The 144,179-nt window shown below is 41.7% G+C and overlaps 2 protein-coding genes across 9 annotated transcripts; one reads left to right on the top strand and one right to left on the bottom strand.

Moving 5' to 3' along the window:
- Window positions 1-8,914: 8,914 nt before the first annotated feature.
- On the top strand, window positions 8,915-28,657 carry LOC125466697 (uncharacterized). 5 transcript variants are annotated; one of them, XM_048561578.2, is made up of 7 exons: window positions 8,917-9,352; window positions 14,177-14,275; window positions 19,041-19,103; window positions 22,654-22,733; window positions 23,653-23,783; window positions 24,983-25,049; window positions 28,304-28,657. In XM_048561578.2, exons 2-7 carry the CDS (start codon window positions 14,202-14,204, stop codon window positions 28,432-28,434), a joined length of 546 nt encoding a protein of 181 aa, XP_048417535.1. In that variant the 5' UTR covers window positions 8,917-9,352; window positions 14,177-14,201; the 3' UTR covers window positions 28,435-28,657. The 5 variants fall into 5 exon arrangements, with proteins under 5 accessions (XP_048417538.1, XP_048417535.1, XP_048417539.1 ...); XM_048561580.2 differs by lacking the exon at window positions 8,917-9,352 and adding an exon at window positions 9,442-9,464; XM_048561581.2 differs by lacking the exon at window positions 19,041-19,103 and having other exon boundaries at window positions 8,915-9,352.
- Window positions 28,658-41,429: 12,772 nt separating this feature from the next.
- clstn1 (calsyntenin 1) lies at window positions 41,430-114,918 on the bottom strand. 4 transcript variants are annotated; one of them, XM_048561861.1, is made up of 19 exons: window positions 114,733-114,918; window positions 83,693-83,815; window positions 74,776-74,805; window positions 72,364-72,559; window positions 68,023-68,231; window positions 66,482-66,631; window positions 66,016-66,201; window positions 64,735-64,992; window positions 62,805-62,926; window positions 60,911-61,073; window positions 59,723-59,773; window positions 57,844-58,001; window positions 56,507-56,655; window positions 54,376-54,602; window positions 49,104-49,274; window positions 47,853-47,998; window positions 46,893-47,028; window positions 44,543-44,727; window positions 41,430-44,346 (listed from the first exon to the last, which is right to left on the bottom strand). In XM_048561861.1, exons 1-19 carry the CDS (start codon window positions 114,812-114,814, stop codon window positions 44,152-44,154), a joined length of 2,937 nt encoding a protein of 978 aa, XP_048417818.1. In that variant the 5' UTR covers window positions 114,815-114,918; the 3' UTR covers window positions 41,430-44,151. The 4 variants fall into 4 exon arrangements, with proteins under 4 accessions (XP_048417818.1, XP_048417819.1, XP_048417820.1 ...); XM_048561862.1 differs by lacking the exon at window positions 74,776-74,805; XM_048561863.1 differs by lacking the exon at window positions 59,723-59,773.
- Between the last annotated feature and the right edge of the window lie 29,261 nt (window positions 114,919-144,179).

Genomic DNA, 144,179 nt, shown 5'->3' on the forward strand with positions numbered 1-144,179 from the left:
GTCTAATACCTCTCTCTCTTCCTGGACCTCTCTGTCTCCATCTCTGGCAACCACCTAGAAACCAATATCCATTTCAAGTGCACCGACTCCCACAGCTACCTAGAATACACCTCCTCCCACCCACTTTCCTGCAAAAATGCCATCCCCTATTCCCTATTCCTTCTCCTCCACTGCATCTGCTCCCAGCATGAGGCATTCCACTCCCATACATCTCAGATATCCTCGTTTTTCAAGGACCGCAACTTCCTTCCCGCAGTGGTCGAGAATACCCTCGACCGTGTCTTCCACATTTCCCACAACTCATCCCTCACACCCCATCCCCGCAATAACAACTAAAACAAACTCCCCCTCATCCTCACATACCACCCCACCAACCTCCAGATACAACACATCATCCTCTGACACTTCCTCCATCTATAATCCGACCCCAATACCAAAGACAATTTTCCCTTCCCACCCTTGTCTGCTTTCTGGAGAGGCCACTTTCTCCAGGACTCCCTTATCCACTCAACACTTCCCTCCAGCCCCAACACACCCGGCACTTTTCCCTGCAACTGCAGGAAGTGCTATGTCTGCCCCTACACCTCCCCCCTCACCCCCATCCCAGGCGCCAAGAAGATGAACCACATCAAGCAGATGTTCACCTGCACATCTGCTAATGTGGTATACTGCATCCGCTGTTCCTGTTGTGGCCTCCTCTACATTGGGGAAACCAAGCGGATGCTTGGGGACTGCTTTGCAGAACACCTACTCTCGGTTCGCAAAAAACAACTGCACCTCCCAGTCGCGAACCATTTTAACTCCCCCTCCCATTCCTCAGACAATGTGTCCATCATGGGCCTCCTGCAGTGCCACAGCGATGCCACCCGAAGATTGCAGGAACAACAACTCATATTCCGCTTGGGAACCCTGCAGCCCAATGGTATCAATATGGATTTCACAAACTTCAAAATCTCCCCCTCCCCCATTGCATCCCAAAAACAGCCCAGCTCGTCCCCGCCTCCCTAACCTGTCCTTCCTCCCACCAATCCCCTCCTCCCACCTCAAGCCCCACCCCCATCTCCTACCTACTAACCTCCCCCCCACCCCCTTGACCTGTCCGTCCTATCTCCTCCCTACCTCCCCACCTACACTCACCTTTACTGGCTCCATCCCCAACTCTTTGACCTGTCTGTGTCCTTTCCACCTATCTTCTCCTCTATCCATCTTCTATCCGCCTCCCCCTCTCTCCCCATTTCTTTCAGAACGCCCTTCCCCTCCCCCATTTCTGAAGAAGGTTCTAGACCCGAAACATCAGCCTTCCTGCTCCTCTGATGCTGCTTGGCCTGCTGTGTTCATCCAGCTCCACACCTTATTATCTCAGATTCTGCAGTTCCTACTATTTCTGATTCCGGGGAATGGCGGGTGAGACGTATGAGGCAAGATTGACTAGGCTGAGATTGTTTTCGCTAGTGTTCAAATAAATGAGGGGTGAGCTCATAGAGACTTATTAAACTCTAACAGGACTGGACAGGGGAGATGCTGGGAAGATGTTCCTGATGGTGGGTGTGTCTAGAACCAGGGGTCACAGTCTAAGGATTCCGGGCAGACAATTTAGAACGGAGATGAGGAGATATTTCTTCACCCAAAGAGTGGTGAACCTGTGGAAATCATTACCACAGGAAATAGTTGATGTCAAAACACTGAATGTATTCAAGAGGTGACTAGATATAACACTTGGGGGCGAATGGGATCAAAGGTTCCGAGGAGAAAGCAGGATTAGGGTATTGAGTTGGATGAGCATGAAGAATGGTGGAGCAGGCTCTAACAGCTTTTCCTGACTTCTCTGCAACTTCTATTTAATTCTTTTTCGCATCTTCATGTAGGAAGAAGGCTAAGGGTACTCCAAAGAGTACAAAAATTAACACAAAAATTATGATTGAAATGTCGTTTAAAGTTACAACAGGGAGATATAAAAGATCCCATGTTACTATTTTGATAAAGGGTGGGGGATATTCGGGTATCCTGGTCACGGCTTATACATGAGTTAACATCAAAAGTCAAAATATTTGATTATTACCACATTGTTGTCTGTAAGATCTTGCTGTGTACAAGTTGGTTTCTCGGTTTCTTACAGTACAACACTGACCACACTTCAAATAAGTTTTTCATTGGCTATGAAGACCAACTTGTAGTCATTCAAGCTGCTATGTAAATGCAAGTCTCTCTGTTCCAGAAATCTTCAGGATCGTGTAGGGAAGAAATGCACAGAGATGTAGGAATGGAATTCTAGGTTCTGCTAAAGAGCAGAAAGAGAATGGGCAGGATGCAGAACACCAGAAGACAATGGAGCTCTCAGGGGGAGGTGTGGGGCTGGAGAAGGAAGAAGAGATAGAGAAGAGGGAGCACATGAAGGAACTCCTCACAGTCATAGAATGGTTATAGCACAGAAGAAGGCCATTCCGCCTGCGGCATCTGTACCAACTCCCTGTCTGAGTAATGCACCTTGCACCCCTCCCTGTCACCCGCTCCTTCTTTCTTTTTAGAAAATAATCCATTTCTATCTTGAAAGCCTCAGCCGAATCCACCTCCACCACACTCAAGGACAATGCATTCCAGCCCAAACCACTTGCTGCGTGAAAACATTGCTCCTTGTGTTGTCGATGCATCTTTTGCCAATAAATCAGTGTCTTTGATCCTCCCACCACATCCCCTCTGCCCCGATCTCCCTTGATGTTGAAGACCCTGATCAAATCCCCTCTCAAACTCTACTTCTTCAGGGAAATCAGGCCCCAGGCTGTCCCAAACTCTGATCTCTCCTTGCTAACCCATAAAACCAAAAGACATAGGAGCAGAAATATGTCATTCAGCCCAATGTGTCTGCTCTGCTATTCAATGAGAACAATAATCCTTAACTCCACTTCCCTGCCTTTTCCCCAGAACCCGCAATTCTTTTACTGATCAAAAATCCATTCCAGCATTGAATATACTTAGCAACCTCACCACTGCTGTAAATAATTCAGATACACTACCCTCTGAAATTAAAATCAGTCCTCACCTCTGTCTTAAATGTGCTATGTGTTCCTCTGAGAATACAAGGGGAAACAACCTCTCCGCATAGAGCGATACAGCACAGAAACAGACCCTTCAGTCCCAATCTGACCTCATCCCATTTGCCAGTGTTTGATCTATATTCCCTCTAAACGTTTCCTATTCAAATAGCTATCCAGATGCATTTAAATACGTAATTTTACTCACCTTCATTACTTCCTCTGATAGAGTTGTCTACCCTCTAAAGTGCTCAAAGAATTTTAATAAAAATCAAAATAATGCTGAAGCTGAAAATCAGAAACAAAAGCAGGAATTGCTGGAAAATCTCAGCAGCATCTGTGGAGAGAAATCAGAGTTGACATTTCGGGTTGAGTGACACTTCCTCAGAACTAATAGAATTGTGTATGTGAGGTACTGGTGTAATGGTATTATCATTCACCAGCCACTAGAAATCCCACTGAGGCAGACGGTTAAGTTTCAATTCAATAACACTTTTAAGAACTGCGGATCCTGTAAATCAGAAACAAAAACAGAAATTGCTGGAAAAGCTCAGCAGGTCTGGCAGCATCTGAGAAGAAAAAAAAATCAGAGTTCTGAGGAACTGTCACTCAACCCGAAGCGTTAACTCTGATTTTTTTCTTTACAGATGCTGCCAGACCTGCTGAGCTTTTCCAGTACTCTCTGTTCTTCTTTTGTTTTTAGAAACCTTATATGTTTCAATAAGGTTGCCTCTCATTCTTGTAAACTCCAACTAGTGGAGTCCCATTCTCCTGAACCTGAGTGTGGTGAATTGGAAGGGCTGGGGGGTGGCGGAAGAGGTCAGTTCCAGGCTCCTACAGGCAGAGAGGGAGGGACAGTGAGAAATGGCTGGGGCAAAGGTCAGTTCAAGGCTCTTACCTGTTGGGGGGGCAGATGTTAGAGAGTGAGGAAGGGCTGGGGCGAAGGTCAGTTCCAGGCCCTTACTGGGGAAGGGGGGAGGGGACGGGGGTGGGGTTAGAGAGTGAGGAAGGGCTGGGGCAAAAGTCAGTTCCAGGCTACTATCTACAGCGAGAGTGTGTGTATGTGTGAAGAAGTTGGGGAGGGGGAACGCCGTTCAGGCTCCTACCTATAGAGAGAGAGAGAGCGAGAGCGAGTTCCAGGCTCTTACCTAGAGAGAGAGGAAGGGCAGGGTTCCAGGCTCCTACCTACGGATAGATAGAAAGAGAGAGTGAGAGGGAGTGAGAGAAAGGCACAGCAGGAGGGGGAGTCAGGAGACAGAGAGAAAGATAGAGGAAAGGAAGGGGTCAGTTCCAGACTCTTCCCGGGGGGGAGCGCGGCGCGGCGCTGGTCAGTTCCATGCTCCTACCTATAGAGAGAGAGAGAGAGAGAGAGAGAAGGCAGGGCAGGGGGAGTCAGTTCCAGGCGGGAGTAACTATGACTCTCTTATGAGATCGCATAGTTGCCCACTATGACGTTTTGACGTATTTTTGGCGCACAGTGTGTGTCATGCCTCCCCGGTGGCCCCGCCGGTAAGCCCAGCAGTCCTGGCTGCTGGGTGACCAAACGACCAGAAAAAGTACGAGACGGCCGTGGTCTACACAGACCAACCCTCAAAAAAACCAGTATGACTCTTCCAGTTTCACTGGAGCAGTCCGGCTGGGGAGCGTCCCTGATAAACAACCCCTCCGCAGCCTCGTCCACAACCGCGAGCTGTGATAAGTCATTAGGTTGTACATGTTTAAAACCCGCAACAAGGTCCATCTCGGTCCAGACCGAGACAGCGACCTTGAGACGTTACCTCCTACCTTACACGGAGCTGAGACCGGTTACCCCTCCCAGGGGGCCGGCTCACCCTGTAACAGATGACATAGATAATGTTGTAGAAGGCACCATAAAGGCAGCCCACCCTACGGTTGAGATAAGCATAACCACCCAAACCTTCTACAGCAAAAGTTATCGAGACACGAAGCAGGGCACAGACAAAAAAACAATAAATGAGACTGGCGATGAAACAGTTGATGCAACTGCCTTCATGGAAAGAGTTGTTATCGAGCCAGTATGTGACAGAATGTCCGTCTCGGAGGTAACCATCCACTATCCCGTCGATGGGCTGTTCTGCAAGGACTGTGACACCCTCTTCCCTACGGTGAGCCTGTTCAAGATCCATATGACTAAAGTGCACGGAATAAAGAACATCCGAACAAAATGTTCACGCCGCAATAAGGCAGGAGAGTACCATTCAATAGCCTGCCATTATCCCAAATGCAAAGGAATGAAACAATCCCCAACTGGGGACTTTGCATGCAGCGCGTGTGATCAATGGTTTTCAACACAATCAGGCCTTGGTCAACACGAGAGGCACAGGCACCCAGTTCTACGAAACGACAAACGCCTCAAACCAGCACTCAAAGTCAAGGGCAAACCTGGGAGAAGCGACCGCGTATGGTCACAGGAAGAGGTGGCACTCCTGAGGGAATCGGAGGTGAGACTTGCAGTATGCAAATTTATAAACAAATCCATCGCAAGCATCCTGAAAACCAAAACACCAAAGCAAATCTCAGACAAGCACAGGCTCCTGGCAAACACCCTGACGGAGGTCCTGACCATCAGCGAGCCAACGATAGACTCGCACGATTCTGAGGCAGAGAGTGTCCAGGAGAATTCCGATGATCAAGCCCAACGCCAAAGGGCCAGCCGAAAAACACCGGCTTCGATCCCTAAACATCAGGACGTAAATGACCAGCTTACACAAGCTGAGGAGCTCTTGAGCGCAAAGAAGGACCCGGACACGCGTGCCCTCAGAATCGGACTAGTGGAAAGTATTACCGACCTACTAATGAATAGTGGGAAAAGACAGGACAAACACAAGAGGCCTCAAAAAGATCGGGCCAAGAAAAACAAAAGGCCCGGTAGCAATACCGGTGCCAAAAAAGGGTGGGGAGCACGTAAAGCGCTGTTTAGAGCAACACAGCAGCTTGACAAAACCAACCGGCATCAACTAGCTCGCGAGATCATGGGGGCACCGACCTCATCCACTTGTCCTCTCTCAAAAGAGGAATTGGAGACATGTTTCCGTGAGAAACTGTCAGCACCAAATAAGAAATCAAACATAAATAAGTATGCCCCATACACAGGCAAAGTCGATGACGGGTCCTTGATGAAACCCATAGAGGTAGAGGAGGTTGAAGCAGCCATCAAGGGGATAGATGAGAAGAGTGCCGCTGGACCAGACGGCCTGAAACTGCAGGACATAAGAACACTCCATGAGCAGGAGGAAACTTGTCTACCCCGCCTCTTCTCCTTGTGGCTAAAGTCAAGCACGATCCCCGATTCACTAAGAGAGAGTCGAACGGTCCTGATTCCTAAGTGTGAGGATAAGGAACGCTGGAAAAGCATTGATAACTGGCGACCAATAAACATCGGTCCAATGCTGCTCCGGCTGTTCACGAAAATAATGGCAAAACGCCTGAGTGAAACAGTCGAAATAAACCCCAGGCAAAAAGGGTTTCTAGCAGCCACTCCCGGATGCAATGAAAACATTGTTGTCCTCGAAAACATCATCAAGGGAGCAAAGTACGATCGTAAGGACCTCGCAGTTGTCTTTGTCGATCGAGCGAAAGCGTTTGACTCGGTTGGACACAAACTATTGATCAAATCTCTGCAAAGGATGAAACTACCCAAAGCCTTTGTAAGTCTCATTGAAGACCTATACACTGGCAACACAACAGTGGTGGAAGGGAACAGGAACATAACCGTCCCAATAACCATTGAGAGGGGCGTAAAGCAGGGCGACCCACTTTCACCAATACTATTTAACATTGCTTTGGATCCGTTGGTGTGCTCTCTGGAGAGGGCCAACTCAGGGGTCTCCATGCCCCTGGGCGGCAGAGGAGTCAACTGCTCGACCTTGGCCTTCGCGGATGACATCGTCCTTCTAAGCGACCCACACACTGGTATGGCTAGGAACCTGAAGCTACTCCAGGCATACTGTGACCATACAGGCCTCAGTATAAACACAGCGAAGACGAAGGGATTCCACTTCACTTTTAAAAGGAAAACCTTCTTGTACAATCACTTCGCAAACTGGAAGCTGAGGGACGAATCCATAGCCTACATACCCCCAGGTGACAGAGAAATACCTGGGTGCCCGCATCGATCCATGGGCAGGTGTGGCAGATGGGGAGCGGGAGGAGAAGCTTAAGTCCTGGGTTAAGGGAATACAGGCAGCACCTCTCCGACCACGACAACGGCTGGAAATCCTAAAAGTACATGTCATCCCCCGATTGTACTTCCATCTGATCCTGACAGAAGCATCACAGGCTACTCTCATAAAGCTGGACCAAATAATCCGCAACGCCAACAAAGTATTCCTACACCTACCACCTCATACCGCAGACGGAATGCTATATGCTAGCAACAAGAACGGCGGTCTAGGCGTCCCAAAACTGGAAGTGCAAATCCCATCCGCGATTGTTCGCAAACACGAGGCACTAGACATGTCCAGTGATGTGGTCATTTGGGCCTCCTTTCAATATAAAGGAGAGAGCAACACAGAGACAGTTGCGGGACTGCGCGAGCTCAAGGTCCTCAGGGAAATTGAAAATTTCCAACCCAGTAGCCGCAGCAGCAGTGAAGGGAAAATCGACCTGATGACCACCAAGACATGATGCCGGCACTCCAGAAGGCAAACGCGGGACGACCAAAACCACCCAATAGGTATGCAGGCTGGAGGGAGTGGGAATTCGAAAAATGGCAAAAGCTGGAATGTCAAGGGGCAGGCATCCAGTACTTTAGAGACGACAAGCTCTCTAATTCTTGGACGAAGGCCGGAGTACAGCAAAAATCCTCTAGATTTATTAACAGCGTGCTCTTGCGGTGTAATCTATACCCGACAAGAACCACATTATCTAGAGGTAGGCCAAACCGAAACAAATTATGCCGAAAGTGTGAGTTGGCAAACGAAACCATATCACACATCTCAGGATGCTGCCCATTCGGATAAAACGCCATAACAAGATCGCTGACCAGTTGCAGAAACATGTAAGTAAGTTCGGCTGGACATCGTACGTGGAGCCCAGACTGTTTGACAAAAACGGCTCCCTATGGAAACCCGATCTCATATTCAGAAAAGACCAGAAGATCGCGGTTGTAGGTGTCACAGTGCGGTACGAGAATGACAGTAAAGCACTGGAAACAGCATGGTGAGAGAAACAGGAAAAGTATAAACACCTAAATGCCGAGGTCACGGAATTGACGGGAGGCATGGTGCCCAGATACTTTGGGTTCGTGATGGGCGCACGAGGCAAGTGGCTGGATATGAATAACCGCCTCATGAAATTCCTTGGCATCGAGAGATACGATACGTTCGCCCAAAAGACATCAAGACTCACTCTGTCACTGACACTTGAACTCTTACAACTCTTCAGTGACAAGTGAGCAAAAACCGCAAACGGTGAGGTAAGATCCTCCACCGAGACAGAAGCAGGCCCACATAATCCTTACAAAGCCAGTAACATCAGTAGGGCCCCGCTGATAATGACGATAACAACCAGCCTCATATAACACCAGTATCACCTGGTCCTTGGTCTGTGGTGATGCTAGAGGGTACACACACATCGACGAACGATGTAAAGACTCGGAAAAGGCACTTCCCGGAGTGTTCCAAAATAGAGAGCGAGAAGAAGAAGGCAGGGCAGGGCACGGGGAGTCAGTTCCAGGCTCCTACCTATAGATAGATAGATAGATAGATAGTGAGAGAGAACAAGTCAGGGGGAGGGGGAGTCATTTCCAGGCTCCTACCTATAGAGAGAGAGAACAAGGCAGGGGGAGGGGGAGTCAGTTCCAGGCTCCTACCTATAGAGAGAGAGAGAGAACAAGGCAGGGGCAGGGGCAGTGGCAGTCAGTTCCAGGCTCCTACCTATAGAGAGAGATAGATAGATAGATAGAGAGAGAGAGAGAACAAGTCAGGGGGAGGGGGAGTCAGTTCCAGGCTCCTACCTATAGAGAGAGATAGATAGATAGATAGATAGAGAGAGAGAGAAAGTCAGGGGGAGGGGGAGTCAGTTCCAGGCTCCTACCTAGAGAGAGAGAAAGCCTGGATGAGAATCTCTGCGGGAAAGGATCAGGGTGATGTGGGGAAACCTGGCCCGGATCTCCGACCCACTGGACTGGAGCAGCATCCGCCAACATGTTGAAGCTGATCGGTCAGTCCCTCGCCGTTTTCCTCCTCATCTTTCTCCTGGTCGCTAACTTTTTGGTGGCGAAAAGCACTGAGGCAATGGCGATGGTTTACAGGAAAATCTGCAGGCAATGAAGGTGACCGTCCGGCAGCCGGCACTTCCCGGTAATGTCCCAGAAGTTAGAAACAGCGGCGGAATGCGAGAGTGTGGCGGCGGCTGGGTGGGGTCCCTCTAATCCCCACCACCCCCCTCCCTTTCACAATCCATCCTTTTGAGGTAAAAGTACACCCTCACGAGCAAAAAAAAACCGTAAGGTCTTTAAACAAGTTAAAACCAACGCAGGACAAAGCAAAAAAAAATGCTTTGGCAACTTTGTGAACTGCTGTTAATGATGGTTGTGTTTTGCTCCTTGGGAAATGGACAAGATTTCCTTTAAACAAAGAGCGAATGATCGAATGTCGAGGCGGGTATTTAGTTACAAATTGTTTCTGTTGCTAGGAAACAGCAACAGCCCCCTCCCCATTCCACTCTTCCCTGTTTATTCCCCCCCACTCCATTTCTTTATGCCCCATTCTCAGGCGAAAGAGGGCTCATTTCGCTACATTCCCATCTCCTGTCTCTCCCCCTTTCCCCTCTCCTTGTGCTCTGTGCAGTTTTAGACCCAGAGGCTGGTGGATTACATTCTATCAAGATCTGCCCTGTTCCTTTCCCAGCCTCAATCCCAAGGTGGCATCCCTCCCTCTTACCCTCTTTGGGGAAAACACCCAGGATGGATTGTGTATGGAGTTTTTTTTTCTCTGGCATCTGAAATTTAGCCACCCATCTCTCTCACTCCCAAGATTTCATCCCTGAGCTGTTGTGGGGAAACTAACAGGGATTCTGTTTCTTTACACTTGGCCCAAATTCCTCTAGAGAGCCCAGGCCAGAGGTATAAGCTGGTCTTTTGCCTCTTGCTGGCTACCTGGTGAGTGATCCTAATTGTGAGCGTAAGGTGAGGGACAAATGTGATAAAAGTTTTTCGTATGTTTATATTTTGGGAACTCTAGTTTTAAGGTAGATAAAAATGTTTCTTTCTGGCTTACAGTTCTGTGAAGGTGAACTTTTTTAAAATTAGTGGTCAGACACTATTTATTTTAGTAGTGGGTCAAAACAGCACTTTCAAGAAATGTGACTTATGCTGATTGACCAGAAAAGATACCTGGTGAGAGAATAGCTGAAATGTTTACAAAGCTGAGCTTTTTGAATCCAAACAAGAAGCAGCTCCAGTTCAGAGAGAAAAGGTCTGTGTCAGCAAAAGGGCAGTTTAGATGTTTTGGCAGTCTTCAGGCCATCAGAGCTGGAAAGAAGTCTTTAAGCTAAGGTTCTTGAATAGATCTGTAGCTCGGGTTGTGGATGTTATGGCTGGTTGGCTCGCTGAGCTGGTTTGTTAGTTTACAGACGCTTCATTACCCTGCGCTGTAGCATCATCAGTGCAGCCTCCAATGAAGCATTGTTGTGTTTCCCCCCTGGTATTTAAACTCTAGGTCTGTCGGAGTTGATTCCCTCATTTCCGGTTTTCCTTCACAGTAGTGTATCTTCTATATGTTTATTGATGGCCTTCTTGGTAGGGGACCAGGCCTCTAGGAATTCCCGTGTTTGTCTCTGCTTGGCCTGTCCAGGGATCCTGATGTTGTCCCAATTGAACTGGTGGTTCTCGTTATCCGTGTGAATGGAGGCGAGTGAGTATTGGTCATGTCTTTTTGTTGCTGGTTGGTGTTCATGTGTCCTTGTGGCCAGTTTCCTTCCTGTCTGTCCAATGTAATGTTTGTCCAAATCCTTGTTGTAATCCTGTATATCACATAGGTTCTGTCCATAGTGGGCAAGGGGTCTTTGGTTCCAGTCAGCAGTTGACAAAGGGTTGAGATATCAGGATGTAGGGCTGGATCTTAGGAGCAGGAAAGCTGACGTTTCGGGCCTAGACCCTTCATCAGAAATCATCAGAAATTTCTGAAAAAGGATCTAGGCCCGAAATGTCAGCCTTCCTGGTCCTCTGATGCTGCTTGGCCTGCTGTGTTCATCCAGCTCTACACCTTGTTATCTCGGATCCTCCAGCATCTGCAGTTCCTATTATCTCTGGCGAAGGGTTGACGTGGGTTTGTGTGTCACTCTGATGCCCATAGGAGTCTTGTGGTCAGTTCCGATATGTTCTTGATGTATGATAGCGTGATGAATGTGTCGGGGCGTGCAGTATCTTCCTGTTGTTGTGTGTGTGATAGGCATCGTTGGACCCAGCTGTTTGAGTCTCTGTTATCCTCAAATACTTGGTGGAGGCATTCTTCTTCATTTTGGCGCAGTTCCAGGTTGCTGCAGTGTGTTGTCGCTGGTTTAAATAGTGTTTTCATGCAACTTCACAACGCCCACTAAAAGAAATTGGGTATAAACGCTATTTAAATGAGCGACAACACACTGCAGCAACCTGGAACTGCACCAAAATGAAGAAGAATGGCTCCACCCAGTATTTGAGGATAACAGAGACTCAAACAGCTGGGTCCGACGATGCCTATCACACAAACAACAACAGGAAGATACTGCACGCCCCGACACACTCATCACGCTACCATACATCAAGAATATATCCGAACTGACCACTAGACTCCTATGGGCATCAGAGTGACACACAAACCCACGTCAATCCTATGCCAACTGCTGACTGGAACCAAAGACCCCTTGCCCACTATGGACAGAACCTATGTGATATACAGGATTCCAACAAGGATTGGGACAAACACTACATTGGACAGACAGGGAGGAAACTGGCCACAAGGACACATGAACACCAACCAGCAACAAAAAGACACGACCAATACTCACTCGCCTCCATTCACACGGATAATGAGAACCACCGGTTCGATTGGGACAACATCGAGATCCTCGGACAGGCCAAACAGAGACAGCATGGGAACTCCTAGAGGCCTGGTTCTCTACCAAGACGGCCATCAATAAACATGTAGAATTGGACCCTATTATATACACCACTGTCAAGAAAAAACAGAAATGAGGTCATCAACTCCAGCAGACCTTAGAGTTTAAATACCAGGTGGGAAAACACAGCAGAGCTTCATTGGAAGCTACACTGCTGGTGTCACCAGCAGGGTAATGAAATGTCTGTGAACTGACAAGCCAGCTTGGCGAGCAAACCATCCACAGGAGTCTTTGAGCTTTTCTACCAGTCAAAGTAGACTGGGCTGGAACAAGTGCTGAGGTTTTTTCGTAGAGTTCAATGAGTTGACCGAAGTTTTGAAGAGAAACAGAGAGAGAATTCTATCTATTGAATGTGCAGAAAGTCACTGAAGGGAAATACATGCTAACTTATCAGTCAAATAAGAAATTAAAGCATGAAAGTAGGTGTGACACGTCCCTGGGGTTGAGTGTCTGTAAAGGATATTGCTTGGAAAAGAGTTGGATTTTTTATTTCTTTCTGCTGTTTAGGTAAATATTTTCAAATTATCTTTATATAGAGAGATGAGCTTTGTTTTATTATACTTTTGTGCAGTAAACTTGTGTTCTCTTTAATAAAAACAGTGACAAAATTGTGTGAATATTTTCAGCGTCTAACCGGCATGTAAACAGATTGCAAAAGTAAACGAACGGTCTATGTAGCCAGCTTTCACTCTGGGAGCAGACTTCACTAGTATTGTAATCTGTTGGAATTATAACACTGCCCTCCTTGAACAGCCTGTAACAATGAGCTACGGGGACTGATCCCTGGACAAGGTGCAGAGCTATGGGCTCCTGTGGAGCTACCAGGCAATAAATAGAGCAAGTGGGAGATTGGGACGGGGTGGATAGTCATAAAACCCAACTTAGCAACTGAACTAATACCCAAGATTGAAATATTGGATCAGAGCTTAACAATTTTTGACTTCATGTGATGTAGTCAATTGATGGCTCAGCTGTACTCACTTCCGCCATCCCTATGGACTTAATCCTTACGTGCTGTGTGCTAGTAAGAATGCATAACTTGGTTCAGGCTGTTCAGGAGGAAAGGGAAATGTGAAGGAGCAATTCAAACAGAGGAGAGGCGGTGAAAACAAAAAATGCCGGAAATCACATTGGGTCCGGCAGCATCTGTGGAGAAGAGCTAGCTAACGTTTTGAGTCTAGATGACTCTTCAGAGGAGAGGTCGTCATGGATTTGGGAGGCCCCAACACATTCACCAAACTGAGAAGAAGAAAAGGAGCTATGTGGAGCTGCAGTCACTCGCCAGCTCAGAGGGGTCATCTAGTGATATAATAAAACTAAACAAACAACTGCAGATGCTGGAGATCAGAAACAAACAAAAACACAAATTGCTGGCGACATTCAGCAGGTCTGGCAGCATCTGTGGAAAGATAAACAGAGTTAACATTTTGGGTTCAGTAACCCTTCAGAATCCAGTCTGAAGCAGGGCCACAGGATGCAAAACATGAACTCTATTTTCTCTCTGCAGGTGCTGCTAGACCTGGGGTGAGCTATTGATGACACTGATTTTTGAAAGAGGTGGTTAAATCTAAGGAGAGGAAATGATTTATAATATGAAGCAAAAACTCAGCAGATCTGGCAACTTCTGTGGAGAGAAAACAGAGTCAGCACTTTGGTCCAAGTGACCCTTCCTCAGAAACGTTAACTATGATTTCTCTCCACAGGTGCTGCCAGACCTGCTGAGTTTTTTCCAGCAATTTCTGTTTTTGTTCCTGATTTACAGCAGCCGCAGTTCTTTTACTTTTCATTTATAGTATGAATCAGCCTGGGATGGTGAGCTGTTCACTGGAAGTTTATAAGGAGTTCCACGTTAAGAACTTAACGAGAGCAGATCATTTCACCCTTCGAACCTGCTCTGTGGATAATCTCACTCATCCTCAACAATCCTTCAAATCAGTTCCCCAAGACACACGTTTAATGATAATTATTTGATTGAGTTTGAGGATTAGTCATTGTGCCATTTATTTAGTAACTTCCTTTTGTTTCAGATATCAAGGACTGTTTGTCTGCAGCATGCTGCATTACTGTATCGCCCATCTTGCCTATCATTTCAGCAGACAGCTACCTAAACGCAGCAGAGCAAAATTGTAAGCATATCCCACTGAATCTGAGCTCTTTATTTTCTTGGCAATTAAACCGGTCATTTTACTCCTGAAGGTGTTGGAACTTTGTTGGGGTACAGTTATCTGTCACACAACACTAGGTTACAGTAATTTATTCTATTTATTTTTTGAGATGTGGGCATCGCTGGCTGACCAGCATTTCTTGCCCATCCCTAGTTCAACAGGTTTATTTAAAAACTTAAATAAAAATAAACCTGTTGGACAGGTTCACGAGGTCAATTCCCGGAATGGCGGGACTATCATATGTTGAAAGATTGGAGCGACTGGGTTTGTGTACATTTGAGTTTAGAAGGATGAGAGGGCATCTGATTAAGACGTATAAGATTACTAAGGGATTGGACACTCTGGAGGCTGGAAACATGTTTCCATTGATGGGGGAGTCCAGGACCAGAGGACACAGTTTAAAAATAAGGGGTCAGCCATTTAGAACAGAGTTGAGGAAAAACCTCTTCACCCAGAGAGTGGTGGATATATGGAATGCTCTGCCCCAGAAGGCAGTGGAGGCCAAGTCTCTGGATACTTTCAAGAAAGAGATGGATAGAGCTCTTAAAGATAGTGGAATCAAGGGTTACGTGGTTAAGGCAGGAACAGGATACTGATTGTGGATGATCAGCTATGATCATAATGAATGGCGGTGCTGGCTGGAAGGGCCGAATGGCCTATTCCTGCACCTGCACCTATTGTCTATTGACTGTAACCTAGTGTTGTGTGCCTCTCACTTTGTGCCACCCCAGTCCAACACCAGCGCCTACACATCACAGTTATCTGAGCGTTAGACACCACTAGTCTCTTATGGGAGTTGGCATTGGCATTTTGAAAGTGTGAAAAGTTTGATTCCAATTTTTCTTTCACACCAACTCTACACATCCATGCTTCCAGTAACAGTTTGTTGATTAGTGGTTTAGAGTGAGGACTGTGACCTGCTATCTCTTACACTCCCCAGGAGTTATGTGCCACTTACATAGCAGCTAGTGCAACGCTGAGTGGGAACTGAACATGTGACTGTCACCAAAAAATGTCTTGCTGTTTGGCTGCAGCTGCAGATTAATAAACTCGCTGAGCAATTGGCAAAAACTGTGAAATTAGGATCTTTGTGCTTAATGTGTCTTGTGATGTGGGCATTCTTCCCATATTTTCTCTCCATGAAAGCCTGCTTCCGTGGAAATCCCTTTTACATTATGATTGTAAAACTGTAACTCCAGAACAGTCAAAGCATTATCTGACTGTGGGTAGCAGCATTACAATCAAGTCTAATCCCGTTCTGATTTGATGCCACACACGTACAGGTTTAGTGAGTGGTCATTATGGACAGAAACATTGGCTTTTTTTTTACTCCTTAGCCTAGGAATATTGAAGCCAGCATTCCAGGTCAGTCTGGGTTTGTTAATGATGATCAAAGTTAGCAGAAAAGGGAGAGGAATATCAACAAAATATATCGCAGTGATGCAATGAATTTACTAAACTTAGCAAACGTCTCCCCTGAACATGCACCCCCTCCGTCATTGGGAGACAGAGCAATGAGGGAAAGCTAATAAGCGGACGTGACTCAGCACAGCGTCTCCATCTCACTCCCCTGCACCTTTTTGGCCCTCTCAAAACTAAATTGACCTGGAACAAACATGGAGTTGTCTGCCCTACTTCTATCAGAAACCACAGTGGGTTAGCTGTTCAGAAACTTGGTAACAGAACCCCTTGACAGATTGTAGTCCAGGGAGCTGAGAGCCCCAGTGATACATGTTTGGGTCTATTGTTTGGGTGAACTGACTTTATAAACTATGCAACTAGCAAGACTTCCAGCTGCTTACTGTCTCACTGCCTCCTTCGTTAACTTTAACTTTAACAAACAACCCCCTCCAAATTACACAGTAATTGTGCCAATTCCAACTGTCCAGCCCGTAGTCGGTATTTTAACAGTTTTAAAAATATTTCTGTTATGTCTGCAAAAGCTGTATTTAGGTATCATTTTACTGATCTGACCAAGCAAGTCACAACTGGCTTCAGCATTCCTAGGCTAAGGGGTTTAAAAAAACAATCTGTTTCTGTCCATAATGACCGCTCACTAAACACTGTGTGTGTGTGGCATCAAATCAGAATGGGATTAGACTTGATTGTATTGCCGCTACCCACAGTCAGGTAATGCTTTCAGCCTGCCTATAGTTGACGAATGCAGCTTGAGCGATAGTATTGAAAAGAAACGCCATTATATTTTGGAAAAATAATTGACAGTGAAATGACTAGGGTAGGCAGAGGGGGATAGTGATAATATCTCTGGACTCGTAACCTGAGGCTCAGATTAATGTCCTCAGGGTGTTAGTTCGAAACCTACCTTGACAGGCGGGGAATTTAAATTCAATAAAAGTCTAAAATTATAGGCTAGCCTAATTGGAACTGTGTAACTGCTGTCAATTTATCATGAAGCTCCATCTGGAGTTTGCATGTTCTCCGTGTCTGTACGGGTTTCCTCCGGGTGCTCTGGTTTCCTCCCACAGTCCAAGGATGTGTGGGTTAGGCGGGATTCACCATGGGAAGAGCAGGGTTACAGGGATAAGGTAGGAGGGTGGGATGGGATGCTAATCGGAAGGTCTGTGGACTTGATGGGCCAAATGGCCAGCTTCCACATTGTAGGGATTCTGTGATTCTATACATGGCTCACCAATGTTCTTTAGGGAGGGAAGCTGCTATCCTTGCTTGGACTAGCCTAGATGTGACTCCAGACCCACAGCAATGTGATTGCCTCTTAACTGCCCTTTTGATGGCTTAGGGAGCCACTCAGTTCAAGGGCAATTAGAGATGGGCAATAAATGCTGCTCCAGCCAATGGTACCGACATCCTATGAATGAATAAAAAGATCGATTTCCAGGATCTCGGACGGTAGGGGCTTATTCCAGGAATGTGTCATGCTAACGCATTTTGATTCATGTTGATAACCCAAACCCTCTGTATTTCCAACAACAACACAACTTGGTTTTGTTGGCACTCACTCAGTTTCCTGCGTTTAAACCGTGGCTCCGTTTAGTTTGGTGCTGAACTCGTCAAATTGTGGTATTTTTAAATATTGAAACTACATGTATTTAGAAAATTCCACTATATCTGTACATGAAAGCTAGAACACATTTTCAGGAAGTGTTGTGCATGGAAGGCAGTCTTTATAGTTGCGTTCAAAGTTAGAGTGCAGTTCATTTAGAACTCTTCTTTCGAGAGCATATTATCCTTTACCCCTGCTTCATAAACTCATAGAGATATTCAGCACAGAAACAGACCTTTTGGTCCAACTCGCCTATTCTGACCAGATATCCTAAACTAATCTAGTCCCATATCCCTCTAACCCTTCCTATCGTGCCTTTTAAATTCAGAGAAAAATGTTCCTGACTGAAGCAATGCTGCTGTGTTAAACAGTGTGATAGCAAGTTTCCAGAATTTCTAAAGTACAAATAGACCATTCCTTGACTTTGCTCTTCCTGTTGCCTACATTAGAATTTAAGACTTTCCACCCAAACTAACTGTTAAAGAAAGCTTGGAGCGGTGCAGTTCCTAACGTACAATCTTGCTACTCTTAACATCCCAGCACCTTCTCCTTAATTCTTCATTCTGTGCCCCCTGGTTTATTGGAAGATTAAAATCCAAAGCCAGGGAAGCTCACTTCCCACAGTCCGAAGCCAGGAAGAAGATTAACATTATTGTGGCTGAGCTCATCAAACCCAGTCTGGCATACCTGTTACTGGGTATTAGAGTGAGTTCCACCCTAGCCGCAAACATAAGTTCCAAAGATAAGTGAGAATTCACCTCTGAGAGATGAAAAATAAATCATTCACCATTTGCCACTCTTCTTATGCTCGACCTCGTCTGTCCGTTGGGAAGTAATCAGGGGCATTCAGTCATGCTCCTCTACTGTGAGGCCTTGGGGCTGGATGTTAAATTTCTGTAACTAAGACAGTTTGGTGATTAAGCACTCTAACAACGCACTGTGAAGCATTGTATATAGGAACAGTCGTAGGCCATTCAGCCCTTCAAACTTGTTCCACCATTCAAAGAGATCATGGCTGATCTGTGGCCTAACTCCATGTACCTGCCATTGGCCCATTTATCCTCTGACACCAAAAATCTCTCTCTCTCTCAGATTTAAAATTAACAACTGATCCAGCGTCCACAACCATTTGTGGATGGAGAGTTCCCACAAACTCTCACCTTTTGGGTGTCGAACTGCTTTTTAACATCACTCCAGAACGTGCCTGGCCCTAATTCTCAGACTATGCCCCTAGTTCTAGAATCCCCAACCAGTGGAAATAGTTTATCTACCCTGTCTTTTCCTGTTAGCTTCAAACATCCATTTCTAAACAGCTTACAGATTCAAATATTTTGAACAAGCCAGAGTTCCAAGTGTTAGATTGTTCTGACAAACAGTCTTACTGGACTTAAAACACTGTTTACCTCTCCACAGATGCTGCCAGACCAGCTGAATTTCTCCAGCAATTTGTTTTTTTTTCAGATTGAGTAAGGTTTGGGAGCTGGGCCCATGTCCTTTGGTTGTAGTGTCAGGCATGCCTGGACCAGAGCATTTTGCTCCCCTGGTTGAGAGCTAGCTTTGTAGAAAAGGGCATAAGGAACTTGTTAGGTGAGAAATTTACAGGCAGGCAAAGTTGGTGTGGAGATTTGTAATTAACTTGCATTTAAATTTGCTTCAAAGAAGTGACACTTATCGCTTCTGTTACTAATTTGTGCTTGCTTCTAGTGAAATCCTGGTGGTGATGCTAGTGACTATTCTCCTATTCCCACAGATATTTGTGCTGCTCAGGTGAGTTTGGTGTTTGAAACAAATGGTGATCCTATCTGATTACTGTCGAATGGTTTTCTCAGAAGCTGCCCAGGTTCACTGTGTGGTCTGGGCTGAGCTGGGAAACATTGAGGGGAAATGTACCATGACTGACCATGTCCTGTTTAATTCATTAATGAATGATGGAACAATTAGCACACTGAAGGTGGCCAGTCTGCCCATCATGCCTGTGCTACCCTCTTTGGTAGAACTACCCAGTAATTTCCCTCCCAGCCCCGACTTTTCTCATGCTGGAAAGCATCTCCCGTCTCCCACAATACATGGGAACTGGAATAGGCCATTCAGCCCCTCAAGTCTGTTTCGCTGTTCAATAAGATCCAGATTGAGCAGTTAACTCCATCTCCTGGCTAATTATCATTTAATACCTTACCTCTGAATCACAAAAAATCTCAGATTAAAAATTAACAATGGATCCAGTATCAATTGCTGTTTGAGGCAGAAAGTCCCAATTTATTTTTGCATGCAAACGTTTTTAGAACCCCACTGTTGAAAGGCTTGCCTGTGACCTGTGATTTCCACACCCCAAATGGTATAAACAGTTCTGTCTACCCTGTCAGTTCTCCTTAATATCTTGAAAACATTGCTCAAATAGACATTCTAATTCCACGGAATACCACGCCAGATTTTGCCACCTATCATTTAACTGTTGGAATCTGGGTATCTGTAGTGATTGCAACCAGGTGGCACCTTATTGACTGAGATCCCTGATTGGGGCTGTTAACCTGGGCCAATCAGGGAGCCCTGGCTGACAGATATAAACAGGGCATTCAGAGACTCTCCTGACTTTGGGGACTGACTCTGAGCTGGCTGGTCACAACTAGTGTACTGTGCAAATGTAGATAAAGAGTGACTTAGTAACAGGGCACTGCCCTCCATGCAGTTATTTCAGTATCTTGCAGTCTAATCTATGCTTCACCACCATTGAGGCATTGAAACTGTTCAGAGTAACTCCAGAAGCTGAAATATGATTTCTACACCCCTTGTATTCTAGTCTTCTTGATGTAAAGGTCAGCATTCTACTGGTCGTTTTGCTTCTTTTCTGCACCGGTATATTTAATTATGTGTGACCCATATCAGCCCCTGCTGTTGTAAATATTCACTGTTCAGGAGTTGGTTTGATCAGCTCTTTTTTTTCAGTCCAAGTACTCATATTAGCCCATTGTTGAAATCCATTTGAGGAGCTTAAATTTTGGTTGAAGTGAGCAAAAGTCAGTATTGTGCTCAAAGTAGATATCTAAACGGGTTTCAGAATGGCAGTGTGACATAATTCATTTGTGGTATCCATAGAAATGTAGGTACTCAGAGCAGGAGTAGGCCATTCAGCCCCTTGAGCCTTCACCACCATTCATTGTGCTCATGGGCTGGTCCTCTGTCTCATTGATGTATTCCCATTTTCTCTTTACGCTACTTGATGCCTTTAAAATCCAAACAAAAAATACCTGTTTCTTGAATATATTCAGTGACTTGTCCTCCATAGCCTTCTGTAATAGAGAATCACACAGGTTTGCTAGCTTTTGAGTGAAGGTCTTTTACTGCATCTCAGCCCTAAATGGTCTACCCCATACCCTGAGACTCTGTCCCTGGTTCTAGACTTCCTGACCAGAAAAAACATCCTCCTGCATCCAATCTGTCCAACCCTGTTAGAATTCTATAGTTTTCTATTAGATCCTCTCTCGTTCTTCTATATTCTAGTAAGTATAGACTCTGTTCTCTCTTGGAGTCAGGGAGGAGAATGTTTGTTTGCCTGGGCTCTCCTTTTGATTTTTTTTCCCCAAATCTGCCTGTTCAGACACCCCTCCAGGAGCAGGTGGGACTTGAACTCTGAAGGTAGGGTCACCCCAACAGCACCACAAGCGCCCTGAAACGTAGGATCTTGATTTGTGGCAAATCTCCATGTGCCTAATGGGATTTGAACCCATGACCTTCCAATCTAGGGTCAGGCACCCTCACCACTACACTGTGAGGCCACCTTCAGTGATTTTGTTTTTAGGTCACCTGCTTCAGATACAGACAACACACCTGTGGGGGAGAGATATAAAGGTGTACAGCTGGATGAACACAGAAGGCCAAGCAGCATCAGAGGAACAGGAAAGCTGACGTTTCGGGCCTAGACCCTTCTTCAGAAACCAGAAACGTCAGCTTTCCCGCTCCTCTGATCCTGCTTGGCCTGCTGTGTTCATCCAGCTCTACACCCTTCTATCTGAGATTCTCCAGCATTTGCAGTTCCTATTATCTCTGAAACAATTTTAACACCTGTGGGGCAGTTGGGACTTGAACCCAGACCTTCTGTCCCAAGCAGGAAATCAACCACTGCACCACAAAGCCTTTGCAAAGGTTTTGATGTGAGCCAGGCTGGAATTGCGGGAGTTGGGGTGGGGGGAGCTGCGGGTGGAGACTGTCTGAGCTCCGCTTAGCCCCTGATTCAATGTTCTAGTAAAGTCACGGCCTGAGATGACAGACACCAGCCACACAAGGCACTGGGATTGTGCCACAGACCCACAGCTTAGAATTTGGCCTCCTTTAGGCCTGGGGGCCATTGGGGAGAATGATGCCTTTTCTGGTCCTTTGCTTGATCGTAGACCCGTTGTCATTGAGTTACACAGCATGGAAACAGACCCTTCAGCCTAACTCATCCTTGCCAACCATGTACCCCAGTCTGATCTAGTCCCATCTGGCCCATATCCCTCTAAGCCCTTCCTATTTATGTACCCATCCAGATGCCTTTTAAATGTTATAATTGCACCAGCCTCCACCACTTCCTCTGGCAGCTCATTCCATACATGCACCACCTTCTGCATGAAAATGTTGCCCCTTAGGCCTCTTTCAAATCTCCCCTCCCCCCACCTTAATCCTTGCACCGACTCCCTTACCAATGACAAGTTGAGATCTCATTGAGATCGTTAAGGCTCTGTGGAGGAGTGTGGTAGGAGGTTGAGAGGATATGAAAGAAGAGGTGTTTCCACCTATTTGCAGGCAGACAGGTGTCTGAAATGGAGGCATCAACATAAGGTAGCCATGATGTGGAGGTGCCAGTATTGGACTGAGGTGGGAAAAGTCAGAAGTCACACAACATCGAGTTTTATAGTTTATTTGAGGTGACTTCACCTGATGAAGGAGCAGCCCTCTGCAAATGATTTGAATATAAGGTAGTCATCAATAAAAACTCGTTACAGAATTTTGGGAACATTATTTTCAGAAAGAGTGTGGACTCCTTCCCTCAAGTTGATGTGCGTAGCACAATGTTTCTGAGAGGGAACCCACATTAGTTATGAGGAGAAGGGAATGGAAAGGTTATCCATTGTGGGGGGAAGGGTGTCTGAAGTGGAGGCATCAACATAAGGTAGCCATGATGTGGAGGTGCACATCATGGTTTTTGGGGTGATGTTGGATTGGATGTAATTAAATGGGACAAAGTTCCTGTAGAGCTTAAACATTTTTTTTGCCCATCAACCTATCTCCCACCCAATTCAAAGTCAATTTTGTTTAAACTGATTCTTGATTTGTCTTCCAGACCAAAGTCATCTCGATATTGTGGCCAGCCCCTCCTCATCAATTTGACCAGTTTTATAATCTTCACTTTTATTATGACAGGTAAGAGTCAGACGCTGTCATTCATTTTCGGGACTGATTTCCCAATCAGTGCCAAAGAAGCATTGCTCCCTCAGCATCCACAGTTTCAGATAAACTTACTGTTTTTGGGTTTTATAAACAAATTAGCCCGAGGCACAGTCAAAATTCTGTACATTTTGAGATGGCTGTCATCACGAGACAGAAAATAAAGGTGTGGGGCAGAAACTTGTTAGTTTTGGGTGCCTTGCTCACCAGCTGGAGAACCAGCAACAAGCCCATGCTGTGTCTTTCTCAGATTGGTTACCAAGTCACATAACGGTCAGGCAGGGCAGAGACCACCTATGGGGTCTGAAGACCCCAGGGCCAGCGCTCCTGCCAGTAAGCACTTCCAGTCAGTTAGAGCCTGGCTCTTCTCATGCCCAGCAACAATTCCTGCCTGTTTGAGGACAGGCTGAGGAGGAGATAGGGCAGTGTGCTGGAGTGGTGGATAAGAGGCACCGTAAGTCGGATCTTGAAGAGAGTTGAGGCTGGAAACGAAGGCTGAGAGGTGGTGGTTGGCTCCCAGTGGGGCATGGACCTGGGAGTGCAGAGCAGTGGAATTTATTTTGAGACAGCCAAACTGGGACAGAGTTGACGGTTTGAATGATCCATGCTGCGAATCTATGACAGTTATTTAAACACTGTTGTTTGTTAATTGCAGGATGGACAATGCTGTTAAACTACTCATCGAGGGCACCATCACAGAGCAGTTGGATCAAATGACCAGCATCTGCTTTGTAAATTCTGCATGATAAAGCAGAAAAATGAATCTATTTTCATATTAGCTGGGTTGGAGGATAGGAGCTGTGTCTCATCATGATATTAAAGAACTTGATTATTTTATTGGAATTATTTCTTGCCAAGTTGACAAATGGATCTAATTCTCATGAAACTTCCTCAGGGTTTACAATCATTCTGACCTTGATGGATCCGATCTCTAATGAGGTGAAAGTGGCTTTCCACGTGTACGGAGTTGGATCATTTGCACAGGGAATCATAACGACTGCCTTCACTGTTACTGCTCCCCAGTGTGTAAGATCATCTTTATCATCCTGCGCCGCTGTATATGTTACAATTAGAGCATCAGGTGTTATATTTGCTCCTTCTGTTAAGAATGGGAATGGGAGCAGGCCATTCAGCCCCTACAGCCTGCTCCACCACTCAATACAATCGTGGCCGATCTCATCTTGGCCTCAACTCCACTCTCCTCCCTGCTCCCCATACCCCATCACTAATTAAAATTCTGACTATCCCCTTAAATTTACTCAATGTCCCAGCATCCACGGCAGTTTGGGGGAGCGAATTCCACAGATTCACAATCCTTTGAGAGAAGTAAGTTTTCCTCATCTCTATTTTAAATCTGCCCCTCCTTCGCCTAACTTGCTCATTCCAGATTGTTCCATTCGAGGAAACGCCTCTCTATGTCTCCTTAGTGAATCCACTTTAGCATCTTATACACCTCAATTATACACCTTACACACCTGTAAACTCCAGAGAGTATCAGTCTAAATTGCTGAATCTCTGTATTGCAGTGGAAACACTGGCCCACCCTTCAGATGTGTTGGACTTGCTCCCTTGATAACCTGGTGAAAAATTAAAGCACAAGACAATGATCAGAATGGAGATACAGAGCAGCGAAAGGTCAGGTTCAGCTCAGATTCTGGGTTTGCTGATTGCCCCTGATAGGTTGTCACTGGCGTCTGCACCCTCTCAGTTGGGAAGGAGTCACAGAACCCTCAATCCCGAAGGGTCTCCCATTGAAGCGAACAGTGCAGGGAATTTCTCAAACGTAGAGGCCAAGGAAGGGCAGGATTGGGCCGTGGTATTGTGGTATAATATCCCAATTAATTGTACAAACTAAAAGAGCTCTCGAAGTGCAGTGATAGTGCCCCTACCTCTGAGCCAGGAGGCCTGGTTTCAAATCCTGGCAAATTCAAGTAATGACATGTCTGAGCATGTTGTTCAAAAGAAGCCCAGAAATGAGCAAATGGAAAGCGGGTGAAATGTGGTCAATGCCTTTGCCCTGATTAGAATCGATAACATCAGGAAAATACGAGAGAACAGTAGTAACAGACATACAGAGCAAATATAAACACTGTGTAATGGTTGTACATCACAGGGAAACCTGGATGCTAAGATTGAATAATAAAAGGCGATGTTTCTTGATTTTGCGGTTCCTTTGGCTTGAAGCATTAAAACTGATGAGGGCATTGTTTGTTTATCATTGTTAGGCAAACACAACTCCTGAACTGTACTACCTGAGCCTTGTGCTATCTGTGCTGAGTGTGCTTGCAACAGGTATGTACTTCGTCATTGTTGAGGAGAGTAGGTAAAGGGACGTGACCCGTGTCCCCGACTGGTTGTTAGCTCAGCTGCCTGGTCGGCTGGTTTGTGATGCAGAGTAACGCCAACAGCGTGGGTTCAGTTCCTGCACCAGCTGAGGTTACCGTGGAGAATTCTCCTTAACCTTTGGTGACCGTCAGGTTAAACCGCCTCCAGCTCTGTCTGAGAGACTGCATCTGTGCTCCAGTAGGTCTATGGCAGCTTCACCTTTATTGGCAAGTAATAAGTTAATCCTGTCAGTGCTGAGTTTTAATGGTCTTAATACTTACAGGAGAAATCAGAAGGATGGTGGAGTCTGCTATTTTAATGACTTAGCTACTTGTGGTGATTTATGCCTCCCGTTGGATTTAAGCATTTGTATTCCACAATGTACAATGATATATCTTTTGGAAATGTATCATTATCTCCTATTTTCTTTTAATGGTGTTGATCTAATATTACATATTTGTATACAATGCGCAGTCCATTTAGAAGTTATGATCTTGTCATATCAACGTAAGAAATAGGAGTAGGCCATTCGGGCCATTAAACTGGCTGTGCTACATTTTTATTCTACCTCAGTGCCACTTTTGTGCATGATCCCCACATGCCTCGATATCTTTAATGTCTGTAAATCTAACCCTCCATCTGTTTTGAACACACTCACTCAGTGACTGAGTTTGCCCTGTGGGGTAGACAATTCCAAAGATTCATTGCCTGCTGAGTGAAGAAATTCCTCCTCATCATTGTCCTAAAAGGCCTTCCCTTATTGTGAGACTGTTTCCCAACCCTCAGCTCTGGAGCCCTTGAACTTGAGGAACAACCTTCCTGCATCTGCTGTGTTGAGAATTTCTTTTGTTTCTGAGTGGATTTTTCTATGAATGAATCATGTAAACTGACAAGAAAATGGAAGGCTGTTTTGGTTCTCATTAGCTTTGCTCCAATACTTAGCAGGAATTTCTGTTCACCTTAAACTTACATCTTGAGTCCTGATTTTTGAATCTTGTTATAACGTGGAAATCCTAGGTCAACATTTGACTGTCACAGAGCAATTGTAAACTTCCTGTTATTGAGAGATACTATTTGTATCCCAGGTCATATTGCTAATTAGGACGGCACAGTGAGTCAGTGGTTAGCACTGCAGCCTCATAGCAGCAGGGATCGGGGTTCGATTCCAGCCTCAGGTGACTATCTGTGTGGAGTTTGCACATTCTTCCCATGTCTGCATGGGTTTCCTCCGGGTGCTCCGGTTTCCTCCCACAGTCCAAAGATGTGCAGGCCAGGTGGATCGGCCGTGCTAAATTGCCCGTGGTGTTCAGGGGTGTGCGGGTTATAGGGGGATTGGCCTGGGTGGGATGCTGCAAGAAGCAGTGTGGACTAGTTGGGCCAAAGTGCCAGTTTCCACACTGTAGGGAATCTAGTCTAATCTAATATGTCACCATTGGCTGTTTACAGAATGGAACCATCACATGTTCTGAGAGATATGAATTGAGACTCTGGATCAGGATGGGGGGCAAATTGTAAAGTTTGCACATTCACTGTGGTAACCTAAGAAAGATAGTTGGTCCCTGTGTCGTCATAGTTTCAGTAGAGTCAGGGACAGAATGGAGGGGAGACAAAGCATTGATTTTGATCACTAACTGTGCTAAAGACCAGGTGCATTTCAGAAGCATTGTAAACTGAGGAGGATAGTTTGGAACTTTGAAAGGATATAGACGAGTTAGTGAAGTGGGCCATTTGGTGGCAAATGCAGTTTAAGGGGGAGCAGTTTGCGGTGATGCATTTTGGACGTGGACAGACAACATAAAATAAAGGTTACAATTCTAAATTCTACAGGAGATACTCAAACAAAGGCTTCTGAATGTGTACACGGCCATATTGTCAGCACAGGTTGACAGCCATTAATGAAGCATACAGTATCCCAGAGTTTCTGGCAGTACATGCGGTCAAGTTCATGTTGAACTTCTGCAAGACACTAGCTGGGCCTCAGCTGGACTGTTGTGTATGTATTTGGGGCCTGCACTTTAGGAATCTACAGAGACTACAGAAGAGCCTTACAAGTAGGGTCACAGATATGGTATATTTCTGTTTATGAAGATGGGACTGTTCTGCTTGTAGAAGAGAAGGCCGAGAGTAGGTCTGATCAAAGTGTTCAACATCCCTGAGCTCTGGAAAGAGTCAGTAGTGAGAAAGTATTCTCGCTTGTGAAAGGATTGAGACATTAGCAACAGAAGCAAACATGACATGAAGATTTCTGAAGAAGGGTCCTGAGCCGAAACGTCAAGCTTTCCCGCTCCTCTGATGTTGCTTGGCCTGCTGTGTTCATCCAGCTTCACACCTTGTTATCTCAGATTCTCCAGCATCGGCAGTTCCTAATATCTCTATGACATGAAGTAAAGTCATTTTGTACAGCGAGTGGCTTTGATCTGGAAAGTCCTGCCCGAGAGTGTGGTGATGAGGGAATTAGACTGATGTTTGAAAAAGTAGAAAGTGCAGGGTCAAGACAAGAAGGCAGCAGAATGGCACTAAATCTCTTCCATGCCCAGGGAGCACTCTCAGACCTGATGGACCGAGTGCATTTTTTGTATTTTGGTGGTAAAACGCCTTTGTATGCTTGTGGAGAGGAGCTATCGGACTGTTAAAAGGATCTTTAGGTGTTGTACGGATTTCATTTTAAATTATTTATTCTTTCCCTGGAGGGGGTGAGCGTTGCTGTTGAGAACTGCATTGGTTGTCCATCCCTAATTGCCCTTGAACTGAGTAACTTGCTGGGCCATTTCAGAGGGTAGTTAAGAGTTGGGCATGTTGCTGTGGGTCGGGAGTCATGTGTAGGGATGGCAGATTTCCTTCCCTGATGGACTTTAATGAACCAGATGGGTTTTTACATCAGTAAATGATAGTTTGTGGCCTGGCCTCTAGATTACTAGCCCAATATCACGACCTCTAATCCCACCGCCCCCCACGCCCCCAACTTTTATTTTCACCCTTCACAGAATCCAGCAGCACTAGAGGCTATTCAGCCCTTGCTGTTTGTGCTAGCTCTTTCCAATTCGGCCCGTTCCTGCTGTCCTTTTGCTGTAGTGCTACAGTAACCCTGGAGTAAAGTGTCACAGCAGATTCATCTGGTTCTGTAGGAAAGCGTGTTTGCTAGCAAAGTCTGTATTGTGTTGAAATTGACACTGACTGTTCATCATGTTATTTCTTCTGTTCCCCCTCACCCCCCAAAACAGTTTTCATCGTTTTCCTGATCCCATTCTGGTTGGCTGAAGTTCTGTACCCAGGAGTGATTTTAAATGGGCGATCACGGGCTGGAATCTGTCACAAACCGGTTGCTAGCTGCTCCTATCTGTGGCACGTATAATGAAGGCACTCGAGGGGGGAAAACATACCGGCATGAATAATGTATTTGGTTGCCATGCGATATTCGTTTCTGGAACATTCCACAAGCAAGAATTTGAGCCATCGCAGTGGAAGCAACTCGAGTCCAGTTCTGTCAGAAGACTATGAATGAGTGGATTAATTAACAGTATTTGCTTTGTAGGTTTAATGTAATCAACTGCAATACAGTTGCTATATTTGGAAAATCATTGTTTCTATGGCAGCTTTATGATAAAGTTTAGATCATTTTAAACTCCATTTGAATCTCAGCTGCTTGCTGACAATCATCTAAGAAACAAAGATAATGGGAACTGCAGATGCTGGAGATTCCAAGATAATAAAATGTGAGGCTGGATGAACACAGCAGGCCAGGGTCTAGGCCCGAAACGTCAGCTTTTGTGCTCCTGAGATGCTGCTTGGCCTGCTGCGTTCATCCAGCCTCACATTTTATTATCTAAGAAACAAACAATCTTTCGGAAAAAAGCAACAGGCTTTTTAATTTATCAATATTTTAAGCAGTAAGAACTTTCTTAACTCACTATGGGCTGAAGATATGTAAGCAGAATATTCATTTTCAAGGGATGGCTCAGTGGTTAGCACTGCAGCCTCACAGCGCCAGGGACCCCGGTTCGATTCCACCCTCGGGTGACTGTCTGTGTGGAGTTTGCACATTCTCACTGTGTCTGTGTGGGTTTCCTCCGGGTGCTCCAGTTTCCTCCCACAGTCCAAATATGTGCAGGTTAGGTGGATTGGCCATGGGAAATTGTCTGTAGTGTTCAGGGTTGTGCAAATTAGGTGGGTTATAGGGGAATTGGTCTGGGTGGGATGCACTGAGGGTCGGTGTGGACTTGTTGGGCCGAAAGGCCTGTTCCCACACAGTAGGTATTCTATGATTCTATTTCCTTGAATCGGAGTGAGGTATTGTGAATGCTGGAAATCTGAAGCGCTGGAGAAACTCAGCAGGTCTGGCAGCAGCTGCATGGAGAGAAAAATGGAGTTAATATATCATGTCTGATTTAATTCCTTTTTAATATTGGACTGAAAATGTCATTACGTCCAGTTTGAGGTTCATCAGACCTGAAACGTTGACTCGGTTTCTGTCTCCACAGATTCTGCCAGACCTGCTGAGTTTCTCCAGCATTGTCTCTTTATTTCATTTCCTTGGCCTTTTAGAAAGTGTTAGTTTGTTATCAGTAGGAGGTATTACAAGCTCCAGGCTTGCGGCTTATCCTGAGCTCGAAGAAGCTAAAAGAACCAATATTCATTTTAACAAGAAATTGAAAGATCTGGTGCCATCTACATCTCCCAATGTGCCTCACAGGTAATGAGATGTGAGGACTGTGGATCAGGCTGACAGTAGAACAATGTGAGACTGGTACCAATGTTTGAAAACATTTGTTACTCTGTTTTTCAATGAAATGTTTCGAACATCTGCCGAAATCTCATCAGCTTTCCTTCCTCGTTTTAAGATTTGATGTAAGACCTGCCTCTCTAACTTGGCATTTAGTCACTCAGGGTGTTGAACGACCGTGAGGACACCAAACACAAGTTCATTGGTTGCAACTCCAACGGGATTCTTGAGTGAACAGAATCAGCCCTGGGCAGTTTCCAGCTCACCTTTGTTCCAGTGTTTCAGGCTGAAGTGAACTCCCTCCAAGATCACTGCTCAGAATTGTACCACAATGCCCCGCAGTCACTTCCTCATTTTTGTTTTTTGTTTTATCAAATCTTTGATTTTTGTTTTAAAATCTTATTTTCTGTTTAACACTGGCACCCTCCAGCTTCTGCAGTCATATGCGTGCATGATGCTGGGCTGGTCAGATGGTGCTGCTAAACATGGAGTAGAACCTACAAACACCTGTTTTGCACCGGCCATACATACACACAGAGATATAGCGATACAGAAATACACACATATATGTACACACATGCACGCAAACATACATACAGATACAGAAATACACATGCACACAAACATAGATACAGAAATACACACATATATGCACATACATACACACACAAACATACATAAAGATACACGCACAGAAACATACATACAGATACAGAAATACACACATATACATAATCATATGCACACACGCAGGCTTGAGCGCACGGCCTCCCCCCCCCCCCCCCACACACACACACACACACACACACACACACACACGATGTGCATTCCTTCCAATAGGAGTTGTTAGGTTATGATCAGCAGGATCTCAGGCTGATATTTTTCTCCCTCCTCTATTAGTAGGGAGACTGAAAAAAATGATCCCATCCTGTGTACGGTTCGCTAGCCTGCAGAAATTAAACAAGTTTGTTTCAATGCATGTACCTCACTTCCCGGACTGAGCTTGCACTTACCAACAAAATAAATTGTAGGTGGGAAACGTCTAGCACTTCCAAAGACTGAAAAGCATTGTTACTAAGACATTGTTTGAAGGAATCCTTCAGCTGTTTCAAGGCCAGCTCTTTAACTCTCGATCTGACTGAGGCCCATTCGTGAAGGAATTCAGAAGATGTCCACAATAAAATGCTGCTCAAACCCATTTACTGCCCATCAAGGAAAGCTGGAATTCTTTTGGCCTTGTTTCCCGGTCTAACAGCACCAACAGTAATGTGTTTTACATCAGTGCACCAAGTTGAGAATTGAAGTGATGATAAATTTTAAGATACACCAAAACATCTGTCTAATTTCACGTAATATATTTCCAGCGGGGCAGCATTTGATGGAACGTGCTCTGGCCTCGCTTATGTTCAATGCATTGTCTTGTCTTTGAAATTGTAACATTGCATGGAGACCCTCCCCCTTGTAAAACAGATGTACCAGGCACTTGCTCTTATTTATGACTGGCTGTAAGATTCAATGTCTTCGGAATGTGGAGGGCTCTGAGGCCATCTCACAGAAACACCACTCTGCGTTCCAGCAGTCTGTATGATTATTGTACTGCTGCCATGAGACTATACAACTTAAATTTGTAAAAAGCTGTAAATATTCTTAGCTAGCTTGCTGTTTTGCAGGTGCTAATCCTGAAATCCAAATCTCTACACATCCCAAAGCACAAACTTCCCCAAATGCAGTTTCATGGCTTAAAAATGAACAAAATACCCCAGAAAGGCTCAAGGGAATGGTCTGTACAATGCATCTCATCATCCATTGAAACTTTGCTTGATATGTCTGTCAACATCTGGGAACATGTTTTTGGCAATTTTACAGTGGGTTCTGTGCTAACATTTCAAATAAGCCAGCTATCATGACCCACAGAGATCTCTGTACAGCACAGTAAAAACTAAAAGAACTGCAGATGCTGTAAATCAGAAACAAAATTAGAAATTGCTGGATAAAGCTCAGTCGGGTTTGACAGCATCGACAGAGAGAAATCAGAGTTAATGTTTCAGGTTGAGTGACCCGAGCCACAATTACTGCAGATGGTATATTTTTCAAAGTAAGCACAGGAATAATTTATGACCATATTATAGGGGCACCTCTCAGTAGCAGTGTTCATGATTGAATTTCACATTCAGTTTGAGGGAGAGATGAGTGATTCGAGGACTGGTGTTGTAAACTTAATGACACATATTTAAAATGAGTAAGAAGATATGAAAGAGGCCAGTCTATAGGGTGTACTGGGAAATTAGATAAAGTGATAGTTTGGTAGAGATACTGTGGTAGGTATTTAAGGAGCAAGTTAATGACACTCAGCAAAGTTACATTCAAATGAGAAAGAAAGACTTCAAAGAAAGTTAGAAGTAGTATCAAGTTTAGAGAAACAGTTTATAATTCAGTGACAATTGATGGCGGGATATAAGATAGTACAGAAAAAGCAGCAAAGAATAGAGAAATTTATGTTTATTCATTGATGGGACATGGGCGTCCCTTGCTGGCCCAGCATTTATTGCCCATCCCTGGCCACCCTTGAAGTGGTGGTGAACTGCCATCTTGAACTGCTGCAGTGCATGTGCTGGAATTCGACCCACGTGCCCTTAGGGAGGGAATTCCAGGATTTTGATCCAGCAACAACGAACAAATTGGCCAAAAATTTCCAAGATGAGATGCTGAGTGGCTTGGAGAGGAACTTGCAGGTGTCCTTACAAAGGCATTTGCTGCCTTTGTTATTCTTGATGGAAGTGATGTAGAGGAGCTGGTGTTGGAGTGGGGGCGGACAAAGTCAGAAATCACACGACACCAGGTTACAATCCGACAGGTTTAACTGAAATCACAGGCTTTCGGAGCATAACCCATTCATCAGGTGAAATCATATGTTTGGAAGGTGCTGTCTGGGGATCTTTGGTGAATTTCTGCAGTGCATCTTGTAGGTCATACACATTGCTGCGACTGAGTGTGGGTGGTGGAGGGAGTGGGTGTGCTTTCAGTCAAGCCAGCCGCTTTGTCCTGGATGGGTCAGGTTTCTCAGGTGTTGTTGGAGCTGCTCGATTATAAATACAAGGGAAAGCCAGAGAAAGAAAAATAAAACATGGTGAGAATTTCTACAGGTCTTTGAAAGGAAAATAATAGAATAGAATAGTCTCTATTGTCACGTGCACTTGAATGAGCACAGTGAAAACTCTATAAGGTGGCACCAGAGAGGGGGCGTTAAGTATAGGGAATGTAGGTATAGATACTTCCAGTGTTTGTCACAGGATTGACAGAGTAAAAACAAGAGCATAGGAATACAAAAGTTTTAAAAAGGACTTGAATTAGTCAAACTTCCAAAGAAGAGTGAGTGAGTGGCAATCCTCTAGAGGAATTAGTAATTGAAAATAAAAAGGTGGTTGATGAATTGCAGATATTTTATGCGTTTTCATGGCAGAGGACACAAACGACATCCCAGAAATATTTGTGGATGGAAAGTAAAATAATTACAATAACAAGGCAGAAGGTACTGAGGAAATGACTAGAACCAAAAGCTGTTAATTTACTGCTCCTCACAGCAGAAAAGCTGATGTATCGGGTCTAGGCCCAAAATGTCAGCCTTTCTGCTCCTCTGATGCTGCTTGGCCTGCTGTGTTCATCCAGCTCTACACCTTGTTATCTCAGATTCTCCAGCATCTGCAGTTCCCATTATCTCTGATACAATTTACTGGTCCTAATGGACTTCATCCCAGGGCATTAAAAGAAATGGCTGCTGAGGCAATAGGATTCATTGTTTGTAATTTTGCAGAAGTCCCTAGATTCTAGAAAGTTATCATTAGATTGGGAAATAGCAAGTGTGACATTTCAAGAAAAAAAAAGGAGAGAAACGATGTTATGGATGAGACCAGAGCCCCGCCCACCCTTGGTGTATTTTAAGGAGGTAGTCTAGACCCTAACATTTTCTTATTTTAAAAGGTAGCTGTAAAGTGCAGTGTTTCAGATGCAATGCGAGTGATCAAACTAGTCAATGTTAAGCAAAACGTGATTTAATTAAACACGTTAGTTATAGAATCATAAAGCTATACAGCATGGAAATGGACCCTTTGATTCAACCTGTCCATGCTGACCAGAAATCCTAAATTAATCTCATCCTATTTGCCAGCATTTAGCCCATATCCCTCTAAACCCTTCCTATTCATGTACCCATCCTGATGCCTTTTAAATGTTGTAACTGTACCAGCCTCCACCACTTCCTCTGGCAGCTCATTCCATACACGCACCACCCTCTGCGTGAAGAAGTTGCCGCTTAGGTCCCTTTAAAGTCTTTCCCCTCTCATCTTAAACCTATGCCCCTCTGGTTTTGGATTTCCCCACCCTGGGGAAAAGGCCTTGGGTTTTACCTTATCCATGCCCCTCATGATTTTATAAACCTCTATAAAAGGTCTGTGTGGAGTTTGCACGTTCTCCCCATGTCTGCATGGGTTTCCTCCGGGTTCTCCAGTTTCCTCCCACAGTCCAAAGATGTGGAGGCTAGGTGGATTGGCCATGCTAAATTGCCCGTGGCATTCAGGGGTGTGTGGGTTATAGGGGGATGGGTCTGCATGAGATGTTTCAAGGGGTGGTGGGGACCTGTTGGGCCAAAGGGCCTGTTTCCACACTGTAGGGAATCTAATCTAATCTAATGGTCACCCTTCAGCCACCAGGGAAAATAGCCCCAGCCCATTCAGCTCTCCCTGTAGCATAAATTCTCCAACCCTGGCAACATCCTTGTGAAACTTGAATGGGTTCAGAAAAGATTTATAGCATTCTTCGTATAGCAGGGAGACCAGAATTGCACAGTAATCCAAAAAGGGCCTAACCAATGTCCCGTACAGCGACACCATTGAGTATAGGAGTTGGGAAGTCAATGACCAATAAAGACAAGTTAAAATACAAAACAAAAGAGAAAAGGAATTTAGAACAACAACTATGGAAATCTTAATTGAATTATAGGTACAGTATCTATTACTAATTAACTGCTCCAGTATAGTAGCATCCCATAAACACAGCCCATGGCAAAAAGATAAATTTTGACACAGATTCGCACGTGCGCTTCTCCAATCCAGGAGCAAAAAAAAAACATTCAGAAAATTCAGAGGAAGTAGCAGCTAGGAGACACTTGCTGAAACTTCCAACTCTCGAGACTCTAAACACTTTTGCTTAAAACTAAATCCAAAAGAGAGGTCTGCGAGAGCTGGCCATACCCATTTTGCTACCATTGTTCCAAATTTAAAAAGGAACCCAAAGCCTCAATTTTTTTACTTTCTTAGAGACTGTTTGCTGTTTCTGCCTTACAACCTCTCCAAAATAAAAACCTGAACAGAATATTCTCTGGAAGTGATAGGATTATCAGGAAAGCAGGAAATTATAGGCCAGTTAGTTTGGTATGTTACAGGGAAAATACTGAAATCCATGATTGAGATTAAACAGGATATTTAGAAAATCTCAATAGAAATCAGGGCAGAGTCAACATGATTTTATGGAACGGAAATCATGTTTAACTCATGTTTGAGGGTTCTTTGAGGAAGTGGAAAACCAGTGTGGATAAAGGGGAACCTTGGAATATAGGGGCAGTTGACAAGGTGTCATATCAAGAGGTCATTGCAAAAAAGAAAAGAAGGGGTGGGCTTGTGTAGGAGTTGACATATTAGTATAGATAAGAGATTGTTAATGGAGTAGCCATAATTTTTGGGTTCATAAGATGTAACAAGTAAATTGCCACAAAGATCATTGCTGGAAATTCAACTATTTATAACCAATTACTTGGATAGAGTGACTGAATCTTGGATAAATTGCTCATGATACAAGGAATGTATCTCTTTGCAGAATCCTAAAGACAGTGGCAAAAGAATAGCAGATGGAGTACAATGTAGAAAAATTAATTTGTTTAGCAAGAAGAAAACAAAAGCAATAAATTATTCATGTGGAGGACGACTGCAGGACCGAGAGGTATAGCAAGGATGTTTGCGCACTGACACGTGGGTCACAAGGATAGTAGGTACAGAAAGTGATTAGGAAGGCAAATGGTACGTTGTCAAAGTTGAGTGGAATATCAAAGTAGAGTTTAGAATGTTTTTATGTTCTTTTCTAACTAGAAATCAATCACATTAGAGAAGGTTCAATTTATTCCTGGGATGACAGAGGTTATTTTGTGAGGAATACTTGGGCCAGTACCCATTGCAATTTTAGAGGAATGAGGGGACTTGGGGGAATTAGAACCCAGAAATTTGGCTTAAAATGGGTGCCCCATTCAAGATATAGATCAGTGAGGAGGATTGCCAGAGAACACAGCTGGATACGGACAGGCTGGAGACTTGGGCAGCAAAATGGCGAATGGAACTTGCAGGCATGTGTGAGGTGATGCATTTTGGAAGGTCTAATGCAGGAGAAACATTAACAGAGATCTAGGTGTACAGGTCCACAGTTCCCTGCAAGTGGCAAAACAAATGCATAAGCTGGTCAAGACGACGTATGTCATGCTTGCTTTCAGCAGTCAGGGCATAGAGTGTCAAAATCGGCAAGTCATGTTGCAGCTGTATAGAACTTCAGATAGGCCACATTTGGAATATTGTAGAGAGTTCTGGTCACCACAATACCAGAAAGGTATGGGGACTTAGGAAAGAGTACAGCAAGAAGGTAGCAGGTTTGAAGAGTATTAACAAACTCTTTGTTTTCACTTAAACTTTGGAGGTGGAGGGGGTGACCTGACAGGTTTACAAAATTGTGAGGCGTAGATGGTTGGAGTCTTTGCTCTTGGTAGAAATGTCAATTCCTAGGGGACATCGGTTTAATGAGAGAGATGAGGGATGCTTAAAAAGAGATGAGAGACAAGTTTTATTTTTACACAGGAGGGTGGTAGGTAGTTGGAATGCAGTGCCAAAAGAGGTACCAAACGCAGATATAGTAGTAAGGTTGAAGAGGCAGATATGAGGGATACCAATTGCATGGCGACAAAATTTTAGTTTAGAATGGCCTTGCATCAGAACAGGCTGTGGGGGCCAAAGGGCCTGTTCCTGTACTGTACGGTTCTTTGGGAGCTCAGACACCTCACCTAACCTTTTCCTTTTGTACTTTGTTCCGTCCTTCTGTCAGCCGTTAACCAGGTGAAAACTGAATAGCGGCATGCAGGATTGATCTTCTATCAAACCATGGGCAGCTGTGTCATCCTCCTCATGAAAGACTAGATGAAGATCCCAGACTTCGGTCTTGATCCCTAAACTGCATCCACACAGACCACAACTGATGGAGATCCATGTCCATCTCATCTTTGTTTGAGCCACAGACCTCTGGTTCTGGGATGAAGAACTAAAAAGTCTGCCGCTGCCTTCTGCAGAAGGGCTGACTGGGAGAGAGTCCTGCTCTTCTTATCTCCCACCAGATGAATCGTAAGGTTTTACAGGCTGTTTGATTAAATATCCTAAAGTTGGAATGATAGAGATTAGTACAGCCCCTGAGCAAGATGACAAGTATGTGAATTGTTCAAATGTGTTTTTTTTTAAAAAAGAAAGAAGTACGCTCTGTGGCCATGAAGTCCCAGAGCAGGACTTGAATCTGGAACATCTGGCACAAAAGGTAGGAGGGACTTGCACTGAACTACACATACTTCTGGTCTTGGAAGAACAGAATGAAAGATAAAACTAAAAGCTCGTCATCATGATCACCTAGAACTGATTTGAAACATCCAAGAAGCCATTGCCCATTTCACAGATATAAAAGGAGACATTCACAGCAAAACACTCCTGCTAATCCGGGGATAATCACTTATGTTATTACAAGAGAGACTACGTGACAAAGTAACAGAATTGTTGAAAAATACTTTGGGAAGTCCTGTAGATGTGAAAGGAGCTGAGTCCTATTATCTCGCTGAACCACCTGAACAGAAATTTATAGTTGCTGCTTTGAGGGAAAAAAACACATGTATGCTAATACAACACTTTAACAAATTGATTATCAACTATGATTATTTCATCTGTTTGAGGTCTGAGTTTGAATTAAACTCCACAGAAAATCTCTTCCAACTCAGCAGCTGGGATAAAAATAAGTTAGCAGAATCTAGTTCAGCTATCTTACACTGTCAACAGAATAATTAGCATTAAGACTCAAATTTGTTTCAATAAAGTGACTCCTCTCCTGAACTCAAAACCTGTTAGCATTGTTTGCAAAAGGTCCAACTCAGAAATGCTCTTCACTGGTCTTCATCGGTAGTTCAAAAGCTTGACACCATCCAGTAAAAGCAGCCATCACATTTACCAACACTGCAAGGTGGAAGAGCACCATCTGCAAATCCCCACCAAGTCACATTGTCCAGCTTGGAAACACCTTTCCTTTATCGTAACTACCAAAATCCTGGAACTGCTTCCCTAGAAGCACCATGGGTATGTTTACACAGCAAAATAAACACCGGCCTGGCCAGCACTGATTGCATCCCATGAAAGAACATAGAATCTAGGTTTTTTTGTGCAATATGTCTGTTGAATTATGGCATCTACAGGGTAGATCCTATGAACTCCTTCTCCAGCACCATAAAAATCAATGTCGTGAAATTCGACTGAAATATTGCAGAACAATTTTAAGTCATTAGGGTGCATCACTCCCTCTTGTGGAAGTGAAGAGTAAAAAGTCTCCTGAAAAGGAGCAAAAGTTTTCTACCATCCCAATCATTAGCTCACTCAAATGGATACTCCATATTCTCGCCTGGCTAGAGTAACTGGGGGAAGAGCGATAACATTCTCCTAACATACACACGCACACATCCAACAATGAACTTAAACTTGGATTAGCAGTCCAACAGTAGCTGTGCCCCCTCAGCACACAAACTGGTAAATGAATAACCATGAGCTTATCATGCTCCTCAATAATATCAAAAGGACATGACTTTGAGCCCCAAAACACTGTTCTAACAACATTCAACGTGAAAACATCTCTCTTCCCTTCCTTGCTAATTTTGATCTTGAACTGTTCCAAGGTTCTCACCCAAATTCAAAGGCTGATTTCAACCTTATTCAAAAAAGTTACTGTAACTCAACTTTTATTGCAACAGGCCACAGGGCATTCCCTCGCAAAGGTGTTTAAAAGACCAACCACTGCACAACTGATACTCATTCCCTAAAATAACATGGTTAAATATCCTGGGAGCTTTGGGATTTCAGCTGAACAGGTAAATCAGATAAAACATCAAACCAAGGCCCACACCTACTTGGTTCCAGTGGAGGTTAAAGATCCTGATTTTGAAAAGGAACAGGGGAGTTATTGGCCAGGACATCAGGGTTATATACCATCTAATCAACTTCCCAAAAACGTTATCTGGTCATTAACATGTTGCTAGCAGTATTCATAACAAAACGTAAACAGAGTTTGTATTAATGTGACGCTGATACATGGAATCACAGGTTGGCCAGACTGGGTAAGGTGACAGAAAAACCGTTCCATTCTGGGGATGGGCAGCTGCGGTTCTGGACTCTGAATGTTAATTGTTTTCTCTCCATAGATGCTGCCAGACTGGAGTTTCTCAGCAATTTGTTATTGAGACTAGTTTTCAATTCTAATTATTTTTATTAATTGAAATTAAATTCCAACCAGCTGTCATTGGCCCCAGAGCAACAGCCTGGCCCAATTACCAGTTGAGGTATTACCAACATCTCCATCGTTGTTTTCATTCAGTGGTAAAAGCAGTAGAGTATGAACTCATCTCTGCCTTTCTGCATTGTTTCAGTTATGGATTTTCTCCTCCTCACGGTAAACAAAGAATAGGTCATTCAATCCCTCACCAACTCCACTAAGTTAGGATTAGGTCAAACTCCACAATATGAATACTATTCCTTGCAAATGTATCTGATTATCTGAACAAGCACTACAGAACCATTACTAGATTTAAAAAAAAACTTGGCCAAGTATGAAAAGGTGGCAGCATTCTCACAATCAGTTAAGGTTCCATAAGATTGTATGCTGTTGTTAACAATTACACCTGACAATATAACCATGTGGGGATCTCCAGCTCATCCTTTCTCCCAAAGGCAAGAAAATAGCACACCATCAGACGAGAGTATAGGCTAAGAGATTTATTTACAGCTAAATAATGCACAGCAGTAAGACAATAGTACAATACTTGAAACAAAAAACTTCACATGGGGTTAAGACTTTCTTTTTACAACGTATTTCTCACATGATAAACAGTTTCTGTTGAGTCTTTTGCAGGCTGCCCATTGTAATTGAGCGAGTGATGAGATTACACTCAAATCTTATATTGAGCTTCATGTTATGAGATGTTTAAGTTTTCCAAATGCAAAGGCCTGGAAATGGAGAACTGTCAAAATCATGGACAAAGACATGTTTACAAATATTTTGTCCTAGCATTTTTGGTAATCACAAAACTACTAAGTATATATAGTTGCAATTACAAATCACTGCACTTCACAGATAAGCAACCTGCTCAGTGCTTCATAATTGCTCTCTGGCTTCCATTTCGGTAATGAAAAACCCTTCATTTTAGTCACATCAGAACCGATCGATGGCCCAGAACTACTACTATGGTTTTTAAAATGAGTAATTTCTCACTTCAACATTTCTTTAGTCATTCCATAATTATGTTTAAAACATCAACTTCTACAGATGGTGGAAATTAAAAGCTTGTATCATTGGCAAGGCCAGTAATTCCCACCTACCCAAGAATGTTGGGCCACTTTCTAGCATGAGCTGGCTATTGCAATGCGATTTTGCTGAACCACTCTGTAGGGTAGCTAAGAATTAATCACATTGTAGTTCCAGCTCCATGTCGATGTAGGGGGTCAGGGCAAGTTTTCCTTTCTTCAACAAGACGCTGTGCTGCCAATTGGATCCTCATTAATCAGATAACTTCATGATAAGTCCTGACACAATGACAACCCTACCTTCCTCTTTCGGCAGATGTCTAGTTAATTTTTTAAAAACGAAAACATTATGATATTTGAATAATTTCAAGAACAGTATCAGAAAAATACAACTTTGTTTTCACCACACAAAAATAGCTGGGAAGAACTCTGGTCTGGCAGTATCTGTGGAGAGAAATCAGGCAACGTCTCGGGTCCAGTAACCCTTCCTCAGAACACTCAACCTGAAACATTACCTGATTTCTCTCCACAGATGCTGCCAGAACTGCTGAGCTTTTCCAGCAATTTCTGATTTACAGCATCTGCAGTTCTTATGATTTCTATTCTCACCATGTTTTATATTTCTCTAAAATGGCAAAGGTTCCAACAGCCTTTTATGAGAAAATTCTGGTTGAGGAATTTTCACACAAATGAATGTCAACATTATCACCAATTCGCACGACTCAGCTGACCTTTCACCACCTGCTGAATTAAACATTTACTTATGTAGACCAACAAGTTTGTACAGAGAATTCAAGTAATGGGCATCAATAATGCACATTCTGCCAGAATATTCAAACTACCATTTTATGTATTTTTATTTAAAAATACATTTTAAGTCGATGTTTGCATTGAAACCCACTAAAAATACAATATTCATAGATTTGCATGTCATTTGTGGGAGGTGATATGAAGGAACAATTAAATTTGAGCCATTTTACACATTAAACAAACACACACTGGTTTTAAAGGTTTTTATTTTTACACTGCAGTGCAACGGGCAGCAACGGTAATCACCTCAAGAAACCGAATACTACAGAACTCATTAAAACATGCTGGACAATATTGTAGTGTTTAGGGCTGGAAATTTATTGTAGCTCAAAGACTGTTCAAACTGATCTATCATTCAGCTCTGTAGGTAATACCCATATTGGCTACATACAATCAATAACATGATTACACCTTGGTTAGCTTTTAACATGTAAGCCTTTAAGTCTAATACATTATCTACGATGACAATATATGGATAGACTTCAAGTCTCATACACAACATGAGCACAACATCTATGTCAGACAAATACTTTTAACATAAGATTTATACTTTTCCAACTTTGAAAAAACTAATTTGTTTAAATTTGACAAAAAAAACCATATTCCCCTACTGTTAGGCAATCTACAATTTAAAGTTACAAAAGAATTATTTTTTGACTATTCCACTTCCTAGATGTACATCATTAAGTTATGCTAATTGCAAAAATCAAGGCACTCCCAACAAGCTCATGTCAACCCAGTTCATATTACTGTTTCTGCCCCAGGAACAGATCCTGGTCCAAAGGATGGGAGAAGCAAGAAAAGCAGATCTGGTTTCAAGGGATGACTGTGGCAACAGCAAATAAATGCTGTATGACTGAGGAGGATTTACAAAAATCCTAACAAAGTCACATTTTGTACAAAAGCTCTACATTCTTATCTTGCATCCACACGGACTTCAGCTGAAATCTTACTTTCAATCTTTAACAAGTGGCTAATTCAGTAGTGTATCAGCGTCCCCCCCCGCCCATTAGTGGTATAATAGTCCTGGCCAAATCCTGAGTATGATGCTTTGTATATAATGTTACCAATTATAAAACAGTAGCAGCAGTACACTCTCTTTCACACAAATAATAGGCTAATCCTACAAAAAGTTACTTACTATTCTTTTCACCACAAGCCAGTCAGGTTCTTGGAAGCCCACTACTAAACATTTGAGGACAGCTAGTTTGTAGAGAAACAAAACTGCATTTCAGTTTAGCCAGTATAATGTCTGAATCTTGTTGATAAAAATCAGTAACAATTAGTGATACTGGGACTAACAAAGCAGCTAAAAACTGTACCGTACAAACTGGAGGGTAGCCAGCCTCTTCCTGTTGTTTTGATACCATAAGCAATGTGTAACCAAGTTCTCCGCACTTGAACCTCCTGTTTCCAAGATCCACTCCTAAGTAACTCAAACCTACAAATTCACTTGCCCTTTCTTTTAGCTACTGAAATATCATTGGATATTCCCAACGGAAGCTACAGTCAACACTCCTGGATTCAGGATATGAAATTGTAGAAATATTGCAATGTTTAAAATTTTAAAAGTTGTGCAAGACCTTTTCCAACTCTTAAGTAATTCAAGGATGAGAAAACGTCAACATCACAGATTAGTCCATTACATCTGTCTTCTACCAGGTCTCGCTTTTTTCTTAAGACAGAAGCCAAATTCATCAAATGCCTTTTATTCATTTACACATTACTTCAGCCACAACAAAGGTTCTCAAATTTTTCATCAGCTATAATCTTGTCAATAATTTTGCCTAAGATCCTTGCCTCTGAGATCCTTTTCAGTTTCTCCTCTTTTCTTCAGTCAGGTCTGCTATGTACATCTCACCAAAGCTGCATATTTTAGTACCTTTCTGGCGAACACTTTCATATCAATTAAAAATTCATTTAAAAACATGGAGGCAGAGAACTGTTTTAAAACCAAATACATGATTCACAAATGAGCCAATTTCTTTGTACAATTTCAACTACAATATTACCAGGAGAAACCAAAGTTTACTAAATGTAAACAAATTGTTTAAAACTACAGTACAATTCAATGTACAGGAACTACCAACAGTTATTTGAAATGTGCATGTTCCAACAGGGTTGGTTCTCAAAGAGAGCCTTAAGTTTATTGAATCTCTCTCCCCATCTTACAATGTAGAATTAAAGAGACAGTATTAGGTTTGCTTGGTCTATACAGGGCCTGCTTTCTGATAGCCCACTCACCCAATGCAATTAATTTTTACACGGCAGTTGCCAATTCTCCATTCTGGTTAACTTTACCATCCTTTTAAATAGAGGACATATTTTGATGAACGAGGAGTTCTATGACAAAGAGCATAGTGCATTTAAAGCCTAAATGTTGGTTTATGCTAGCACTTAAAGTTGCCCCAAAAATCTCACTAAAACTAACATTTGAGCACATTGAAATGTGGATTGCAGCAGTACTATGGCATCAGTAAGGATGACTATCAAAATTAAAACTGTCTCTTTACATTTCTGCTTTCCCAACTCAAATTTGTCCAATCCCTGTTTTCACTACCACAAAGACTTAATTACATAATTTCAATATATTTACAAAATATTAAAAATCTTGTTATTTCTCTACGTAAATTGACCTCTTCTGCAATTTTTTTCCACATGCACGAGAAAAAAATTTATGACCAGGCCAAAACCAAGCAACTTTAAACGCTACTCAATGCAATGTCTCTTTTCAATGGAAACAGAAAATAGCAAAGCTGCCTCTTAGAGCAAAGGGGACAGTCCTGGATATTGTGTGTATTGTCTAGCTAAAGTCGCTCATCAGATGACAAGAAAAAAGTGCAAGATGGTTCCTCAGGTCAGATGGAGTGAGCAACGGAGCCTCCAAAAGCACAAAGCGACAGCAGAGAAATCAATAGGTAAGAGTCGAGTCATCCCATTCAAGTTGCTGCTGTCGGTTAACATTCTGCTGATCTTCCTGCTCACCTTCTTCCTCCTCACTGCTTTCAGATTCTGCACTGGTAATGTCATCTTCCTCATCACCTTCCTCACTTTCTTCCTCTTCCTCCTCCTCTTCATCCTCACTACTGTGCTGGTCCTCGTATGTCTAGCAAGGCAACGTAATACATTATTATGAGGATGTTAGCAACCTCCACCCCTTCAAAATGCAAAATAAGACGCATTTCTGTATGAGACACACACACACTCTCTCTTTCTCTCACACACACACACACACTCTCTCTCTCTCTTTTGGCTGCACAATTCAAAATTTCAAAAAAGTTTGGGATTAAATTGCCATTTACCTCCATAGGATTTACTGTAATTGTCAAGGCTGAGTCATCCCAATCCATCTCATTCTCTTTCCCATTCTCTTGATCCCGCATAGTCCGCTGATGTGCGGCACGGATTCGGAAAATGCCAAGGATTATCATAAAGACCAGGAAGCTGACACAAACCACAATGACAACAGTTGCTGCACTGGGAACAACTTGAAAGAAAAAAGAAAAAGAAAAAAAAGTTTTTTTGGCTCATAAGAACATTTGTATTTACTAAAACAATCTTTTACAGTGGATTGAGACTTGCTGGGAATCTTTTGTTCTCCAGTTGGACATTCACATGGAACTGTAATGGCTGTATTTTAAGATCATATTACACAGATTTTATAGCGTGGCTATTTGGCATTTTTCATAAGTTTGACTTCGGACCTCATCTTGGGCTCTTCAAGTCCCTCTTACTAAAAGTAATTTAATTCAGATCTTTAGGGAGCCAGTAAATAGAACCATCATGACATCCATGTAATAAAAATCTATTCATTTTTGGTCACCAACTGAATCATGCTAGGTGACAAGTCATAAGAAGAACTGGTAGCTAGCTGCCTGAACATTGTTCGGACCAGGGCTTTGGCGGGGTGGGGGGGGCTTGACTGGAAAAACAAGCACACAATTGTAAAATCATTCCGTAAGCAATCTAAGCCCTCAGTATACATAACTGCACAAGAACCATGTCTCTGTGCAGAAAATATTTGAAATGAGGAGTCAAATATACAGTCAAATAGATTGGAGGTGGTGGAAGGGGAGGGAATATTGACAATTGTAGTCCAGCATCTGAAATTTGTTTAACTAAAACAAAAAAGGTGTGGTGGAATCAAAAGGCAAGTACCTCTCAAAGAGATAATGGGAACTGCAGATGCTGGAGAATCCAAGATAAAGTGCAGGGCTGGATGAACACAGCAGGCCAAGCAGCATCTTAGCAGCACAAACTGCACCTCTCAGTCGCGAACCATTTCAACTCCCCCTCCCATTCCTTAGACGACATGTCCATCCTGGGCCTCCTGCAGCACCATAATGCCACCCACAGGTTGCAGGAACAGCAACTCATATTCCACTTGGGAAACCTGCAGCCCAATGGTATCAATGTGGGTTTCACCAGCTTCAAAATCTCCCCTCCCCCCACTGCATCCCAAAACCAGCCCAGCTCATCCCTGCCTGCCTAACCTGTTCTCCCTCTCACCTATCCTCTCCTCCCAACTCAAGCCGCACCTCCATTTCCTACCTACTAACCTCATCCCGCCCCCTTGACCTGTCCGTCCTTCCCAGACTGACCTATCCCCTCCCTACCTCCCCACCCATATTCTGCACCTATCTTCTCCTCTATCTTCAGTCCACCTCCTCTCCTCTCCCTATTTATTTCAGAATCCTCGCCCCATCCCCCTTTTCTGATGAAAGGTCTAGGCCTGAAACGTCAGCTTGTGTGCTCCTAAGATGCTGCTTAGTTTATAAATACACTCTTTGAGAGGTAGGCTAACTGTTCATGAGTAAAACTTTTTTTGCTGCACAGCTGGTCACAAGTATTAGTAAGAACCTTCTTCCTGAAGGAACTGCATACAGGGAAGCTGAGAATTGTAAAATCATTTCAAAACCCTCCACCACAATTCGACCAAATGACCCAGAATAAAACTGCACTTGTCTTTATCGGAGGACTTACAATTTTCATACTAATTCTGTTTGTACTTTGAATGAAAGGCAAGGTACATGGGGAAAAGAAAGATCATTTCTAGTGTTTCTAATCTTCACAACACTCGAGCGACGCCAGAATAGGTCACGCTCAAGCAGCATTTCAGTTTTGAAAAGACAATACATGCCCTTTAATATGGTATCGATTACTGACTTTTGACCAACTACTAGCTTGATTTGGCAGTCAATGAACTTATAAAGATCAATATTCAAAATACCTTGAACACAAGAACAGCTGGATCCTAACGAACAATAAATTAACCTCGACAAACTTTTTTTTACTGCTGCAAATATTGAAATTGATCTGTAATCCTAGATTAGCCCAAGAATATTAATTTGGTGTCTGTTACAGATTTTGAAAACTCAAGCATGGTACCGAAATATTCCAAGAATATTGATTTAATGACTTGGTGACCACTATTTCTCTCATTAGGCAGCCTATATATCTTCATACAATAAATTAACTAGCAAACATTTCCCCTGGTGCAGTACATTTGTTTGAACTAAAGTCGTTTCAGGAATGTTACTGAACTGAAACTTATTGCAAAAAACCTCCACAAAGATAAAAGTGATAAGGCAGGAACTGCAAAAATCTGCCTTCTATTAACAGTTGCTTCCATCATTAAACATCTCCATATACCTGAGGATGAATGAGGGTTTGCAAGATTGTGTCCAGACAAGTCAACAGAAGCGTGCTGAACTGGGCGCACAAACTCTGGCTGTGCCAATAAGTGGTTGGGGTACTCCACTGGGTTAGCAGTGTGAATTACATTGACCTGAAAACAACATACATGCCTCAATTAAACTGACACCCAAGACACTCATCACAGCATGAGAAGTTAAAACTGTACAGAACGTAAATCAAACCAACCCCCTTTCACAACAATTGAAATACAGCAAACTTTTTATTAACCTGCATCTACCTGACTAGCACATGCCAGTTGATCAAATATTCTGGATAATCAAGAGGTCCACATAACCAAACTAAAAACATGCACTAGAAATAGAAACATAACGCAGGAACAATACACATCATGGTAACACTTTACTTACAGCCTAAAACCACAAATGAATCTTTGCCTTAAACCCAAAGTCCTCTCACTTACACCCCCAGCTGATTAATCGGACATTACAGTCGTTTACAGTAGTTGAGGAGAAACTGACTCAAAATTGAATCAACTGTTGATATGTCATGTGATCATTCGATTACACAAGTAAATTTATGTTCGAAGTAAATAAACTATAACAATTGGACAGAGTAACACGAGAGTAAACTGTGTGCTTTGAGGTATACCATTTTTGCCAGTTTATGGAGTGCACCAGTTCACGAGGTTCCTGTTAAATCAAAAATTTGCTGTGCCAACATGAACGAACTTATGAATTTAATACTTGCACGCCACCAATTCCAATTGATTAATATTCAGTTGGTGTTTTACTGAAATCAATGTGCTGGTGAAAATGATCGATTTAATTTTTCTTTGTACTATCAAAGTCTAGTCTTTCAAGTTGAGATCTTATCAAATCATCTAATAAGCTTATTCAAGATTCTTAAGCAACAAAAGCTAGAAGGCTTCCATCACCAATAGGAGTTTTCACCTACCTCAACTTTGAATTCATTACTGGCATAGCGTCCATTCAGTTCTGAGCAAATAATTTTAAACTTCCTTTCAAACAATGACTCGCTGTTCCAGTTTCGGTAACGGATTGAATGCAACATCTCTTCGTAATTTGCCATTGTATTCACACCTATTCAAATCAAAACAATATGAGCACATGGAACAAATTTTACAAGATATCAAGCATTAGAATTTTCATTCCCAACTGTGTGCAAGCAGAAATTTAAGTGGACAGTACCTAAGATTTTCATCAAGTGAGCAGGTGAAGCGATTAGAAAGGTTCTGGACGCAATGCTTGATCCATTATTTTCACTTGCTATTGAGGAACAGTAACAACAATGGTGCAGCAGTGGGTTAGGGAAAGAGAGAAAGCCCATCTTGATGGGATTGCTGGCCAGTGGTCTTTGCTGCAAGGTGATCAACCTTGCTGGCAAATAGCTAGCTGGCAATTATGGTCGTGCCTCAAACTTAATAAAGATGAGGCACCAGAGAAAATCTGGACCCCAAAAAGGAGTTAGTGATTGATGAGTGAACTTTTGAAAAATGAAAAATCAAATGCAGGGATTTTTGCTTCCTTAAATTGAGAGTAGGGAATGCAAATCACATTCAGTAACCGAAGGTATCTAAACTTCATTGCTGTTTTAAATGGTTACATAATGGTATTGTACACCACCTTTTGGCTCAAAGTAGTAGTTAAGAATGATATTCCACCCAATTTTCCCTCCCTTTCAGCATTTCGCCCACATAGAAACAGGTGACAGTGGAAATAGAACACTGCAGACAAGCTTGGTCCTATCTTCATTCAGCATCAGATATACAGTTCCAATTTCAAATAACTAACAGAACTCCAGTCCCCACAAAATTCAAAGATGCAATAATGTAAACTTGTTTAAATCTTTCCCATTTCTACTTTAAAAATTAGGCTCCCTAAATGTCTAAAGGATGGTTTTCAATCTTTATGTATTGAGAATCCCCAATCTCAATTTCTGAAGCAGAGTTACTCAAACAAAAGAAGTTAGACATGTAGGAAATGCTTCAGTATTCTGAAAGGGCAAGTGCTTGTACGTTAATAACTGCAGAAGTGCAGAAGCCTGATGAATCAGCAATCTTAGGACCTCAAGAATTGCACGCAGACTCAATGGACGTAAACCACAATTGAAAAATTCACCACATTCAACTATTTCTCTACATGCCTGTGACAAAGTGCCTTCAGCCTCCAATATTTTAAAACTCACCTGTGACAGTCAAACCAGTAGATGAGTTACTCATTTCCATACCCCTTTGCTGGAGTTGAGATGGGTCAACCTCAAAGCTTTCCTGTTCTGCATTGAACTCATCTCCAAGAACAGAGACTTCACACATATCCAGATTGTGCATTATCTCTTCAGATATCATAGATTCCTGGACTGTAAACAAAAATTCTGTTTAAGAATCAGTAAGCTCCAATTCCATGAAGACTGCTTAACAAAAATCTCAATATGGGTCAACTTTAAAATTCCCACAGCAATTGTGAACTCAGTTAATTGGTTTCAATTGGGTAGGATACCCCAACTGTACAGAAATGCTGCTCACACCAGAAACCTACGAGTTGGCTTTCGACATGAAATGATTTCAGAATTAGCTAGAATGAGGATTAAGTTGCACTGAAACATTGACAATTTATGTACCCATAGCTTAGGTCAAACTAATGCATGAAATTGAAACAAAATCTGAAAATGTTTGTTACATCAAGTAACGCTATTCTTCATGTGTCATTGTTTCTCTTCCCACGCTGCCATTAACCAGTTATTTGAAAAAGGATCAAACAATGTGGTTCTCAGCCACAATGGATGTTCAGCACTTTGGTGCACTTGCAAAGGTTAAAAGCAGCAGAATTCTTGAAACGATGCATGATTACTAGCGTTAAAATTGTTTCTCGACTCTTTGATTAGCTACTCTGATTAAGTTAGGATCACTTCAACCATCAAGAAAAGGTTCCAGAACACAGGCTTTATTCGTTACTGTGCTCAAACAAAGTCTGAGACTTAGGCTAATAAAATGTGAGGCTGGATGAACACAGCAGGTCCAGCAGCATCTTAGGAGCACATGTGAGAGATTTAGGCTTCCCACTGCTGGCTATTCTATAGGACTAAGGATACCAGCTGGCTTATCATTTTTGTCCTTAATGCCAAATACTAGGCCTGGGCCCAAATTTTTAAAACAGTAATTGAAGATTACAGCACCTAATTATCATCCACTAAGTCAGATAGGAACAACTAGCACTGGTACATGCGGATGTAAATGCAAAATTCGGAAGAGACAATTTATACAATGGGCTGTAGCAGACCTCACTGATATCTGCCCTATTTCCCTCAACGTCTCTTGTGATGGAGATTAAAATGAGCAGGTATGATGTTGTGGTATCATAGAGACATGGCTGCAGGGGCATGAGGGCTGGGAACTAAATATCCAAAAGAAACATGCCCTGTCAAAAGAATAGAAAGATAGTCAACTTGAACAAGAAACGAAATTAAAATTGACAGCAAGAAGTGATCCAAAGGCACAGAATGTATGGGAGTAGAGTTGAGGAATCATAAAAGATGAGAAGATCATTAGGGGAGTTATATAAGGGCCACCTAGCAGCAGTCTATATGGAGAAAGTAAATAAATCAGGAGGTAGAAATTCATGGAAGAAAGGCACTATTACAATAATGGGATGGGTCATTGGGGGGGCTTCAACGTTCAAGTGGGCTGGTAGCAGATCCCAAGAAAAGTGGAACATCTGAGATAGCTTTTTGGAGCAGCTCGTGGCACAGTCCCCTAGGGAGCACAATTCTGGACCTGGTGATGCGTGATGAGGCAGATTCAATTAGGAAGCTTAAGGTGAAGGAACCTCTGTGGGGCAGGTGACCATAATATGATAGAATGCAAGGTCTTAATGAAAACGCGGTTGTTCATTAGCTCACTGAGTTGGTTGTTTTATGATGTGCAGACACTTGGTTACCCTTCTGGGCAATATCAGTGTGACCTCTCCCCGAAACGTTGGTGTTCTGCTTCCTTCCAGATTTATATGATCCTCAGTGATTGTCTTGTCGCTTCCAATTCTGTTGTTTTAGCAGCAGTCTGCACACAGGGTCTATTTCTGTGTGTTTGTTAATGGAGTCCCATGTTGAGAACCAGGCTTCCAGAAATTCCCTTGCATGTTTGATGTTTGCTAGTCCCCATTGAACTGATGGTACTCATTGTCTGTATGTATTAAGGCAAATGAATATCGGTCATGTCTTTTTACTGCCAGCTGACATTAAGTGTGCCTGGCTGTCAGTTGCCTCCCCGATGGTCCAATGTAATGGTTATTGCACTTGCTGCATGGTATTACCTTATTGAATGGTGGGGCAGGCTCGAGGGGCCTGCTCCTAGTTCTTATTCAGTACATCATGTTAGTCCTGTTTACTGTCAGTATGGGGTCTTTAGTCTTTGATAAGATTTGGTGCAGTGTTGCCATCGGTTTGTGTGCATTGATTTTGTGTGGTCTTAAGAGTCTGGTAGTCATTTCTGATACATTTTTGATATAAGGTAGCGTTGCAAGTGTCTTCTGTTGTACAGTGTCCTCTGACTTTTGTTGACAGGTGTTCCTCTTCCATTCTCTGGAGTTCTGGGGTGCTGCAATGTGATGCGGCTCATTTAAATAGTGTCTTGACGCAGTTCTGTTTCTGTATGGCTGGGTAGTTGCTATTGAAGTTAAGGATTTGGTCCGTGTGTGGCCTTCCTGTAGGAACACTGTACAACACAAGACAGTAGCAATGCTCCCCTACATTAAAAGTATCAGAAATGACTACCAAACAAAGACCGCATGAGATTGTGATTGCTGCAGGTTTGTGCACAACACTGTGCCAAACGTTATCAAAGACTAAAGACCCCATACTGACAGTAAAACAAGATCAAAATGATATACAGAATACCACACAAGTGCAATAAACAGTATGCTGACAAAACAGGGAGGAAACTGACGAAGGATACACGGACACCGGCTGGCCGTTAAAAGGCATGACCAATATTCACTTCTCTCAATACATGCAGACAATGACGGCCATCAGTTCAACTGGGACAAAGTGACCATACTAGGACAAAAGAACACCCAGACATGCAAGGGAATTTCTAGAAGTCTGATTCTCAACACAGGACTCCATTAACAAAAACAAAAATAAACCCCATATACAGACCGCTGCTAAAACAACAGCACCGGAAGCAACATGACCATCACACTGGAGGGTCGTTATAAATCTAGAAGGAAGAACGCCAACACTTCGATTAGAGGTCACACTGATGTTGTCCAGAAGGGTAATGAGACATCTGCACACCACAGAACAGCCAGCTCAGTGAGCTGACAAACAACTGCATGACAGAATTCACCTTGCAGTTTGGGGGAGAAGCTGGAATCAGCTGCAACAGTATTACAATTGAGTAAAGGTAACTACAAAAATGTGAGGGAGGAGCGGGCTAGAGATGATTGGAAAGTGAAGCTAGCAGAGAAGACAGAAGAGCAGTCAGGGCAGAAGTTTGAGGACAATTTGGGAGGTACAGTAGAAATTCATCCTTAAGGGGACGCCAAAGCAACCATGGTTGACAAGAGAAGTTAGGGATAGCATAAAAGCAAAAGAAAAAGCATACAATGTGGTGAGGATTAGTGGGAAACCAGAGGATTGAGAAACCTTAATAAAGCAGAGGATAACTTAAAAAGCACTAAGTGGGGAGATGATGAAATATGATGGTTAGCTAGCAATAAGATTGCAAGAGCTTTTAAGATATATAAAGAGGTGAGATGCAAGGGTGGAAAATGAGGCCGCAGTAGTATTGGGGAACAAAGATGGCACAGGATTTAAATGGATACTCTGCATCAGTCTTCAGTGGAAGACACCAGCAGCTTACCAGAACATCAAGTCAATGGATAGAGGTGAATGTGGTGACCATTAAGGAGATGTTGAGGAAGCTGAAAGTGGGTAAATCACCCAAACCAGATGGGCTACAGAGTTAAGAAGATAGCTGAGAAAATTGTGGAAGTGGTGGTGATCTTTTAGAAAATCCCTGGAGTCAGGGAGTGTTAATGACAACTGGAAATTGGTCAATGTAACACTCTTGTTTAATAAGGGAGGGAGGCAGAAGTTAGGAAATTATAGGCCAGTTAGCCCGACCTCAGTTGTTGGTTCAGATTTTAGAATCCACCAAGGACAAGATTGCACAGTACTTGGAAGTGCACAGAGAAATAGGGCTGCGTCAGTATGGCTTCAAGGAGGTCATGCCTGACAAATGTTACAATTATTTGAGGAAATAATGAGAAAGTTAGATGAAGGAGAGCCAGTGATGCAATCTATTTCAGAAGGCCTTTGACAAGGTGCTACACAAGTGGCTGTTTAATAACAGAAGAGCTCATGGCATTAGGGGCAAGGTCCTGGATGGCAGATGGTAACAAGCAGAATTCTGCAGCAGTCAATGCTGGGACCACAACCGTTCACATTATACATTAATGATCTGGATGAAGTAATTGAGGGCTTTTTGCTCAGTTTACAGATGACACAAAAGTTAGATGGAGGAACAGGTACTGTCGAGGACGTAGGGAGGCTGCAGAAGGACATGAGCAGGCTAGGAGAGAGTGGGCAAAGTGACAAGCGGAATACAATGTGGGAAAATGTAAGGTTATACACTTCAGTAAAAATAACGGCACAGACAATTTTCTAAATGGGAAGAGACTTTGGAAATCTGAAGCACAAAGGAACCCTAGTTCAAGATTCTATTAAGGTTAACATGCACGCTCACTTGGCAGTTAGGAAGACAAAGGCAAATGCAATATTAGCATTCATTTTGAGGGAGCTAGAATACAAGAACAGAACGCCGAGACTGTATAAGGCACTGGTCATACTGCATTTGAAATATCAAGAGCAGTTTTGGGGAAATTTACAAGAACAATCCTGGGCATGAAGGACGTGTCATTTGTGGAGCAACTGAGGATTCTGTCAGCATTTGATGCAGTTTAGAACAATAAGGGGGCGGTCTCATTGAAACTTACAGAATACTAAAAAGCTTCATTCTCTGACCTCCCACCGTATACTGACCCTTGAAGTCTGGGCAGCATTCAAATAACTCCATAGGTCTGTAACCCCATCTAAAGACTAACATATCCTTGGGTGCAGTGTCCAGACTGTTCTCACAGTACTCTAGGTGCCACCTAATGAAAGCTTGGTACGGCTGTCACAAGACTTCAACCATTTTTGAATTACACTTTAGTCCAGCAGATACGAAGCTTAACACTGGCAGATAAATATAAAAATCAAAAACTGATGCCATGACATTTTAATGATCTAAGCATATGGAACATCTTTACTGCCAAGGCTCTCTATCACCACTGCACCTGGCTTAACACCATCTTGAAAGAATGTTTATCAATCCCTGTCCAAAATGGATGATGTTGCAATTGAATATTTTGAATTTTATCTGGCTGCTTTGCCTATACTCTACAACAGAGGGGCCTTTCACCTGTAGGCTCATCTTCATCCTCCGCCTCTGACTCCACTTCTCTTGTGATGGTGCTAACGATCTTCAGCTCTGGAAACAGTGGAACACCTTCATTACTTTCAAATTCAGAGGCAGCACGTGCAAAGTGATCAATTCCACTCAGGCTTATCTTTGGTTCATCAGGCTGAAGTACCATTACGTAGCCCTCCACATCTGGGATAGTGATGCAAGTCTCTTCATTGAAGCACCTGGAATTAAAGAAGGATGATTGTTAATCCAGTGGTCTTGAGAAATGAGATTAAAATTGCAATTTTTTTTTTGCACACTTTCAAAATTTGCTCTGTGTTATTAAAAGTTTTTTAATACTCATCATGACAGAACCACATGACACAGAACATGACACCACACCCCGACTTTCTACCCTTTAGGAAATGTGATTTGCCTCACTACGCTCTACTGTGCAAAGAACGCTGGGCCCCTTGCTGAGATAATTGTATTACTGACAATAACAGGTGAGGTGCCAGAAGACTGGAGGGTGGCTAATGTGGTACCATTATTTAATACAGTCAGGGAACTATAGACCGATGAGCCTTATGGTCAGTGATAGGTCAGTTATTGGAGGGGATTCTGAGGGACAGGATTTAAGCGTAGGCAAGGATTGATTAGGGATCGTTAACATGGCTTTGTGCAGGTGGAATCATAACTCACTAACCTGATTAAGTGTTTTGAAGAGGTGAAAAGATGATTGAAGGCAGAGCAATAGACACTGCATATGTGGACATGAGCAAAGCGTTCAACAAAGTTCTGCACGGTCGACTGGTTAATAAGGTTAAATCATATGGGATCCAGGAAGAACTAGCCAATTGCATGCAAAATTAGTTGAGGGTAGGAGACAGAAGGTGGTAGCAAAGAGGCGCTTTTCAGACTAGAGGCCTGTGACTGGTGGTGTGCCAGAAGGATTGGTTTTAGGTCAACTACTTTTCATCATTTACAATAATGATTTGGATGTGAACAAAGTATGGTTAGCAAGTTTGCAGATGACACCAAAACAGGTGGTGTAGTCGACAGTGAAGGTGGCTCTCGGAGTACAACGGGACCTTGATCAGATGAGCCAATGGGTCAAGGAGTGGCAGATGAAGTTTAATTTAGATAAATGTGAGGTGTTGCACTTTGGAAAGGAAAATTAGGACAGGACTTATACACATAATGGTAGGGCCATGGGGAGTGCTGCCAAATAAAAGACCTAGGGGTGCAGGTGCACAGTTTCTTGAAAGTGGGATCACATGTAGGGAGGGTGAAGGCAGCATTTAGTGCACTTACAACCAGTGTTATGACAGATAAACTAGGTGTTGGGACGTCTTTTTGTGGCTGTACGCATCATTGGTGCAGTCACTTTTTGAACATTGCATACAATTCTGGTTGCTCTTTTATAGAAATGCTGTTGTTAAACATGAGTGGGCGCAGAAAAGATTTACAAGGTTATTATCGGGACAGGGGGGTTTGAGTTTGGGGGAGAGGCGAAACAGGCTGTTGACATCTTTTCCCTGCAGTGTCAGGGGCTGCGAGGTGAACTTAGATGTTTATAAAATCATTAAAGGCATGGACAGACAAAATAGCAAAGGTCTTTTTTGTAGGGTAGGGGTGAGTCCAAAACTAGAGAATATAGGAGAGGGGAAGATTTGAAAAGGCCCTGAGGGGTAACTTTTTCAGAGTGGTGTATGGACGAATGAGCCACCAGGGAAGTGGAGGCAACGGGTAAAATTATGACATTTAAAAGGCACTTGGATGGGTATATGAATAGGAAGTATTGAGGTGGATATACGCCAAATGCTGGCAAACGAGATCAGGTCAGATTGGGACATCTGGTCTGTGCAGATGAGTTGGACCTAAGGGTCTGTGTTTCCGTGCTATGTAACTCCATAACTGGTCTCAGTACTTCAGGTGCCGCTTAATCAAGCCTTACATAGCCACAGCATGGCTTGCACAAATAGCTACATATAATCCTTGATGACTAAAACCTAAATCTTAAGATGCAAGTGGGAATTGCAACTGTACTAGTATACTTTCACACAGATGCTATACAGAACTGAAGTTGGGAGACGATACTATTGCGAAAGAATAAAACAAATATCAATTTATTTATCCAACTTACTTTACAGTTGTGCTGATTTTCAACCTTCTAATTCCCGGTGTTGGGAACTGCCTAGAATTGAGGTATGACACATGCTGCATGTTCTTGTCAAAACTTTCAATATCATCCCCTTCCATGCTAAGGACTGATTGGGTGGGATTGAAGTGAACCTACAAGAGAAAAGCTGATTTGAAAACAGCACTCAATTTGGTTCACAATTATTTTTCCATTGGTGAGTTGGAGCTTTATATGCCCATGGAGCATGATGTTAATGTATTGTGAGAGAGCTCCTTCCAAACTCTCAACCACGATCATCTAGCAGGACAAGAGCAGAAGATACAAGGGAATAATATGGTCTGCCAGTTCCCCACCAAATCACCCACCACCCAGACGTGGGAATGCATCACTGCTCCTAAACCCTGGAACTCCCTCAAAAGACATTGTGGGTCTTTATACACCAAATAGACTGCAGCTGTTCAAGACGGCAGCCTACCAACACCTTAAAGGGCAACTAGTGATGGATGGGTTAGAGAGAAAAAACAGTGGCCCAAACAGCGCATCCACATTCCACAAATTAAACAAAGCAAGAAGACTATCATGCACTTCAACATAATAGGTCGGACGCATTCACAAAAGGGCCACTCTGACTTTAAGCATAGGGAAACACGGACAATAGGTCATACTGCACTGGAAACGTGCAGAACAGCACTGAACCATGCAAAGACTTAATTAGCTCAAGGTTATCTACCAATGTCTCACTAATTATAGTCACATAATATGCAGTTGAGAACAGTAATTTATCTTGCCACACACCGTTCATACATGACTACAATAGCTCAACATTATACAGGTATCTAAAATTAAGTAACAGTGCCGCTCTTTGCTTCTTTGAAATTAAAAGCTGATTTGACTTTGAATCAGCTGACCAAGGCAGAACAGCAGAGTTGTAATCAAAACATTTGTAAACTCTCATAGGAAACAAAAAAATGCACAATTTCATAACATGAGGATTTCTTTATTTTGCTCATTTATGATGTGGGTGCCCTGGCTAGGCAGCACTTATTGCTTATCCTGAGGGGCTAGAGATCAGTTTCTGATCAAAATAGACCTGACTTTAGAAAAAGCCTGAAGACAATATTGGATGTCATTGCAAACAACAGCCACTTCAGTAAGGTACCAAATGGCAGTCTGGTCCTCTGGTGCCATATCCTGGAAGGAGTTATTCTCTAAGGATGAATTAGAATGCAACTGGTGCCCAACTGTAACTTCAGAGCAGAATTTAATTTTCCTGAGAAAGACATAGCCCAATGAAGGCTTCTACTGAAATGAGAGGAAAACACTATCCAGAGCTTTCTTACCATCACACCTTCGTAACTATTCCCAGAATCCAAGAGATCCAGTCCTTCTTTACAGGTGTACAAGCAGTCAATCACCTTTTTGCTCTCAAGTTTGCCAGCCCGAATCATCAGACCAGCTAAATTGCCAAAGAAGAACTGCGTCATGCGAAATTCACCTCCTGGAAATGTAATATAAATATGGTTTTGTTTTTTACGTTTAGCCAAATTTTATGACTGCCATGATCGTGCATTCATGCAGGTTAGTGAAACTTCCATTCTCCACGATTAGCTTCTGGCTTCAAGTGTGCATAACGATGACTTGTCCTCATGCATATGGCATTTGGCAAAATGCAGCACTTCACTGTAGTCAATAAAATTTATGAAAATGATAGGAGTAAGTGGGATGGAGTGAGTTGCTGTGTCAACTTTCTTTTGTACAGTGAGGTGGTACATGAATAAACATTTTCCACATATCACGTGACTGATTAAGACTCATTGCAGAACACTGAAGGCCATTCAGGCCATTAACCAAATTATATCATACATCCAACTATGGGATTAATACAAATTTAGAGTTGCATTTTGTTGGTGGCGACTCAACGATAAAAGGGGTTCTTTTGTTCTGTATGATTTTATGAACTAGTTCCTGAAGAACAATGTCCACTTAAGGAACTGTGCAAGTTTGACAGTGGCAAGATTCTTCAATTTTTTAAATAGGGAAACTCTTCCACCATGTATGAAATTTATTGTTTGTAACAATAAAACCAGCATTAGATCTTGTTTTATCTTTCCAGTCACTCAAAAACCAAATTTTGTTTAAGAATGAATAAAATTTCAGTAGAAACTGGGTTGTCTATCCCATATTGTAAATGGAAGACAGTTGCATATTTCTGAAACTCAGATTTACTGATTAATTAGTTGAGAACTGGAGGGTGCTAATCATTGATGGCGAGGCAAGTATTTTGCTTAATTGAGAGCAACAGTGCATTTGCTTTGCAGAAACAATAAGGCGCCAAATTGCATTCGTCCAGTATACACTTTTGTTAGAGCAGCAAGTGCGGTGGAATCAAACGTATAACATTGAAAAGCAATGACACATTTTACTTCAATTAATCTCATAGTAAAAAGAATCAGTCGTTTTGGCTAGAGGACCTCCTTCACGCATATGATTAATTACTTAATAGATGTTTGTGAATTCAGAATGACATACAAACAAGCAAAAAGTCCAAAATTTAAGTAGCAAAATAACATCAGATCAAAATGCACTATTTTCCAATTTTCAAGATGAAGTCAAATTGAAAACATCAAAATATAGATAAAACTTGATCGATTAGACTTGCAATATAGTTCAATTACATTTGCTGGACACTACTTGTATTCATTTGCAAGCTCCTGTCCCTGACAGATAAAAAGACCACATCCAAGCACCGTTCTTTCAATTGAACAAAAGCACTGGAGACAAAATGCTTCCAGATGTATTGCCCCATGGCAATACTTCAACCCGAATCCACCTTACAACCAATCAGCACCCGTTTCTCATGCTGTACAAATTTGTTTCTTTTAAAATTTAGCATTCTTGCATCTGTCTAAACGGTGCAAGATCAGAACATGCCCCCTTCTGAGGGATACTTAAATTCAGAAATTTTATATTTAATAGAGCTATTATTTAGGCTAGATTTTTCACAGATAAAGTCACACTAATCACCATCTCACTGACGTTCAGCGTGCACACAGGAACATAACTCTTTAACCGCCCCTTGCTTGCCAACAAAACAAATCTTGGTAGCAAAATGCAGGAGTAAGTGAAAAAGCAGCGTATGATGCAGCCAAAGTGGATCAAAACAGTAATGAACATTTCATGCTAATTCTGGAAATAAACAGGAGGGAAACCCCCAGCAACCTGGATAGGCTTCAGTCACAGTTTCATTTTCATTTTCGCTTCCTGTGTACTCTGTAGAAAAGCAAGACAAAAGAAAGAAAGAGGAGATATAGGGGTAAAGGACTGGGGAATCTAATTGCACGTCAAGATATTTGAAAATTCCAAAAAGGCCAAAGTGGTAAACAGCAATCCTTGACTATGGATTAAAACCATTAAGTTTGCTCTTTCATTTGTATATAAAATGTGTACATTAAATGCCAAGCTTCTCTGAAATTCTCCTTCCTGTTGTGTGTGCCCTGGCTAGAAATGCTGACTCTTGGAGAAGCACGGATCGAGATAGCAATAACTCTTTGGTAACTTGTCTAAAGAGTCATTCCTCATGTAGAAGACTGGACAATGAAAACTGGTAGGTCATTGGGCTGAACAAAGCACACAGTCAGTTCCTACTCAAGATCCATAATCGTGTTCTTTGAGGTGGGAGCTGCCGGATAAGGAGTAGGAACTCCACCTGATGTTATCACTTCAGTTCTAGAATGCTGGGCTTAACAGTAGCAGCCACTCAGGTCGGGGTTAACCAAGAATCAAAACCAGGACCTCAGTTCACCCGTACAGACGAATTAATAATTTCCCTTCGAGGTTAGTGGAAATTGTGTTTAAAAATTATATCGGAAGAGCGAGCTTTGTATTTAAAAAGGGTTGTTTGTAAAACTATATGTAGTAAAGTAGCCAAATAAAACAAGCAATTAATGCAAGTAGATAGCACAAAGGCTAAGTGCAATAATTTTCACATCAGATTAGCTGTAGTAGAAATAGAATCTAATAACATTCGCATTGACTTTAAGAATAAAACTTTCTCCCTCCTTGAGAAGGCAATGGCTCATGTGGGAGCACAGATCCAGAAACTATGTAGAACTTCGGCTATATTGCTGGCCAATTATCAACTTACATTATAAATGTTAGCGAGTTACTCAACTGTTTGAGTCAGAAGAGTAAAAAGATAAGTCACAGTTGAGGATGATCCTACCCTTGCAAGACATCCACAAACATATCTAAGAGGCAGTTACTGCAGTGTTGGAATTGTTATAACCATGATTAAAAAACTACATCTACATCAACTGATAATCCTTAAAATCAGAGTTCCATACAATATTGACTCAATTACTCCTCCATCTGCAAATGTCACACTAAAGCAATTTTATCCCACTTTACCTTGCCAACATGCTCCTACCACCAACTGAGTTTCAATCTTTGAGTGGTGGAGGGGATAGTCTTCAGTAACTAGGAACGGATCATATGAAACTCCATCCACATATAGGGCCACAGTGGGGATGTCAACATTTAGTACATAGTGATGCCATTCTTTATCACACACCTACAAGATATAGGAGAGCAATGGTAAAATGGAAAGTGCACTACATCTGTTCAGCAAATGAGTACATAACAAAAGGAGAAAAGAAAGTATCAGTGTAATCCTCCAAAACCATCAATCTTATCTGTACACCAACTCAACTTCTAAAATCCAAGCTCCTTAGGCAGAACTACGCCTATTTCAATTATTGACAGTAATTCTGATCGCACTTCTAAAGGAACGATGTTATTAAACATGAGGCAGGTACAGAAATGATTCACAGGATGTTGCCAGGACTGAAGGATTTGAGTTTATTAAGAGAGGCTGAACAGGCTGGAGCTTCTACCCTGAAGCAGAGTTTAAGGAATGACCTTAGAGGTTTATAGAAATTATGAGGGACGTGGACAGGGCGATTAGCCAAGGTCTTTTTCCTTGGTGGTGGTGGTGGTTGGGGGGGGGGGGGGGGGGGGGGGGGGGGGGGGGGGGGGCCAGAAATAAGGAGGAAAGAGGAGGGGGCAAGGGGCCAAAACTAGGAGGCATGGGTTTAAGCTAAGAGGAGAAAGATTTTTAAGGGGTCTGAGGGGTAACTTTTACATGCAGAGGATGGTGGGTGTGTGGAATGAACTGCCAGAGGAAATGGAGGCAGGAGCAATTACAACATTTAAAAGGCATATGGATGGGTACACATATAGGAAGGGTTTACAGGCTTATAGACCAAATGCTGGCATATGGGACTAGGTTAGATTGGGATGTCTGGTTCAAAGCGTTGGTCTGTTTCGATGCTGTATGACTACGCCTTTACTGAAAGCTACACACAAAAATGGGAAATATTAATATTTTACTTGCTTCAACTGAAAGTTAAGACCAACAGAGTTTGAATGAGCCACTATTTTGTTTCTTAACCTCAACACAATACTGTCATCACACGTTTGTCCCAACTTGTTCCTCTTAGATATAATTAGTCACAGCCAAACTCTCTGGACGTAAGTATTCTAAACTAAGATTTCTTATTCCAAACTCAATGGTTTGCTTGAATAGTTGTTGATGACATTATCAGAAACAGTTGCACATTCACCTACCCAACTGTTCGTAAATTAAATTAATGCTCCAAAAAATATCTTAGTTACAACCTTCAAAGATTGCATTCATATACAATTTTCTATCTGTGTAGCATAGCTCATGTAAATGGCCTTGCAGGTTAGAACATTTTGATCTGATAAACTGATTTAGGATGCTGAATTGCTTTAGTATGGAATCTTCAAAGCTAAAACACAATTTTCATTCACAGCAGATTTTGAACCAAGGCTCCACAAATACAAATCCAGTGTTAACCCAATGGTCCACGAAGTCTCAACTTTTACCATTAACTTCAAATGAAGTTGCATGACTTTCACAGGTTTTCTTCATAAATCCAAAATCTGTGCATTTTAAACATTTCACGTACTGTGAGAAAAAAAACTCATGCTCTTCAAACTAAGCTCTAACGCAAAAGAAAATATCATCATGCCTTTTCACGGTACCATTACTGCACAAAAAAGCAAATACTTTATAATGATTTTTAAATGTGTCTATGCTTTAGTGTAGTACATAGCTGTTGTACAACAGAAACAAGTGTACACACAGGTTCCATTTGACAGAAACACAGCCACAATAAGATAGATAAACATTGTTAGAGTGCACCAGGAGCCACCTTCTACTATTTGATCAGGGTGTTATTCACACTCAACAGATACACATGTACAACGATTTCCAAACCTGATCCAGTTTCCAATGGAACTCTGCAGGATGGAAGTTCTCATTCTCTGAAGGGTTTTGACGGAAGAGGAAAACCAGACGGCAGTTGTGCACATAAAGGGAGTAGTGGTGACGATTCATGTCTGCAAGATTTTTTACAAAAGAGAATATAGATTATTAGATATGAGACATCAAAAATAAAAGACAATTCCTGTTAAAGATAAAGTTTGGAGCACATAATAGATTGAAGAGCAAGAAAAGAAAAAGGAGAGCCAATTAAAGGCTAGATCCTGATGGAACAAGGCACAGGACAGTTAGAAGATGGGGGATGATCATTATAATTCTCATATCACTTGAGCTTCCGGTCTGAGACATATTGCTACAGGGTGGGGAAAAATATCAAATGTTGGTGCATGGCATAACAGGATCCAACTGAAATCAAAATAATTTTTCAGATTTGCATGTATATTTCATTAAAGTAAACATTTATCTAAGATTAATACATTAAATGACCTGGTTTGAGCAACTGACTATTCTTGCCTCAAGATAACACTCCAGTAGGATGAGGTTACTTGCAACTTTTAACATCACAGGTCTATCAATTTTCATCATTTACGGCTTTTACATCAACTAATAAAATTCCACGAACAGTCTATAAGGAAACAGCAAAAGCATGTTCCTATTCTAAGCATACCAAGACAGTACACAGAGCTCCCAGCAGAGGTCACTAGATAGCAGTGAGTGAGAAATAGCTGTGTTTTTTTAAAAAAAATCCATTTTTACATCAGACATAGTAGAAACTGCAGATACTGGAGAATCTGAGATAACAAGGTGTACAGCTGGATGAACACAGCACGCCAAGCAGCAGAGGAACAGAAGGCTGACGTTTCAGGCCCATACCCTTCTTCAGAAAATGGGAGGGTCTAGGCCCAAAACATCAGCCTTCCTGCTCCTCTGATGCTGCTTGGCCTGCTGTGTTCATCCAGCTCCACACCTTGTTATCTCATTTTATATCGACCTGCTCCTGTGTCCAATGACACACCGAAGCAGGTGGGATTGAACCCAAGTTTTTTGGCCCTGAGGTTCAGAAACTACCACTGTGTCATAACCGTCCTTTCAGTCAGTTTTTTTTGCTTAGCCAATAATAGAGGTTAATTATAAATCAAACACAATAAAGTAGTGCAGATGCTGGAGATCTGTAAATATAAATCAGGGAGACATGAATCAAACTTGTGAAATGCTGGGGTGTCGAAGACAGCATTACAAATCAGCTGATGCTTTACCCTTTATAGTTTATTGAGGAAATCCCTGATCATTTGTTGAAAACAGTTTCAACTTAATGTCAGTGAACTATGCAAACACGCTTTCTTACACAAACGCAATACATGACTGATTTTCACCTTGAATGGTTAATTAAAATTAGAAAAATAACATTTTAGCAACAGCCTTAGTTTATTAAATAAAAAATACAATATTTCTACTCAAATTCAGTTTTGATGTTCATCGTATCTTCTTCACAAAGTAGTTATGATCTGGATCTAGAATGTGCAACATCACATTTCCATCTCCAGAATATAAAAGGTGCCCTGGAGACTGTTGTCAAACAATTTCAACCTTTTCCATGATTTTAATCTCTTCCCTAATAAAATGAAACAATGTGGAGGTGTCAGTGGTTAGATTGGAGTGGACCAAAGTCAGAACTCACATGACACCAGGTTATAGTCTGACAGATTTATCTGAAATCATAAGTTTTCAGAGTGTAGCTACTTCTTCAGGTGAACTTCAAATACACCTGTTGGACTATAATCTGGTGTTGTGTGACTTCTGAAAATAAAAACAAAAACATATCTGAAATACAAACATTTCAACAGTGGACTGGCGAGTTTAGCAATGGCCTTACTGCAGAAAAGGCAAAAATTAAAAGGAAATTCAAAAATAAAGTCATGCATACCTGTTTTATCAGAGTTGCAAAGAATAGTTTCCTTGTTCCCGTGAATAGTGGAACCAGGCCCATGCCGCATCCATACAGAAATTGTAAATGGTTCCTTTAGATTTGTCGTCAAAACTCCTTCTGGGATTTTCACTGCTTGAGTGCCATTGAATTCAAAGACCTGATCACTATCACGGCCATTATCAGAGGGAAGACCAACTGTCCAATTTGTACTGCTACTTGGTGAGGGAAGGAGATCAATGGTACCGGAAGCAGCACCTGAAATCAAGAATGGCAAGAAAGGTAAAGCCGTTGGGACACATATACACCCCACTGTCTAATGCAGACAGTTATCGCTGGCAATGATACATCTAATAGACAAAACAAGTTTCCTTCAATTTGTATTCTTTACTACCAGAAGCAATATTGGTTTGAAAGTATTGAATGTAATGTTTCAACTAGAACCATGCCAAAAAAGGTGCGCTGTTTCAAGTCAAAAGCTTAGTTCAAAGGTCAAATTAAGGTACAGCAATCTTTGGCGTATGTGCAAAATCTTCAATATTTAGAACTTCAGTGTCATTATTTAAGGCCTTAAGAGGCTTCTCATAGTTTTCCAAAACGTGAGTCTAAAGTTGGATGGAGGACAAAACCAACAACAGCACAAACTGAACAACAACCAGGTAAAGCAACCTATTTGATCGGCACCCCACACCAATACCCAAAACATTCCCACCTGCACCACTAGCACAATGTGGCTGCAGTTGTGGCATCTCACTAAGGCCTTTGGAAAGAGATTCCAGTATTAGATTAACAAATACGAGTCAATATTATATACTTCTGAATATCTGAAATAATGCTGCTATAAAAACAGGCAGAAGTGAGACAGATTTTTTTTCAGGCAAGTTCATCTTTGTCTACGCAGAAGGGCCAACTATGGTGAATAATCTTTTGCACCAGCAATAAAATCCACTGCAAAGAGAATGTAACTGTACTTTGATCAATAGAGCAGCATTTCAAAACAAACTCTTAAACAGTCGACAGATTTAAGTTCATAAAAGCATCTTTGAGATCAGGCTGACTAGACTGCATCCTTTTGGTTGCAACGGCAAAATTTAAACACCCTCTACAACGCACATGGTTTAAAAATGATTGAATTTCACAACAAAACCACTCATGATATACAGCAACAAAAAGTGATTACAAGGAAACATTCAACTAAACTATTCTTAGAAAAATGCAGCACGTGACGATTAGAGGTTTTCAGCTTTTACATTCTGTACTGTTCATTAATAAAAACCTTACCACAAAGTTTGTGGAGTGATTTTTCAGAATAAGTGTCCCTGTCGCATCCTTTTCCTATATGGCTCGTTTCTAATTCAACAGTTGTCTGAATGGATGTAATAGGTTCATCACATGTTTCCAGATGCATAGCTGGAAACAATGCCAAACTTCCAGTGCCAGGTTCATATTCAATTCTTTTGCTCCAACCTATATCATAAACACATTAATGGTCCTCAAGAAAGAGTTACCAGAGGCATCATTACCATTACAAAAACATGCAACACTTCTGTAATACATTGTTGACTCTGTTCAAATGTTAAGCTTGCCACTTTGATTTCTTAATTAATTGGTCAGTACTAATTCAGATAGAAAGGTTTAGCTTGGATCTTAAAAAGCATACATTTACAGCACAGATGTTTAATAATTTACTCCTTTGTAACATTAAACAACTGCCAATTATTTTAGAATTTTGTGTTAATTCTATTACCTTGCCAGCCAGGTTTGCACGAGGGTTTAATGTTGATCTTAACAAGAACATCTTGTGTCGAACGCTTCTTCCCGCAGTCATAAGCCGTTACTGCAAGCTTGTACTGCCGGTCTTTGCTGTAGTTTATTTTCTCAGAATTCTTAATATACCCTACAAAAATCACCAGTTTACAACACATTAGTCCTCAACAGTCAAATGCACAGATGGCACTAATCTTGCAAACACAGATTCCATATTGTTCTTTAGTAGCAAAGTAAATGAACAAAAATTGAGGACAAAGAAAAAATGAAATAGCCCACATACTGGTTACTACATCATTAAAGAAGGCCTTTAAAAGGGTGGGGCTTTCCTTGTTTAAGTCACCAGCTATTTATTACTATGACGTGAAAAAAGGGGTAGAAGAAAACCAGAACTCATATTGGAGAGTTCAGGTGAGAATGTCAGGGATGATGTGAACTATACCTTCTACAGTTAAAAGAACTAACATCCATTTTCTTGAATTATCAGTGAAAAACAGCTAGTTGGGCTCCGTGTTTGAGGATTTGCAGCAGCTTTTGAACAATAACTAACAAGGATCTTTAGAAGAGATGGAAAAAAATAATGGAAGACTCAGTTTTTAAAAAATGATAATTGTCAAAGAATTTTCCTCTTGCATTAGTTTCTATTTATAATGGGAACACGAGATGCAATCCAAAGGTATACAAGTTAGGATTGCAAATACTGATTGGATTGGATTCACTACAGTGTGGAAACAGGCCCTTCGGCCCAGCAAATCCATACCGCCCCTTGAAGCATCCCACCCAGACCCATCTCCCTATAACCCACACACCCCTGAACACTATAGGCATTTTAGCATGGCCAATCCACCTAACCTGCACATCTTTGGACTGTGAGAGGAAACCGGAGCACCCGGAGGAAACCCACGCAGACACGGGGAGAATGTGCAAACTCCACACAGACAGTCGCCCAAAGCGGGAATCGAACCCGGGTCCCTGGCGCTGCGAGGCTGCAGTGCTAACCACTGAGTAACCGTTAAACATGAACTCTTTCAGATTAAAAACCAACGGCTTTCACTACGTTGAAATGATTAGTGGCATTACAACTATAATCAGATTTTATAGTTCAGCTCAGGTATGTTCAATGACTTCATCTTTGTGATCTGTGTTTCTATACACAGCAGGGGACTCGAAAACATTCATTCAGTTCTTTTAAAAATATTTGTGATTCTAATGGATTTTGATACTCTGATTTAAGATCAACCCACCAACATGGTGACAATTCCTACAAGCCAAGCTAGCAAGTAAGGAATTTAGAATTGCCAGTTATTGGATAATCTAGAATTTTTGTCCTATTGCCTTGGCCTGCTGTTTGTACATGATTTGGATGATCCCACGGAGGAAAAAAAATGAACTCAACATTTGACTTTGGAAATGTTTTACTCAAAATAGAATTGTCTTATTAAATTTTAAAATTCAACATTAGAAATCCAAAAGTTTCACGTCTTTTGTTAAAAGTGCATACCCATATGGTTCATCACTTACCATCTTTATCAACAGTGAATGGCACATCAGGAGTGACAATTTCATAACTGCAGATCTGGCTGAACTGCGATGAACAGTCTGCATCAATTGCTTCCACTCTCAAGATGCTGTCATACTTCTTTCCTTCAATTATTGTAGCTTTGTAAGATTTCTCTTTGAAAACTGGGGCATACTCATTTATGTCGTTCACTTGGATATGAACATTGGCCCTGTAAAGCAGAAGTAATGCTTAGGAATTAGTAGCACGTTTTTAAAAATCCTTTTCAAAAACTCGCCGATATATCATGTATTCAGTTAATAACCCACAAATGACCCAAATTCAACCCAGAACAAGTACCAAACTAGCCAGTCATAGTTAGGTCAGCAATAAAGCTGCTACAGTTGATCTCCAGTATTTATTTGAATAGCAACTTTAACATAGTAAAGCATCCCAAGCTGCCTCACAGTACCACTGTCATTTCTCCACAGCAGATAAAACTGATTACCAGCCACACAAATACCGCAAATATTTTTGGACCAGGAAATAACAGCTAAAGCCAAAAAGGTTAAATAATTCCAACATTTAAGCACTATGTAGTCAATGGATGAAGGAAATCAGATGCACAAGTCACCATTCAAGGAATGATTAAATCCAGGAAATTGGAGAAGCTAGAAGACAGATCAAGGCAGGAAGGTTAAATATCACTAAACTGAGAGCCAACGTAGGCCAGCATGGTTTGATGAGAGTTGGGGTACAGGCAACCAGAGGATTTAAAAAAAACAATGATGAAGCGAATGCCCTGCCCCTATCAGAAACAATAAATACTAGAAATGTCCCTGCCAAACAAGGACACAAAACAGGCTCTGACACCTCTCACTGGATAGACAGTATTCACTTTAAGTGTAAACAAAAAATGACCACTTTGGCAAGCTCTGTTCAGGTATCCAGCGCAATTAAGATTTGTCACAAGAGGAATGGTAATACGGTGGTACAAAACTGATGGATGAGCATTATTTAATTTGCAGAATCTAGATGGGACCAATCCAAGTCAAAGTATTTATTGTAGATAGACATTCCAATTCTTCAAAGAAGTTTCGAGGGTGGGTGAGACAGGGTGGTAGAGGGCTGCTTTTTGGACTGGATGCCTGTGACCAGCAGTGCGTCAAAGGGATCGGTGCTGGGTCCACTACTTTTCATCATTTACATAAGAGATTTGGATGCAAATATACAAGGTATGGTTAGTAAGGTTGCAGATAACACCAAAATAGGTGGCCAAGTCGACAGTGAGGATGACTCTGAGTACAATGGGAGCTTGACCAGAGTTTAATTTAGCTCAATGGGAGGTGTTGCACTTTGGTCAGGCAAACCAGAACAGAGCTTTCACTGTTAAAGGTAGGACCCTATGGAGTGTTGCCGAAGAGATCTAGGGATGCGTGTGCATAGTTCCTTGAAAGTGAAGAATAGGTAGATAGTTGGCGAAGGCAGTGTTTGGCATGCCTGCGTTCATTGGTCAAATCAGAGTATAGGAGTTGAGATTTTACGTTGCAGCTGTAAAGGACATTGAAGAGTGCACTTTCAGGGTACTGTGTATAATTATGGTCACTATTCTACAAAATAAGAAAGATGTTGTCAAATCTGAAGGTGCAGAAAATATTTAAGGATGTTGCCACGACTAAAGAGTTTGAGCTATTGGAACTGGCTGAATAGGCTGGGCTATTTTCCCTGGAGCAGAGGCTGAGGGATGACCTAATAGAGGGTATAAACAGTCATGAAGGGTATGCTTAGGGTGAGAAGCTAAGGTCTGTCTTCACCTAGGATGAGGTAGTCCAAAACTAGAAGACATAGGTTTTAAGGTGAGAGGGCAAAGATTTAGAAGGGACCCAAGGGGCAACTTTTTCCACACAGTGGGTGGTATGTGTATGGAATGAGCTGCCAGAGTGATGGACAGGGTACAATTACAACATTTAAAAGGCATCTGGATGGGTATATGAATAGGAAAGGTTTAGTGATATGGCCTAAATGCAGGCAAATGGGGCTACGTCAGATTGGGATGTCTGGTTGGTGAGGACAAGTTGGACTCTGGCCAAAGACAGCCAGCAGATGGAAATTGTGAAGTCTTCCTTAACCTAATTTCATACCAGTGAAGTAACTGGAATGAATTGAAGAGGAAAGATAATCAAGAATGCTCGACTGGAAGTGCAAACATTTATGAAATAGTTTGCCAGGCAGGTTTTTCTTCCACTGTTCGACTGACCTTTCCATTCATTTTTGATCAGTGCTGATAACTGAGTGATTAAAGTAGAACTGTAATAACCTGAGCTCCATGGCTCATTTGTCATGATCCACATTTTTTGTTAGATATAACAAAAAAGCTGGGAATTGGCTCTGGAAACCAGCAAGGCAACTTACAGTAAATGATGCAGGGACAGCCAGTGACATCAAATTAATTGTTGCAAGTCATTCATGTCGGGGCCCAAAACTACATTTTTTAAAAAGGGATGAAGGAAATAACTAAAAATCTCAGTTGAAACAAAATACTTTCATATCCATATCCTTGCTTAGACTTGTAATATGATTTCTTTTGAAACAAATCTTAAAAGTTATTTTATCTAAATTAGGTGCCCTGGGGGGGACAAGAGTATTTGAACCTGATGAAAGATGTGATTAATGAGCTCCTTTCACCAGTAGCACGAGAGATAATCCTCTCGTAGTTTAAAAGCAATGGAAAACTTGTCTTGCAGTTACAAAAAAAAAAGCAGCCTGAACAGATCTAGTTTAATACACCCCACTCCCCAACAGTAATATTTGAATGCCATGAAGAAATTGTAATCTTAAAACTTGCTGCTTGTAACATCTGAATCTTCACAGTTAAAAAGGATATTTCAGACAAGTAAATATGACAGACAAAATCAGGAATCTCTGCATCCTGTAGGATTTGTACAATGATAGCAGAACTTCTAATCCTGCAGCATTTTGCTCATGAATTTAAACTGATCTTGAAACCGTTCAAAAACTGCACAGCCAAGTCTCAATTCTTTATCGATAGACAACTAGTGACTTTTGCACAACAGAACAATCCTCCAAGGTGAAAAAAATTCTTTACTGCTCTGTCTGCAGCAGAGGCTATAGCTGCAAATATTACTTGTCACATTAAGAAGAAACGATCCATTTGCAAGAAGGAACCAAGAACACTGTTGCTAAGTTTGCAGATAAAAGATAGATGGGGGAAACAGATAGCGTACGTTCGGGAAGCAGAAAGGCTGCAGAAGGTCTTGGACAGGCCACGAGAGTGGGCAAAGTAGTAGATGAACGAATACAACATGGCAAAGTGTGAGGTTATGCATTTTCATAGACAGTAGCCACGGCACTTCTTTATCAGGGTAAGACTGTAGAAATCTGAACCACAGGGATCTTGGAATCTTAGTTCAGGATTCTCTTAAAGTTAGTATGCAGATTCAGTTAGGAAGGCAAATGCAATATCACCATTTGTTTTGAGAGGGCTAGAATACAACAGAGATATATATGCTGAGGCAGTACAAGACTCTGGTCAGGCCTCATTTAGAACACCGTGAATAGTTTTGGACTTCATATCTAAAAAAGATGCTGGCATTGGAGGGGTCCGGAGGTGGTTCACAATAACGATCCTGGGGATGAAGGGCTTATCATAGGAGCAGCAGCCGGGGACTCAGTCTGTATTTGGAGGAGTTTAGAAGGATAGTGGGGATCTCACGAAACTTACAGAATACTGACAGGCCTGGATAGATTGGACTTGGAGATGATGGGACAGACCAGGATCTGAGGGCACAGCATGAGAGAAGGGACAACCTTTTAGAACTGAGATAAGCAGGAATGTTTTCAATTCTCCTGTAGTACTGATTACAGCAGAGCACTGTGGGGGCTAAGTCACTGAATGCATTTAAGACAGTTAGATTCTTCATTAGTAAGGAGGAGATCATGGGTTTCAGGGATAGGGCAGGAGGATGGGATTGAGAAACATCAACCATGATCCAGTGGTGGAGCAGATGTGATGTGCCGTATGGTCCAATTCCATTCCTGTATCTATAGTCTTGCTTCATCCATTCAGTTACAACTAGGAATGGAAATGGGAGCCTAACAACCACCTGGAGGTTATTAAAATCAGATGATGTGCTTCAACTATGAACCTTGTGCACGCAACCAGGCCAAACAGAGCCTTTCAAAAAAGTGAGCAGACATTCAGGTTTACCTTTGATATCCCATGCTGACAAGCAATTAGAAACACAGGTTTTACACTGACTCATTACTTGCTATGATCCAACCAAAACAATTAGAAAATAAATCAATGCTTCCACATTATTCGCCACCTCTCAGTGCACACTTACTTATGGGACTTCTTCATATTTCCTCCATCTGGATCCTCACCACAGTCATATGCCTGGATGGTAAAGGTATACTCTTTCTGCAACTCGCAGTCCATCTTCTCTTTTGAACGTATGACACCTTCACCTGTGGTTTTATCAACCACTACAGCTTCAAATGGAACATTCTGTCCATGAATTCTAAATCCACAAATCTCACCTAGAGTTTAACAGACAGTAAGTTAGAGCTGGAATAATTATGCATTAAATTAACAAAGAAAAAGTTAATGTGCAACAGCAGTCCAAATTTCACAGCCAGGGATTGTTTTTATAGTGAGGGTCTGTGGAAAAAGCAAAGCCTGTGCCTTGTTTGGGTGAGTTCTGGGACTTAGTAAAAGGAGCATATGCCTGCCTTCCAAGCCACTGGTTTACATTGCATCCATTCATGCAGGAGGAGAGACACAGAGAGGGAGAGAGAAAAAAGAGACAGGCATTTCACAGGAGTACTTAAACAGCAATAACTTGTAACATACAGCCATGACTGTTGGCATCTTCTATACCAAGCTACTGGACAAAGCTTGGCTGCCTATTCTGATCAAGACAAAAAGTTAGAGCAAAGTTAAGTCTGAGATGTACAAGCATTTGATATAGGTTCAGCACAGTCTCACAAATACTGTCAAACTCATTACTCTTCAATGACATTAAGTCTTCCTGTGCAATGTATCTGTCCACAATTGGGAGACTAAGAACAAACCACTGGATGGCAATTCAGTATTAGAAATATCAGTTTGATATCCAATTCCAGAAAATGAATACAGAGAATGTGTTGTGCTCATTTCAACAAATGCACCAACCCTTTTGAAAAGTTGCAAAGGATCGAGTCTAAAACAGCCAACTTACTCAATACATCACTGAATTCAAAAACTGCTAGTGTTAACTCCAACTGATCTGAAAAGTCAATTTTCCTGAAAGTATTTTAGGAAATTAGAATATAGCCAAATACAGGACTATAAATTCTCTCTCAAATTCAGTATGTGAGAAAGGGCAAACATCAACCTTCAAACCAACATTTTCCATAAACAGTGGGCAAAATTGAAAAGAGAATATTACAAAACAAAAAACAAAAAAAACTGGATGAAAGATTAACTTGAATATTTTCACTCAAATTCTGTGAAGGTGGTAAACCAGAGACCATGGTAAGAAGTAGGATTTCACAGCACTCATGTACAGGCTCTAAAATCAAAACTACAGGAGACTGTCCATTGAAATTAACAGCTAGACTTCTGGAAATTCCTGTAGAAACAGCCTCTTGCTAAACACTGATGATAAAATTCTGCATTATATTTTAGTCAATTTATATCATGCTTATCCCTTCTCAATTCCTCTTCTGAAAGCATCTACTCTTCTGAGAGCATAAAGTATTTCTATTATTTGACCATAATCCCCCAGGAAACTAATTTCAGTCTTAGCATAAAGCAGTGGCTAATGAACCTCAATGCAAACCTAATCTAGTCTTTAAACGTCCAGATATGCACACTTCCAACTAGGATTTTTAAAAAATCAAAATCAGTAACACTATGCCAATTGATTTTAGTTGGTCTTTGATAACATTCCAATTACCTGGACCAAGATAAGCAGTAGTGAGCAAAATAAAAAAATAACTTGGCCTCATTTAATCATTCAACCATTTACTTAATCCATTCCTTCCTCAAGCTACTTATCTCCTGTGGCTTTGTATAGAAGCGTAAACCAAATATAATTGAGGGACGTCATTACACAGCAGGGATAAATGAACCAAAGTACAGATTAGAGACCTAGTCTTTATTACATTCCTGTTCACTCGCCACACTGCAAAGACGCCTTTTATCACCAGTCGTGCTACATCCTAAAGCATTTGATATAATGGATTACTTTGAAAAACACAGAGGCAAACGTGGAATTCAATTTCTGCACAAATACCAAGTGAATGAATTCTGATGCCCTGGCCATTATTCATTCAACCCTGGCACTTGAATCAATAATGACCTGGGCATCAGAATTTCCTGCTCATCTTCATGCAGTTCTGACCATTTTTACTAACAAAAATATTGCCTTGCATGCATGCTGGAAGGTGTCACCAAGGGCTAGCATAAGAGTAATTTATTTAAGAGATGTGTTGAAAAATTTATACCCAGGTCAAACAGGGGTTAGGTTAAATAGAATCTCCTTAAAAAGAGAAAAACAAAGATCAAACACAAATATCAAACAACTGATATTTCTAACAAACCCTTTAAAATTAAATGCTGCATCCAGTAATTTTTGCAGATAAACCTGGATAATAATGGGGAATAAAACTGATGACAGGATTTGCTGTTCAAGTGCTGATTCCCCATTTTATGACCAGAGTTAGTGAGTTAATAGAATTGTTCATGATGAATGAAAGAACCCAGGTATCACCTTCTTTGGTGAATGTCACCTCAAACCTCTCTATAAGGGGAAGAAAAGATAAACAGAGATCAGTCATCAAGATAAGAAATTAAAAGGGCGAGGATGGGGACTAAGTCAAAGGATAAATGCAAATACAAAGCAACTGACACTCAAGCTCATTCCTGCTTGAATCATAGCAATTTTTAAAATTAAATTCACATGTCCTCTAAATAGACAGTTCAAAAATCTTGCGTGAATCATCACTAGAATTCCCAGTTTACAAAGGTCATCTTAAAAAAATATTGAAAGCAATAAGCTTTTGAAAAACACACTGACCTTAGCTGTTCCAGGTACTCTAAAGACACTTTACATGAAGAAAATAATAAATTATCTAACATGATTCAGAACTCAGTAATGCATTAGAAAGTAATATCTTCTTCATATTACATTAACTTCCAAAGTTGAAGAAAACAGTCAAGATTATTACTTTTGCCACATACACTGCATAGTGTATAAATTGCATAACAGTGCAAAATCTTTACCTCTAAATGACTTTATTTCAGCAAGGTAAAAAGCAAAACTTGAACGTTATTAACGCTGATACTTCTATAGCTACATTTCAATCTGATCTTTCCAGCAAGTATTCAATGTCATCTATGAACATTCCTTAATCTTGCAGTTGTATAGTGCAGGGTTATACGATGCTGCATAAATAACTTTTAGAAAAAACAGAACATTTAAATTTAAAATATCTTCCATTTGAAACTTTGCTCATTCCTTTCCAGGAGCATAAAAATTAATGCCACAAGAAGCAATAAGTACTCTAGATAAATTTTAAAATTGCATTTTATATCTCTCATTAAACATCTATTATTTTTCAATGAAAACAGTCAATATCCACAGAATAATTCAGAAAGGGAGTCACCACGAAGTTTCAAAAACTCAACCACCACCAAAACCAGTCCAGAGATGGGAGCAAAATATAGAGTAATTAGCCACTATTTCCATCTGTTTCGCAATTTTAATTTTAATGGAGTAGTCAGAGGGTGTTCTAAAGTTCAGGAAACCTTCAGCTGAAGGGAGCTTTGAAGTGCAGGGCAGGCACATATCTTTACAGCACTGCTTGGGCCAAGGAGCGTGAGTTTTTCCCCTGTCGCAGGTCAATCAAAATCTATAACCAGAAGCCACGTTGCTACCCGTCCAAAGCATTCAATCTGGCTTGCAGCAGGCATTCCTAGCATCTGGCCTGCTCTTGGAGGCATAGTATGTGGGGCTGGTCTAGTTCAGTATCAGTACCTCAGACCCAATGGAGGGAAGGTCGCTGATGAAGCTGAAGGTGGCTGGGCTGAGGACACACCTGGGGACCTTGTGTGGTTCTTTAAAAAAAATAGCACACCGCTATCCCAGAGATTTTTTTTTAAAATGGAGACCAAAGTGTGAGATTTCCAATGTTCTAGTCTTGAAGTTTCTTCCCCTCAAAATTAGTTCAACAAGAACCATTCCATGCATCACCACCCAGTACCCAAGGAGGACACTGGGGGATTTAATTTGAGGAATAGCTGTGGTATTGAGGGGGAACAGGTAGGACTGCAGTGGATGAAGGAATAGCAAACGATAAGGTACTCAATGAGACTAAAATAGATTACCGATTTTGAAAAGAGCTGTAACGGATATGTTGGATGCTGCCGAGGCAAACATAGTGCTGGCCCAGGCAAGTTGTAATCACCGAAGAAACAGCAGAACAGTAGAAGAATTGGCAAATGATCAATACCAAAAATCAGAAATTTTGACAGTGGGACACTTGGAAAGGATTCTTTAATAGGAAAGAGAAAGTTGACAGAAGTGGAGAATCAATTCTGCTAAAAGCACGATTAAAAAGAGAGTCAGCATGGCTTTGAGAGGGGAAGGTCATGCTTTACAAATCTTAGAGTTCTTTGAGGAAGCCACGAGACAGGTTGACGAGGGTCGAGCAGTGGATGTGGTGTACATGGACTTCAGCAAGGCATTTGATAAGGTTCCCCACGGCAGGCTCATTCATAAAGTCAGGAGATATAGGATGCAGGGTGATTTGGCTGTCTGGATTGAGGATTGGTTGGCTGACAGGAGGCAGAGAGTGGTTGTAGATGGTAAGTATTCTGCCTGGAGGTCAGTGCTGAATGGTGTCCTGCACGGCTCTGTTCTTGGGCCTCTGCTCTTCTCTTTGTAGTTTTTATAAATGACTTGGATGAGGAGGTTGAGGGGTGGGTTAGTATGTTTGCTGATGACACAAAGGTTGGAGGTGCCGTTGATAGTATCGAGGGCTATTGCAGGCTTCACCGAGACATCGGCAGAATGCAGAGCTGGGCTGAGAGATGGCAGATGGAGTTCAACCTGGGTAAATGCAAAGTGATGCATTTTGGAAAGTCGAACTTAAATGCTGAATATAGGATTAAAGGCAGGATTCTCGGTAGTGTGGCAGAACAGCGGGATCTTGGTGTTCAAGTGCATAGCTCCCTCAAAGTTACCACCCAGGTGGACAAGGTTGATAAAGCATATGGTGTTTTGGCTTTCATTAACGGGGGATTGAGTTTAAGAGCTGCGAGATTATGCTGCAGCTCTATAAAACCCTGGTGAGACCACAATTGGAATATTGTGTCCAATTCTGGTCACCCTATTATAGGAAAGATGTGGAGGCTTTGGAGAGGGTGCAAAGGAGGTTTACCAGGGTGCTGCCTGGACTGGAGGGCTTGTTTTATGAGGAGAGGTTGACTGAGTTCGGACTTTTCTCTCTGGAGAGGAGGAAGAGAGGTGACCTGATCGAGGTGTACGAGGTAATGAGAGGCATGGATACAGTCGATAGCCAAAGACTTTTCCCCAGGGCAGGATTGACTGCCACGAGGGGTCATAGTTTTAAGGTGTTAGGTGGAAGGTATAGAGGAGACATCAGAGGGAGTTTCTTCACCCAGAGAGTTGTGAGCGCACGGAATAGTTTGCCAGTGGTGGTCGTGGAAGCGGAGTCATTAGTGACATTTGAGCGACTGCCAGACATGCACATGGACAGCAGTGAATTGAGCAGAATGTAGGTTATTTTATTTTTGGTTTAGGATTATTCCACGGCACAACACTGTGGGCTGAAGGGCCTGTACTGTGCTGTACTTTTCTATGTTCTATGTTCTAAAAGCAACAGGAAAACATGCAGTGAAGTAGCAATTAACGGCAAATGCCAATTACGTGCTCCATGCATGACTGAGTCAGGGTTAGCATATCGTCAGATCAAAGAGGGGAGTGCAAGTGTTTCTGAAATCCTAGCTTGATGAGGAAAAAAAATTAGACTGGCTGATAAAGGAAATCCAAACATGATAGCAGCTCAAGACTCAGACTACATACAGAGAGTGTTCTTGGTCTAGAGACAAGGCTGATCCTTTGTGGATTCAAATTAAAGTGTCTTTCAAAGGCATGTTACGTTACAAAGCAAGCAACTTTACTTTTCATTATAAAGTGTATGAAAATTAAAGATCGTACTTTCAACTGGTAGACTGTGGAGGTATTTCAAAAAGGTGTTTTATTTTCAAAAACTTTTCTTATTTCTTTACCCTGATTCCTCAAGTTCAGGCAGACTATATGACTCATCATTCATTATTTATTTGGAACCATGCAGTTATTTGCATTAATTAATTAGTAGGCCAATCCATTAGATGGTGCAGATCAAAAGGATTAATGCCTTTCATTTACTGAAACGCTACACAACTGTTGGGATGTTAGACCATCTGTCTTGGAATGTGTTAACTTATTCGGTAAAATTGCAAAAAAATTGAGTGAGGATGGTGATATACAAAACACAGATTGGTTTAAGAATGAAATTACTGGTTGAATCAAGAGTAGGCTTATGGAGCAGCTGATTAAAGTAAACTAAAGGTCCAGATTATCAGTGAATGTGAACAGTGCTTAAGTTATGATCAATGCAAATGTTTAATGTTTCCAAAATGGGGATAAACCAAGAAAACAGTGGATGATATTTATTTTGTAAATTGTATTTTAAGCTCTCCCCAAAAATCTCAACTCACGAGTGCTGAGTGAGAGTACCCAATCACAAGTCAGAGGGGAAATGTTGCAAATTCAACACATTGAGGTTGCATACATTTCACACGAAAGAAAGAAACAAAGGTGGTTTGATCGGTGTTTTTGAAGGATCCCTTGGGGATTTGCTGAAGTACAAGTGGAAGGTAGTACACATACTGCTGCTAATGTTCAGCCAAAGTCAGAGTGAGTGAATTTGAAGATGGCGGACATAGTGCCAATCAAGTAGGATGCTTTGTTCTGGATTGTGTCAAACTTCAGAAGTGTAACTAGAACTACACCCAACCAAGCAAGGCAAAAGTACACACAATCACCTTCCTGATATGTCTCTTTTGGATAATGGACAGACACTGGGAAGGTGCTCAGTTATTATGTACATTCCTAACATCTGGCCTGCTCTTGGAGGCATAGTATGCGGGGCTGGTCCAGTTCAATACTAGCTAATTGTACCTCAGACCAAATGATGGAGGGAAGGACATTGGTGAAGCAACTGTAGACGGCTAGGCTTAGGACACTTCGGAGGAACTCTAACTGGTGTTCTTAGACTGAGGTGCTTAAGCTCCAACAATTACCCCATCTTCTTTTGTGTCAGAGATGGCAGAAAAGACAATTGCATCTGCATGACTCAAGAAAACAAAAATCAAAATATCATGTAACCCAGGGCATATCGATGTGAGTTTGCTCGCTGAGCTGGAAGGTTAGTTTTCAGACGTTTCATCACCATTCTAGGTAACATCATCAGTGAGCCTCCGATGAAGCACTGGTGTTATGTCCCGCTTTCTATTTATCTGTTTAGGTTTCCTTGGGTTGGTGGTGTCATTTCCTGCATTAGTGATGTAAACACAGGAAATGACATCACCAACCCAAGGAAACCTAAACCGATAAAGAGACAGCGGGACACAACACCAGTGCTTCATCGGAGGCTCACTGATGATGTTACCTAGAATGGTGATGAAACATCTGAAAACTAACCTTCCAGCTCAGCGAGCAAACTCACATCCAGAAACTCAACCTGAGCTACAAATCTTCTCAAAACTCACTAACCCAGGGCATATTGCATGTAGGCAAAGCAGGTTTTTCAAAAACGCAATTTTTGTATTATTTCATTACCTGTTTGTGAAAAAAACATTCATCCACCTGTACTGCTAAATGTAGAGTAATGCCAAACGTGTAGAATATGCCTATATTAAATATTTTTAATTGACTTGTCTTGACACCTCTAAGGCAGGCAATACTTGAACTGAGAGCTTCTGGTCTAGCAGTAGGACACTACCACTGTCCACAAAGTCCCCAGATGCCAAGTTACATTCTTGCTGTACAGACATTGATATTTCCAGAAGTAGCCTGCAGAGATGGCTGAGCTTTAGTTGATGCTCAAAGGGGCTTTGCCTTCAATCAGCTGCCACTTTAGACAAGGTCGGGGATGAAGGGGAAAGAAAAAGGTCATGCAAACAACACCTTTCAATGATATAAATACTAGTGAACAACCCACACAAAAACAGCCAGGCCATTGAAGTGCTTTGAGTGTAGCAAGCACCTCAGTTAAAATTTGGTTACATCTACAGATTCACTTTATGCAAAGTTTCTATGCTTTACAATATTAATGCCAATCACCATCTATTTTCAGGTGTGTCTTGAATCAATTTCATTAAACACTGCACCAATGTTGGGACAGCAATACTTGTTACTTTGATGAAAACATCACAGGCTTGAAGCATTAACTCTGGCTTTTCACAAATGCTGTCAAACCTGTTCACTGGAGCACAACACAAAGGTGAAGCGGGCTATTCAACCGATCAAGTCTTCTTTGCCATTTAAAGAGATCTCAACTAATCTGATTATCCTCAACTTCACTTCCCTTCCTTTATCATAAGCTTTCATTCTTTACTATTTCAGCCTTAAATCACCTTAATAGAGCCTTGACAGCCCTCTGATAAAGAATTCCTCAATGACTTAAAATTTAAATTAGATTCCCTACACTGCGGAAACAGGCCCTTCGGCCCAACAAGTCCACACCACCCTTTGGAGCATCCCGCCAAGACCCATCCCCCTATAACCCACACACCCCTGCACACTACAGGCAATTTGGCATGGCCAATCCACTTGGCCTGCACATCTTTGGACTACGGGAGGAAACCGGAGCACCCAGAGGAAACCCACGCAGACATGGGGAGAATGTGCAAACTCCGCACAGACAGTTTCCCGAAGTGGGAATCAAACCCGGGTCCCTGGTGCTGTGAGGGTGCAGTGCTAACCACTAAGCCACCGTGTCACCCATATGAGAAATTCCTCATCTGTCTTAAACGGACAACCCTTCAGATTATGCCATCTGGTTCGAGACTCACCTAGAAAGTAAAGCAACTTCTCTCCATCTACCCTGTCAAGCTCCCTAAGAATCTTGTTTCAATACTGTCTCTTCTCAATATTAAGCTCCAGTGAGAGAACATAAACCAATTTACTCAAGCTCTTGTAAGAAAATCCCTCCATACTTGGATCAATTTAGTGAACCTTCTCTGGACTGCCCCCAATGCCAGTATATCTTTCCTTAGATAAAGAGCCCAAAACTATTCACAGTATTCCAACTGATGATTAGTGCCTTGTATTTTTAGCAAGACCTCCTTAACCTCCTTATTTTTATACTCCATTCCCTTTGAAATAAAGGCCAATATTCCATTTGCCTTCACTATTATCAGATTAACTTGTACACTAGCTTGTGAATCATGCACAATACACAAATCCCAGTGTGGCTGCTTTCTGTATCTTTACCATCCATTTCAATATTCAGCTCTCCTATTCTTCCTGCCAAAGTTTAGAACCTAACATTGTCCCACATTGCATTCTGTCAAACTTTTGCCCATTCACTTAACCTGTATAAATCCCTTCGCAGGCTCTTTGTGGCATCCCATTGGTCTTCCAACGGATTTCTGGAACCTTCAAACGGGACAATAATGATCAAAGTCTGCTGCACAAATCATTAGGATATATTATAAATAAATGTGACCCCAGTGCTCCCTGTGGCACTCATAGTTAGAGGCGATCCTGAAAATGCCCTGTTATCCTACTTTTCTTCTACTAGTTAGCCAATCTGTTATCCCATGCTAATATACTACCTCAAAAGCCAGGAGCTTCACCTTAATTAGTTGTATATGCTACTTATATTTGGATTTTCAAAAAGTATATTTCATCTACCAGTTCTTCTTTACCCATCCTGCCTGTTACCTACTTAATAGGCTTTTAATAGAATTTGTCAAGCATGATCTCCCATTCTTGAAACCTTACTGACTCTTACTCTACGTATTTCTAAATGCTCAGCCATTAATTGCATCCTTTACAATAGGCTTGAGCATTTTCCCCAACAGAAGGTAAGTAAATTGCCTATAGTTACTGTCTTTTTTGTCTCCCTTCCTTTATCAAAGAATGCATTACATTGGCAGTTTTCCCATCCCCCTCCCTACTCAAACAGTTCTTGCAAGGCTGTTAAGTGCATCAACTATCTCGAGCTACTTTTTAAAAAGAAATCCTAGGATGCAGCCCTATAGGTCAAGGAGGCCTCAGCCTTTAAGCCTATTTGGTTCCCTCATACATTTTGTCTAGAGATTCTTATTGTGGTTATTACCTTCCTTACCTTAGGCCCCTTGATGATTTAGTATTTCTGGACTATAACTGGTGTTCTCTATTGTGAGGGCCGATGCAAAATATCTTTTCAACTCCTCTACCATTTCCTGATTCCCCATTGTTTCCCCAGATTATTTTCTAAGAATCCATGTTCAACCAGAGGTCAACAAATTCTTGATCTCGCAAGGAATCAAGGGCTACGGGGAGAGTGCAGGGAAGTGGAATTGAAATGCCCAGCCATGATTTAAATGGCAGAGTGGACCTGATGGGCCGAATGGCCTTACTTCCACTCCTATGTCTTATGGTCTTATGTTCACTTTGGCCTCTTTTCCTTTCCATTCTTGATATTATGCTTCTATCCTGGACTAGCAAAGCTAACTCTACTACCCTTTGCTTCTTGTCTGCACTTTCAAAAGTTACATTTACATGAATATTTACCTCCCAACTTTGTATTTTTTTGATTTCAGGCCGTCCGTTTCCACACTATTTTGCTTTCTTGCTATATAGAAAACTTACATTCTAAATTTATTTTTATACTGCATACAGTAGAGACAGAGGTTATAACACAGGGTTTTGTAGTTTGAGTGCTACATAGAAGATGAGTGGCGGTGTGCAGTGCTTAGAACTTACAATTACTATATTGAGCTCCATACCCATGGCAGTAAAATGCAAAAATCCTGATTAAGACTGAACTATGGTTAGCTATTTTAGGTCAACAACTCACTTAACCAAATCATGCAATTCTACAAACAAAAGAAAAAATATGGCAAAGTTGGTGAAGAAATCCACTGCATGCAGCTTTAAAACCTAAACTAATATTGTTAAATCAAGTTCAGTGAGACTTGGGCAGCATGGCAGCTCAGTGGTTAGCGCTGCTGCCTCAGAGCACGAGGGTCCCAGGTCCGATTCAACCCTCAGGTGACTGTGGGGAGTTTGTACATTCTCCCCATGTCTGCATGGATTTCTTCCAGGTACTCCTGTTTCTTCCCACATTCCAAAGAAGTGCAGGCTAGGTGGACTGGCCATGCTAAATTACCCATATTGGATTGGGTGGGTTATGGGGCAATGGGTCTGGGTGGGATGCTCCAAGGTTCAGTGTGGGCTTGTTGGGCTAAAGGGCCTGTTTCCACATTGTGGGGATTCTATGATTATAATTACATTTATTGAAGTAGATTTTAGAAGATTTAAATTCCAACTCTAATTACACTTTTTTGTGGCATTTTTATGCCATTCATAATTTTGATTCAAGGAAAATATCCGAGATCCATTTACATACCTGCATAACGTAGAGGTGCATCTTTATCCAAGGCAATTAATGGTGGATCCAGCAAGACCGAGATATCATTTTCTGTAACAATACCATGATACGTAGTTTCTATCCACGGCTTGTGCTTGTTAACTACAGGAAAGAAGGAAAACACTGATGATTGACCAAAGCAAGGATTTTACGCACATTACAAAAATCTAAATGCTAAACGAACAAGTTGTGAAATATTTGTTACGTTAAGTATCCAAGTCAAACCCCTCAAATTCTGAACTAAATAATGAGACATTCCAAAGTAGTCAAATAATAAGTCTTCAAAGTTGATATTGAAGATCACTAGTTGCAAAGTTGTTCTTACTCCCTTGACTACAAAGAAAATACAAGAATGACACAATGTGCACTTTTTACATTCAAACCTGCCAAACCATATGTTTCCAGCTACAATTCTTTGAGAGAAAACAGTAGAATTTAGTCTTAAATGTATATATATTTGAGCAAGTCTACTGTCTTGAGAGAGAAACTGATGTATCTGGGTGATAAAAGCCAATAACAGACCAGAGTTTACTTACATGCATAAGAGACAATTTATTAACCATGAAGCTGGGTTACTCAAGCTGGAAGTATCAGATACATCAATTCCACATAGAACTATTTAGCCAAATGTAAACTCGCACCTCTAAGTTTATACCCCTATAAATCCAGAACAGTACAAATATTGACTGCCACTACTGTAGGGTTACTGAACTCAATGCAAACAAAAAGGGGAGTACAGCATTGTCCAGTTTAGTGAGACTGCTCACAAAAAGGAAATCATACTAGGCTGGGGAGATCAGTGAAAATGTAAATATTTTGAAATAAACTGGTCTTCAAAAAAAATGCACCTGTCCAAACCAATTCTGATAAAATCTAACAGATGCTACTTCAAAAGGTAACTGCTCTGTCATTCTGGATTTAATCCTTATTAGGTTAAATAGTTCCAGTCCAATGGGCCAAGCATTACATTCAAGGATGGCACAGGTACAGCTCTCGGGACTAAAAAGGATCAAAGGATATGGGAAGAAAGTGGGAACAGGATGACCAGCTATCAATCCAAATGGCACAGCTGGCTCAAAGGGCCAAACAGCCTATTCCCGTTCCTATCTTCTAGGCTTCAACCATCCATTCGTTTTGAGGATGCTTTCCAATCACAAGGACCAAAGACCCCACCACCCATGACACGTAAGACCAACGTAGTTTACAAAATGCCTCACAATGACTGCAACAAACATTACATTGACCAGACAAGAAGGAAATTAGCCATCAGGGTACACGAACACTACCTAGCAGCAAAAACGACAACGAACTTTCCCTCATCTCAGTGCACTCAGACAATGAAGACCATCAATTTAACTGGGACAACGTGACCTTCTAGCTCAAGCCAGCCACAGACATGCCCAGGAATTCCCAGGGGCCTGGTTTTCAACCCATAATACAATCAAACATATGGAATTAGACCACATATACAAACTCATGCAATACAGAAACAGAAATGACAACCCAACTTAACAGACTTGATCATATAAATGCCAAGCAGAGTAGATCATCAATGTTTCACTAGTGGTATTAATGGCGGCACTAATGGTATTTCCTAGTATGGTGACGAAGCATTTGTATGATAAGTAGACAGCTCAGCGAGCAAGCCAACAACCTCATCCACAAATCTTCACAACATTAATGACATACCTCTGCTCTGTCCCCTACCCAAGACTTTTACTTAGCATCCAGAAATTAGCTTCTTTAAATACAGAGACTTCATCTCCAAAGGGTTCTGCAGTGGAAATCTGCACAAGTTCACCACCCGGTGAGTAAAGAAATTTCCCATCTCAGTCCAAAATGGTATTATGCTGTGCCCTGGAACAGTGACCTCTGTTGTGAGCACATATCAGGGAAACATTCTGTCTGTCCAGGCCCAGAACATTACTTTTGAGATCCCATTCAACCTTCTGAACAATAAACAAAGGGCAAGCCAAGCCAATCTTTCATCATACCACACCCTGCCATCTCAGGAATCAGTCTGCATTCTTGCCATAGCAACCATTTATATCCTTTGGTAAGGAGACCAAAACTGCACACAACATTCCTGGCGCAGTCTCGCCCAAGCCCAGTATAGCTGCAATGAGACTGTTACTCCGGTACTGAAATCCTCTAAGGTCAATACTGCTAGCTCTTTCTTGCACCTGCATGCTTGTTTTTAATGACCTTTGTACATCAACATTTCCCAAGTTATAACCATTTCAGTAGTACAAAATCATTGTTCCTCCTGCCACCAAACATGGACAACCTCACCTTGATCCACATTATACTACATTAACCAGACATTGGCCAACCCGCTCAATTTGTGCAAATTACCTTGAACACCCTTTACATCCTCCTCACCACTCAATACCATCTAGGTGCGTACCTAGCAAGCTTTGAAAGATCACATTTGACTCCCTCATCCAATACCTATCACGCAAAGCCTGGGTACAAGCAGTGAACTGTAGTACCTCACTAATCATCATCTTGCACCTGCCCCCCAAAAAATTTACTCCTACTCTCCCTCCAGACTTCTCAAAAAAATTCTTAATCTGCGCTAGCAATGTACCCAACGTCTCGTGCGCTTTGATTTTACATAACAAACCTATACAGGGCTTCTTAAATTGCTTTGAGCCCAAATACATCAAATCCATTGGTTCACATGATTCTCAAACCATGTCTTTGAGTGGGAGGGCACAACGATCCAGAAAAGTTTTTATCTGCTGTTGCTGCATCTCTTGGTTAAGGCATTTAGATTTTGTGTTGCAACTTGGCTGATATATTCTGAAGTTGAATAACCAGTAGCAAGTTTCTCCCAGACATTAATGTCCATGCTGCTATGCTTCAAGCAGAACTTGGTCTTTGTAGGATTTGCTTTGCCCTCCCCTAGAACACTGGTCATTTCAGAAAATTGAATCTGGTGAGGAAAGGCATTTTTCAGACATTCAAAAACAGAGTCCAATTCACTAGCATTGATTTTGCAGGCATTATGCACGAATGCTTGTATAAATGCTGCTTCAATAAAGAGCAGTAACATTTTTCAGTGATCATCTTACTGAATACAGACAACACTGCAGGTACTTTGGAGTTTCTCTAATGCTCGCATATCATTAACACTACCTAGATTTTCCTGCAACCAGCATGATGTTGATATTGCTTTTAGCACAAGGTCTTTTGTTGACTTAGAGATATTTGTTACTAAACACTCACTGCCACAGCTCATTTAAAGCTAAGCTTACACAGCTGATCCCGTGTTTGATCTCATAGTTGATACTGGCTTTTTTTGAGAAAAGTAGTTAGAGGTATGGGAATTGCTCAATATATTGCAGTGTTTGTCTCCATATACACTGAGGTACAATATTTGATCGATCAGGTCTAGATTGAGGATTTGTGTTTTGCCAACATTCAAGGGCAGGTTTTGCATACAGTACTGAAAAAGAAATTTGCTTGCAAATGCAGTGCAGATTGGGCAATGACACAGTAGATGTTCGTATAGTGGGTATCATATGCCCATGATAACAGTGTGGAGCTGGAGGAACACGGTAGGCCAGGCAGCATCAGAGCAGCAGGAAAGCTGATACTTCGGGTCAAAATGTCAACTTTCCTGCTCCTCTAATGCTGACTGGCCTGTGTTCCTCCAGCTTCAGTTCTCTCTGACTCCAGCACTGGCAGTTCTTAATATTTGAGTACATGTCTGTGGTCAGTTTACTTTCGGTACAGGTGACTGAGGATAAAGAGCTTTTATTCTAGTCGATACAAATCTACCACCTAGCTGGCAAATACCTGGGACTGGATTAACTTAGGCTATCTGGCTGGCATGGATTAGTTGTACTGAGGGTCTGTATCCAAAACAATCTGCCATTACCTGTGACAGACCACAACAAGACACCCTACCATATAGAGGCGATCGCAAGGCTACTCAGACCCTTAAGTGTCAGGGCAGCCCGCAAACCAACCACCCTGTGACAGCTACTGATGAATGTAAGAAGATCCCATACCCAAAACCAATAAAACTAATGTAATATACAAAATACCACACAAAGATGAAGAGAAACATTACACTGGCCAAACTGGAAGAAAACTGACAATAAGAATACACGAACACTGATCAGCCATCAACAGACACAACCAATTCTCACTGGTCTCAATACACACAGACAAAAAGGAGGACATGAATTTAACAGGGAGAACACATCCATAATAGCACAAGCCAAACAAGCATGCCAGGGAATTCCTGGAGGCCTGGCATTCCAACCAGAACTCCAACAAATACACTGTATGTCGGGCCCAGTTCAAACCATTGAAAAAGAGAACCGAAGTAATGCCAACCACTCCAACAAACCGAGGCATATAAATAACAAGCGGGACAGAACACCAATGCTTCACTGAAGGTGCACTGAAAGTGTCACCTAGTAGAGCGACGAAACATCCGCAATCAAACATACTGGCTCTGCGAGTAACCTGTACGTCTGACTATGACACAGACCATGAGTTACCAGCAACATTTCCTATTTTCGTCCAGGCACCATGTAGTGGACAGCCACCAGAAGGCATTCAAGACAAAAAAGTTTATCCTGGTACCCTTCTGCCTGGCAGCTCAAAAGCCTACTCAGGTATCAGGTACAATGAACAGGTGACAGAAATGCACTTGTGGCTTTTGGAAAAAAGTCACACACTAATACTGGGAACACCTTGCCTTTAACAAACTAAATAATTGCAGTTACAAAGTTGAAAGCTACCCTGTTACTTAAAATTTTACCTGTAGGAATTCAGCTGCAGTGAACTTGTCCACTTGTAACCTTTTCCAGCTGTGCGCCGCTCACCATGCTTTCAGTTGTTCTATTCTAGTCTACTTCATAGTTCTTTGTCCATCTAACAGCTCCACCAGCTCGAGGTGCTGCACCACCCTACCCTCGGATTCTGTCAAAACTTTTTAACTATCATTAAAAGCTTAATTTGGCTCTGACAATTGATTTTGGTCAAGACCCATCATTCTCCTACCAATCATCTGTTACACGGTAAATCTGAGGGGTGTTTAATACATTATAATAAGGCATCTCAATGTACCTAAACTCAGAACCAGTGCTATTTTTCACACATTACTCATCCTCAACAGACTGTCACACACAGGGAGCAATTTTAAACTGCAAACTTGTACCCGCTAGAAACTCGGTACTAAAAAGAAATTAGTCAATTTGATTAAATTAAAGCTCATGCAACAGGTAATCCCATCAGTTGGACTGAATTTCAGCCCCAGTTTCTCCGACAAAAAACAGCTTTCAAACACCATGCTCCATTAAGATTGCTTTGCAATACTAATTACACATATTTGCAACAGGAAGTCAATTTGAACAAATGAAACAGAATTAACGATGCATGAAAAGAACATTTCTAATTGCAAGCATCTTTTCGATTTATTATGCATCTTCACTTTATTTCGAAAGTTTTTGTCTCCTTTTCTCAGTTTGCACCATTCTTATACACAAGTCTGAAGGTTGAGTGTTCAGGCTGCCTCTAGCACTGAAGTATTTAACCTTGGCTATTACTCGAGGATATTATATTGTTACTGGCACTACTGGTATGATGAACGGTGTCTTCTTTTGGTTGACAAGGCAAATTTAGAAAATTACTTGACATTATACCAAGAAAAGAACACTTGTGCGCAGGCTATCCATCCCAACTAATTTACTCAAATAGCCAAGTTTTACATTCCAGTGCTCGTTCCAGGTCTTGTCTACACATGGACTTTGTTTATATAGTGTATTGAAATATAAAATAGTTTCAAAGGCATTTCACAGGACATTTGTAACATCTCACGACTCATCGCAGAGGCAGTCATGCAAAGACTACTACGCACTACCATCCCCTTCATTCAACCTAAACTGTGGATCCAGTATGTGGATGACACATTTGTCATCATTAAAAACACCAAACTAGAACAGACCCACCACCTTATCATCATATTCGCTGGGATTAAATTCACGAGAGAGGACGGAAAAACAACAATCAGCTTCTCTTTCTGGATGTCACAGTTGAACGTATGACCAATGGCGAATTACAAACCTCGGTATACAGGAAAGCAACCTACACTGACCAAATCCTCAATTTCCACAGCAACCACACCAACATCCACAAAAAGTTGTATTAGGACACTATTTCAATGGGCCACCACTCACTGCAACACACCAGAGCTACACAGGAAAGGGGAAGAGCACCTATAATAAATCTTCGCTATGAATGGATATCCTTGAAACTTCATCCGCAGGTGCTTTCTAAACAGGCAACAACGGGTCACAGTACATCCTAACACACTGGCCACACTACCCTACAATCAAGAACACGTCAAAACTGATGAGACTGCTACAACCGCTCGGAATCAGGGCAGCGCAGAAGCCAACAGCCACTCTATGACAAACACTCAAGGATTAAGACACCACTCCCACAAGTCGAACCAACGTAGTTTACAAAATACCATACAACAACTGCCACAAGCATTACATCGAACAGACCTGAAGGAAATTAGCTGTCAGAATACACGAACATCAGCTAGCAGCGAAATGAAACAATGAACTTTCCCTAATATCAGTACACTCAGACAGTGAGGGCCATCAGGTTCACTGGGACAATTTAACCACAGCAGCCCAAGCCAAACACAGACATGCATGGGAATTCCTACAGGAATGGTTCTCAACCCATAATGCAATCAAACACAGAAGAATTGGACCCCATATACAAACCTATTTCAAAACAAAACCGGAAATGACAATACACCGTAACGGACCAGACGGTATAAATTTCAAGCAGAGTAGAACAACATTGCTTCATCGGAGGCCTCACTGATGATGTTACCCAGCATGGTGACAAAACATTTGAACAAAACCAGACAGCTCGGTGAGCAAGTCAACAAGTGCTAAAGATGATAATAGTTCAGAAGATCAATGGCTTTTAACCAAGCATACTTTAAGAAATGGCTTAGAGGAGGAAAGTGAGGTGAAGGAAAAAAATAGCGTTCAAGAGCTTGGGGTTCAGACAACTGAAGACAGACTAACTGTGGTGCAATTATAAATAGAAATGCACAAGCAGCAAAAATTAGGTTGGTACAGATATCCAAAAAGGTGAGAGGTTGTACAAGATTACAGGGAAAGGAAGGGGTTAGGCGAGGAAGAGACATGAAAACAATAAGGAGAATGTTGTAATCAAGATGCTGTGGAGACAGAGTGGAGGTGAAGGCTTGTTTTTCAGACTGGAGGCCTGTAACCAGCACTGTACCACACTGAACAGTGTTGGGTCTACCTCTTTTCATCATTTATATAAATGACCTGGATGGGAACATAGGAGGTACAATTCATAAGTCTGCAGATGAGACCAAAATTGGAAGTGTAGCGGACAGCGAAGGAGGTTACTTCAGAGTACAACATGATCTTGATCAGATGGTCCAAGGCACCAAGGAGTGGCAGGAGTTTAATTTAGATAAACGCAAGATGCTGCATTTCAGAAAGGCAAGTCAGGGCAGGACTGACACACTTAATGGTAAGGTCCTGGGGCGTGTTGCTGAATGAAGAGACCTTCAAGTAGAGGTTCATAGTTCCTTGAAAGTGGAGTCCCAAATGGACAAGATAGTGAAGGTGGCGTTTGGTATGCTTGCCTTTATTGGTCAGTCCACAAAAGGAGTGTAGGAGTTGGGATGTCAGGTTCCAGCTGTAGAGGATATTGATTAGGCCACTTTTGAAATACTGCATGCAATTTCCAGTCACCCTGCCATAGGAAGAACGATGTGAAACTTAAAAGGGTTTGGAAAGGATTTACAAGGATGTTGTCAGCATTGGAGGGCTTGAGCTACAGGAAGAGGCTGAATAAGCTGGGGCTATTTTCCCTGGAGTGTCAAGGCTGAGGGGTGACCATAAAGGTTTATAAAATCATGAGGGGTACGGATAGGGTAAATAGACAAGGTCTGTTTCCTGGGATGGGGGCTCCAAAACTAAATGGCATAGGTTTAAAGTAAGAGCTGAAAGGTTTAGAAGGAACATAAAGGGGTAACTTTCTCCATGCAGAAGATGGTGCATGGATGAAGTGAGCTGCAGGCCAGTACAATTACAACATTTAAAAGACATCTGGATGGGTTAATGATTAGCAAGGGTTTAGAGGGCTATGGGCCAAGTGCTGGAAAACTGGACTAGATTAATTTAGAATATCTGGTCAGCACAGAACAAGTTCAACCCAAGGGTGTCTTTCCATGCTGAATATCTCTAACTATGAATCTAGGACAGAAGTATAAAACATGACAAGAACCATAAACAGGGTAAATTGTCAGAATCTTTGTCCCATGGCAGATGTATCTAAGATCAGAAGACATAATTTTAAGGTGAGCAAGTGCTTTAAGAGGAGATAAGAAAATATTTTTCACCCGGGGGTGGTAATACAGAATGCACTGCCCAAGGGGGCTGTGGTGACAGATACTCTTGCAATATTTAGGCAGCATCTTGGAGTACTTAAAATGCCAGGGCACAGAAATCCAGGGAGCAAGTGTGGACAGAGGGAATTAGCATAGTTTGGCAGCATAGATATGGTGGGGCTGAAGAGGTTATTTGTATGCCTCCATACAATGCTTGCTCCCATCAAAAGGCCTGAGATAAATGGAAGAGAGTGGTGTAAGGGGTAGGAAGGAAAGGATAGCAATTAGCCAGAATCAACTCAGTCATGCCTGGGGGGGGGGGGGGGGGGGGTCTCCACATTAAATTGAAAAAAATGCTACAAATGAATAGCTGATGTAATGCATGAAGTAGTCAAGGAACAGAAATATGAACATAATGGAGATACACTGTAGGGTGTGGAAGTTTAAAAATGCTGAATTGTTGGAAATTGACTGCACGGTTAAATTAATTTGCCACCTAGAACATTACAACCTATCAACTTCTCTGGTCACAGGCATGCTGACTGTATACAAGCCATCAGTGCGCATTTTCATTTCTAACTTGTACAATCTATCCCAGTATGGTGGAAAGTCTGTGGCCTAAACCCTCTGCATCTGGAAATTAAATCAAACTTGTAATGTAAACACAGCAGACTTCACAATTAGAAACCCACCTTGTCCAGCAGAACACAATAACAGTAAAATAATAAATGCTGTGCAATATAAAGCTATGACAAAAAAAGATTTGTGTATAAATTGTGTACATCCTGTGTTACACGCAAGACGAACAGATGACGTGACAGTCAGTCTTATTAATTCAGTCTGATTTAACCTCATCATGCCATTTCTGAGTCAAAAGCAAATAGCCTACTTCACAGGCCCAAATGCAATTACAGATCCCTGTATGATTTCCACTTGACTACAGGGATATAAATTATTAGAAGCAATTCAAACAGGGTACTAAAATCCAATATTTACCTCACTTTGTTCATAGGTGGTTATATTTAATCTCCTTATTCAACTTAAACCAAAGATTACAGTAGTACAATACAGCACAAACTTTATGCACAAATTCCTCATTTGTAATGAACCTATTCCATTGGATGATTATTTCCATAAAAACAAGGGTATGGGAAAAAGCAGGGGATTGGTGCTCATTTAATGAACTGGTGCACGTGCAATAGGCCAAAAGGTTTTGCACCACGGTGATTCTGCAAACCCCACTGTTACAGATTACACCTCGCAAGACCCTTGGACTGCTTTTGTTTAGGGGAGGGCACACACAATGCAGCAATGCCTAAAATATACATGTGACAGGCAACTACATCCTCAAAAGACCTCAAACAGCTGCAAAAATCCAATTATGGCACTACCATCATGGGAGACAAAGAATCCATGAAGAACTGCTCCTCCAATGTGATTCTGTATCTCACACCCATTACTCTAGCTCCATTCACAGGTACCCTATCTCACAATCTTGCTGCTTCAATAGAATCTAGACTGGAAAAAAAACAACTAAGCCAAGAGTGAAGAAACATGGTTGGACAAACTGGAAGAGCTATTCTGTAAGATCCTGGGGCCATGTTGGAGGTTTCACAAAGCTAGAGAAGCAAGCTGTTCAGCAGTGAGCAACCAGTGGTTATAGTGGCAACTGGCAGGGAGCAGTGACGGGAAGCTGGGCACCAGGCTGGCTTGTCAGTTGAACCACTATGATTGGAAAGAAACAACAATAAGTGTAAAATCATCAATCAAGCTTATAGAAATTTATACTCATTCATTCATTCATTCAATATGTTGACGGTAAGGTGCAGAATACACCACTTGGAAGAAAATTAGACAAGAAAGCTTTCTATAAAAGCAGAGGCAATCAGGGTAGTCTGAAATGCTTCCCATGTATAGAGACAGAATACCAAGAGGTGGATAATCTGAATATTATTCATCTACATGACAGTCAAAATTATGCATTTGATTCTCAAAAAGGTTTCCAGGAAGATATTTATAAATTATATTTGCCAACTTAGACAAATGATTCCTGGAAAAAATCAATGTTACAGTTGCACCACATTTGCATGAAGCAAACATCTACCTGCTTATTTTGGCAAATGCACAAAGATACATAATTTTAAATTATAAAAACCTAAGTTGAAATCTATATAATCTTCAGACAGATAAGACAACACAAATAATAGAAAACCTTTCGTTACAAATTTAAGAAATTCACCCCATTTAGTTCTGCTTTGCTTTAACATCTGTTAAAGGACCAGAAATCTAACCATCGAAAGATTAGCTACGATAATAGAGATAACAAGGTGCAGAGCTGGGTGAACAAAGCTGGCCAAATAGCAGAGCAGCAGGGAAGCTGACGTTTCGGGCGTAGACCCTTCCTTCAGAAAGTGAGGGTCCAGGCCTGAAACCCTGCTCCTCTGATGCTGCTTGGTCTGTGGTCATCCAACTCTTCACCTTGTTATCTCAGATTCTTCAGTACCTGCAGTTCCTACCATCTCTGAAACAAGATTAGCTGTAGCTCTTTATGCCAATGCATTACCTGTGTTACTATTCTGACATGAACTCTTCCCACTCTCAACACTTAGACCGCTACTGGCATACTGACTTGCAGTCTCTCTCAGCACATCACTGCCTGAAGTTTGTCACAAAAACCCTGCCATTTGCACCCACTCGGTCCCAGGAATCCATCAAGGTACTACAATATCCTCTCTCTCCATCTACCCTGAACTTTTCCAGTATCCAAGGCACTGCTACTGTCCTTTGGGCCTGCCTCTTCTGACCCACAAGGCGCCAGCCAGATCCGAGGTCAGTAGCACCCTCAACACCATCCGAGAGTCTGGACTGATTTCAGCAGTTGCTAAGATGATAAAAACCCAAACACCAATTTTAACATAAGAATTGATGCTGACTTGAAATCCTCTTCATGTTGCAATTTTCAAGAACACAACCCTAAATCTTAGACGAGGACACAGTGTATTGAAAATAAATATTACCACATGACTGTATCCTCTAACAAAATCAAAGAATGAGTTCTTGGGGGGGGCGGGTAATATTTTGACCTGGGTACAGTTGTGAACATTTACTGATGTGAATAGATTACAGATCTCATTTATTCCCCACCTTCACCACACCATAAATACATGGCCTAACATGAAACCAGGTCACAAAACAGCAAGGTGGTTCAGGATTTGACTGTCATTCTTTGTTCAGCTGGTGAAACAGTCATGGGATATAATGCTCAGCTTCAGGTGTGCTGGTTCATAGCTTGTGGGAGTGTGTGGGCAAGATCCAGTTGGATTCCTGCTACTCCATGTCAGATTATCACAAGTACACTAGTTAACAGAAGAGGCCTGCTAACCAGCTCAATTTACTTAAATGATGATGCACTTACCACATGCTTAAAGTTAAATACTAAAAATGTCAAAATTCAATATTGATTGGCTCTCTACTTCCCCCTTCAAGTAGCATAAGCATTGAAAGACGCCAAAATAAGAACGGATGCAAAACAGAGTCAAAATTTAGAAGAATAATTCTAAACTGCATTTTCAGAAATGCCTCCACTTGCTATGCAGCAATGAACTGGAAGTTATTTAAGTATTTTTAAACACTAGAGAGCTAGGCTATGTTCATTGTGCCTTATTTAATATAGACGTAGTGAAAATGTAGTTTTCATGGCTTAAGAAAAACCAGCAGAACTAAGTACTGTCATTGTTTTCCAGATTTAGACAGTGCTCCCATTGTTTAGGCTTACACAGTCCTGACAATAAAACAGGAATTTAGTATGTTTTATTTCACCAAGAAAATGAAAGGCAAACAGCCTATTTGGGATGGGAAGGATTCATTGGTCTGCCTGAAGTCTTTAATTGAAGTTTATATACTTCAATTAATGAAATGCAAGTTGCACAAACCTACATTTATCCCTATTTTAATCTGGCAGCTAGGACTGCATGTCATTATCAGAGGGTCAATGTAATTCAATTCACAAGTCAATTTTAGCAAATGAAAAGCAAACTAACTTTTTTAGGGCAGGGGCCGGGAGATAGATACAACATTTCAACGTCACATGACACGTTGTTTGCCCAAAAGCTCTCTGACCTGGAAAACATTTTGACAGACAGGTTTGGTTACACACTGTGGAGTAAGGGTGCAGTCAAAATTCAGCCAGGGAACTTCCAGCAGGCTAGGTGGTGGTGACTGGGGAACAGGGCTGAAATATTGCGAGAGAGAAGCAGGTAACCATGAGTATGGAGGTTCTCCTACTTGGTCCTATTCCACATGCACCATAGCAAAGAGAAGCAACTCATTCATGAAGAATTTCTTGTCTTTAAAAACTAGGTTCTCTGACAAATGGGAGAGCCAACCATCAAGGTTAAACATGAAAGAACAGCTAAATCAAAGGCAAGCATCCTCAATATTTAAATCACTAATTACTTCCTGGCCTTAAAGTGGATTTGCAATTTCTCAAACTTTTCAGTTCATCCAAAAACACATCCAAGTACAAGCATTAAAACTTCTCCCCCCGCATTGTAACACTGACACACCACATAAATGAAGCAAGAAAAAGATACAGAACTTTACTTTTGCTGAACACCAATGTCATATTTATGCAGCACTTTTAAAATGGTGAAACAGCCCAAGGCTTTCCAGAGAAGCTTTACCCAGCAAAAAGAACATCAAGACAAAAGACAAGATACAGGAGCAGAATAAGGCCATTCTGCCCAGAGTCTTTCAATCACGTTTATTTCTCAACTCTATTCTTTTGCCTTCTCCCCATATTCTTCAAACCCTTTACTAGTCAAAGAACCTCTGTCTTAAATACACTCAATGACTTAGTCTTCACAGCTCTCTGCAGCCAGTGTGGTCCACAGATTAATCATCTGGCTGAAGAAATTGTGTCTCATCTCACTTAAAGGGTCACTCCCTTCAGCAGGGCTACTCACTTCATTCTAGTCTCTCTCACTAGTTAAACAGTATCTCCACATCCACTCTATCCAGGCTTCTCAGCATTCTGAAAGTTTCAGATTCCCCCCTCGTCCTTCCAAACTTCAAGTACAAACCCAGAGTCCTCAACTGCTCTTCAAAATAACAAGCCCTTCATCCCTAGGATAATTTCTGCAGACCTCTTCTGGATCCCCTACAACACCAGCACATTCTTCCTTTGACATGGGATTCAAAAGTAGGCTGAACAAAGCTTATACAGTCTCAGCAGTACAGCTCCACTTCTGTATTCTAACCTTCTCAAAATTAACGCTAATCCCTACTATCAAGAGATAGTATGTCAAATGGCCCAAAGCCAGACCAAAATCATTTGTTGCAAGGTGCATGAAGAGGCAATAAAGGTAGACCAATGGAATAGTCTAAACCACCATAGGCTGAGCACTGTCCTTCATCCATACAGTGCACGTAGGCTGCCACGTACACTGTGCGTGCACACATGGGGCCTCGACAGAAATGTTTGCTGTTTGCTCAGTCGGTCATCGGCAAACATTATATACACTATGTGCACATGGCTGACTTTCCTGTATCTCATTTTATAAACATCAAAAACAGCTGAATAAGCTGCATGTTGTATGCCCATGCAGATGGTTTAAGTGCAGCATGCTAGAAAATAAGAGGCACTCAGTAAAATCTGATGTGTATTGTGATGAGACAGGAGTAATCAATACATGACAACTCAAGTAGTCAGTTTGATTTATACCCATAAATTTTGAAATTCTACCCTGTTTCTAGACTGGTTTACAGTCATGCCAATATCAGTTGCATGTATCAAAAACAGTTACTGAATTTGGAAAAAAACCTTGTTAAAGCATGCTATCAGAATCTGCCATCCCCACAACTGAGACATTACTAACAGTGAATAAACCTAGTTAGGGAAGACAAAAACAATTTAATTTTATTCAGTACAGAACTAGAGTACAGTTGTAAACAAAAAAGACTGTCAAAGTTTGAAAAGCATTCATCAGGGCAATTCGAAATTCCATATTTCACCCCCAAATGTTGATATGCAAATTATCCCAATTAGTTCAACATGAAAAGCTTCAACAATTTCTTGCAGCAATAATTTTGTAATTTTCAAAAATGCGTGACAAAAACCTAATTTCCTTATTTTTGAACGAAATGTAGTTTTACATTTTCAATGGTGAAAGTACTCCTAAAGTTACTTCCAAAGTTGCTTTCTTGCCATGAGTAATCTCAGTAGAAACCAGCCACTTGAGTTTTAAAAAAAGACAAACCTGAAATACAAGATAACAAAAGTGTGGACCTGGATGAACACAGCAGGCCAAGCAGCATCTCAGGAGCACAAAAGCTGACGTTTCGGGCCTAGACCCTTCAGAGGGGGGGGATGGGGAGAGGGAACTGGAATAAATAGGGAGAGAGGGGGAGGCGGACCGAAGATGGAGAGAAAACAAGATAGGTTGAGAGGAGAGTATAGGTGAGGAGGTAGGGAGGGGATAGGTCAGTCCAGGGAAGACGGGCAGGTTAAGGAGGCAGGATGAGGTGCTAGGAGTGCTAGAAGTGGTTGGTGGGGTGGTACGTGAGCAGGTGAACATCTGCTTGATATGGAGGGTCACCTTAGGGCCTGGGATAGGGGTGAGGGGGCAAGTGTAGCACTTCCTTGGTTGCAGGGGAAGGTGCCAGGTGTGGTGGGGTTGGAGGGGAGTGTGGAGCGGAGAAGGGAGTCGCAGACAGAGTGGTCTCTCCGGAAGGCAGACAAGGGTGGGGATGGAAAAATAGCTTGGGTGGTGGGGTCGGATTGTAGATGGCGAAGAAGTGTCGGAGGATGATACGTTGTATCCGGAGGTTGGTGGGGTGGTACGTGAGAACGAGGGGGATCCTCTGGGGGCAGTTGGGGCGGGGTGTGAGGGATGTGTTGCGGGAAATGTGGGAGACTCGGTCAAGGGCATTCTCGACCACTGCAGGGGAAAGTTGCGGTCCTTGACGAACTTGGACATCTGGGATGTGCGGGAGTGGAATGCCTCATCCTGGGAGCAGATATGGCGGAGGCGGAGGAGGAGGAATTGGGAATAGGGGATGGAATTTTTGAAGGAGGGTGGGTGGGAGGAGGTGTATTATAGGTAGCTGTGGAGTCAATGGGCTTGAAATGGACATCAGTTTCTAGCTGGTTACCTGAGATGGAGACGGAGACGGAGAGGTCCAGGAAGGTGAGGGATGTGTTGGAGATGGCCCAGGTGAACTTGAGGTTGGGCTGGAAGGTATTGGTAAAGTGGATGAACTGTTCGAGCTCCTCTGATGTGCAAGGCAAAATTACAAGTGGTTATAAGTTTACTACTAGCGAAGGAAAGATAAAGAATCTCGCAGTATACTAAGTCAGTAATATAGTTTCCCTAAATCGCAGAACTATTAGCAGCTCAAACCAGTACACTTTTCTTTTGGCAAGAGAGGGTCAGAAGGACTAAGTATTACAAGGGAGCAAATCTGCTTTGTGAGCTGCTAACTGTAAGTTCTTTTCAACTTAGCCTGTAGATAATTTTAGCAAATGGAAATGATAGAGTGCCTTGCCATTGTTTCAAACAGGAAAAAAAATTAAAAATTTCACTTAAAGTCATGATTGTTACCCAACAGAGTACAAACTAAAAATCAGCATACGGGTCTGACCAAAACTAGCAACCACTAGTCCATAAACAAGTTTTAGAATGCTTTCCAGATCCTAGCAATTTGCTACTTCAGATTCATCTAATGACCCTACGATGTCTTCAACTCGTGGCCACACCAAACAGACTGTTGGAGTTAAATAACGAACTGGTATGTTAATATTACTATGTAAACACTAGACATTCCTGGTGGGCACTTACCCAATGAGTACATAGTAGCTCAAAAGGCTGCAACCATCTCACTTCAAGGACATCATTGCAGAAATTCCTTAAGGTCCTAGAACCAAGCATCTTCAGTTGCTTCAGTGACTGCTCCCCCTACGTAAAGGTCAGAAGTGTGGCTCTTCACCGAATATTGTGCAATCAATGCAATTTGTGACTCCAGGTACTGAAGCAGTCTGTATCTACATGCAGCAAGACCTGGATAAAACTTAGGTTTGGGGTCGTAATCAGTAACTAAAACTCGCATGACAAAATGACCAGCTCCAATAAAAGAATCAAACCATCATTCCTTGATGTTCAACATCATTGCCGAATCCCCATTGTAACAACATCCTGGGTTTATCAGTGATCCAAAATTGATCTGGACAAGCCAAATAAGCAGTGGCTAAAACAGCAAATCAGAGACTTGGAATTCTGGGGCGTTAGTCTCACCATCTGCCAAAGTACAAACCAGGAGTGTGACAAAATATACCATTTGCCTGGATGGGTATGGCTTCAACATCATGAAGCTCAACATTGCCCAGGGCACCTTCCTTACCACCAAAACGCAGTGACAGCAATGTTTCGCATCCACAAGATACACTGTAATGATTCACCAAGACTCCTTCAAACTCTGAGAAGAAAGAGGAAAAAGGGCTCGTGGAAACATGTACTAGTTCTCCTACAAACGATGCATATTCCCCAGATTGGAACTATATCACAGCCTGGATCAAAACATTGGAACTACCTTCCTAACAGCACTGAAGGTGACTCTACACTCCAATTACTGGAGCAGTTCAAGACACCTTCTCACCTCCAACTTCTCCAGGGCATTCAGAAATGGATAACAGTTGCGTATCTACCTAAATACACCTACATACCATGAATGGATTTCTAAAATGGCTGGCTGTGGGGAATCTCAAAAGATTACGTGGATGCATTAGAGTGATTTTTATGGTAATTTAAATGAGACAGTGAAGAAATGTCAGGCTGTAGATCACTGCATTACTCCTTACCTGGAAGCGCTCCATGCTGACCCCCATGTGTTTGGAATACAAAACATGTTCACTACATAATATTAAAATCGTTCAACTAAACAAATACATCTAATAAGCACAAGTAAATGAGGAACAATCTTTGCAAACAAATTGGCATAGATTTTGACCCTCAGTAATTCTGATCATCTGATCTCCAGATCTGCTCCCACAGTGGCAACCCTATCTTTTGATACGTTACTAAGTGACTGTTCTCCAAATACAATATTATATTGAAAAATAAAAACATCAGGACATCACATTCAAATCCAGCCTTTTTACCCTTTCAGTAATTGGAACCACTAACTTCCAAATGCTGCCGCAAAGGTGTGACCTTTGTTTAAGAAAAAGCCTCTGACCCTTTAAAATTAGACATCAACACTCAAAACATAAAACCACTTTCCAAAATTTACAGGTTTATTTTCTATTGTAGTGTCAACTGTGACCAGGCTTGAGTGCATTCTCCAGGGAGCTTTGATGTGCAACTATTTAAAAGCTACAGAGATAATGGGAACTGCAGATGCTGGAGATTCCAAGATAATAAAATGTGAGGCTGGATGAACACAGCAGGCCAAGCAGCATCTCAGGAGCACAAAAGCTGACGTTTCGGGCCTAGACCCTTCATCAGAGAGGGGGATGGGGGGAGGGAACTGGAATAAATAGGGAGAGAGGGGGAGGCGGACCGAAGATGGAGAGAAAAGAAGATAGGTGGAGAGGGTGTAGGTGGGGAGGTAGGGAGGGTCACCCCCCCTCCTCTCATTAACACTACCTGTCACAGACCCCTCACCCACTGCTCGCAGTAACACTGACTGACTGTCACAGGGCGCTCACCCCCTTCCTCAGTAACACTGTCCGTCACAGGGCCCTCACCCACTCCTCTCAGTAATACTGTCTGCCACAGGGCCCTCACCTGCTCCTCTCCGTTACACTGACTGACTGTCACAGGGCCCTCACCCCCTCCTCTCTTTAACACACTCCGCCACCGTGCCCTCACCCCCTCCTTTCAGTAACACTGCCAGTCACAGGGTGCTCACCCGTTGCCCTCAGTAACACTGACAGACTGTCACAGGGCCCTCACCCGCTCCTCTCAGTAACACTGCCCGTCACAGGGACCTTAGCCGTTCCTCTGAGTAAGACTGCCTGTCGCAGGACCCTCACCCACTCCTCTCAGTAACACGGCCCGTCACAGGGCCCTCAACTGCTCCTCTTGGTAACTCTGACTATCTCCGGCCTTAAACCCCTCCTCTCAGAATCACTGACTGAATGTCACAGGCCTCTCACTCCCTCCTCTCAGTAACACTGCCTGTCACAGAGCCCTCATCCGCTGTTCTGAGTAACACTGGCTGACTGTCACAGTGCCCTTACCTTGCCCACTTATCTGAATTAGAGACAATATCAATGTGGTTCCCCACCTACACCCTCTCCACCTATCTTCTTTACTCTCCATCTTCGGTCCGCCTCCCCCTCTCTCCCTATTTATTCCAGTTCCCTCCCCCCATCCCCCTCTCTGATGAAGGGTCTAGGCCCGAAACGTCAGCTTTTGTGCTCCTGAGATGCCGCTTGGCCTGCTGTGTTCATCCAGCCTCACATTTTATTATTTAAAAGCTACGTTGTGTTTAGTGCTGTACTAGTAAACAAAGAAATTCCTGAGCATTCGGCAAGTAAGCCTGTGAACTCTAGAGTGCCAGCCAAAGGAAAGTTGGTTTTCTTATGCAAAATAACTGCTTATCTGTTTTGATAAATTGTCTCTCCCTCACAACAGATTCTGTCTCAACGCGTTGCGTTTCTGATCAAATATTTATGCAATATCTTTAAAGTGTAGTTCGCCACCCATTTTCCCCCCATTCATGATGGCTCTGTTGCCCCATTTCAAAGAAGTTTAAAATTCAGAATACAATTTTGCCTTCTGCCAGGTGCTTTTATATATCCTGTACTTGTCTCACGGACTGAAAATTTCACTAAGTCAGTTGCAAACCTCCCTGTTCATGAGGAAACCAGCAACCAGGAGCACTGTCTGGAACAGGATTAGGCAACCAGTTTTTCCAGTTTTAATGGGTGGCAATTTCACATCTGACTTGTTATTAAGAAATCAACGCACACGTGTTAGTAGACTAGCACCAATAGCACTGCTATCACACAATCCTAAGCATTTTTGATGTCATTAAAGTACCAAAACCTAAATTCTCTCCATAGAAACATTTTCAAGCGATTCAAGTTCCACTAGGTTTAAGTGGATTTAAAAACATTGCAAATTGCTTAGTTTGAGGTTCAGTAACTGTGGCATGTTATTTGTCCTGATTCCCTTTCTTGTTTCCTGGGTTAGCTTGTTATCTTACATAAAGCCTTTAACAGTCACACGTGTGTGCAGCCCTAAGTTGTTCTGGCATCTTAACATCCAGAATTTGGAACCAGATGGTAACTAAAGCCAACTGGAGAACAAGATCACATATTGTCTCAAACACTATCACTAGCAGGCATTTTAAAAAAAAACGACATACTGACCAAAAAGTGGGCTAATATTAATTATGTAAATATCAAAATGAAGTTCTGGATGTGAGTCTGCTCGCTGAGCTGGAAGGTTAGTTTTCAGACGTTTTGTCACCATTCTAGGTAACATCATCAGTGAGCCTCTGATGAAGCGCTGGTGTTATGTCCCGCTTTCTATTTATCTGTCATCAACAACCCAAGGAAACCTAAACAGATAAATAGAAAGCGGGACATAACACCAGCGCTTCGTCAGAGGCTCACTGATGATATTACCTAGAATGGTGACGAAACGTCTGAAAACTAACCTTCCAGCTCAGCGAGCAGACTCACATCCAGAACCTGAACCTGAGCTACAAATCTTCTCAAAACTCGCTATCAAAATGAAGTCTCAAGAATATAAATAAGAAGTCTTCATCAATACCAGGTGTACGCAAAGGTTATAACAACGATATTTTGGCTAATTTAGGAAAGCCTTGACAATGAGTGATATTTGCCTCAAAATCAAACAAACAGTCTAGACCATGATGTACCAGTTATACACTTGTCACAAAAGATACTTGCTAACCTGTAAGTCTAGAGACACCTCTGGAACAAACGACAATTGAACCCAAACGTCCTAGCCTATATGCAGGTACATTACCACGGTATCACGAGAGCCCTAATTCAATTTTGAAGGGGTAGGCAAAAGCAGATGCCACTTCCTAACCTGAACAAGAACAACAGAGATAACAAGGTGCAGAGCTGGATGAACACAGCAGGCCAAGCAGCAGAGGAGCAGGAAAACTGACATTTCGGGTTTGGACCCTTCTTCAGAAATGGGGCAGGGGAAGGGGGTTCTGAAATAAATAGGGAGACAGGGGGAGGTGGATAGAAGATGGATAAAGGAGAATAAAGGTGGAGAGGAGAGACTAGTCAAAGCGGCAGGGATGAAGCCAGTAAAGGTGAGCGTGGATGGGGAGTTAGGGAGGGGATAGGTCAGTCCAGGGAGGATGGACAGGTCAAGGGGGTGGGGACAAGCTGGGCTGGTTCTGGGATGCAGTAGGGGGGAGGGAGAGTTTGATGCTTGTGAAGTCCATTGATACCATTGGGCTGCAGGAGGAGTCCCAAGAACAAGAGAGGGTGCAGGAACAGCAACTCAGGTGGTATTGTTGTGACACTGCAGGAGGCCCAAGATGGATATGACGTCCGAGGAATGACAGGGGGAATTGAAATGGTTTGCAACTGGGAGGCGCAGTTGTTTAATGCGAACCGAGCATAGGTGTTTCGCAAAGTGGTCCGCAAGCCTCTGCTTGGTTTCCCCAATGTAGAGGAGGCCACAACGGTAACAGCGGATACAGTATACCAGATTAGCAGATGTGCAGGTAAACATCTGCTTAACGTGCAAGGTCTTCTTGGGGCCAAGAATGGGGTGACGGGGGAGGTGGTGTACAGGCAGGAGTAGCACTTCCTGCGGTTGCAGGGAAAAGTGCCGGGTGCAGTAGGGCTAGAGGCGAGTGTGGAGCAGACAATGGAGTCACAGAGAGAGGGCTCCCTCCAGAAAGCAGATAAGCGTGTCAAGGGAAAAATGCCTTTGGTGGTGGGGTCAGATCGCAGATGGTGGAAGTGTCGGATCTGGAGGTTGGTCAGATGGTACGTGATGACGGGGTGGGGGGATTCTGTTTTGGCTGTTATTGCGGGGAGGGGGTGTGAGGGATGAGTTGCGGAAAATGTAGGAGACACGGTCACAGGCGATCTTGGCGTGCGCGTCGGGGGGGGGGGCGGTCACAGTCCTTAAGAAACAAGGACGAGGACATCTGAGATGTACAGGAGCAGAATACCTCATCCTGGGAGCAGATGCGGCGGAGGCAAAGGAATAGGGATTAGGGGGATGGCATTTTTGCAGGAAGGTGGGTGGGAGGTGGTGTATTCTAGGTAGAGTCGGTGGGCTTGAAATGGATATTTATTTCTATCTCTGGCAACCACCTAGAAATTGAGGTGTCCAGGAAGGACAGAGAGGTATCAGAGATAGTCCAGGTAAATTTAACGGTGGGGTAGAAGGTGTTGGTGATGGTTCCAATCCATCAACCACTGGTCGAAGTGTCAGCACGCTTCGGGCGGAGGTCAAGCAACAGTAAGGAATGATAGATGTCAAATTAAAAGCAAAGACATATGGAACTTTATGTCAATTGATACTGTCATAATGATAAGCCAAAGATAATTATGCTTAAATCAACTTAAATAACAAAGTTAACTAATCTGCCAAAAAAAGCACCAACTCACTGAATCCAGCAGATCTCAGGTCTGTCAAACACTTGAGTTAGTTGGATTGTGTCGGGGCACAAATTGGTGAAAAACTGGTCTTAGCAGCCAGCTCAGAGGGAGAAAGCATTTAAATATCAATTAGGTTTCCTGTTTAAGACTTTCACTCACTGATCCTCACTAAAAATGTACATACAGGCCACTAGCGAAAACAGCAGAAGACTCGGTAACAACGGAACAGTCTGCTCATTGTTTAGAGTGCCATGCAAATAACTAGTTTGGTTAGAAGAGGCTACCCAGCTGTGAAAAAATAAACAGCACTTTTAGATGAGCAAGAGTCTTTTTAAAAATCAGCGATCTCCTTTTCACAGACTCATCTGAATCAGCATACATCAAGAATATTCAAAGGAAGCTGTTCTCAACCTGCAGAAATACATGGACTCAAAATCAAGTCATTTGCAGGTTATTACACTACTTTACTCAACTGAAAAAGAATATACATTTGTTAGAAGAAATTTCTAGCAAGCACAAGACTTGCTGCCAAATTCACATTTTTCTTTAAAAAGTGAATTCATTTCAAACGGACCAGAATTAACAGTTAATAATCTTCCAGAATTATGAAGGAGCATTAGTAGACAAATAAAACTTTCAATCCCAGGATTCTAAAATAACAATCACTGAGAAAATAATGGTTATTCATCAAGAATTTGTTTTTTTTTTAAATGCACTGCAGGTAGACAAGTGAAAAACTGATTCAAATTAATTCTATCGTTAAAGCTGTACTCCAAACTGAAGGTAAAGAAGTTGTCAAAACGTTCCAAAATTGTCAAAATAGTTCACGATTCCATCGCATTCTTTCAACCGAGTTTTGAAAAGCGAATACGACAAATTTCTTGCAAACATTTGTTTTATCCATAAATTTCCCCAAATTGTACAGAATGGTTTAAATGTTGATAGTAATTTTCACAGAACTTGAAACAAGTAGCCTCAGCTGGATTGAAAAATGTAAATCTGCTTTCATAAGCACAGCTAAAGAATATAGGACTCGTCATACTGAAACCGTGATTAAATATCTGACACAAATTTTCAAGTTAAGTCTCTTTCAGAACTATTGAATATTAGCAATGCACTTCATTCTGTGTAGGTTAGTATATTTAACAGTCCTCAATTAAGAATGCAATATTTAAATCTAGCTAAATATTGTAATCTGGATTTAAAAAACAAATGTAAAGATTAAAAAACCATTTAAACTTCTAAATATGTATACAAAAAAACTCAGTTTTAAAAAGAGATCATACTTTGTATTACTTAAAGATGGACAAGATACTAAAATTTAATGAAAAGGACTTGTATATTGATTTCAGGTAATGCCTAGACCTTAAACTCAATGGAATATTGTTACTTGGATAAGTGCGCAGTATCTGATCTTCTTATAATTTACCCTAGCTTGAAGACACCGTTCTCCTCATCTTAAAAGATAAGCCCTATCTGGTGATCACTGAAGTGAAGTGTTGTAAGTGAATTGATTAAAAACACCTTGTGGCTGCTGTGTAATGAGCACCAATTACAAGTTAGAGCTGCAAATTGGTTGCACCAACATAACATGTCACTTGTGGTTAGAAAATGAATTCCGAGTTTAGATCAGTGTTTCAGGAAACAAACAGAGATCAGCAGTAGAACTTAAAATGGTATTAAAATGCCAGAAACAGACAAGCACCAGGTCAGGTAAAGGTCATGCTGTACAGTGACAATCTAAAGCCCTCAGTGTTACATTTAATGTTAGGGACCCATGGAACTACAAGTTCATTCACTTACAATAGTCTGGACTAGATTCAAACTCAGATCACAAAAGATAACACCTCACCTCCAATTTCTACTGATCTTGCTAAATCAGAGTGGTGCATATTGGGGATCAGAACCAGTGATATTTTGAGATGAACGGAGTTGGAGGCCAAAGGCTTTATTGGACTTGCTTCAAGTACAAGTTTACTTATTTCAGAAACAGAAATTGAAAGGCAGGCCAGATGAATGTGTGGCCGAGGAGTTGGTGTAGGGGGCAGGGTTTTCAGTTCTTGAATCACTGGGATCTGTCCTGGGCGAGAGATGACCTGCACAAGAGGGACAGATTGTACTTGAACTGGAGTGGATCCAATATCATTGCAGGGAGATTTGCTAAAGTTACATGGGAAGGTATAAACTGGTTGGGGGTGGGGGGTGCGCTACTCAAAGAGGAGCCATCAAGAATTCAGGAGAAAACACAGCCATCAACGGCAAGATTACTATTCAAGAAAGCCAGGGAAAAGAAATCTGATTTTAAGTGCATTTATTTCAACGCATGAGGCAGATGAGCTAAGAGCATGGACTGACTCTGGGGACTGGGACATTGTAGCCATAACAGAAACATGGTTGAGAGAAGAGCAGGACTGGCAGCTCCATGTTCCAGGATACAGGAGTGACAGAAGTACAAGTAAACGAGGAGGGGTGTTGCCCTTTTGGTAAGAGAGGGCATGACAACAGTGCATCGAGGTTATTCTTATCAAATGAGGCCATATGGTTATGGCTTAGAAGCATGGAGGGGGTGGTCACTGTGTTGAGACTGAATTATAGACACCCAAATAGCCAGCAGGTACTACAGGCACAGGTGTGTAGAGAGATTGCTGATACCTGTAGGAATAATAGTAGTATTGGCTGAAGATTTTAAATTCCCCCCTACGTTGACAGAGCCACCGAGAGTGTAAAAGGCCTGATGGGGTTGAATTTGTCAAATGTGTCCAAGAAAGTTTCCTAAGTCAATATGTAGAGAGCCCTACTTGGAAGGAGGCAACGTTGGACCTCCTTTTAGGAAACGAGGTCAGATAAGTGATTGAAGTGTCAGTCAGAGCATTTTGGGCCCAGTGACCTCAACTCTCAGTTTTAACAATTATGGAAAAAGATAGGCCAGGTCCACACAGGTTAAGGTGCTGGACTGGAGCTTAGCCAATTTTGAGATCATTCGGCAGGATCTAGCAGAGGTTGATCGGATGAGTCTGTTTGAAGGAAAAGGAACAATTGGGAAATGGGAGGCCTTTAACAGTGTGATCAAAAGTCCAGGGACAGCATGTCCCTGTTAGGGTGATGGGAAAAGCTGGCAGGTTTAGGGATATTGAGGCTCTGGTCAGGAGAAAGGCAACTTACATCGGGTTTAAGCTATCAGGCTCAAGTAAATCCCTAGATGCAGGAGCACACTTAAGAGGGAAATCAGAAGAGCAAAATTAGGGTGAGTTGGATCTGGCAGAGGAGGTTAAGGATAATCCTAAAAAGGTTCTCTCAGCTACCTTATGAGTAAGAGGGTGGCAAGGGACAGAATAGGGCCCCTTAAAGGTAAGCATGGCCATCTGTGTGTGGACCACAGGAGATTTTTCCCTAGTGTTTACTGAGGAGAGAATCAAGGATGCTAAAGAAATAGGGTAACAAGTGGAGATGATTTTGACTGCATACATATTACCAGAGAGGTGTTTGCAGCCTTAGAGCACGTTATGGTGCTGGGTTATAGGGAGAGGTTGGCCAGGATATAACTTTATTCCTTGAAACATAGGAGAATGAGGGGTGACCTTATTGAGGTGTACAAATTCATAAGGGGCATTGATAGGATGAAAGCACATTGTCTTCTTTCCAGGAACGGTGAATTAAAAACTAGAGGGCATAGGTTCAAGGTGACACAGGAAAGATTTATGGTGGATCTGGAGGGCAAAAGAAAAGTTGCTCTTCAGCATAGATGGAATGGGCTGCCAGAGAAAGGTACAATAGCAACATTTTCAAAGCATTTGGATAGATACATGGATGGGAAGGATTTAGAGGGATATGAACTAAATGCAGGTAGTTGGAACTAGCTGAGTGGGCACCATGGTCAGCTTGGACCAGTTTGGACAAAAAGGCTGTTACCATGCTGTATTAATCTATGACTCTAATAGGAACTGCCATGCAAACACCCTACATTGTAATCATTCCCTTCGATTAGAAGTGGCACTTCACTAGAAAAAGAGTGTGCACTTATGTGATTGCACTACAAACATTGCAAATGCAGACAAAGGAATTTATAGTGGAAACATTTGGCATAAAGTGTATACAATTTGAATTTTTTAAAATTTTATTCATGGGATGAGGGTATCACTGACCAGCCCAGCATTTATTGCCCACTGCTAATTGCCCAAAGGGCAGTCAAGAGTCAACTTCAATCTGTGGGTCTGGAGTCATGTAGACCAGAGCAGGTATGGAGAGCAGTTTGCATCCCTAAAGAGCATTAGTCAACCAGATAGGTTTTTCTGACAATGAATTTGCAGTCATTTTTAGACTCAATCTCAGATTTTTATTGAATTCAATATCTGCCATGGCAGGATTCAAACCCAGGTTCCCAGAACATTACCTGGGTCTCTGGATTAGTAGTCCAGCAATACTGCATAACATTTAAACTTTATTGATTTTCATGTCAGATTGTGACGCAACAAGATGTCTCTTCATAAGAGAATGAAAAGTCAAAGACATCAAATCACTCATTTCTGAGAGTACAAAACTGAAGAAGCCAATCATTGACTTCAATAAGCAGAGCGGAGGACACACCTATCTGTATCAATAATCTAAGGTAGAAGCGGTCAAGCACTTCAAGTTCTAGCGAGCTCACTCATCTATCCTGGATCATCCAACTGATGCTACAGTCAAGGAAACACACCAATGTCTGTATTTCCTCAGAAGGCTAAGGAAATCTGACATGTCCAGAATGACTCAAACAACTTTATTGGAAAGCAACCTATCTGGATGCATCACAGCTTGGTATGACAACTGCTCTGCCCAAGATGTTAAGAAATTAGAGAGCTACAAATGCAGCCCAGCCCATTGGGAAAACCAACCTTTCTTCCACAGGCTCTGCCACACTTACTGCTGCCTCAAATAAAGACCCCTCTCACTCCAGTTCTACTCTCTTCTATCAGGTTGAAGATAGAAAAGTCTGAAAACATGTACCAACAGACGTAAGAATCACTTTCCCACTGTTATTAGGCTTATGAACAGTCTTTTCATGTTAGAGAGAGTTGATCTTTCTCTGCATCTTCTCTGTATCTGTAACACTACATTCTGCACTCTGTTCTATTATCCTGAAGTACTTTAGTAAGAGATAGTAGGGTGGATAGCACACAAAACAATGCTCTTCACAGTATCTCAGCAAGTGTGGCAATATTAAATCAATCTAACCAAGATCAAATTAAACCTGTATCTTTCCAGCCCAAGGGGCTAACATTTTGCTGCTTTGGTTAAAAAACATTGTATACATTATCAGAAGGTCATCCATTTCTCAATGTCACTTGACACAAAGTTAAATGTTGTTGGCGCATTGTGTAATAGGTTTACAAGACAATTCAGAAATAAAATTAACTTTATTTTTTTGACATTTCCAACAACTTTAAAGCTGGGGATCTGCATGCATGGAAGGATGGCAAGTATGAAAGAAAAATCACTCAAATCACAGAATCATAAAAGTTGAAGATTGGATGCTTAAGTACAAGCCAGATCACTAAGAAATTTGACTTGCCAAATATAACCAAGCTTTACAGCAGTTACAAAAATAGATAACATCTTTACAAACAGCAATGCTTTTGAATTTGCGCTCATCCGTCTGTTGCAGCTAGAGAACCACCTGCAGTACTTGCTCCTGCAAACTTACCTGCAACAACAGAATCCAGGCTTCATCCCTCATTTGCATGCTGTCCCTCAATGATCTCAGCAGAAACCAACGGGTAAGTTTACTCATATACACTGAAGATGCATGACCATTTCACTGACATTTCTTTCAATATCTCGGTCTCTGAATTGTCAAACTGCTGACCTTTTACAGGGACTGTCAAGCAAGCAGAGATTGATTATCTTCATAATGAATTAGATACTGAGTCAGTGCCTTTGCTTCCCAACATAAACTACATTCCTGAGCTATTAATTCTGCTGGCTGAACCAGACAGTTTGAAAGCTTGGGAGTCATACCTGAATTAAAAGATTAACCTTGAACTGCATAACCGAGACGTTATGACAGTTCATATCCACTTATGTAACAGTGCCCAACTCTGCCCCTGCCTCAGCTAGTCACCTGAAATCACCAACCTTTTAATCAAATCCAATAATATCTCTTTATGAAGGAGTTCTGAAGAAAACAAAATCACTGGACTGAAATATTATCTCTGCTTTCATCTCGGCTGTTGTCAGAACAGTCGAGATTCTCCAATTTCTGCTTTCATTTCAGACTTCCAGCATCTGCAGTTGTGTTTTATCTGGTTATCGAAGTCTGGGTCAAAAACTTGGAATTCTCTAAAGGGCTTCATGAAAATTTAAGTTTTATAAATGCAAGTAATTGTTAAATTTGTAACTCATCCATGAAAGCAAATATAATCCACTGTGAAAACATTAACATTTCTCTTTTGAGTCCTGCATCAGAAAGTTTATTCCAACTTTCCCACAGCATCTCTAGTAAATACTACTTTCTTCTGTTTAGGAAAAGATCAAAATGATAAAAGATAAACCCCTGAGAAGTGCACAACATTAGTCTTTTTGAAATCTTGAAATATCTAAATGTTACACTAGATTTATTAACATCACGCAGATTTTTTTCCACTCCAAGTGTTTCTTTCCCTCCCCCTAACAGTTCCCTGTGGAAAAAGAAACCACTTCAAAAGAATGGAAGCATTCATTGTACATAAGTGAATATCTACAGCTATGATGGAAAAGATAAAAATCTAACCATGGGAACTGCAAAAGAGGATGTGCGCGCAAAGTAAATTACTAGATTCATCTTCATCCCAACACACAAATTATCTCTATCTGATCAAAACAAATGTTGTAACGCAGTACAAAACAGGCGGGCTGTTCTCAGCAGAATGCTATGATGTATATATTATCTTGAATATAGTCTTTAAAAAAAGAACTGGCAAAGTGCAAACATCACCCCAAAGGGTTTGAGCCAAACATAGCCGAATAAGAGCCTTTAAAAGACTCACCAGCACAAACAAAAAACTATACATAAATAAGTGTAATCTGTTACATTAGTGAAAGTTAGAGAAAATTGTACACTTTTAAACCGATTTTTCTTCAACTAACAAAAGGTACGTTAGTAAAATACAACTATCAATGTCATGCAATGTACCTCCAAAACACAACAGAATTCATTGAACACCTTTCCAGAGTCAGATTTTTTTTCCCCACAACTTACTGAACAGGACTACACTCAACATTCACAAAATCTGATTTAACTTCAAATAGATAAAGTTATTGACAAATCTGTTGACTGTCAAGAATCAATTTTTTTTTGTAAAGAGCAGAAGTTATCAAGAACTTTTCAATCCTATCCAATTTTTTGCAGAATTTGCTCCATGATAGCAAATGATGAGGTAGAAACTAAATTAAAATCACTAAACTAACCAGTATTAAAGAATAGATTTAACATCCAAATCGATGTAAAAAAATTAAAAAGCTTGTTGTTAAAGACTTCAGCTGTCCTGGCAATGTTAATTTCAGCAATTTCAAAGTGGTTTAGCTCATTCCAAAAGGATACAAAAATATTTGGAACAAAGATGAGAGAGAAGCAAAATTGTGTAAAAATATCAATGGAAAACATTGATTTTACTAAGAATATTTGAGGAAGAAAAACAGGCTAAGTTTGGCTTTAATACCAGACTCTGCTTCATGCAGCACTTAGTTCCAAATTAGCTACAATTCATAAGAATTGTACATTTCAATTGTATTACTTTCTCAGTAGGAAACAAAATTTTTAATCTGTTAAATGTACCATTACCACAAAATAACAATTGTCTTTTCAGAATCATACTTCAACATTAAAAGAGTGCTATCTGAATCATTCTACAAAACAAACAACTGGTACAGATCAGAGAACCTGCAATGCGTCGACTTATGAGCTTTAAAAGATAATCAATATTTAATATGAGCCATTAAGATTTCATTAAAGTCTGAATTACATTGTCATTTATCAACCTCAGAAAACTTAATGAGCATAACATAACCATTTTTAATTGATCAATTTCTCATTGACCAAAATAAAACTTTCCAAAGGTCAGTGGTACAGCTTCAAATTTAAACCTCGCAAAAACGTCACACTAATATAATACGGTTCAAAAAGATGAGGAAAAGCTGAAAATTTACTTAAGTCCTTATTCCTAGAGTGAAAGATCTTTCTGGGAGGAAAGAGGGCCAGGAAATAAAAGTCGAGCGTTTATTCAACGTTAGACTGGAAATCCATCGGGAGACAGAAAATCCTTTAATTACCATGAATATTTCAGATGAATACACTGCAGTTTAAAGTAACTGCATGTAGATCTATATCAAAATAAAGTCTGGCCCTTAGCTAACCTTAGATGACCAAACCTCCGATGGGAAAAAGGGGCAACCCTATGGAACAGCAGAAAATCACGTCGCCTACCTAAATGCACTGCAGATATCCAAGGTTTCTAAACATCTTGCAAACACCAAATAAATGAAAACACAAGCTGAAGGAAGGCGATTGTCGTCTCCCCACCCCAGCGCATCTCCAATTGTCAGGCAAACAACCAAGCGCTGGAGTGGGGCAGGAAGAGAATAAATAAACCGAGGCAAGTATTTTTTTTGCAAGAAGGGCGGATTCCTGCACACAGACTAAGAGATTTTAATTAAAATTAAATCTCCGGGTGAATACCCCTTCCTCACACCCCAAAGGCGAACTGGAGGGGGGCTTAGGGAGTTGGGGGGGGGGGTGGTGGTGAAAGTGTAAAGGGTTTCCTCAGCCTAAAATTGCAATAATTTATCATTCACTTCCACTGCGAAAACCATGCACCCGCATTTTTAAAAAAAATAAATGTTTTTCCTCCTTATCCACCAAAACATGGCCGGAACCCAACACCAAGCAAAATGATGCAGAGGAGAAACAAGAACAAAACAGCATTTTAAAAAGCCGCCGAGGGTCAACAGGACGGAGGGAACGAAGGAGGGAACCGTTCTCCTCACCTTTGCCGCCAGACACAACGATGAAAAGGCTGAGGAGGAAGCAGGTTATCGAGGCGCAGAGTTTACACCTGACGGGGTTCATGCTGCTGCCACCGACGCCCGGCTGCCGATCACTAAAATGGCGGCCACCCGCCAGCCACTCGCTCCCGCCCCGCAGCCCCGCCTCGGCCACACCCTCCGGCGACGATGGCGTCACCCGAGTCCCGCCCCAAGCCGGCCACGCTTTTCCGTCACCGCCACTCGTCCCCACCCACTTCTTCGCACGCCGTGACGTTAGGCCCTTTTCCCCGCCCCATCACTGCGGCGCGTTTGCGTCACACAACTCGGACGCCACCAAACTGGGGAAGGTTACGTCACATCCTTTGGTCAAGCTCCCGCCCTCTCCCCCCAATCCGGAGCGAGTGTGTCACGTGACAGTTAAAGGGACCGATGACCTAGCAACCAAGCCATTCGGCCCTTCTGCTGCAATAACATTTCTATACCTGGATATGACAGTGTATAGGTAGAAATGTCATGTCAGCATTCATTCCGAGAGGGCTAGAATACAAGAGCAGAATGTACTGCTGAGGCTCTGGTCTGGCCCTAAACGTCAGCTTTTCTGCTCCTCTGATGCTGCTTGGTCCACTGTGTTCATCCAGCTCTACCCTTGTTACTCTTTGGAATGTTGTGAGCAGTTTTGAGCCCCATGTCTAAGGAAGGATGTGCTAGCATTGGAAGGCATCAGAGGAGGTTCACAAGAATAATTACGAGGATGAATGTCTCATCTTATGAGTAGCGTTTGGAGTATAGAAGGATGAGAGGGAGATCTTGTTGAAACTTACAGAATACTGAGAGGCCTGGATAGAGTGGACTTGGTGAAAGATGTTTCCACTGGTAGGAGACCGCCAGGACCTGAGGGCACATCCTCAGAGTGAAGGGATGACCATTTTGATCGATAAGAGGAATTTCTTCAGCTAGAGGATGGTTGATCTGTGGAATCCATTGCAGCAGAAGGCTGTGGAGGCCAGGTCATTGAGTGTATTTAGGACAGAGGGTAGGTAGGTTCTTGATTACTAAGAGTTCAAGGGTAATGAGAAGGCAAGAGAATGGGATTGAGAAACATACCAGCCATGATCAAATGCTAGAGCAAGCTCAATGGGCTGAAAGGCCTAATTCTGTTTCTATATTTTGCGGTCTTGTGTAGAGACAGAGGGAAGATTTCCATGTATGGGAAAGAATAAAACATAAGAACATAAGAAATAGGAGCAGGAGTAGGCCATCTGCCCCCTGGAGCCTGCTCAGCTATAGAATAAGATCATGGCTGATCTTTTCATGGACTCAGCTCCACTTACCTGCCTACTTACTATTATCCTTAATCCCGTTGCTGTTCAAAAATCTATGTATCTTTGCCTTAAAAACATTCAACAACGTAGCTTCAACTGCTTCATTGGGCAAGAGGTGTCAATAGTTGTGCTGCAGGGAACTGCATTGCAACTTTCTTGAAAATATAAATTACCTCCCCAATGAGTTAAAAAAAATCAGAACACAACTATTTGCAGATGACTGCATAGTTTAGGCATCATGGGAGATCCTATCCATTCACTAGATGACTGAACTTCTGGACTTGCAGAATTGCTAGGACCAAAGGGAAATCATATTCAATGCCAATCAATGCTATGCCCTGTATACTACAAACAAAAAGAACCCACAAACAGTCAATTTTAAGTTCGGTCATCAAATTCAACAACAAATAGATGCACAACCATATCTGGTGGCTTAATTCACCTTTCACAGGAAGTTCACATTCACACGTAGCATCCAAAACAAACATGGTTCTTGCATTTCTGCAGTGGAATCTCTGGTCTTGAGACATCTGTATCAAATTTATATCTTCCCAATCATTTGCTCACCTAAATGTAGAGCATGCAAGTTGTGTTTAAAATCTTTATATGGCAAAAAATAATAATGAGATAGGACAGGTCCAAAGATATGTTGCACACTTCTGCATGAATCCGTATGGATCAATGTCACATCGTTCATCAAAGATGTGGAATGGAAATCACTACATCACAATGGAGGGAGAGAAAGACTGATAATATTATATAAAGTATGGAATGCACCAATTGCAATTGACTTAAGTACCCAGTGCCTTCTAGCAATGACAAAACATGAGATAATCTTTCTTCCCAAGGCCAATGCCACAATGGAACAAGTTGTCAAAGCAAGTAGTCACAGCCCCATCACTTGAAATCTTGAAGACCCACCTTTAGATATTTTAATTGATATATTTTTGTTTACAGGACCACCATCCGAGCAGGCATGCATAGTTTAGCTAGCATGGCTCATACAAATGTTGGCAGAATATAAATATTAGTCTGTGATGCCAACACAACTGAAGCAGAAGATGAAGGTAGTCAGCAAGAAATGCAATTGGAATTCTTCAGAACAGAGTGAACATAAAACTCATTACCACAGGTCATGTCTGAGACAAATTTACAGATGCACTTAATGAAAATCTAGACAAAACATCTGGGGGAGATAAAGGGATATGGTACCTATAACAACAACAACCTATATTAATATCACACTCGGACACACCTTGTGTTTATATGTCTCCTTCAATGAAAACAAATATTTTCACCTGACACCTTTAACTTAAATGTTTCACAGAGCTTTACGAAGCAAACTTAGAACCATGTAAAACAGTATTGGGGTAGATGGCCAAAAGCCTGGTCAGAGAGATGGAAATTGAAGTGGCGAGTTGAAGAGGTGAAGGGAGTAATTCCAGGGCTTGGACCCTTTGCAGCTGAAGGTATGGCCACCAATGGTGAACTTTAAAATCAGCAATGATCAAGAAGCCAGAATCCGATGAGCGCAGATACGGTATCTGTGGTGGTATGGGAATGTAGAATTAGAGAAACAGAGAGGAGATTGATGATGAATGGATTTGAAAATAAGGATGAGAACTTTAAAGTCGAGGAATTGTTTGATTCAGAGCTTGGGTGCCTGCTGGACCATTCAGTGAGATCATGGCTGATTTGCCATTGAATCTGACTAACACATATTTCCCGCATATCTTTCAATATAGTTAGTTTGCGCTTTATAAATTTAAAGATGTATTATCATGGTGACTCAGAACAATTCTGATTTGGACAAGTATTAAAATCGGTAAACAAACAAATATGATATAAAATATATCACCAATTTCTTCTTTTTATTTCTAAGATTTAATCATTATTATAGGAAAACCTTCAGATTTTTACATAAAAAATTAAGTAGGAAAATTCTTCAAGATATAATGTCTGAATATAAAAACATCTTTTGAATGCATTGTAGTATTTGCTTTCCATCACTGTAAAACTCACAAGGCTAGGAATTTGTATTGAGGAGTTGTACAAAGTGGGTGGCATTGGAGCTGTTGACCATTATATGCCCTCTCACAAACAGCTGAATGTCTGTACAATGGGCAGATGTTATTCCCATTGCAGTATTGCTTAAGGAAAAATTCTAGCACACTGTCTTGTACTCAATCTTTCGAAAATGTACCATAGAGAAATCTCGCAAGTATAACCAGTGAAATAGTGAAATCCTATCATCAGTACATAGCAACACAGTTGCTTGACTGACCATTTCCCCAAATTACAAAATGTCAGCCCTCATTGATCAGTCAGAGAGAACATATGAAAATTGAATATCAGTATCACAGGCAATGTATCTTTTATTTTGTCATGGGCTCTCTTCAGTGCAATATTTCCCAGTCTTCAAAGGGACATATTGGCTGAGAGGTATTATGGCTAGATTAAATCTGGGTTCAAATTCTGCCGTGGTAGATGGTGGAATCAGAATTCAATAAAAATCTGAAATTGAGAGTCTAATGACAACCATGAAACTATTGCCGATTGTCAGAAAATCCCATCTGGTTCACTAATATCCTCCAGGGAAGGATATCTGCCATCATCAGCCAGTCTGGTCTACCTGTGCCTCCAGACCCACAGCAATGTGGATGATCCTTAAACTCCCTCTGGGCATTTAGGGATGGGCAAGAAATGAATGAATTTTTATAAAATAATAATCAAGGAAACTCTGCAGTATTTATCAATTTGTGCCTATCCACTGCTCATTCCTGTTTGTAATGCTGCATGACAACACCTTGCTGATCATCCATCGATTACACAGGCTGGGGCCTTCAATCCCATTCCCAATTACAGGCCCAGCCAGTTTCCTACTTAAAAGAACAAATCAGCACAGCAGTGATTGCATGTCCTGAGAATCTGTTCCATGTCTCAACTATGCTTTTGGGGGATTGGGAAACATCCCCTTGTCTCCAGTTCCTCCTGAGGTTTATTCATTTTAAACATGCATGATCCAGTTCTAATCTCAGTCTGCATCCATCAACATCTCGGGGGTTACCATTGACCAGAAGCTGAACAGAACTAACCACACCATGGCCACAAGAGGAGAGAAGAGAATTTTGTGGCAACTAATTTATCTCCTGTGTCTCCAAAAACTGCCCACCATCTACAAGGCACAAGTCAAGAGCGTGATAGAACATGCCCCACTTTCCTGGATGAGTGTAGCTCTAGCAACATTTGACGTTTGGCGCCATCCAGGATGAAGCAATTCACTTTTTTGGCACTTTATTCACCATCTTCGACATTCACTGAAACGCCCTCCCAAGTAGCACTGTAGGTGTCCTTACATCCCAAGAACTGCTGCAGTTCAAAAAGGCAGCTCACTACCACATTTTCAAGGGTAATTATGTGTGTGATGTAAATGGTAGCCTCACTAACAACACCCAGATCCTCTGAGAGATTTAAATAAAACTCAAAAATCCTATTTGTATCTACATCATCTGTGCCTATCACATTTCGAACATCCTCTCCTCCACCCATAACTTACAGCCTTGTTTGCTCAATGGAAAATCCTTTTTTAATCCTTTTAAAAGCAAAGCTGCAGAAATTAGGCGAGATTAGCATGGTTGCTGGTATTCTGTATCCCTCTATTAGCCCCTAATGAATTCAATCATTCACTCCCAACTACAGGGCTCCTTTTAGATTAGGAACCTGCATGGTTGCATCTATTAACAGCAAAAAAGAAAATGATTGTAACAATTTCCTTGGATTTAATGATCCTTTCTTGTAACTCTATATTATGCCACACATGGGGTGGCTTCTGTGCAGTCCACAATTTTCTATTCATTTTTTTTCCTATTCCAGGACTTTGCTAATTATCAATAACCTTTAAACTCATGTCACAGTCAGACATCATGAATTAAATATTACCAACAGCTTAATAAACATATTTCTCATGCATTTAGATGTTTGAATAGAAAGCTGAAAATTGTTGTTATTGTTAGTTTAAAGGATGGAATATTGTAACTGCTCTGCAAAAGTTCAGAAAGTCATTTCACAATATATTAATAATAATTAATATTTTTATTGTTAATTTATGCCTACTGCATTTAATCAGTCTTGTGCCTATTCCATTACACAGTTGTCACACAAACATTAGGATAATTATAGGAGACAAATGGAAATGATTATTGCATACAAAGCAAGGGTATTATTTTCCTATCACTATTTAAGTACCAACATAACTAAATTCCAACTGTGACTTGCATGGTGGCTCAGACAACACAGTAGTATTTAGAAACCCAGCTAATTAAGTATCTCATATAGATACGGTTCATATGCTGTATCCTAAATCAGAAAGAACTATCTGACATTGATGATTAAAAGCAAATTTGGCTCCGCTGGCAATGCATAAAGCAAATGAGTCAATGCCGACAGTGCTATTGAGCCTGACCTTCCACCACAAACTCCAAAGAGAGCCAGGCCCTACAGGGCAAGACTGAACCATGTGCTTGAATGGAAAAGTTGTCACATTTCCTGACAGCAACTAGGCGTATCACTTAGTAGTTTTCCCACCCTTAGCTCTTTTTGGGATTTTCCCAGGCATGAACAAACTTTTGTTGGCCAGGAAACATTTGAAAAGCTCGTCTTTCAAGTAGTTACAGTCATGATCAGAGTCTTGTTTACACGCTGCTGTTGTGCAAACAATTTTTAAATATTTGGTCACTGGATGTGGGCATTGCTGGCCATTCCAGCATTTATTGCCCACAGGGCGGTTAAGATTCAGCCACATTGCTGTCAGTGTGCAGTCACATGTAGGCCAGACCAGGTAAAGATGGAAGGTTTTTTTCCCTAAAGGGCATGAGTGAACCAGATGGCCTTTTACAACTATTGATAAAGGTTACATTGTTGCCATTAGGCTATTTTTTTGAAATTCCAAATTGAGATGAAATTTTACTAGCAGCAGCATTGGGATTTGGCCTCTCATCCCCAGGACAATTCTGGAGTTCTAATCCAGTGACCTTACCACCACAGGAAAACCTGACCCACAACTATTGCAATTTATCTTGAAAATGAGTCAAATACACGTCCCTCTGGGGAGGACATTAATCATGGCCCATTGTGGCTGCACCAGCTGAAACATGAGCCAACTAGCCAATTCCCATTTTCCAGCACCTGATCCATAGCCTTGCAGGTTGAGGCACTTGAGTTATCTTTGCAGGGGTCTTTCAACTAAGTCAAGGGTTTCTGCCTCTGCTACCCATTCAGGCAAGGAGTTAACACATTTTTCTTATCTCCATTCTCATACTTTTACCAATGACTTTACATCTATGCCTCCTAGTTACAGACCTCTCTTCTGAGCTAAAGATACCCTTCTGATCCACTCAGTTGAGAACCCTGACAATGTTGAATGTTTGAATTAAATCTCCCTTCATTTCAAGGAGCACAACGCCAGACTCTCCAATCTTCCCACTTTGTGCATTTTCCACTCCTAGTATCATCCTTATACATCTCCTCTGCACTCTCTCTAATGCAACTATGTTTTTCTCCTGTAATGAGGTGACCACAACTCAGCTTAAACTGTAGCCTAACAAGTGGTTATATAACTCCAGTGGAATCTCCTTGCATTTATATTGTATACTTTGGCTAATAAAGGAAAGCTTTCTTAACCGTCTAGCGACCTGTCCTGGTACCTTCAGCGATCAGTTGACATTCAGTCCCAGGTCCCTCACTCCCTCTACAACTCTCAGCATCCTCCAATTAATTGTATACTCCTTTGCTTTGCTAGGCCTTCTCAAATCCGTCACATCAGTTCAGCCATTGAATTCCATTCTGCCCACCTGACAGTCCTAAAGAAGGGGCTGTAAATTATTACAAACCATATAGCTACTTACTTTAAGACAAGCACGTTATGGCCTGTTTTGCCACTACTCACAAAGAATCAGAGAAACTTTATGGCACAGCAAAAGGCCATTCAGCCCACCAGGGCTTCACGTTAACTGGATTAATTTCACAGGGTATAGCTGGCCAGAAGCGATACAGGAGGATACAGTGACAACATGCACACTCATAGAGTTGTACAGCACAGAAATAGACCCCTCTGTTCAATTCATCTGTGCCGACCAGATAACCTAAATTAATCTAGGCCCATTTGCCAGCATTTTGCCCATATCCCTCGAAGCCCTTCCTATTCATGTGCTCATCCAGATGCCTTCTAAATGTTCTAATTGTACCACCGATGAGGAGACCAAACTCCACTGATGCTGAAACAGTAAGGGCCCGTTCACTTATGTTGACAGGTATGGCAGTTATCGGAGAGATTAATTTTTTTTTGTTAACTGCAGTATACTAACGTAAAAGCACCTCCACGATTTGTCTGGGTCCTCAGGGACTTGGCAGGGTAGATGAGGAAAGATAACAAAGTGTGAAGCTGGATGAACACAGCAGGCCAAGCAGCATCTCAGGAGCAGATGAGGAAAGGTTGTTTTCTCTTGTGAGAGAGTTTAGGATCAGTGGAAATAATCTCAGAATAAGGAGTTGCACATTTAAGACAGACCTGAGGAGGAATTTCTTCCAGCAGAGGGTAGTGAAACTATGGAATTCTTTACTGCAGAGGGCTGTCAAAGCTGGATTGTTAAATATGTTCAAGGCTGAGACAGACAGATTTTTAATCAGTGAGGGAATTGATGGTTATGGGGAAATGGCAGAAAAATGAAGTTGAGAATTATTAGATCAGTCATGATCACATCAACTGGTGAAATAGACTTGATGGGCTAAATGGCCTACTTCTGCTCCAACATCTTTTGAGTGAGAACTGTCAAATTTAGTCTCAGCAAATGCTGGCGCTCTCTAATTGGGTGATATACCACCCAGTTGCCAGTGTTCATGGATTTGAGTCCCTGTTCAAGTCATCGCCACAGGACAAGAGTGAATAGGCACTAAGGGAACAAGTTTGCCTGGTTAAATCATCTACCACAGCAGTATTCATTGTAACGTTTCCACTGAACTGTCATTATAAGTCGAAACAGCGTTTACAACAACACCATTGTGTGATGAGAAACAAATAAAAATTACTTACATCCTACTTTACAAAGGATATGCTTCACCAGGGAACTATGGTTGCTTCATAAACTGCAGATGAAAGCTCTGACAGAACAGCATTACAATCACCACTACTCTCCTACTCAGTAATCACCAACTAATTTTGTATGTATTTATTTGAGATCCAAGTGGATTGAACAGAAGGATTATTTACACTACCAGAAATGTATGATGTTTTTATTGCTCCTGTCACTGTCTAGATATCATTTTTGAAACTGGTTTTTGCATCTTTGCCTATTGTGCTAACGTGACATTCTTCGATTCAAATTTATTCTTTAGTCTTTTCATACTTTAATGATCCTACTTTCCTGAACTCCTCTTTGGGTTAAGTTCTCACAGGGAGCTTCATGTAGTGCAGAACATTTCAGCTATGGCACCTGCTCAGTCAAGAGGTCCACCAAACAGCATGTGCCTGATTTATCAGGGGGGATGTCCCAATTGTGGGGTAATGTGGCAGCAGTGAGGCATCTGTCATCTTCAAAGAAGCCCAACCTCACATCTAGAAGATGGAAGTGGAAAGTCCTGGAACAATGGCATCAGCCATGGCTCTGTGGGCAATGTCTATGTCTTTAAGTCAGGAGGTTACATGCAGTCATTGCCACACTTCAGCACAAGTTCCAGGCTGGTACTCCAGTGCAGTGAAATGCTACGTTGTCAGAGGTGCTGACTTTCAGAATCGATGCTAAAATGAAGTCCCTACTGTCCTGTCAGTGAATTTTAAAGATTTCAGTCCTATTTTGAAGAACAGCAGGAGATGTCTCCCTGGTTCACTGACCAAAGTATATGTCTTAGATAAGACCTCAGAAAAGCATGCTATCTGCTCATTATTACATTGTTTTTTGTGAACATTCATGAACTATATGAGTTTTAACAACAATCAAGAATGGTGCCATTTGGTGAGTTTTTGGTTGCTATTTTTAAATTCGCGTATCACCATCTGCTGTGGTAGGCCATCGCATCCCCCATTTATTAATTGTACAGTGCTTTTGGACTTTATGAGGTTGTGAGCAGTGGTATAAAAGTGGAGGTCTTTTCTACCCTTTGGGACATTTTGTTGCAAGGCTTTGTGCAAATTACAAAAAGCCCATCTTCATCATTTGTGGACAGGTACACACTCAGCAATTCAAAGACCACAGACCTTTGCCAGTGGACACGGGACAACAAGTAGCTCTAGGATTAATTATTCTCCACTATAGCCCACTGCATTGGTGCTACTGTATCACTGAGAACAGATTGCTCTGTATAGAGCAAAGATTGAGCTTGTGAAATTTGGTTTCATAATTTGATACTTGACATTCCAATGCATTTGACAAGTTCACCTTAAATATAATAGTAAACCAGATTAGTGATGAGTGTTTCTCTCTGTTATTGGACATTGTTCTAATTGCATTCACGAAATTGTCTGCGGTAAAAGCATGTGTTATGATGGAATCTTTGGATCTTGAACGACTGCAATAAAATCAACTTGTTGTGATCGTATTAGCAAGATGCTGGCCTGCAATAACAGTACTGCCTAATGACTTTAATGTTAGATCAATTATTAAAATCTATTATTAAGGGATTGAGTTATTCAAACACTTTCTCTTTTCTAAATATATGAAATATAGATGCAGCATTTCCATTGTTTATCTGAAAAATAGTTGTGTTTATACATTATTGCCTCCGGCTTTTTATACTTCACACTAATTGTCTGTTGTGTTGCTAAAATACTGTTAAGCGCATTGATGAACATACCATAATGACCTGCTGGTTTGTTGTCATCTCCACAGTTGTTCATCAAACAGATAATACCAAATGCAGTTCCCATTATCACTAATGTCATATGGTCCTCCAGTTTCTCTGGATCAGGCTATATAGCTCATCTGGTCATCAATGGGCTGGTAGTATACAAATTGTCAAAGTCTTCAGCAATAACTGATGGTCTGCTCATTGTTCTGCCATCCAGTATTAACCCCTCTTTCTTTCTAATGATGGAGAAGTAACCCTGTTCTTTATAAAATCCCATTTCTTTCTTTAAGATCACAGATTTGCTCTGTAACAAATTACTTGTGGCTTTTAGTTTTGATCTCAAGTCAGAACTAACATCCTCTCCAGATGTGAATTTTCATAAGCCTCCAGTGCAGGAGATCACCTGATATGAGCTGCATGCTGGCTTTTTGAAAGGGTTTTCCATTCAGTGTCATACCAATGCTCTTTCTCTAACTCAATCTTGTTTTGATCAAATACATTTCCAAATCTGTTCTGAACCTGTTCTGTCTGACCCACCACATACATTTTTTAATGTATCTAATGGTAGTGAAGAATTGGTTCACAACAATTTTACACCTTCACGAGCACTACTCCCACAATTGGACTCAGCTATAATTTGATCTATGCTGTGCATTCATCTGAGAATAACTGTATCATTCGAAACAATTTAATTGGGACCAATCTGCACAGGATCACATTCTGCAATGTATTACTACAGCATTGGTTTTAGGTATGTGATGATCCCTTTTCAGTAGAAACGAGTTAATAGCAGACATAATTGCTTGTTAGTTGGAGGCAATGTGTTGTGATGTCCAAATCACAGAGCAAAGACTAAATAACAGCACCACAAACTGAGTGAATTATATTGAGATAATGGGAACTGCAGATGCTGGAGATTCCAAGATAATAAAATGTGAGGCTGGATGAACACAGCAGGCCAAGCAGCATCTCAGGAGCACAAAAGCTGACGTTTCGGGCCTAGACCCTTCATCATTGAGTATGCTTTTGCAGTATTTATTTGGTCTGCATTTATTATAGTATATTGAACCAGCTTAAAAAGTAAATATTTATAGCCATTTTGTTTCTTTATTCCATTTTACCATTGATGAGATCCTCTGAAGACAAGGAGTCTTCATTCGATGACAGTGTGAAGTTATTGTAGAAGTTTCTGGTCCCATTGTGTGTGAAGGCATGTATGATTATTTCAGAGTGCTGACCACGATCTTGTGAAAGGTAACATCGTGTTTGTGTTTTTAGGCTTTTTTCTAGGTCTTCAGCAGACAAGTAGGGAGTATTATTTTTCCAGAAAATGTAAGTATTTCTTTCCTCTAGGAAGCATTATCAAGATGTAACACTGTCTAAAGCTGTTCCACGTTTGAGGAAACAAAGTTTATTTTATTTTGAGAAAATACAATTAATGTTCAAAGCGTGCACTTCTTCTCAAATACTGTAGCTCACTCTCTCCTTTGGGACCAATGCATCGATAGATAGTGATGGGGAAATGGGAAAACAGTGGCATTTATCGATGGAATGCTAATTGTCACACATCTAGGTACCTGGGTTAATCCACAGTTTTATTAATAACATCTCCCACAAAAACTCATTTCTAACTTTACACCCAATTAATTCAGTTACAAATGTTATCGGTGCCAATAATTGGCATAAATAACATTCAGCCATGTCAATACATGCTAACTAGAACCAGGGCTGTGTTGTACCATTCATTGGATTACTGAATATTTCTTAACAACTTTGGCTGTTTCTGGATACAGGATGCCTTCAGAAATCTCAGAACTATATTCCTTGGTTATTGGCAAAGTTTGAAACACAAATAGCACTCCACAGAGGTATGAAAAGAGATGTTGGACTTTTGCATTAGGGACAACAGCAAAGTGCTGCATGTTTATTTCGCCCATCATTCTTCTCCTCTTTCCTACTTCTTGAAGAGATTAGGAAAGCTTATTCAAAGCACAATCAATTGCACAGTGGTAAAATCATAACTAGTTGTTCGTCACTGATCCCATGAATACTGAACTTTTCAACACTTCATCCAAGTGGCCATGACACTAAGTATTGTTAAGACTATTTTATTGAATAGGGTATGGGGTGAGACAACACTGCCAAGCCTGATTGATCCTGTCCATCTCAATGTTCAGGCAGATATTCTATCAACATGAGCTTTGGGAAGCAGGAGCAGGCACTTGAGGAAGCTGTCCTTTCTTATATTCAATCATGAGATGTGGGAATCACTGGCTGGACAAGCATTTTTGCCCAACCCTAACTGCCCTTGAGAAGGTGGTGGTGGTGAATTGCCTTCTTGAACCACTGCAGTCCATTTGGTTGATCCACTATGCCATGACAGAGGGAATTCCAAGATTTTACCCAGCAACACTGAAAGAACAGCAATATATTTCCAAGTCAGGATGGTGAGTGACTCGGAGGGGAATTTGCAGGTGGTGGTGTTCCCATGCATCTGCTGCTTCAGTCGTGGGTATGAAAATCGTTTTCCTCTGTCTGTCTTGGATGAATCATTGCAAACAAGTTCACAAAATGGACAATGATGAGGGAAGTCCAACCTACTTCAGCCATTGTGAAAGAACCCACAGTCGCCCCATCACAGCAATTATTTAAAATGAATTTAAGGGACTTCACTAAAGTGCTCTTCCTGGAAGTCTGTTTTGTGTCCTAATCATTTACATTTCAAGCATAATTTTCTGATAGACTTTCATTTGAGATTCAATGGTTGCAATATACTTTTATTTATACTCCGAGTAATTTCAAGTAACTTTTCAGGTTTGATTTTTAGTTGTATTTATTATCTTGAGATTTTCTTTCAGTCAGCTCTTTTGGTTTTGAAAATCAAATTTCTTCTTATTTCACCTGTATCTGTGTCCTCTTCGTTGCACAATCTCAGGTCTTGAATGTCTTTCTCATGATTTGATGATCAACCGAGCACAATAATCAAGATTTGATCTTAATAGACCACTGTATCATTTGAACATGGCTTCATCAATTTGTAATTAATTGTTTTAGTTTTATAACTCACCATCCTATTTGCCTCACTTCTGCTACTTGAAGTTAATGGACTGAAGTGTATATACCTTTTAACACCCCTTTTTCTTTCCTATATGAGCAATTCTCCACACTTATTCATAGAATCCCTACAGTGTGGAAGCAGGCCATTCAGCACCTTGAATCCACACCAACTTCTGAAGAGCATCCCACCCAGATGCTATCCATAGCCCTGACTTTTCCATGGTCCATCCACATAACCTGCATATGAGAGGAGACCAAAGCACATGGGAGTGATGTGCAAACGCTACACACACTACACCAGAGACTTGACTTGTACCCAGGTCCCTGGTGCTGTGAGGCCGCCATGCTAACCACTGGGCTACCGTGCTGCCATAACAAGCTTCTACTTCTAATGTTCTACCTAGTTACATATTTGATTGATTTCATTAGCATCCTAGATGTCTATATGATGGAAAAAGGCCCATCAGCCTATTTCATCTTTGCTACTCAAAAACATCTGGCTAACCATTCTAATCAAGGAGCAAATTACAGCAGATGCTGGAATCTGTACTGAAAACAACAAATGCTGGAGATCACAGCCGGTCAGACAGCATCCATGGAGAGAAAGCAAGCTTAGATTTCAAGCCTAGATGGAGAGTCATCTAGACTCAAAACATTAGCTTGCTTTCTCTCTATCAATGCTGCCCGACCTTCTGTAATCTCCAGCATTTGTTGCTTTCAGTAATGATTCTAATCCTGTTCTTCCAGCACTTGCCCTATAGCCATGGATGCCTCAGCATTGCAAATGCACATCTAAATACTGCTTAAATAGTAAATACTTCATTCTGTAGGTCCTTTGCAAAAACTCCCCATGTATTTCTATTTCCTTTAGATTTTTCTTTGTTAATATTTTTCTGAAGCCTTGATTGGGAGTAAAAATCTAAATTGAATTTACAACCAACATTTCTAGAAACAATCAGATTCTTTTTGTTTTTGTTTAGCCAGATTCTTCCTACCAGGCTTTTTTCTCTTTTTGCCCTTCCTTAAGATTTTTATTTTTGGTCATTCTGAGTGACATGATTTAATTTTAATAATCAGCCTTCTTTGTCACTTTTCAGGATGTATTTTACAGCAACACTTCAGAAAGCTAGGCTCTTGAGACATTGATTCATCCCTGCGGTGGTTTAAATGGATTAAAATGCAACGAAATGCATGTGTAGATTTTCCATGGTATAGAAAAACCGTCATCAACACAATGAGTTAGTGCAAAAATAAAAATACTTGCATGCAAAAATGGTAACAAAAAACAAACTAGATAATCTTCCCCTCCCTAAATTAGAATTAAAGTACTGAGGATGCTGGAAATCTGGAATAAAAACAGAAGGTGTTGGCAAAATTCAGCAGGTCTGGCAGCATAGAGAGTCATCGAGTTTTTACAGCACAAAAAGAGGTCCTTTAGCCCTTCATATCCACGCTGGTCATCAAACGACCACCCATTCTATTCCGTTTACCAGCAGTGGGTTGTAGGTCATTGAGCTAAGGCATTTCAAATGTTCACCTGAATAGTTCTTAAATGTCTTGAGGGTGCCTGCATCAACCATCCTTTTAGGCAGTCACTTCCAGCACTGTGGACAGAAAAACAGAGTTAACATTTCAATTCCAATAACTTCATCAGAACTGATGTCGCACTTATGTAGCCTCAAACTACTTCGTCCCAACCCCTGTAATCTCCCTAGAGGAAAAATAACCCAGTCAGAAATCCCAGGACTAACGAGGGGGAAGGAGAATTGGAAATGTGTCTCTGACACTATTCCCCTGACTTTCACACAATCAAAACCAGAGGATCACAAGTTCACCAGGAGACAAGCAGCTATGGCTGTCCTATGAGAAAGTGATTTCTAACCACACCTTTAACAGTAAGTGGAATGATTAGGCAAGCATAGTTTGATTAGAATGGGAATTCCTGACAGCAAGCGGTTTTGACTGCATTGACAATACTCTCTACAGTTACAACCAGAAGACCTTAGATTCTGTCTCTTTGGTTTCTCCTACACATTCCAAAAACAAAGTGTTTCAGCAAATTGGTTAGTTTCAAATCTCTATTCATGCTCGGCATTCCCTGCCAAGAGAGCAAAAACCCAAATTCTGACATGGTTTCACTGAACCAGTTGAAGTGAAACCAATAACAGTATGTTTCACTTCCTTGCTCTCTGGGGAAATCACAGCATATTTATAGAGTAGGTATTACAATGAAAAATAACACAGGGACAGCTCCATTATAGTGGGAACCTTTTATATCTGTGGGCAGAAGGTGAAATCTGTATCATTGCACTGTATTTGGGCAAAGTTTAGAAATGTCTTTAAAGCTAATCACAACACGAATACAATAAAATGGTGACCAGTTTGTTAAATGATTAGAATAATTGTTTTTTGATTCTCAATGTGGAAATTCTCCTATTCTCTATTTTCAGATGAACATTAGCCTGTATGAGGGCATAAGAAATATATAAACATAAAAAAAGCAGTGCAATAGATCATACTGCTCCTTAAATCTTCCCCATCTTTTGATTCAATCAACCCCACTTTCCTACTTGCTTCCTTGAGAGACCAAAATCACCACTGTAAATGTATTGAATGGTGGAGCATCGACAAACCTCTGAGTGAAGAAATTTCTCCTCATCTCAGTCTTAAATGAGCAACACCTTATCCCAGAACTTTTCCTTAGGTTCTCTATTTCATAGTCAGTGGGAAACAACCTCTTAGTATCTACTACAAATAAGAGAAAAAAACAGCCCAGTGGTATAATTGCTGAACTCTTAACCTAGAGACCAAGATTAATGTTCTGGGGACCCAGCTTTGAATCCCACCACAGCTCATGGTGAAAATTGAATTCAATAAATATCTGGAACTATGAGTCTAATGATGCTGATCGTTGTAAAAAATCTCATCTGGCTCACTAATAACAAAGTGTGAAGCTGGATGAACACAGCAGGCCAAGCAGCATCTTAGGAGCACAAAAGCTGATGTTTCGGGCCTAGACGCTTCATCAGAGAGTCTGATGAAGGGTCTAGACCCGAAACGTCAGTTTTTGTGCTCCTAAGATGCTGCTTGGCCTGCTGTGTTCATCCAGCTTCACACTTTGTTATCTTGGATTCTCCAGCATCTGCAGTTCCCATTATCTTGAGCTCACTAATACCCTTTAGTGAAGGAAACTGCCTTCTTTACCTGGTCTGGTCTCCATGCGACTCTGGATCCACTGCAATGTGGTTGACTAGAGATGGGCACTAAATGCTGCCTAGTCAGAGATGCCCTCAACTCATGAATGAATGAGAAAAAAATGAGTATCAAGTCCCTTTAGATTCTTGCATATTTAAATGAGATCAGATTCTAAAAGAGTTCTTTCTTCAGAGAATATTGAACTAAGTTTCTCAGACTCTCAATATCGGACAACTCCGTCAACCTAGGAACCAATGCGAGAATATTTTAATTCAGTTTATCATTTCATTAAAATAGCAAATCAAAATGATGCAGAATTGTGTGAAACAAACCCTTTCAGCCAGTGCCCCACTGGGCTTTTTAATCAGTGTAAGTTAGGATGGAGAAAGGAAATGCCTCCAGTTATGACTGGGGTTGACTATTGTTAGGAGTAGATTGAGCAAGCAGATATCAGCACTGCCATAACACTCCAGGGACATACATCAGGAAGTTATACTCCCACAGCCAAGGGCTTTTCATTCAGTATAGTTAATGAATGAAAATTATATCCTGGGGACTATATAGTTATCAAATATGTGTGGACACAGTACCAAGGTCAAAAAATTCCCTTTAAACATTCAAATGGAATCGCCAAGAAGAAAGAATTGAATTTTCACCACTTGACATTCTATTGCGTTACCATCACTGAATCCCCCATTATCAACATCTTGAGGTTTCAATTGACCAAAAACTGAATTGGACCCAGATGTATAAATACTGTGGCTTCAGTAACCGGTTAGAGGTTCGGAATTCTCTTGAGTAACTCGTCCCGTAGCTCGCTAAAGCCTGTCCACCATCCTTAGGACAGAAGTCAAGAGAGTGATGGAATACTCCCCAGTTGTCTGGATGAATGTAACTCCGAATCATTTGACAACATCCAGGACAAAGCAGCCCACTCAACCAGCACTCCATCTATCACCCCTGATTGTCATTCCCCCACCACCCACACATTGTGAGTGCAGACGTACTGCAATGGAGTAGATGAGGTTTGGAGAAGTAACAACAAATCCTTCAGTCACTTCCTTTGCCTTGCAAAGAATTACAGCACCTATTGCTTCATAAAACTGTCTCGGAAAGAGTCCACAGCTCACCCTGCCCAAGCTAACTTTGATTGGAGGAGCTGAGCTTATTTCAGACTGGAAACAAGCGTCATGCCATTTTTTTGTTGTTGTTTTTGCAGTAGGTGTACCTCACAGATCAGTCCTGCCCCTTGGACAGGCGTTTGATACCTCTTTCACACTATTGAGTAAGTCTCTAATCAATATACCATATTATTGTTACAATATGGGCATTACAATTCTCCTCAACTTTACTAAAAATAGTTGATATGATAATTGTTCATTGCTGCACAGAGTGAAGTATTACAAACGTGCTGTTATTAGACCCTAGTTGCTATAGCTACAGCTATCTCTGCTCAACACTTTGATTTCAGCTAACTGCAGGTCTGCTAGAGCAGTGAGGCTGTTGTTTCATTCAGGATAAACTTGCAAGCCAGGTGCATCAGGCAACTATCGCTACTGATTTTGCAGTTTGAGTGATTCAATTGATGAAATGTAAAAAGCAGTCTGTAAAATAAAAAGGACTAGCCCAAGGGCCTAAGTTGTTTTACCGCTCTTTTAGCATATTTAAGGTGAAAATTACCTTTAGCTACACTGGCTATGGTACATACAGTGAAATATGAAAAATAAGATTAAGCCTTTGCAGTGTGTTAAACTGCAGGCAAGCAGATGGCTGACAGCCGCAGTGAATTCGTAGGAAGGTACTGAATCAAGCATTTCAGAGGCGTCATAACACATAAGAGCACTGCTTGAATATTGCACAGTAATTTCATGAGTATTTTCAATGGCCATATTTTCAATTTCCATGTTTGGGTCTAGACACAGTGAAGCTTTTCAACCAATGGCAACATTTCAGCTGTGTCTAAGCCTGACTTCATGTGACATTTAACTTTTTCAATTGAGGTCAGAGATCAAGATCAGGAACTGGGTTTTGCCTCATTCCTCAATGTAGAGATATGGCCAGTTTATTACCTGGGTTGAGATCAGGCTCAGCCCATCTGATTTAGGAGCTTAGTTCATCTGTTTTTGCATTGAGCAGTGGGAAAGCTTCGTGGGGAAATCATGCAGGAAGAAGGCAATATGGGTGACATCCATGGGGAAGTGCTGGAGTATTAGACTTTCCAAACATCTAGCAGGTTTTTTGGGGAAAGCATCTGAGACCTGCAGCCTCAGGGAATGATTGGATATAGCCCTCTGCTCCTGCAATCATTTACCCAGCTTTGATCCATCCCACCCCCAATACCAGTAGTGGGTTCATAGGAACATAGAAGCTAGGAGCAGGGGGAGGCTATTCGGCCCTTCAAATCTACACCACCGTTCAACATGATCATGGCTGATCCTTTATCTCAATGCCAGATTCCTCCTTTATCCCCAAACTCTTGTAGCCTTTAAAATCTAAAACACTACGTATCTTTTACTTGAGTGTATTCAATGGCTTTTCCTCCACAGCCTTCATAATTAAAGAATTCCACAGATTCACTACTCATTGAGAAAACAAACTTTTCCTCATCTCACTCCTAAATGGGCTATCCTATTATCCTCCGACTGTGACTGCTGGTTTTAGACACCGTAGCCAGGGGAAACATCCATCCAAGCAGTCGAGACCTGTAAGAATTTTTCACATTTCTATAAGATCCTGTCTTATTCTTCTGCCCTGTTGTGACTATAGGCCTGGTCAATCCAAGCTCTCCTCACAGAACAGTCCTGCCAACCAATAACAGATCAAAGTTGATTGGATTGAATATTCTTTCATGGACATCTCTGCTAAGACCAGCATTTGTTTCCCATCCCTAATTGCCCTGCAGTGAAACCTTATAGAGATTTATAAAATCATGAGAGGCATGGATAGGGTGAATAGCCAAGGTGTTTTATCCAAGGAAGGGGAATCCAAAACCAGAGGGCATAGGTTTAAGATGAAGGGGGAAAGATTTAAAACGGACCTAAACGGTAACATTTTCACACAGTGGGTGGTGAGTGTATGAAATGAGCTGCCAGAGAATGTGGTGGAGGCTGGTACAATAACATTTAAAAGCCATCTGGATGGATACATGAATAGGAAGGGCTTAGAGGGATATGGGCCAAGTGCTGGCAAATGGGACTAGGTTAATTTAGGACATCTGATTGGCACGGACAAGTTGGACCAAAGGGTCTGATTCCATGCTGTACAACTCTATGACTGCCTTGCTCTGTCATTTCAGATACAGATAAGAGTCAACCACATTGTTTTGGGTCTCGAGTCACATGTCAGCCAGACTGTCTAAGGATAAAGGACATCACTGAACCAATGATTTTATTTCCTACAATAATCAATGGCTATTGTGACTAAATTCCAGATTTACAGATTGAAATGAAATTTCACAAGGGGTTGAAGTGGGGATTGAACCATGTTTTCCAGTGCATTAGCCTGATCCTCTGAATTTTTAGCCTAATGACAATTCCACTATGTCACTCTCACACCAAACCCACCTCCTTTTGCTGGTTAAATAGGCCCTTATCATCACATGACATCTTGATTCCAATATCCTCCTCACCTCTAATATCTTTTAGCCAATACCATAAGAGGTTTTCAAAGAAAATGAAAGAAACGCTTAATTGTTCTGATCAGGGACAATGATTTTTCCCTTGGTTTGCTAGGACGAACAGGCTGGAGCTTATTCTTCAGTCCTGGGATACTCCTGTGCAGTCCTAGGGAGTTGGTAACCCGACTTAGTCTAGGACTGAATTGAATGAGGAACACGGAAGCCAACCTCCCATCCATGGCGCCATTTACACTTCTCATTGCCACGTAAAGGCTGCCAACATCATCAAGCACCAAAAGGTTCTTCTCTGCTGCTATTAGACTGTTGAATGGATCTGACTTCAAATAATGTTGATCTTGCTAATGTTGTTTTGCTTTGTGCACCTCCTGTGCAGCCATAACTTTGTATGCCTCACTCTGTCTAAACACTCTATGATCTGTAGGTCCTTATTTGCTATGATCTGCCTGTACTGCTCACAAAACTTTTCACTATACTTAGATATATGTGACTACAATGAATCAAATTGATATTAAAGATTCCCAGGAGTTTTGCTATTCTGTGAGCCTTGTTATATCCTGCACCAAGTGAGTGCCTAGCTCCAGCCTCCTTTCACTCAATCAGGACCCTCAAGGAGTTAAAATCAGGCAGCCAAAAAATTAATAAAAAGCTACATCAATGAGAACAAATAACTGCGTAATAATCAATCAAATAGAATCTAGAGCTGATTGTGGCTATGTCATGAAACAGTAAGCTGGCATCAAGCAGAACTCTGACTATGAATGACTTTTGGAGAATCTCTTGTATAAAACTTCAGGAAGGTCAACTCTACTGGAGACTTTGTACTCCAGCCTGTGACTGTCCAGCTTCTTAGGGACTGGACAACGTTATCTTTCTGCAGAGATAGATATTTAATCAGAGAGGGAACAAAAGGCCAGGGGCAAAAGTCAGGAAAATGGAGTTGAAGCTTATCAAATTAGCCATGATTTCAATGTATGGTGAAGCAGACTTGATGGGCTGAATGGCCCACTTTTGTTCCCCATGTCTTATAGCAATGTCTCTTTTGTCAGACCTGATGAAGAAATCTCTGTGCCCCTTGAAGTGGCCGGCTCCTTGACAGAACCATCAAAGTTGGTACAGTGGAGAGACAAGGGGCCTGCTGGGAGGGGGTGCAGGCTCATGGAAATCTCAGTACAGCTTTATTAAGAAGTCTGCTGAAATGCACAAAGCTACCCTGTAGAGCAGAATATCACAGGTCTAATCTAACTCCTGTTTAGTCTTTTAATTCTAGGATTGGTCCCAGAGGTTTTCCTTTCATTTTGTGGCTGACCAGACCAGACTCTGTTATCCCAGACTGAATCAAGTGTCTGATTTCAATTTGTCTAGGAGCAGGACTGTTAATTTATATCTCCTCAGGTGCTGGGTATGCTGTGGTTAATTTTGCGCTATAAATACCAAAGTGGATAAATTTGGCTGTCAGTCGCAACTTCATTTAAATGCTTCAGATGCAGCAGCTGCATTGATCAGAAACAAAAACAGAATGTTCTGGAAGTGCTCAGCAGGTCTGGCAGCATCTGTGGAGAGAAATCAGAGAAAACGTTTCGGGTCAAGTGACTTTTGTAGCTCATACAGCACAGACAAAGTCTATTTAACTCATCATGTCCACACCAATCAAAGACAACCACCCAACCATTCTAATCCCATTTTCCAGCACTTAGCCCATAGCCTTGTCAGCCTTGACATTGTAAGTGCATACAATGTGATGAGGGCTTCTGCCTCTTCTGCCCTTACAGCCAGCGAGTTCCAGGTTCTTAACATCCACTGGGTAAAAATTATTCCCTCACATCTCCTCTAAATCTTCTGCCTTTTACCTTAAATCTATGCTCCCCAATCATTGATCAACCACCAAGGGGAAAGATTTCATCCTGTCTACTCTGCCTCTCAATTTTATACATCTCAGTCATGTCCCCCTCAATCTCCTCTGCTCCAAGGAAAAAAACACTGGCCTGGCCAGTCTCTCTTCATCACTGAAACTCTCCAGCCCCGGCAACATCCTGGCAAATCTCCTCTTCACCTTCCCCAGTGCAATCACATCCTTCCTATGATGTGGATTCCAGAACTGCATATAGTCCCCTAGCTGTTACCTAACCAACTTTCTGAACAGTTCCTGCAATATCTCCTTACTCAATCTTTTGTTCACTTGTGGGACGTGGGCATCACTAGCTGGCCAGCATTTATTGTTCCTTGAGAATACGGTGGTGAGGTGCCTTCTTGAAACACTGTAGTCCACGTGTAGTGGTTGACCTGTCAGCTAAACTCTATGCCTTGGCTAATAAAGAGAGGCATCCCATAGCTGAAGAATAACAACATGATCGGAGCCAAAAGTAAAAAAGAAATATAAAAACATAAGTATCGAAGTAATAGCTAATAAGGTATTGAGGTTCAAACTCACCTCAAGGAGAAGGCAGATGCAGATGCTCTACTAAAGCTTCTAAGGGACTTACCAAGGCTCCTTGAACAGCTCTTCTAAGCCCATGTCCTTAATCACCTCTAAGGACAAGAGTGGCAGATACATGGGAGCTTGTCCCCCTGCAAGTCCCCCTCCAAGACACAAACCTTTTGACTTGGAAATATATCGCATTCCTCCAAGTCTTGCTGGGTCAAAATCCTGGAGTTCCCTCAATAGCAGGCACTGTGCGTGTTTGAATGCTACGGGGACTGCAATTCACGAAGGCTTCTCACTGACTTCATTTTGAGGGCAATTAGGGATGTGCAATAAATGCTGGCCTAGCTAGTGTGCGGATCAATATTTCAAAAGCTCTGATCTTAGCATTGTAGTGGTTAGAAATTGTGTTGTATGCTTTTATAACTGTAAGCAAGATGTGGACCTATCTAAACAGATAAACTATACTGACTTCCATAATCGTCCAATGTGAAAAGTAAAAGGTAAATCCTTGCAGTTCATTCACACTTTTCACAACCTCAGGACACCTCAAAGCACACTAGAGCCACTGCATCCACAGTTCTTTAGTTTTTTTACTTGGAGCCACTGAGATTCTTTTTGAAGTGTCGTCAATGCAGGAGGAAATACAACAATCAATTTGCACACAGCGAGTTCTCAGAAACAGCAATGTGGAAATGATCCCCAGATAAACGATTTTGTTATGCTGACTGTTGGAAAGATGTTAGACATGACAATGAGAGTAAATCCCCAGCTTTTCATATGTATTGCCCCAGGCCACAGCTCAGAGAGTCACACCAACACATACCCACATGTCAGCTGTGAGCAGAGCTGGGGCTAATGGCAATGTGTCCAGAGTTTGCACCCTTGCTAATTAGCCTCATACATGAAGAATGACCACTTGCCACAGGTTAGAGACAGTAGTTAGTGCCTGTGATGCCCAAACAACACTATTCAGAAAAGTAAGGCAAAACAGGCAAATCATTCCACCACAGAGCAGATGCTGAATAAAACACCACAAAATATCTAAAAGACGTAGCAAGATAAGATCAGCAGCACTGGGAATGAATGGAAGTATCTGTGATTACAATCATTTTCAGTGAGTGCTTTATTTAGTTTGTTTTCCTTCTTGCATGTTTAAGAAAATTGGCCTGAGGTGTGGGTACGGTTTTGGAAGTCTATAGCCATGTTTATATAAATAGTCCTTTTTCCATCTCCCGGCTGCCCTTCTGTTGCAATGAGTCATTGCTAAAACACACGCACAAATTAATACTGTTATGATTTTACATTCCTACATGTGACGTCAACAGTCATGGCTAGGCTAGCATTGATGTCCTTAAGAAGGTGGTGGTGGGCATTATATAAGGAACTAGTTCTGAAAGAGTTAATGTTACAGATTGCATTAGGCTCCACCAAGTCTGATGATCTTCCACAGCTTGGGCATTAACCCTGCATCCAGTCTGTATAGCCCAGTCAGATTTTGATAGGTTTCACTGGGACCGCCTCTTGCTCTTACAAACTCCAGTGAATGGGGATCTTGTCAACTCAATTTCTCCTCAAATGACAAATCAACAGATTGGAAAAGCTGGGACTATTTGTTCTGGAGAGGAGAAGGATAAGGAGAGATTTGATACAAGTTTTCAAAACCAGAGGGTCTGGGCAGAGTGGATGGGGGAAACTATTGCTGCTAATAAAAGGATCAAAAAGCAGAGGGCACAGATTTAAAATGTTTTGTAAAAGCAGCAACTATGAGATGAGAAATTTTTTTTCACACAGTTGGGATCTGGAGTGTACTGCCTAGAAATGTGATGGATACAGGTTCAATCAAGGCATCCAAGATGATAATGGATGTTAATTAAACAGAAACAATATTCGGAGTAACTAAGAAAAGACAAGTCTTTGGGACTGAGTCAAAATGCTCAGAGGGCCAGTACAGAGTGAACAGGCTGAATAACCTCCTCTGCACAATTTCAATTCCATGATTCTGGATTGAGAATCAAGGAGTCCAGCTCGAGATCCCATTGGATTCATACATGTCATCTCTGACACTTGATTGTCACAATGTTAATATCTAATGAGCTAATGTAACTTGAATTATTTTTATAACTCATTCATAGGAAACATGTGTTTCTGGTTAGGCCAGAGTTTAGAAGCCAGTGAGAAGATAGTGGTGTCTTATGTAAAGTGAGACTGGTGGATGTAGTGTAACTGGATTTTCAGAAGGCATTTCATAAAATGCGGCATAAAAGTTACTGCACAAGATAGGAGCTCATGGTGAGCTTCCTCCAGTATAAGAATAAGGGGTAAGCCATTCAGAACTGAGATAAGAAAGTATCTCTTTACTCAGCGAGTTGTAAACCTGTGGAATTCTCTACCTCAGAAAACTGTTGGTGCCAATTTGTTAGATATATTCAAAAGGGAGCTGGACTTGGTACCTGAGGCTAAAGCGATCAAGGGGTATGGAGAGAAAGTGGGAGTAGGATATTGACATTGCATGATCAAGCATGATCATATTGAATAGTGATGGAGGCTTGAAGGGCCGAATAGCCTATACCTGCACCTATTTCTACGTTTTCTGTAGCATCGGGGTAAAGTATTAGAATGGATTCAGGATTAGTTAATACACTAAAGATAGATATTTGGGATTAATGGGTCTTTCTCAGGTTGAAAAAGATGTATCTCAAGGAGTACCGCAAATATTAATCCTAGGGCTTCGATTATCTACTGTCTGTATTAATAACATGGAGCCAGGAAAGAGTGTAAAGCATCAAAATTTGTCAATGATACAAAAATAGGTGGGAGGGCATGTTGTGATGAGAACGTAAGGACTCTGCAAGGGGATATGGATAGTTTGAATGAGTGGGCAAAAACTTGACAAATGGAGTTTAATGTAGGAAAGTCCGAGGTCACACACTTTGGTTGTATGCATTTCACACACTTTAAAGGTGGACTATTATTTAAATGGGGAGAGAATCCAATAAAGTGCTGTAAGAGGGATCTGGGTATTTTGTGTTTGAAACACAAGTTACTATGTACTGAAAACAAAGAATGCTGGAAATCACAGCAGGTCAGGCAGCATCCGTGGAGAGAGCAAGCTAATGTTTCGAGTCAAGATGACTCTTCATCTGCTGTGATTTTCAGCATTTTTTGTTTTCAGCACAAATTCTGGCATCTACAGGAATTTACTCCTAAGTTAGTATGTATGAACAACAAGTAATTAAAAAGGCAAATATAAATTTGGATGTTATTACAAGGGGCCGAAGTTTAAAAACAGGGAAGCATTGTTACAACTGTACAGTGTGTTAGTGAGGCTGCACCTGGAGTACTGTTCATTGTTTTGGTTCTTGCATTTACAAAAAGAAATGCTGACATTGAGGCAATTGAACAGAGATTGAAGACACTGATTCCTGGGATGAAGGAGTTGACTTGTCAAAAATGGCTGAACTGAGGTTAAGTTTTGATTCATTCAGGTTTAGAAGAATGAGGCATGATCTTATTAAAACATACAAGATTCTGAGGGGTCTTGACAAGGGTAGATGTTGAGAAGATGTTGCCATTAGTGGGGGAATCTTGAATAAGGAGACCCAGTTACAGAACAGGGGGACACTTATTTAAAACTGAGAGCAAGGGGATTTCTTCTTCCAGAGGAGAGTGAATGTCTGCAATCCTCTGTTCCAGAAGGTTGTGGAGGATCTATCGTTGAAAGTGGGGGTAGATGTATTTTTGAGACATCAGGGACTCAATGGCTATGAGGAGATGGCACCAAAGAGGAGTTGAGACCTGGGGCAGATCAGCCATGATCTTGTTGAATGCCAGAGCATGTTTGAGGGGCATTATGGTCAATACCTGCTCTATTTGCTATGTTCTTATGTAGAAGCAGGTATCAGTCAGTGTTCCCCAACTGTTTATCTACATTTCAGATAAGACCAAACTCTAGTCTGCTGTCTCTATCCTACTTTACAAGATCAGGTACCAGGGTGCATGATGTCTCTGATCGTGTTTTTGGAATCCTTAAGGGGGAGTGGGAGCAGCCCCAAGTTGTCGTCCACATTGGCACCAACGACATAGGTAGGAAGAGAGATGGGGATGTAAGGCAGAAATTCGGGGAGCGAGGATGGAAGCTGAGAGCTAGGACGAACAGAGTTGTTGTCTCTGGTTTGTTGCCCGTGCCACGTGCTAGTGAGGCGAGGAATAGGGAGAGAGAGGAGTTGAACACGTGGCTACAGGGATGGTGCAGGAGGGAGGGTTTTGGATTTTTGGATAGCTGGGGCTCCTTCTGGGGTAGGTGGGACCTCTGCAAGCAAGATGGTCTTCACCTGAACCAGAGGGGTACCGATATCCTGGGGGGGGGGGGGCGCGAAATTTGCTAAGGCTATTCGGGTGCGTTTAAACTAATTCAGCAGGGGGATGGGCACCAAAATTGTAGTTCGAGTATAGAAAAGGGTGAGAGTAGGGTGGTCCGACATAAAGTTTCAGGGATGCAAGATGGCACCGGCAAGCAAGAAGTTGGTTTGAAGTGTGTCTACTTCAATGCCAGGAGCGTCTGGAATAAGGTGGGTGAACTTGCAGCATGGGTTAGTACCTGGGACTTCGATGTTGTGGCCATCTCGGAGACATGGATAGAGCAGGGACAGGAATAGTTGTTGCAGGTTCCGGGATTTAGATGTTTCAGTAAGAACAGAGAAGATGGTAAAAGTGGGGGGAGGTGTGGCATTGTTGGTCAAGGACAGTATTACAGTTGCAGAAAGGATGTTTGGGGACTCGTCAACTGAGGTAGTATGGGCTGAGGTTAGAAACAGGAAAGGAGAGGTCACCCTGTTGGAAGTTTTCTATAGGCCTCAGAATAGTTCCAGAGATGTAGAGGAAAGGATAGCAAAGATGATTCTCGATAAGAGTGAGAGAGACAGGGTAGTTGTCATGGGGGACTTCAACTTTCCAAATATTGACTGGGAACACTATAGTTCGAGTACTATAGATGGGTCAGTTTTTGTCCAGAGTGTGCAGGATGGCTTCCTGACACAGTATGTACATAGGCCAAAAAGGGGCGAAGCCACATTAGATTTGGTACTGGGTAATGAGCCTGGACAGGTGTTAGATTTGGAAGTAGGTGAGCAGTTTGGTGATAGCGATCACAATTCTGTTATGTTTACTTTAGTGATGGAAAGGGATAGGTGTATACCACTGAGCAAGAGTTATAGCTGGGGGAAAGGCAACTACGATGAGATTAGGCAAGATTTAGGGAGCATAGGATGGGGAAGGAAACTGCAGGGGATGGGCACATTAGAAATGTGGAGCTTATTCAAGGAAAAGTTCCTGTGTGTGCTAGATAAGTATGTACCTGTCAGGCAGGGAGGAAGCTGTAGAGCGCAGGAGCCGTGGTTTACGAAGGAGGTGGAATCTCTGGTCAAGAGGAAGAAGAAGGCTTATGTTAGGATGGCATGTGAAGGCTCAGTTAGGGTGCTTGAGGGCTACGAGGTAGCCAGGAAAGACCTAAAGAGAGAGCTCAGAAGAGCCAGGAGGCGACATGAGAAGTTGTTGGTGGATAGGATCAGGGTAAACCCTAAGGCTTTCTATAGGTATTTAAGGAATAAAAGAATGACGAACGTATGATTAGGGCCAATCAAGGATAGTAGTGGTAAGTTGTGTTGGAGTCAGAGGAGATAGGGGAAGCACTAAATGAATATTTTTCAACAGTATTCACTCTAGAAAACGACAATGTTGTCGAGAATACTGAGATACAGGCTACTAGACTGGGTGGGATTAAGGTTCACAAGGAAGAGGTATTAGAAATCCTGCAGAGGGTGAAGATAGATAAGTCCCCTGGGCCGGATGGGATTTATCCTAGGATCCTCTGGGAAGCCAGGGAGGAGATTGCCAGGCCTTTGGCATTGATCTTTAACTCGTCATTGTCTACAGGAATAGTGCCAGACGACTGGAGGATAGCAAATGTGGTTCCCCTGTTCAAGAAGGGGAGTAGGGACAACCCTGGTAATTATTGACCAGTGAGCCTTACCTCAGTTGTTGGTAAAGTGTTGGAAAAGGTTATAAGGGACAGGATTTATAATCATCTAGAAAAGAATAAATTGATTAGGGATAGTCAGCACGGTTTTGTGAAGGGAAGGTCGTGCCTCACAAACATTATTGAGTTCTTTGAGAAGGTGACCAAACAGGTAGATGAGAGTAAACCAGCTGATGTGGTGTATATGGATTTCAGCAAGGCATTCGATAAGGTTCCCCACAATAGGCTATTGCACAAAATGCGGAGGAATGGAATTGTGGGAGTTACAGCAGTTTGGATTGGAAATTGCCTTGCTGAAAGAAAACAGAGGGTGGTAGTTGATGGGAAATGTTCATCCTGGAGACCAGTTACTAGTAGTGTACCACAAGGGTCGGTGTTGGGTCCACTGCTGTTTGTCATTTTTATAAATGACCTGGATGAGGGTGTAGAAGGATGGGTTAGTAAATTTGCAGACGACACTAAGGTCGGTGGAGTTGTGGATAGCGACGAAGGATGCTGTAGGTTGCAGAGAGACATAGATAAGCTGCAGAACTGGGCTGAGAAGTGGCAAATGGAGTTTAATGCAGACAAGTGTGAGGTGATGCACTTTGGTAGGAGTAACCGGAAGGCAAAGTACAGGGCTAATGGTAAGATTCTTAGTAGTGTAGATGAGCAGAGAGATCTCGGTGTCCATGTACACAGATCCTTGAAAGTTGCCACCCAGGTTGACAGGGCTGTTAAGAAGGCATACAGTGTTTTAGCTTTTATTAATAGAGGGATCGAGTTCCAGATCCAAGAGGTTATGCTGCAGCTGTACAAAACTCTGGTGCAGCCGCACTTGGAGTATTGCATACAGTTCTGGTCACCGCATTATAAGAAGGATGTGGAAGCTTTGGAAAGGGTGCAGATGGAGATTTACTAGGATGTTGCCTGGTATGGAGGGAAGGTCTTACGAGGAAAGGC

This window comes from Stegostoma tigrinum, chromosome 28 (genome assembly GCF_030684315.1).
Source record: "Stegostoma tigrinum isolate sSteTig4 chromosome 28, sSteTig4.hap1, whole genome shotgun sequence".
NCBI lineage: Eukaryota > Metazoa > Chordata > Chondrichthyes > Orectolobiformes > Stegostomatidae > Stegostoma > Stegostoma tigrinum.

Excerpts from the sequence above, each read along its gene's own strand:
- LOC125466697 (XM_048561578.2), top strand. The coding sequence starts at position 14,202 with ATGCTGCATTACTGTATCGCCCATCTTGCCTATCATTTCAGCAGACAG. Across the intron at positions 14,276-19,040 it reads AAACGCAGCAGAGCAAAATT|TGAAATCCTGGTGGTGATGC; the intron begins GTAAGCATATCC and ends GCTTGCTTCTAG. Across the intron at positions 23,784-24,982 it reads CTGTTACTGCTCCCCAGTGT|GCAAACACAACTCCTGAACT; the intron begins GTAAGATCATCT and ends TATCATTGTTAG.
- clstn1 (XM_048561861.1), bottom strand. The coding sequence starts at position 114,814 with ATGAACCCCGTCAGGTGTAAACTCTGCGCCTCGATAACCTGCTTCCTC. Across the intron at positions 62,927-64,734 it reads TTGCAACTCTGATAAAACAG|ACATGAATCGTCACCACTAC; the intron begins GTATGCATGACT and ends AAAATCTTGCAG. Across the intron at positions 44,347-44,542 it reads TTACAGTAAATCCTATGGAG|ACATACGAGGACCAGCACAG; the intron begins GTAAATGGCAAT and ends TTGCCTTGCTAG.